Genomic DNA, 119,089 nt, shown 5'->3' on the forward strand with positions numbered 1-119,089 from the left:
GTCTTTAGAATTGCGTATCTATATATTTTCTATTAAAGGAACACACCACCTAATACTTAGTGATGTTGCGCCTCAGATATGCGTAATATTTACCTTTTGTTCGACAACGTTCACAAGTATGAACAGCCGTACCAGTTCAAGATGGGTGGGCGGTAAGCAAGTGGTTCAACTTTGGCCGGGTTGCTGAATCGGGTGACAGACAGACAAACAGAAGACAGACAGACAGACCAAAATTTCTGCGTTTAAGTTCCCCAAGAAAGACTATCGTCTTTAAAAATGCTGGAGTGGAAGCTCTCGCATCACCTTACCGGCTAAAGTGAAGCCAGCACCTACGCACTCTACCTCAGAGAGAGAGAGAGAGAGAGAGAGAGAGAGAACAACTTTATTGGTTCGATCCGGCAAAACAGGGGAGGGGATAGGGATGGAAACTCTTGCGTGCCCGCTTAGACAAGCCCTCTACGGGTGGTGTTCGCTTAGAGATAAGTTGTTTCGCTCTGTTAGTGTAAACGCTAGGTCAATTCTAAAATAAGAGATCGTTGTTCAGACGAAAGTAACATATCTTGATCTCCAATAAAATTTTCCAGGACTTTGACCTTTCTTGTGGAAACCGGTAACATAAAGACATACATTGGACAGTACCTGTCCGGAAAAATTGGCCCTATTAAACTTGTAAGGCGTGAGAAGGAAACGCCCCCTTTTCTTCGCAGAACGGTAACGTTTTATTCTGCCCCTAATAAGATGGCGACCGCGGCCATCTGAAAGTGGGTGCGGCCTCAAACTTTGAACTACCTCCTTAGTACGGCTGCACTCTTGAGGCATAATTTCCACTGCAGCAATTCCTTTGAAATCTCTTTGTTTGGGTGCTTTTGAGCGCTACAGTAACGTCAGAACCGGCATGTTCGGAACAAGTTTATACGTCAAAAACGCCATCGACGCCATGCTCTCAAATTAAGTTTCAGTTTCGAAATATTTGTAATAGCATCATCATCAGTTGCTGAAGGAAAAACTCCCCGCAAGTTGTAGCGTGTCCCCAGCTGATCCCCGAAGCTAGAGAAAGAAAACTCGATCATATTATCGACAATTTCACGCGTAATCGCGAATACTGCCTTATAGCAGTACCGTCCGTCGTCATTCGTAAGCCAATTCTTCATAACTGTGCGGTGCGGGGAGTTGTGGAGTGTCTGACGCGCGAGTTTACCATCGGCACTCTGGGGAGGTGTGTCGCTTCGTCCAGCTTCAACATCTACACTGCCGATCTGACGGCTGCGGCAACGCTTTCACTGTCAAGTGCTATGCGTTAGCGAGACAGCACAAGCTCTTAAGATGGTTCGCCAGCGAGACAGGTGAGGTTTCTGTTGCTGGCACCCCGAAATTGAGCGACACCGCTTCGGAGCGCGTGGATCAGTCAGTCACCGACGCATACCAACGCTGACATCCTCCTCTTGTGCATGCGAATGCTTACCTCTGCTTATTGGTTTGATCGTTTTGTGATGCATCTTTTGCACTAAGAGAAGAAGTTCGGTACCTTACAGCAAACCGCCGTCGTGGCTTTGTGCGACATTACTTCGCTGAGACGTTGATACTGGCCTGAAGGAACCTGTAGTGTTCGGGGTAATGTAGAAGTCCTCGCTGCCTTGGCACCCCTGACGTCAATTAGTGTGATTATCAACGCGATGTCTGTATGCAAGAAAGTTCTCTATACCAAGAGCCATGCTAGATTATGTTAATGAGAAATTTCGAGCCAACATAGCGATCTACATGCACAACGCAGCTTCAGCAAACTTGGGATCTTTCGACATGCTCGTTGTAAGCAGGAAAATCCAGTTTCGTTAATTTTCTGAAGGTGCATCAAAGTACATCAGCTCTAGCGTAATTGCTGAATTGTCCACCTTGTCATACTCAAAACTAAATAAACCTGATATTACAGAAAGTCATGAGAGTAATATCGTAACTGCGATGACTCTCTCTCGTTAAGCACAATCGCATTCGATTGAGAAGAGTGGCAGTGAATCGCCCTTCTTTGCATCGTAGGATGGCAACTGCCTGGCGTATTTGCAACATTCTTGTTTGTACGTGTCACACAAGCGTTTATTCAGCCACATCACAATCGCTCCTGAAGGGCTGATTGTAGCAACAACTTAAATCTATGCGTTTTATCTTCAAGTAGAAAACAGCGCTACGAGACGGGACGTCCCGTCTCGTAGCGCTGTTTTCTACTTGAAGTCATGCACCAACCAGCCCAAATCCGTACCCTACTGCGTTTTATCTATCAACCACGTGAACACTAATTTCGTTGTATAAGGCAACTGGATGCGGTGTCATGAAGCACACCATCGAAGTGTTCAGTTCAATGTTTCGGTTGCAGACTATACAATATACATGCTCCTTAGAATTTTGAATTTGAACTATTAGCTTAACTTGCCACGGTAGTCTAGTGCTTACGGTGCTCAACTGCTGACGCGAATTTCATGGGATCGAATCCAAGCCGTGGCGACTGGATTTTCGATGGAGGCGAAAATGCTTGATGCCTGTGTACGTAGATTTAGGTACATGTTAAAGAACCCCAGGTGGTCGAATTTTATATCACGGTGGCTAAGGGGTAATTGTACGTAGTGGTCATGCAAAGTTTCGTCCAGACTGCTGATCACAATTGTTTACTTGGGGAAGTTAATTTTTATTTTTTGATTCAGTACTGCAGGCATAAGTGCTCGATTAGGAGCGGTATAGGAAGGTTACAAAAAACGGGACACCATTACACATGTACAAGTACTGGTTGTTGTATAAGCAAGAAACGCTGAAAGGGCAAAATACAATGTTCGAATCAGATTTGGATGTGGCCTGCTCAGGTACTCAGTGCTGTGACCAGGTACCGTGATGTTCTCGGGTACTCATGACTTACACTTTCCTCTCCAAGGATGTACTCCGAGTGGCTGGTGCTCCCCGTCACCGAAGATGCGAAGGAGCGCAGCACCAGCGTGCTCCAGAAGTTCCCGTGCGCGGCTGGCCGCAACGTGGTCGCCGCTGTCCTCCACTCGCTGGCTAGCAACCTGGGGATCAACATCGCCAAGTGCGAGCCCAGCACCTTGGTGTCTGACATCGAAGTCAACTGGTGCATGGAGGTAGGTGGCACCCATGCTATTCGACAGGCTTGTCAATGAGCAGTGCATACATTGTGCAGATTTTTTTTTCATCTTCATCCTCATGTTTATCTTTCATCTTATCTTGATCTTCTTCTTTAGGAGGTCCCGGTGTTACAAAACTGTCAGGGGGACCCCCTATTAGTAATTTTACAATGTAGTAATTAATACATTATGGCAACATAGCAATGGCAGACATCAGAATATACGAAGTTAATGAAACAAATAATGAAATACAAGAAAGGTGCTTACAATAGTTGAAGTTTCAGTCCAGTACAAGCAACTGAAATAAGTGAGTCAATAAAAATGTAGGAAACATAGGAATGACATGTCAATGAGCATGAGGTTAATGTAACAAATATTAAGAGACAAAAAATATGCTTACAGTATTTAAAGGCACACTAAAGGCAAATATCAAGTCGATGTTGATTGTTGAAATAACTGTCCAGAAACCTCTTAGTGCTACTTTTGTGCCAAGGAAGTGCTTATTTTGAAATAAAATCACGTTTTAGTGGTCCGCATCGTGTTAACGCACTTCAAATCAGCCGCCTAAAAGCGGTGTTTCTCACGTCACCGTTGCCGTGCCCAACGTTGCCCGCCTTTACTGCGCGGCGGCGTGCTCTGGCGGCGTGCGCCATTCGGGCATCCAGCAACATCACATGCATGTGGCATTTTGTCAAACTTTCTGTCAGAGCGACCTCCACGAGCACGCAAAACACACGCGGCAGTACACGATACCGAAACTACCACTGAGACGCGACTGCGTGAGCGAAGCAGGGTGCTGGGTGAAGCGCAGTTCGGCGAAAACGGAACCTTTGAACCACGCGCGCCTCTCCTCATGGCAACGCCAAAGAGGTTCTTTTTGCCATGAATCAAACAGGAATGAACAGGCAGCATTTTATTACGTCTCTTGATGCACGGAAGGTTCTTTTTTTTATTGCAGCTAGTTTGATTACGAGTGATTAATTGTAGTCGAACTCTCTCAAGCCATCGGGATCATTTCCAAAATGTGCCGCTAGCGGCGCTCATCGTGTCATACATTTAGCTTAATTTCTCGGTAAGTAGGGTGCTGCTGTTGATAATATTACCGTTTTAGACGTTGTCATACATTGAGCTTTCACTCTGACATAAATTGTTATTTGCCTTTAGTGTCCCTTTAAGTGACATATATACATTGTCAGGAATACAGACATTGCCAGAACGCATCACGAGTGCCCAGTATCATGAATAGCATATTATACGGAGACACATGTATACCAGGTTACATGTTTTAATTAGTACAATACTTATTAATGATCTCCTGTAGTAGCTGTTGCAATTATTTCATGACAGCTGGATTGCCATACGCTAAACTCACGTAAAGGCTGCACTCTCTCACCAGCTTGACAATGTGCAACACTTCTCTGGGTGCAGGCCATTTCAGTCCATATGCAGGACTAATTAGGTGATGTTAACTAATTAACAAAGCTCAGTTAATTAACTTTGTAATTACATGCCCAATACCCAGCCACTGTTGGTATACATTTCTAATTGTTTTGCTTCTTGCTATACTCTTGCATGGCCTGGTGTGCTTTATGTATATTTTATTTTTTTAGGCGTATACACCTCTTGTTGACATCGCAACCTGATCATTCATTGTGATGAGAAATTGTTGAACAAAGAATGTTGCTTGATCCAGCATTTCGACACTGAGACTTGTTGTGGAAAGAAGTGTTAAAATTTAAGAAGGCAGTTCACGAAGCATCGCTTGCTTCATCAGCACTCCATGCTTTTCCAGAAATGACAATTATTTCAATGCTCAATGCTCTTTCAGTGTTCATGATGTGTCGGTGAACTTTGGTTTTTTTTTGTGTTTGTTTGAGAAATTATGCTGTATAAGTTGAACTATCATTCTAATGCTACACTCAGTTACAACCTAAAAAAAAAAAATCACAACATATCCACGGAGTGAATGATGATGAGTGGGCGAAGCTGCGGAGGTTCATCGGTAAACCGTGAATCTTCCGTGAATTCTGCCCAGTACATCATCACCGACGTGAGATCGGGCGCGTTTATACTAAAAGTTCGATGAGTTATGACGACTTGCAGCTCACTTTAATTTTACATGTACGCTGTGAATTTTCATTGTTTAGAAAACCATTGCTTTAGAAAACATCTGGCGTCTTTCGTTAAGCAGCTGGCGTCTTTTCGTTTTGCTTTAGAAACATCTGGCGTTCTTTCGTTTTGCTTTTACAAAACATCTCCCGTCTTTCGTTGGTTTATTTCATCAATCAACGGCGTTTTGAACAAATTTTTTATTGTTTAATCACGCACAGGAGAAATCTCACCAGGCACTACCTTGGAGGTAAAGAATGGCTGCTAATGGGAATGAGAGACAGAAGAAGTCGGCTTTTAGCTAACGCTGCGTATTTTTTATTGTTCAACAACGCACAGGAGAAATCTCCCACCAGCACCACCTTGGAGGTCAAAGCGTAAGACTGGTTACGCACTACGACTACGAGGGACGAACGGGTGCCGCCTTAAGGAGCTTCGCCCCTAAAAAAATGCCAGCTCCGCCCACAGCCATCACTGTCTCTCCCACAAAGAACTTGCATAAATGCTCCAACCAATAGTGCTTACTTATTTTACATGACGTCAAGGACTTCTCAAGTGTTTCAGGTAGCTGACTTTACCCTACAGACACACACTCGTGTTGCTGGTTTTATGTCGGAAGCTTGAACGTCCTGGTAAATTTTGTCAAGAATTCTGACATCGCTGGTCAACCAAACGTAATGCTTTAGGTAGTAATGGTGAACCTTTAACTCTTTATATGCATAGTATTTACATTAGCCAAGAAAAAACGCTAATGGTTCTAGTGGAAACCAGCTAGCACGACTGTCTTTCACAGGTGACGGGCAGGCACACCGCAGTCCTATGGGCGGGGCTCACAGTTTTTCTTAGGTTTGTAAGCGAAAGTACCAGAAAGCCGCCCCGAAACAGAGCCTTTGGCAGTGCAGCGAGTCCAGACGGAAATTTTCTACAGTGTCTGTCGTTTTACTTACAGAATAACTAAATTAGAGCTAACGATCAAGTACTTTCCCCCTAGGTCATTTGCTTCGGGCTGCGGCTGCCACTCGCGGAGCACGAGGCCATCCGGGACTGTGTCCACGTCTACTGCGAGTGGATGCAGGCTCTGACGCAGCCGAAGCCGTGCGTTCCCAAGCCGGTCCAGGACGATGCCAACCAGTACTTCAGGAGGATGCTGCGCCACCTGTACAACCTCTTCGAGCCTCGCGAGGACAGCCGTGAGTTGCAAAAGCCTTAATTGCAATAGCAATTAGATCGTGGTGAAAGGAAATTGATTTATTCATTTATATACTTATTTCAACATACTGCAGCCTTGAAGGGCTATTGCAGGAGTGGTGTTCGCAAATAGAAAAATTGCAAAACAGCACAAGATGCGCTGAACACGAGGATCTGTGGTTTGTAACGTACAAAACGAATAAACATCTAACATGGCCGGGTGAAGCATTCCATAGTTCAATAGTGTGGACAAGATAACTGTGTTTATACGGATCAGTTCGGTGATGAATAGGAGACATATTAAGCTCATGCCTGGTGGAATTTTGGTTTAGCGGGTGTGATGTAGTTGCTTAGTGGAGGAAGTCACGGCGAATGAATCAGAGTATAAAGAAACTAAGGATTCATTATGATGACAAGAAGAGAGGCTAGTAAGTTGAAGACTATGAAGATGGGAACTAGGGGAAAAATGCATGTCATAGTGACAATATAGCGTTCTTCTGGACATATGCAATTTTTTCTGTGTCGGATATTGTGTGAGGGTTCCACATATGATGCGAGAGAGGGCGCAATGTCGTATCTTTTAAAGCTGGATAGGAATGCTTTGCCATATTTGTGGTCCAATTTTCCTTTTCATCTTTTCTTTTGCCCCATTTCTCAAACGTACACCACTTGGTCTCACCTATGTCGTGTTGATGTGTGGGGCAATGAAGCTTGCGTTGCTTTGTCTGTGCAATGTATTGTTAACATCAATGTTCTGTAAATGTGCAGTGTGCACAATCAGCATTCCACATGTCAGCTTCCTGCACTGCACAAATAGATGAACTGTGGGCTGTAAACAAGAGGAAATGCCACGTGCATTTTCTCGCTTGACTAGGGGACTACATACACCAGAGGTGCAGTTGCTGTGGCAACGTTAGTGTTTGGATCGAAAGTCTCCACTCTTTTCTTTTTAACAAAAACGACAGTTGTTCTTGGTAAAAGGCTCAAAAGAAAAGTTGCATTTGAATCTTGATAACCCATTTTATATGAGAAATGATCAGTTTTAACGCAATTGTAAAAAAATAAAGTGTATGATTACTAGTCGTGGTGGCCTAGTAGCTGTAGTGCTCGACTGCTGATCCGAAGGTTGTGTTATCGAGTCCTGGCCGCTGCGGCCGCATTTTCGATGGAGCCGAAAATGCTAGGGACCTGTTTACTTAGATTTAGGTGCACATTAAAGAACCCCAGGTGGTTGAAATTTTCAGAGCCCTCCACTACAGCTTCTTCATAATCATAGCGTTGTTTTGGGACATAAAACCTCAATAGTAATAATAAAAAGTGTATGATTAATATCTGTGTATAATGAACATAGATAATGATGACAACATTTTCGTTTTTAAAGGAGTCCTGACACAAAAATTTTCGCCTCACGTTTTTTTGCTGCAATGTGTTGCTGGGGGCCTGTTAGTCATAACACGGCACATCGTTTGCTGCAGCGCGCGACAGATAATTAATTACAAGCTCCTCATTACCGACACAGCCTCAGTTTCGGTTTGACAGAGCTCCAAAAACGACAAGCCGCTGGGTGCAACTATCACCACCTAGCGAGTGAAACGCTCGGTCACGTGGGCACACAGAACAGTGACGCATTTCCGCGCGGTCTGTCGTAGTCGGGCTCATTGTCGTCTGATGGCGACGATTTTCTTGCGGCGGGGATGGAAGGAATTTTCGACGTGGCGAATAACTTCAGGTTTGACCCGCTGGCGAGGAGCGGTTCGTCGGGAAGCGCGTCAAAACAGAAATGGCGGCTACGACGTCATCATAACTTGTACCAGCTGAAATGTTTACGTAGGGGAAGTAGGGGGGTCACCTCGGGTCACCTCCGAGGGTGTCAATGCACCAGGTGCGGCCTATAATGCTGGATCGCGCTTGCGAACTTCGAAATTCATATAAAATACCTTCCAAGCTTTATTCGCTGTCGATATCTTGCAGATGGTACACGCACGTACACGGGAATCGATCCAGCAGGCTATCTCGGCCGCGAAATTTTGTGTCAGTACCCCTTTAATGTGAGGCAGTTATAGTGTAGTTTGTTGATGATGAATATGTAGTGATGCAATTTCATCCTTTTCTTTTTAATGTAATTTTGAGGTTGTGGTGTCCTTTCTTTGTTCTAAAGCAAGGTGCGAAACTTTTGGTTTGGCACAAGAACTGTGGGTTATGGTCTCTTTGGAAAAGCATGCAGAACTGTGTCCATTCTTTCAGAGACGGACATGATCAGTCGCCAGGCTGTGCTCTGCCACCAGGTGCTGAGGAGGCTTCAGACGGTTGCCCAGGAGTCGACGAAGATCGAGAAAGAGACGTGGGACGAGATCCTTCGCTTTTTGCTGGCTGTCAACGATGTTCTATTGGCACCACCATCCAGAAAAGGTTTCTTGTCGTTAGTCATACGCTCAAGCCTCGTTATAACAAAGTCGCATCTGACACAAAAATGAGTTTGTTATATCCAGAAATTCGTTATAAACATATATTTGTAACACTGTAGTGACACGACTATTCTTCATTTACTTCTTTATAACCGATAATTCGTTATATTCGTGTTCATTATATCGAGGTTCGAATGGAGTACTTGCTGTTGGGGCAGTTGCGAGATGTTCAATAATAATAATAATAATAATAATAATAATAATAATAATAATAATAATAATAATAACAATAGATTTAGCGTCATAACCACAACCTCATAAAGGATGCATAAACAGGACTTGCGCTATAATTTCGATAGCAATTTATTTATTTATTTATTTTTACATACTGCAGCCCTGTTGGGGCAATTGCGGGAGTAGGGATCATACATCGCACATCAAGTGCAGACAAAAAGTCGCGACACGGCAATTCACGGACACCTCCTGGTAAAGCATTCCAGTGTCAAATTGCGTTTTAACGTGTCGATTCTGGTTTGAAATGTTAAAACAAATTCAGTTTGTGAGAGCTACGAGAACGGGAGGGATCAGCGAACTTAACATATTTGTCTAAGCAATTGATGCACAACAAGTTATTTAGAGAGTGCAGAAACTTTAAACATTCAGTGTCGTGACATATTGACGAAGGGGTAAGGTTCAGACTAGAAAGGATAGAGGGAAAGCAAAAAATATCTGTCATATCTACAGCATATAAAACAGACGGCTTTAGGCTGTACAGTGAATAATTTTTCTGAAAAGGGTTACATGCTGTAGACGTGTATTCAAGAATTGGCTGGATTAGCGTGTTATAAGTCAGTGGCTTAGTGTCCTGGGAAGCCACACAAAGTGTCCGTTGAAGATGGTTAAGCTTTTTTTACTGATTATTGCATATTGTTTCAATATGCTTGCTCCACGGGAGGTCTTGAGTGAAAAGGAGTCCCAGATGCTTATAGGGTGATTCCACGTAAGATCGAACAAACGATGGCTGGTCGACCTCTCAAATTTATTTCAAAATTTTATATATTATTGCCTGATGAGTGGAAAGAAGAGATCCGCAATTTGTTTTGCCGCCAAAAATTTTTTCGAACCACAGGAAATCAATAATGACGAAGAGGTGGAGTGGAGCGCTCATCCGCTCTGCTGTTTTGGCCAACTTTCGTTATGAATTGCACAAAATATATTAAAGTTACGTAGCTGAACTTTATTTACCTAAATATATGCATGTTTTTGCTTCTGCTCAGGTATTTTTAGTTTTTATGTGTAGTGTAGATGTTTTTATAAAAAACGTCAAAAATGGCCCAATCGGCAAAATTTTCTTTACTTTGAAGGTCTTTATCTCAAAAAAGCCTTGTAGGAGAGGTACGAAAATTTCGCATTACGTTCTTCGCATGCGTATCTACCAAACTGCCAAATCTTGTATTTATATAACTTTTCAGTAAAGAGATATGATCGGGCTAAGTTCAAGAAAACACCGAACAATGAAAACTTCTGACGACAATTAAAAAAAAAAAACCATTTTTTAAATTTCTTAAACTTTGTCCACTTATTCTCCTCCACATCAGCTTTCACAATCATTAAAAACATGTTGCATAATATCGTTGCACTAATAGTTACGGCCCCTCCAATGAGACCCTTAAACAAGGATGGGCAATTCCGACTTCTTGCCCAGCAAGTGTATAAAATGCAGGTAGGATTGAATTTCTTTTTATTAAAAGGTCAGCAGGTACCTAAAAAGGTGTCGCCGGCACTGAAGACGTTAATTTTGAAATTATTTGGTCACTGCAGCGGCCACGAGCGCGGAGCTACCGAGTAGGCGCGCGCGCACCCGAGATGCTCGTTGTAAGAGACGGCGCAGTGAGAGCTCGTTCTCGCGTCCTCAGACCGATTGAGTTCGAAACAGCAACACCTCTAGGGTGACTTGAACGCACGTGCACCGGTAGTCGCAGTGATCTGGTTAATTGCGTCGATTTCTTTTTCAGGGGGCATAAGAATGTCATCGTTAAACTGTGCGTTCCGTGAAGATCTTCCATTGCAGTGGTAGCAAAAGCACGCGTAGCACAAGTAGTCCGTCTCACTGACAGTCAGTGATTTTTCGGGCGTTAAACGTTCCTTCAAAGCATTTATGTCTAGGTCGGTTACTCTGCGAAATTTTGGCTTCTTTGCAATAATTAAAGTAGTACTGACACGATTTTGAGACATCGCAAAGGGGACATTTTTTGCTTCGTTGGTATGCAGTGTCCACGCTGTCCACACACTGGAGTCGGAGAACACGTATAAAATATTTTAATTTGACTTTGAAGTTTTCGTCGCTGAGCATTTGCAAGCCAGGCACACTGCAAGGACATTATCCCGACAAGTCAAAACAGTTCCTCCGAGTTCGCGAGTTCTGCGTCCTGCATGCAGCCTAAATCGTAGAAATCACTGTCAGGGTCACTGGACGACAGTTCATTCATCGTTGTCTATTGCACCACGAGCAGATGACGGATTTCCCGCTAGTACGTCGCGAATTTCTGTATCTCCGTGACGTCACACTGCTATGAAACGACACTGAGAAGCCACCCCCTCGATATCGAAACCGAAAGTGTCTTTTTAAGGTGGCGCTAATTAAAATATATAGGATGCATTCCCAGGCACCACAATAGTTGTTTTACGTTTCTCGACACCAGTATTTTTATTTATAGCAACAATCCGAAATTTTTTAAAATTCGTGTCAGTACTCCTTTAAGCTTCTTGTGCTTCGAAAGGTAGTCTCCACAATAGACTCATTCAGAGCTATACTTTCTCGTCATGAGACGCACAGGAGGAGTAGAGTAAGAGCAAAGCACAAGAACTATCCGCGCCGAATGAAGTGTGAACAGCGCACCGAACGCGTGGCCAGTTCACGCCGTCTGCTGCCGACATCTAATATAGACAAGCGCATCCGGTTACCGATAGTTTTGCTTTTCTTCCCTTTGACAATTCATATTTTGCTTTGCCACTGGAGCGCCACGTTCATGCTTTCCACTGATCGCAACTGGCGCACCGCAGTTTCTGTGGCAGCAGCGTGCGTGAAGCGAGCGCTCATATAGCTCCCTCATAGAGTTTTCATCTTGCTTCCATCTCCGCCGTGTTATCAGCGTCTAGCTGAGATGTGAACAGAGGGCGGATAGAATAGCGAAGGTCCAGTGCACGTGCGTTCAAGTCACCCGAGAGGTGTTGCTGTTTTGAACTCAATCGGTCTGAGGACGCGAGAACGAGCTCTCACTGCGCCGTCTCTTACAACGAGCATCTCGGGTGCGCGCGCGCCTACTCGGTAGCTCCGCGCTCGTGGCCGCTGCAGTGACCAAATAATTTCAAAATTAACGTCTTCAGTGCCGGCGACACCTTTTTAGGTACCTGCTGACCTTTTAATAAAAAGAAATTCAATCCTGCCTGCATTTTATACACTTGCTGGGCAAGAAGTCGGAATTTCCCATCCTTGTTTAAGGGTCTCATTGGAGGGGCCGTAACTATTAGTGCAACGACATTATGCAACATGTTTTTAATGATTGTGAAAGCTGATGTGGAGGAGAATAAGTGGACAAAGTTTAAGAAATTTAAAAAATGGGTTTTTTTTTTAATTGTCGTCAGAAGTTTTCATTGTTCGGTGTTTTCTTGAACTTAGCCCGATCATATCTCTTCACTGAAAAGTTATATAAATACAAGATTTGGCAGTTTGGTAGATACGCATGCGAAGAACGTAATGCGAAATTTTCGTACCTCTCCTACAAGGCTTTTTTGAGATAAAGACCTTCAAAGTAAAGAAAATTTTGCCGATTGGGCCATTTTTGACGTTTTTTATAAAAACATCTACACTACACATAAAAACTAAAAATACCTGAGCAGAAGCAAAAACATGCATATATTTAGGTAAATAAATTTCAGCTACCTAACTTTAATATATTTTGTGCAATTCATAACGAAAGTTGGCCAAAACAGCAGAGCGGATGAGCGCTCCACTCCACCTCTTCGTCATTATTGATTTCCTGTGGTTCGAAAAAATTTTTGGCGGCAAAACAAATTGCGGATCTCTTCTTTCCACTCATCAGGCAATAATATATAAAATTTTGAAATAAATTTGAGAGGTCGACCAGCCATCGTTTGTTCGATCTTACGTGGAATCACCCTATATTACCTTACCTTTAGTAGTAGTTAGTGTCCCCTAATTGCTATTGCAGTTAATGGGGACACTTCAAGTGAAAAGTGGGCATTCTTGTGTTTCACTGCACCCCACACAACGGCACACTGTAACTTAGGCAAAGCAGAAGGGTGGTTGCAGGTGGAGCTCCTCTACTGGTCAGCCAGGCCTGGAGCGGCCAGGCCATTGCTCCATGCAGCAACGGTTGTTAAAAGCAGTGCAGTGCGCATGCCCATCTTGCTAGTAATCTGCTTCGGTCCTAAAGCGAGATTGCTGGTTGCCATCTCGCTTCTGAGGTTGCCGTCTCTGCCAACAACCCCAGGTCCCTGCGGGCCTAGTGTTGTACCTCACGTTATCTCTGCATGTACAGAATTTTTTTCCTTATAATGGATGTCAGAGATGACGTGGGACCAGTCAAATGCCTATACAAGAGAAAGACTTGTGTAATTAAGGATTCCTTGTCTTCGCTTTATTGCAAGTGTTACAGTGTGTGACCTTAATGGTGCATTCAAACGACGGACCGAATCATCCGGATTTGTCGTGGACGCGTACGGCTAATCCGTGGATGATCCGCCCGCAGGCGCCTCCACACGACGGACGGTGTCCTAAGGGGGAACAGCACAAGTGAGCCGGATTACTCTTGACCGCAGCCTCTGCGCTCACCTGCGCCCACTGCCAGCAGACCGGTTTGAGAGTATTCCACAACATGGAGGCCGACAGAACGCAAAGCTCACCAAGCCTTGTTGAGCGTCGAGCATTGTCAAGGACTGTAATTTGTTTCGGTGAAAATGATGTTGTTGGCAAAATGGCTGGATGGGAAGAAAAATCTGCTTTACAGAGTGCTGCTGAAAACTGACATTGCTGCTATCACGCGTGAGACCCCGCCTACAAAGGGAGGATACAGTGATGTGTTGATATCGGCAGTTTTTTTTCTTTTGCGGATAACAGGTACTGACAGTGCACATTGCACTGTTGCACATTGTCTCTTTCTCTTGGTTCACATCTTGACCTTAAAATCAGTCTTCAAACACGGGCTGTGTTCTGAGACAACTGTGTTCGGCGACAGCGCCACTTTGCCTGCCACGGAATCCTGCGTGTGCGATGATAACGACAACTTACCCGCTACTCTTCAACGTGCCAACCAGCGCGCATTAAAAGCGATAGATATCTCAAAGGTGATCGTCTTAGAATACGACCCCAGAAATAAACTGAACTAAGCGCCAGCAAAGCTGCAATCAACTGCGAGGACAGCAGTACGGCTTGAGCAGAAGAAAAGTGTACTGGTTGCCAGCCTGTTTGTCCACTTAAAGCTGCAGCGGCGTTCTGCTGCCAGAATCCCGATGTGAAAAACAGGTTGGGATCATCCATCCGCGAACCACGCGGACCAGGCGTGGATGAGAAGAATCGCTGATGTGAGGTGACATGATGCTCCGTCCGCCCCTCCAAATTTGGATTCGGTCTGTCATCTGAATACACCATTATAGCGAAGTCATCTGTACAACGATGTATTCTTAAAGTCTTGAGGACGTCGTTATAATGGTGTTGGATTGTATTTTTTGGTCATGTGTGACATACTTACAACAAGCCTTGATCCTACTGGCAACTGGACCTGTGTATCCTCATATCTTTGTGGTTTTTATGGTACATCTGTGCGATGCTTGTAATGTCTGATTGTAACCGTGCTCACCATCGCAGATGACATGGGTAGCCACATGTGCGAGCGCATCCTGACGGCGCTGTTCGAGGTGTGGCTGCTGGCATGCAGCCGTTGTTTCCCGTCGCCTAACCTGTGGAAGACGTTCCGCGAGCTCTGCTGCACGTGGAGGCATCGCGGGGCACTCGTCGAGCAGTGGAACCGCATCAACCTTGTTCTGACAGCCGCCATGCTGCGCCTCATGTACGGACACCACTACCCGGAACTCAAACTGGGTGAGCTGTTTTGTCCTCAGTGTCTGCAGCGAAGTGTTTACCATCTGCACTTAGTTACTATACTCACTTATGACCTAAGAATAAATGTCAGCTCCGTCCCACTAACAATTTGCATAAATGGTCCATCCAGTAGCGCTTGCTCATTTTTATTGACATTAAACACTTTTTGAGTGCTTCAGACAGTTGACTTTCCCATACAGATGCAGGTTTGTGTCCCTGGTTTTAGGTAGGAAACTTGAACGTCCTGGTAAGATTTGTCAGGGATTCTGACATCGCTGCTCGGGCAGACATGAACCTTTAGCTCTTAGTATGCATGGTATTTACATTAGCCGAGAAAAAGTACTTACAGTTCCAGCGAAAACCAGCTAGCATGCGTGCTATGGTTCTGTGAATTTAGCCTACATATTTTCTTAAGTGGTAACCGAGTATAGTCGCGGAATTCGCCTAGTATAAGCAACAGAATTCAAATAAAGAAGGGTGTAAGGCAGGGAGGCACAATCTCCCCAATGCTATTCACTGCGTGCTTACAGGAGGTTTTCAGGGCCCTCGATTGGGAAGAGTTAGGGATACGAGTTAATAGAGAGTACCTTAGTAACCTGCAATTCGCTGATGACATTGCATTGATGAGTGACTCAGGGGACGAACTGCAACTCGTGATGATTACCGAATTGGACAAGGAAAGCAGAATGGTAGGTCTGAAAATTATTATGGAGAAAACGAAAGTAATGTGCAACAGTCTTGGAAGGGAAAAAGCACTTAGGCACTGGAAGTGGCAAAGGAATTCATCTACTTAGGACAGGTAGTGAGCACGGAGCCGAACCATGAGACTGAAGTAACTAGAAGAATGAGAATAGGGTGGAGCACATTCGGCAGGCACTCTCAAATCATGAATGGCAGTTTACCACTATCCAACAAGAGGAACGTATATAACAGTCGCATCTTACCGATACTCACCTACGGAGCATAAACCTGGAGGCTTACAAAGAGGGTTCAACTTAGGTTGAGGATGGTGCAGCGAGCAATGGAAAGGAAAACGATGGGTGTAAAATTAAGGGACAAGAAGAGAGCAGAGTGGGTCAATGAACAAACGTGTGTTAAGGGCATCTTAGTCGAAATCAAGAAGAAGGAACGGGCATGGATAGGGCATGTAGCGCGTAGGCAAGATAACCGCTGGTCATTAAGAGTAACTGACTGGATTCCAAGAGAAGGCGAACGCCCGAGCGGGAGACAAAAAGTTAGGTGGGCAGATGAGATTAAGAAGGTTGCGGGTATAACATGACCGCATTAAGCACAGGACCTGGTTGATTGGCGGAACATGGAAGAGGCCTTTGTCCTGCAGGGGGCGCTGTCAGGCTGATGATAGTCGTGGAGGCAGTGGGCTGCCATGCTTCAATCATCTGCACGGGGCCTCTTCGGCCTTCTCAAGATGCGTCCGACTTTAGTTCCCTCAGGTATGTCTGTGGCCGTTATGCAGAAGACGAGGCGGTGAGTCTCGCCGCGGAGCTGAGCGGCGAGCAGCTGGCCCAGGCATGGTACCGCTTCCTACACGTGTTGGGCAACCCTGTGGACCTGTGCCGTCCCGAGCTTGTGAGCCAGACGCCCGGTTTCTACAGCCTTTTGGAGGCCAGCGACTCCATCGTCGACCCGTTCCAGAACCCGTGCCTGGCTGCGCTGCCGCACATCTTCCACAGGGCCATGATGGGCATTGCCACCCTCGTCGATGCTACCCTGGGTACGGATGTGCCATTTTGCAAGCCTATACCGTACTGCAGAATGTGGAATACGAAAGTCAAAATTTGATTTAACGAAGTGATGACTGCGCTCGAGTTATTTCATTAAATGAGGAACTTCATAAAATTGAGGAGGGAATAGTATTTCGGTCCTTCAATATCTAAAATTGTAGTGTAGTGACACCCCAAAGCTGCCCCTGTACTTTATTTGCCACTTAAACACGCGTGCACGTTTCATATAAAGTCTCCCGTATCCAGGCGATACAGGCGAGGTAAACGTGTCACGCGACGTTACGGCAAGCTGCTGCTATGCAAATACGGGGGAACACACGCAGTGATTGTGCGAGCAGGCAGAGCAGGAAAGTTGTGAGGAGATGATCAGTGCCATCTGTCGCATAAAACATTAACCCATTGATACGCTTTGTACACAATTGTGTACCCCACTTGTTTTTACAAGTTATGTCGACTAGTGGCTAAGAAAGGGCAAGATTCATTGAGTTTTGGATGAATTGCACCTCCTGCCTAATAAATGGGTCTTCATTTAACTTCATTTTGCTGAGTACTGTTGCATATTATCATTTTGCTGAAGGCACTACCATTTTCGTCGAGTCGTTTGACGTGCCACTTTTTGCAAGCCACGTCAAAAGCATAATTTTTCTTTGCTTGAAATGAACATAACTGAAAACAAGTTTGCACTCTATTTCTAGCTTGAGATTTGATTCTATTTATGCAAAAACAGAACATGAATGACTTCAGGATAAATACAGTGAAACCTCGGTGATACGAATGTCACGGGACCACCAAAAATATTCGTATCATCCCAAATTCGTATCACCAGAAAGCAACAGAAAATTAGCATGCGACAAAAGAAAGCTGGCGTACATTTTCATTTATTGTTTTTCAGGGCCGCAGCAACGTCAGGAAGAACTCTGCATGATTGTCAGTTAAGTTTTTAGATGTCGGCAATCATACCAGCACTCGTAATTATACGGCCTGTACGCGCGTATTTAATTAATGAACCAGGAGCGTTGCGACCCGCGACAGCAGTAGGCCTTTCCAAATTTTAGTATGCTTTTTTGCATCACACTGGAGTACTGCAGCGAAAGTAACAAAAGAAGCGCTTTGACGCGATGGATCAAGTCCACAACGTTACAGAACCACGCTTCTGTGTTATGATTTTATTATCGCGGAGGTGTTGCGTATGTTTTTTCGGTGATTTACGGCCGTGCCTGCACAAGTGCGACCTCAACGGTCGCGCATGTTGACGTTGTGAGGCCTGACTCCTTCGCCAAGACCGTCTTCGCCATCTTTCGGTCCTCGTCCACCTTTCATACATGTCTGATGCACGAGGCAGGCACGTGTAAACACAGTACAACGACAGCAGCACGCGTCGACGCGTTAGAAAAAAAAAAAAACATGGCGCCAGTGCCTGTAATCTAAACGCGAAGGCACAAGGAGGCACATAAGAGCCTGTAAGATTTGCGCACAAAATCTCGGAGGCCGTGAAGCGCCTCTAAAGGTTTATTCTGACCGTAAGAAGAGTTTTTCTTACACAGTGATTCTGACAATTTGGCGGTGGGGCGCGCATGCCCACGCTTGCGTTCCCGCGCTCGCACGTGCTCGGCGCGTCTTCCGCGACAGCGCGGACAGCACGTCTTCGTACCTGGGCGGTAGCGTACGTTCGTATCAAACGTCGCTGGGTAAAAATCGGTTCGTAACAACCGTACTTCATTACATTGCAGGCCAATGGGCCTTGGCCGGGACCAACGAAAAATTCGTATCACCCCGAAATTCGTATGAGCCGTGATCGTATCACCGAGGTTTCACTGTAGATATTTAGTTCAAATTTAATTAAAAATACTTACCATAAAAAACATAGATCAACTTAGTATTAGGACGAAATTTTGTTGCAATAGAATATGGAGTGCCTTGAAATAGTGCTGTGTCAATTTAACGCAATTACAGACAGTTCTTCATAGGTGGCGTCTGAAGGGGTAAATAACAAAAGCACACACTGTGTTCCTTTAGGAGCATTTACAGGAACAAGAAACCACTGACACCTTTAGGGCCATTTGCTATGAAAAGGCACTGCCCACTGTTAGGCCCATTGTTCCGTGCATGGGTGCAGTGTGCAGCCTTGTGAAAATAAAACTAAGGTTGTTACCAGGGCATCTAGATGTTTAAGGCGATGGCGCTGCAGCACCTGCCTGAAGAAAAACCCGTCTTTGTGAAAATTAGAAAGAAATCACTGCACTACTTCCTCATTTGTTTACAAAAAGCTTCGTTAAATGGGGTTTTATGCCATGATAACTTCGTTAATTCGAGTTCACGACAATATTGAACTCTGTTGTTACCTGCCGGGGAATGGAAATTTCTTTTTTTTAGGTCGGAAAATTTGTAAAATTGGGTTTCATTAGATCGAGTTTTAACTGTATTTCGCTTGCTTCGTGTCATCATGCTTCGCATCGCTGGCGCTGCCCGTGTGGATGGCCCTGGCGTATTTCGAAATGGCCACTCGGGGAGGGCCAACACGGAATAGTGATTCTGTATCCCATAGTATGGTATAGGCCTGTTGTTAACGACTGCTAGCATCATCTTTTGATATTATGACCATCAAATTGCCACCTTCATCACTATGATTGTCGTGATTATTATTGCTGTATCATTGTAATAAGAAGTGTTATTGCCACAGTGCCTTATTTTCATAAACATCACCGCACGCATGTGCTGTTCAGGCCTATTAGCCTGTAGCAGTCTTCCTTTCTGGCTCGTACCTGGCTCATAATCACCTTATTTGATGGCTGTCATGAGCACCCGAAACTAGCAGCACTGCGAGCATTTCCTTTTGTGTGGCCTTGTACAATGCCTTGTAAAAATTATGGAATAGTGTTAGTACATGGTCGAATAGTTGCTGTTCCAAAAAGAAATTTCCAATTGTACATGGTTGAGAATTCTTATATATATAATTAAAGGGACACTAAAGTGAAATATTAAGTCAGTTTAGTATAAGGTAATAAGGTATTCTTTCAGAACTCTATTGTCATTAATTTCATCATCATAGGGTAATTATTAGGAGAAGAGAAATTGAAGTTCAAATTTCATTTCTGAATTTCGTTATTACGAGAAGAGAAATTGAAGTTCAAATTTCGAAACTTAAGCGTGTGAATGCCACCGTGACATCACGAATTTCAACGTTCTTTTGCATATTTGCGCCACATTTGTTCAACGAAATTTTCTGAAATTTCGTATGTTAAGACTTTGGATCTGTTAAAACACAGTGCAAGCAATTTTTACCAAAAAACAATTATGCAGACACTAGTAAACTCCATCAAAATCTACAACGTCCCAGCGAGCTGGTGCAGGAACTTCAGGGTGGTGTCACCGCCTATATTTTATTTTTGTACGTTTCCTCACTTACCAAGTGTCTTCTCGCAGTAAGAGTGGTGCTTTCGGTACTGTGAAATTCTAGTTTACTAGTACAAGGACAGACGTTAAACCCCATCAATTATTATTACTAGTACAAAGAAAATCATTTTTCTCTTAGTGTTCCTTTAACTCTTTCAGTGCTGTTTTTTTTTTTTTGGCACTGCTCCACACTCCCTGTGGGTTTTTTTGTTTTGCATGTTATGTGGAATTTTTGTGTTATCAATGCTGTTCTTCAGGACGTGTAAACAAAAACATTCTTATTGGGGATTACCTCATCAAATAAAAAGTAGCACACACAAATTGACGATTATGAGAAAACTACAAACAGTGAATTAATTATCGAAATCATATAATTAGCCATTAATTCCTAGTGGCTGAGCCACTAATTATCCATTTAATTTGGAGTCCAAATTCATCAAGAGCTCCTCAAATTTCTTCGTCTGTCAAATAGCGTGCGCACATGGCACGCTGACTCGCCATGGCTGCGCCGCTGAGACACTGGTAAAGAGATGAGAGCTGACACTGATGTGGATGACGCACTCATCTGTTGTCAAAAAGTTCACTACAAGTTATATTTGTTTACACTGAAATCTCATTATAACAAAGTCGCATTTGACATGAAAATAACTTCGCTATATCCGAAAATTCGTTATAAGCATACATTCGAACCACTGTAGCTATTACCAAGGCTATTCTTCACTTACTTCGTTATAACCGATAATTCGTTATATCCGTGTTCGTTATATCGACGTTTGAGTATATGTTCCCTCCATAGACAGCAGGACACGCCCGCATTATCTTTTTTTTTTACAAGTGTTGTCTCGCGAGTGGCAGGGAGTGATTTAAAAAGGCAAAACTAGTACACTCGGGACTTGGCACGGTTTATGCATGTGTCGTCGCCTGAGTTATCGCGGGATTGGGAGTAAAGGGGTTAAGAGAGCGCGTTATCGCAACAGTACTGCGTCTTTAAAACTGTCATTCCTGTAATTTTGTTCCACCAGGCATAAGCCCCGTTGCGGCGGAAGAGGACCACCAGAAGCTGACGTCCCACAGCAGTTCCTCTTCTGTGGGAAGCGGGTCGGTGACTTCGAACACCGGTTCGGGAACAACCACGACACCTCCACACCAGAGGAGGGGGGCCACACGTATGACCGCCATCTCGAACTTGAAAGGTGTGTGGTTTGTGATTAGACAGTGTAATAAAATGTAGAAGCTCAAAAATCTGAGTCATTTGACGGCCAATGCATAGGCTTTCTCTAGCAATAACCGCTATAGTCAGTGGCGACCTAAGTATTGTAGTGCAGGTATCACTGTCCAAGCCAAAGATAACTTGAAATTTAATGCACTTTTCTATGCTTAAGATAATTTTTCTGCACATTTATCTTTGTGTACCTTGTTTTAGGTTGGAAATATAAGCATCCTCGCAAATTCTGTGAGAGATCCTGTTATCGGTACTCACTCAAGGATAACATTTGAGATGGAAGTGACAAACATTCACTGTCTGATAGGCCTAGCATTTTTGTGAGCAGACAAAAGGCACCTAGGCTTGAAGTAGACTAGGGCTGTCAGCTTGCACAACATTTTTATGGAGGTTCAGGGCAGGCACGCCACAGTTTTGTATGAGATTGTACTGAAGTTGTACATTGTCACAGAGTATAGGATCATTATTTTCGTACGCATTTATTCTTGTATCGTTGGCACTGTTTGATGCCTCTGATACGAACGCCTACTTTGTCAACAAAGCCCTCGATACATCGAAGGTATATACTACAGTTGAACCCCTTTATAAGTCATGTACTGGGGAGCATTTCTCGTCCCTTATATGAGGTGTCTCTTATAAGCAGTATAGTACCACATTCTCATTATCTGATCAACCCTTATTTTGATGTGGACACACTGGTGTCTCTTATACCCAATTGTCCCTTACATAAGGGCCTCTTATAAAGGGGTATACACTCAAACCTCGTTATAACAAAGTCACACCTGCCACGAAAATAACTTCGTTATATCCGAAAATTCGTTATAAACATTTATTTTTAACACCGTGTCTATGACAAGACTATTCTTCATTTACTTTGTTATAACCGATAATTTGGTATATCCATGTTCGTTATATCGAGGTTAGAATGCAACTGTACTTCTGCAGCAACGTTGACGGTTTTCTTCTAGCAGGCATGTCCAAGCCGGGCGTGTTTTCTAACATCCGCGCGAGCACATCATCAGCGTTGGCACCGGCGGCAACAACGGGAGCGTCACTCGCCGCGGCTCCGCTGGTTCCGCCGCCGACGCCCCCAGCCACTGCTGCGCCCCAGCAGCTAAGGCCAACGCCCGCTCCAATGCGGCCGCGCTGCAACTCGGTGCTGCACCTGTACGGTGCGTGGCTGTTCGAGGCTGCACTCGTGGGGTCTGAACTGGACGCCCAAGGCAGTTCGGGTCTTGCTCAAACTGATGGTGAGGAGACCTGGTGGACCTAACCTACCCTAACCTAATCCAATCCAACCGATACCGGTAACCCATCCTGACCTAACCTTACCGTACCCATTCAAAGGCCAACTGTGATGAAATGGTGCACTGTGTAAATAATGTAGCTTTAGATAATGCAGATATACAGGGTTTTTAGAAGTTAAGCTACAAGTACTGTATGCTAGCCCAATTACAGTGGATGAAAAAAAGTTACGCATTTATGCATTCACCTAGGATGACTCAAAGGCAAAAGCCATCTTCCTGTTCTTTTTCTTATTAATCGATTGTATTGATATACACCATCCCCAGCCCCCTCTTGAAAACTGTCTACACCTAACGTGATTTTGCACTGCCTCTGAGATTAGCTCACCTTTGACAAAGCGACGATGTCATGTGATGGCGCCATCATGTGACATCACGTTATGGGATATCATAATGACGTCACAAGTGTTAGTTATCTGTGACATCATGATGATGTCAACACATGAGGACGATTTTTTGCATCAGTTCGTGTTGAGGCTGATGGTCACTTTTGTGTCTCATCTGAGGTTTTTGCCGTAATAAAGATACTGACAGTACGGCAACAGCCATCTGAAATTGATGCGTTGACTGCCTATTCATTAGGAATTGCGGGGGCCAACACATAAATCACACACAGGAAAAGAATTATAGAAAAGGAAGGTTATAACCGCGGGATTTGCTTCACGCTGCCCGCACGTGCAGGCGCCGAGAGCAGCATGCACTCCCGTTCGGGATCACTGCTCGAGTCCGGCGGAAGCGGGAGCGGCAGCACTCGCAGTGCCGCATCTGCCTCGGGAGGCGGCTCGGCATCCTTTCCGGGTGTGCCTGAGGCCATTGAGATCCCACCATGCCTCAGTGTCGAGAGCTTCGAGGCCGGCCAGGCCGAGGCCGTGGGCACGCTCTGCCGCCTGTTTTGTTCCAAGCGTACAGGCGAGGAGATACTGCCCGTCTACTTCTCCCGGTTCTACCTCGCCCTGCAACACTGCCTCGGCAGCATCGAGGTGCGTGTTAGCTTCTTTACAGTAAAGCTGTCTTGACCTACCTTGTGCCTTCATCGTCGTTGTCGTCGTCGTCGTCGTCGTAGTAGTAGTAGTAGTAGTAGTAGTAGTAGTAGTAGTAGTAGTAGTAGTAGTAGTAGTAGTAGTAGTAGTAGTAGTAGTAGCAGTAGCAGCAGCAGTAGCAGCAGCAGCAGCAGCAGTAGCAGCAGCAGCAGCAGCAGCAGCAGCAGCAGCAGCAGCAGTAGTAGTAGTAGTAGTAGTAGCAGCTTGAAAGAATGTGAGCTTGGGCATGTTGGTATTTCATCTTAACACCTATAGCGCACAGAAGGGACAGGACACAGAGTTAGTGCTGTGTCCGCGTCGTGCCTCTGTGTCTTGTCCCTTCTGTGTGCTATAGGTGTTAAGTAGTAGTAGGCATCAAACAGGTCACGTGACCAGAGGGGAGTGAGTGAAATGATGATGATGATACTAAATAATGTTGATGATGATAATGCTGCTTGCATTCCTATGCAGCCGTGATAGGTAATACGTGTTTTGGGTCTGTGGGCGAGAGGATAGTACCATGGCCGCACTGGAATGCTACCATTGTGTTCCAACACAGCCGTGTTGTCGCACGGGATCGAGATGGCTAAATCTGAAAAACAAAGTAACAACAAAGAAATCCTTAGTGAAAACTTTGCCAAAACTTAGGGGCATAGTATAATGCCTGATGAAAGGGGTGAGCTTTGCTGCCCGATGGTTTTCACGACGCTGAACTGGCTACAATTTTATTTTCTTTACCTCCTGTGTTGCTTTGTTTCAGCCTGAACCTTGCCTACAGACAGTTCTGCCTCAGTGAAAATTATAACTAAATGTTAGCTTGTTTTGTAGCTATGGAGTACACTTGTGGGAAGAAGGATAAGAATGGGGTAAATGTTATTTCTGCTGTAATGTAATTACTACAGAAATGATTTAATTAGTAAATACATTGTTGGGATATCTATCCCTGGTACTTTGTTTTGGCATATCCAAAATTCAACAGCAGGCTTTCCATGACGTTTTACATGCTTTGATCGGTATTTTGAGGCACTATATTCAGCATGACAAATATATGATACAGTGAGCGTCAACCAAGTCCACCAGTTATACCTATTTTATACATCCTAATCATCCTCTATGTACTTTGAGATGCCTATTAGATGTCTTTTAGATGTGAGTGTTATTTGGACATCCCAGTTTAGAAGATTCTATTGATTTGTTGTTGTGGAATTACATACACACTAGAGGCTTCAATATCAATAAGTCAAAAGCACCATCACCCTTTGCCAGTCCACATGTGGAAGAGCTTTCTTGTTGATGTATGCTTTTAGATCTCCCATTAGTCTGCACTAGTACTAGTTGTGAACAGTACTAGTTGGGAACCAAGTGTGCGCCTTGCTGCCTCAGCTGCGGAGTCAGGTGGTGGCCAGCATCCTGCTCAACTCATGCAACCTCTTCCGCCAAGACCTTGAAGGAGTCAACGTCCTGCTGCCGCTCTTCCTGCAAGCTCTCGAATCCGTCTTCTGCGCTGATAAGGATTCCAAGATCAGGTCAGTTGAAAGGGCCTGTGTCTCCATGGTATCCGTATGGACTCCATATGGTGGGGTATCCTTATGCATACCATACCGTATGGGATCTGTATATATGGATACCATATGGTAGAGCATACCATATGGGGACATTATTTGAATTTTTTTGTATCTTTATCCCCGTAGGTCCCTTCCCAATGTGCCCCAGGTTGAACTGCGTTGGGCTTCAACGCATCTATTGCTGTCCATGCTACCTCTGCCATTGCACTACGGGAACCTCACTTTGAAAGGTGAGTCTAAAGTGCTCAATTTAAAAAAGAAAAGTATTTTTTGCTGCTGAAATAGTGGCAGTATAGATGATGCAGTTTCGTAATTCTAACTTACCTTTGGCACCAGAAATCCTTTTGGCAGAATCTAAAAAAAAAAAGACAGTGTTGGCCAAGATCTGATAACGCTGCGGCATCATTTGAGAAATTAAAAACTTTCCAAGGTCTTTACAGTTGCTGTGGTAACCATTGAACTTTTTGCCACCAGAAAGAACAATGCAAAAAGAAAAGAAGTTACTTAGAAACTTATCAATCGCCCACACAAACTTGTAGTGGCAAATGCGGAAATTGTGTATTTTATTCTGACAACTCTGCTTGAGTAGTAATGCGACGCGTGTGTGGTAAGTTGTCTCAGTGTTGCTTTCCCGATGTACTTATCACATATTTCCTAAAGTAGTTACGTGTTTGTCCTGTGGCCTTCTTCATCTTGTCTCTCATTAATTTCACACTCATTTACAATGTCATGAAGTACCAACTCGCGCAACAGTCCCTTCTTCTAAATAGTTATCAAGTAGCCTCACACTGTTTGAGCGATGCTATTGAGGCAGTGACAAATACTGTGTACCGATAGTGTCGGTAAAATGAAGAACAAAAGAACTCTCATTGCGTGTTATCATCTTATCGAAACTTTAATTGCAGATTTTGGCACAAACCAATCCATCACATTCCAGTCACTGCGAGCACGGCTTATGAACCTGCTGATTGGTGCGTTACAGATAGAAACGGATTCGACCAACACTCAGATGTTGCTTGGTAAGATAGCTTCTCAAAGGCTCCTCGTTTAGTCACTGTATGTTATTGACTATACTGCAGTGCCGATTTTTTAAAGGTGTTTCGAGATGCTAACATGTTTTAATACTGAGTGCATAGCGTCAGTAACAGCGCTGCACACTGTCACTTACGTGGTTGTGACTGCAAATTAAGCGGAACTCCAGCAGGTAAGGATAAACACTTTACTGGGCGAACTTGTGCCTAGAAAGAAAAGAAGGGATACACTTGGTGCAAAGATAGCCTGGAGCACAATCGTCAGTCGTTGGTAATCTGATCAGCGGTTAGGCGTGTCGGCATTTATACATGCGGCATCGAAGATTCCAGCCGTATCGTTGGTGGCGGCGTTAGTTTTAGAGTAAACTTTAGTGTTCCCGTTGCGCGCTGAATCTTATCAGAACAATAAAAAATAATCGGGAATGTCCTATATTCCGGCACGGCTCGCACAAGGCAGCAATTGCACATGTAACTGGTTGGTTACATGAAAATAGAAAAAGAAGCGCGTGTGGCAATGCGTAAAAAGTAGGGGTGTGCGAATATTCGAAATTTCGAATATTTTTCGAGTAGTATTTGCTATTCGATTCGATTCGCACTGGAATTTTACTATTCGAACTATTCGAACGTCCCAAAAACAAATAGTCAAGATCCAATTGAAAGTGACCCCTTCAAATTTTTAATATGCTTCACCTCACTACACCCCGGCATTGCGGCAAAGCTATTTTTTAAGCTCCGTTACGGTTGAACTTTGTTAAGAGACAGTCAACAACCGACTGGAAGTGGTCCCTAGATTTTCAATATGCTTCACCTCATTACACCTCGGTATTGCGGCAAAGCTGCCTTTCAAGCTCCGTTATCGTCGAACTTTGCCAAGACACAGTCAACGACCGACTGGAAGTGGTCCCTAGATTTTCAATATGCTTCACCTCATTACACCCCGGTATTGCGGCAAAGCTGCCTTTCAAGCTCCGTTACGGTCGAACTTTGATAGAGGCAGTCAACGTCCGATTGAAAGTGGTCCCTAGATTTTCGATATGCTTCACCTCATCACACCCCGGTTTTGCGGCAAAGCTACCGTTCATGTTCTGCTACGGTCGCAAATGTACTAACTCAAGAAACGCTGGTTCCAACATGGAGATGAAAGATGTGGCAGAGGTGGGGGCTCAATTAATACTGCTTTGGACCGAAAATTTGGGCAGGAAGTCCGAAAAATCGGAAGCCAAAGCTTTTTAGCATCCAAAATTTCAGATGTTCTTATATATCAACGTCTATGAGGCAGATTTGGAACTCTGGACTTGAAGGGAGCACACCTTGTCCGCCGCATCATTTGGGCTTCCACAGAAGTTGAGAGAGGAGGAGAGGCTGAGGAAATGGCATCTTTGGCTATCACGTGCAAAGTGTTGTCGGCAACACTTTGGTTGCACCAAATCATGTACATAAATATAATTTGGCCTCTACATTGCCTCATTCTTGATAAGACAACTATGAAATACCACCCCGCCAGTGCTTCATCAACCTAGCAAAAAGAAACACTTTCATGTTGCTATCTCATAAGAATATGCTTAGGAATCCTTTCTAACTTTTTTTTCTACAATTTCACTTCGAAGTATTCGAAAAATATTCTAGAAATATTCGAGAAATATTAAAAAGATATTCGATTCGATTCGCACTCGCACTTCAATATTCGAATTCGCTTCGCACCCAAAATTTTGCTATTCGCACAGCTCTAGTAAAGAGCGCTGTATTTCGCATAGTGTGCATGAACAGAAGTTTTGTGCACGTGCTTCATAATGTGGCGTCCTTACGTATGTATTAGGCTTCATGTTTTTCCTTTTTTTTTTTTATCTGGATTGCCCGATTTCTTGGAGATTAGAACAACTGTACATATTTCATCACTTATGTTCATTCCTGTACTTTTAATTTAATTGCATAGTCCAATTTTTAATATTGCAGTGATTAGTCTTTTTCATTACTTATATTGCACGTTTGGTCACATCTATGTATCACATTACTCATATTGTTCATTCCTACATTCATTAAGTACATTCCTCACAATTCAAGTGAAAAGACTTGTTATTCATGTTAAAAAATTCATGTTAAGAAAGAATTCCTCACAATCTACATGACAGTCAAGTCTTGTATTTGTTACGCTTTGCTTGACATTTTGCGCACGTTCGCTGTTATGACTCCTTTTTATGTTGTTGCAATGCGTATGTTTAGTAGTACTTACTATATAAAATCTCCCGAGTGCCCACTCCTACTTAAGACCCGCAATACAAGCTGGCCTTAACTTTAAAAATGAGACTAAATGAAATAAAATTTTGTTGGGAAACGGATTAGTACTGTCTTTTAATGTTAATTGCTTTGTCTTGGAATTTTCACTGCAAAAGTCGCTGACAGCCCAGCAGAGTACAGCTTTCGGTGCATAACTAGCATTTGCTGCTTGCCCATTCACAGGTGGCCTGCTTTTCTGCGTCCAAGATGCGACGGCTTACGAAGAAGCCAACCAGGTCACGCAGCCGGGACCATCCGGGGGCCAGGACAATGCCAGCATGACTTACTCTAACCTCCTGTGCTCAGGTGGGGTACAGCACATAATAGTGTGGTTGTGCTATGTGATACATGATGAATCGTGATTGATATGATGTCAAGTCATAGTACTGTGCCCGCTGCATCTCTTACGGCTTTGCGTATGTAAGAATGCTGTGTTTCTCAAAGTATGCACGAGCATAAGTTCTGCACACGCACTCTGTAGGACACGTGGCGGTCTTGCACCACGTTTTGCATAAGATGCATGAGGCACTTTTATGCCGCATTTCGCACAGTATGAAATGTTGCATTCTTACACTGCGTTTCGCATAGTACTTTCAGCAAAAATTCTGCACGCCTGCTCTATGCAAGACGTGGCATTTTTGTGTATGCAACGCCATTGCGGATACAACGTACACAGTACTAGTAGTACACAGTACAGTATTAGTAGTAGAGTCATGATTACCTTAACAGTACATCAGCTGAAACAGCTCTGCCGAAACTGGCCAACTGGACTAGAACGCCATTTAGTGACACAATACTACTGATAAATTGAATAGTGAAAGTTTCGATAACTTTTTTATTTTATTTCTAAATCAGCTGCACTACTGGTTGTATGCAAGTTTCCTAACATTTGCTATTAGTAGTGCTTTTGGTTATTTATTGGGCAGTTCTAGCTGTACTACTTATTTATATGCTAGCTTGCTGATGTCCATTTTTGATCATACTTTCAGTACTTTACTAGATATCCAGATACATAGCAATATTACTGAAAATTTCGAAGTACTAACTGAAAACAACTTAACACCTCTGAAGTTCATTTATTATCAAAGCAATCTTTCGGGGAATGAAGTAAAATATTTGTGACCACTGTCAAAATTTAAAATCAGCATAGATGTTCACATTTCAATGATGGGGGACATTTGTGTTGAGTATTTGTGCCCATAACTGACCGATGGTTATGTGACAGTGTATTGCATGGGGCTGCAGTTGAATGTTTCACATCTGTTGCCAAGGCACTGGGTATTGTTGGTTGGCACTCTCATGGCTGATCTTGTAAAGCCACACAATGACAGAGGTAAATGGAATGTTTCAAATGAGTCTTGCGGAATCCTGCAAGGTGGCGCAAGGGTTATGACAGGGAAAATTGGCGACCACCCACTTGTAGCATGAAACCACTAAGAAATCCATATGGATTTTTCAGAAAGGAAACCTTAGTTGAAGAAAATTATACCATCTCCCGCTAAAGGGGACCATGAGGCGATGCGAAGCAGCGCTTCGGCATGTCGAGCCCGCGTTTCATAGGGGGAGTGGAGAGTGGGAAGGGGAGAGGGGGAGTGAAAAATGGGAAAAGGGAAAGAAAAGGGGAGAGGGAGTGGGGGGTTTGCGCATGCGCAGTAAGGGTGGTCACGCCGCACACCACCACCACCACTACTGGATTGAACTCAGCCATAAGATGCTTCGCATCTAAAAATTTGACCTGCTCTCGGTATCGAACCCGGGACCTTTCCAAGACAGCCGCTCCACCATTTGAGCTTCAATCTGCCAGCAGTTGGCAGATTGAGGACAAATTAGTCAACAGCTTGAAGCACATGGATACAGAACATTGCAAATGGGTTCTTGGAAATCCCGCAAGGTGGCAGAAGGGTTAAGCAAGGGATGATTGACAACCACCCGTTAGTGGCACGAAACGTCATGGATTGGCGAGATGTACATGTTATGCAGAGATTGCGGTTTCTGTTTACGCTGTGGACTAACAAACGGAAAACGGGAGAGAGACACGGTGGCAACGGATTGTGGGAGGTTGTGGGTTGGACTCCCATGCGATAAAGCTTCAGCCGTTTTGGAAGGAAAGATGCAGGGACGACCATTGCCCTGCCATCACAAAGACCTTGCACCCCGCAGATGACGACGTGTCGGCGAGAGAAAAGTCGTGCAGCGCATCGTTCGACTCTGACGCCGAATCCTGGTTGAGCTCAGAAGACTGTGGTAAATCTGATTGGCCAGATGCGTGTGGCTTGTGTGTTTATGTGCGTCTACATCCTGTGTGTGTGTGCACTCAGACGAACTTGTTTGAAGTGCTGTCTTTGTAGAAGGCTGTGCTGTTAGTGCGACGAGAGGCTGCAGCGGTTTGCTGTAACGCACCTCTCTTGACTGTCCGTTGATTTTTGGCTGTGCATTTTGGAACAGTTTGCAAAAGTCTGCAAAGGCTTGCATGTTTAAGAGGAAGCTTTATATTGGGGTATGTCTCATCTTTCGATATGGGAGTATAGGAGTCTCAGTGAACGTGTAAGTCATAATGCTTTTTAGTGGTACCAATGTGCGGGTACAGTCTTACGTTTCTGCACCATAAGGGTTAAATAGTTTCCCTGCACTGAAAGGGTTAAATAGTTTCCAATGAAGAACTGGGCTTTCTCCTACCTCATTATATCACGTATCTTGGCATAGTGGCTGAATTTTAATAGGTGTGGAGTGCAAAAACTCTTGCAATTAGTCAGCATTGAGCACACATTGAAGAACCTCATGCGATATATATTTTATTTCGTATTGCCTTTTTTAAAAAAGTCTTTCACTGTCCTTGTAGTATTGCTTTCTAATTCCAAGACCCATAAACCAGTGTCGTCCTCTTTAGAGCTCCTAAACTTTTTTGAGACGTCTTTGTGATGTCTCTTAGACATTTTCTAGGTGTGTTTTAGACATAGGTGAAATGCCGTTTAGACGCTTGTTTATAAAAGCTTCAATTTTTCGCTGTTGAATGACAGCATTGTGCAAGCTTTTACACATACGTATGCTTAGGCTTACTGAATTTTCTAAAGTTGTTCATAAATATTGAGGGCCAAACTAAAAGCATGCCCCTGACAGGCACTAGAGTCAAATGTTTTCAATGCAGATAGTTTGATTAAAACAGTTTCAGCAGAGACTGAATGAGGGTGTTGCTCCATATTTAATCAATTTTAACATCGAGAGCACCCAAACTGAAGCTTCCTTTCAAGCAGAATGTGTTGTGAGTATTTGTGTGTAGGTGGTGATGCTTTCATATAACCTGCTGCCATCACTTGCAGCAGAGCATTTGTGCAATAGCGCCTTAACGTTTTTTTTTGCGTGTGTATATGCATTGTGGAACAGTTTGCGCTGGCTTGTAAATTGTGTCGTGTTTGAGCATAATACGTTTGAATGCATTATGAGGCAACTAAAAGCATCCATAGTAACTGTGGTGTCAATTTCTTGTATTGTGAGCAGTGTAGAGCACTTCACTGCGCCTGTACTTATGCAAACAGCTTACAGTATGTTAGATACTGGATTGGCACTGTCAAGGCAAGACACGAATTGCTGCATTGTTTATAATACCTTTGCTTTCATATTGTAAGCAGCAGCAAGATCAAACGTGCATTCTGCCCAAACCTGCGCCAATAGCTATGCTTGCACAAATACCGCAGTTGATATGGGCAGCCTAAATGTTTTGACAATGATCACAAGAGCCGCATGGTATCAATAGTTGCACTCACTAATTCCAGTGTAAGTGTGTTTCTTCTAACCGGCTTTAAAGAGGAGTTACAGCAAAAATGAATTCTACATTTGGTATTGCAAGTGGTAGCTTTAGAGTAATAGTAATATCTCAGGGGAAGCATCTGGGCTGCTCCTGAATGACAGAAATGAAAATCGTTTTTGATAGATGTAAACGTATCTCTAGGCAAAAAAACATATCGTGATACAGTGAACTAGAAGTTCATGTTGGCTATGTCATGTTCTGATATTGTTTGAGGCTAGTTTAGACAAAGAAATAAGGGGTCATAGTGGAACCTTGGCACCACTGTTAATAGAGGCTACTCCACATTGCACTTTTAAATATGCATAAAATTTGCACTGCCTGGAGTTTTTCGTGCTCAATGAGCAAAGGGCACAATACACAGTGCAAACGACCAGGAGGGTATTTATTTGAACCTTTTACGCAATAAGTAAGCTAGCCGAATTATACAACCAGTAACGTGCCAATTTAACACAATGCAACATCAAATCACTCCAAAACATTGAGCGAGGGATTTTCATCCCTGCGAGGAACCTAAGCCTATGTATTCCACAAGTCAAGGCTGATGAACAGCAGTGCAATTGGCCCTCGGGGGAATGGGAAGGCATCCGCGGTAAGGTCTCTTAGAGCTCCTCGCCGAGCTTGCCAAGTGGAAGGCGCACAGTGCCAGTCCTCACGAGAAGAGAAGGAAACCCGTACCTCAAGGCCTCGTATCGTTATCGTTAGGTCACGCCACCGCAGGAACGCTGGTGCCATCTCTCGCGCTACTGCAGCAACTATGCCGGCTTCAGCAAAGTGCCATTAGGGGAACTGGATTGCAGGAGGCTAGTGCTTGATGTGGTGAAAGCAGCTTATATGGGGATGCAAGCATGAGCGTCGGCAGGATTTTGTCTTGGGGGGTGCAAAGCCGTGTTGCATGGCGGCTGGGAGAGTGGGAGAGTAGTGGTGTAGCTTGGGTGGGGGCAAGTGCTGGTGTGGCTTAGGGGGGCAAGTGCCCCTTTTGCACTCCCTGCCAATGCCCATGGATGCAAGCGTCCCCGCATTTGCAAGAAAGTCATTGCACAAATGTGTCATAGCCTTGGCTGTTGTTCAACACTCTCAAGCAGTCCGCCTTGGTAGAACAGTGGTTACGGTGCTCGACTGCTGACTCGAAGGTCGCAGGTTTGATTCCGGCCACGGCGGTTGCATTTTGATGGCAGCGAAATGCTAGAGGCTCGTGTACTGTGTGATGTCAGTGCACGTTAAAGAACGCCAGATTGTCAAAATTTCCGGAGCCCTCCACAACGGCATCTCTCATAATCATAGCGTGGTTTTGGGACATAAAACCCCAGATATTATTACAACACTCTCAAGCAGTCGTCGACACAGTTTATATAACATAAAATGTCTTTGAAATGGCCTTTTTCATTTAGTATTTTGTAAACAAGGTTCCTGTATGAGCACTGAAACATTTCTTTTTCGTTTGTTGGTCAGTGACAGGATTTATACGCTGTAAGTGCAGGCCCACTGCACACACACGCACACAAACACACACACGCACACACACACACACACATCTCCAAGTTCCCTGCAACTAGGCAATTTCTTCACCTGGCCAGGCAGTTTTATGTAAAACTTTTTACTACAGGTTTATGGCTTGTCTCTGAACATTTAATTAACGAGTTTGAATACTACGGTCTTGTGCAGGAGAGTTCGCTCATGAATTAAGATAACTGGCTATCTTTGCCAGCTGCTTCTATCACTGCATGCGTTTGTGGATGGTGCTGTTCGTTGGCAATGGCCAGTCAAGCGTTTTTGTGTGGTGACTAAAACCTTTACTAATGCTTCTGATTTAAAAGCATAAGTCAGTTTTTGTATGGATACATATCCTTTGAAACTACCAGTGTACTGTAGCCACTACACTGACCAGAACTGATATTAACAGATTTATTTTTTCGAGTCTTTAGAGAATTTCTATTTTCATATCTATAGCCACAGATAGCACAGTTCCTTCATCTGAGCTAGATGATTTGAGTGGCAATGCTGGTTTTATGAGAAACTGCAGTGAGTGTTTAGCCAGTTAACAAAAGTCAATTTACAACCAAATTGTGCTTAGTGTGCGTCTTGAAATTACCCGAGTCATTAAGTATAATCAAAAGAATGTCTGCTGGCAACAAACTTTGAAAGAAGCACCACTTTTGATATAACTGCTACCAGTTATACGTCAGAATGCATATTTAGTTCTTTCGTAGTTTATTAACAAACCACCTTCCTTATCAATGCACACTAAATTGAACTATGACACTAATGCATTTTGTTACATAATTTGGAAATGTGCATACACCACAATACTGCTGCCAGCCTTGAAATGTCTTTCATGCTGATGTGCTTTCAAACTAATTGAATCCAATAGATGAAATGTATATGCCCTGAAGCAATTACTTTGTCAAATAAATTCCTGAAATATTGTTAATAAGTCCATTAATTTATTTTGGCACTCCTTATGTAATTCAATGCAAGGAGCAGAATTGTTCCATCTGCTGTAGGCAATTTTGAAACACACAGTAAAGCCATTTTATTCCAAATATTTATGGCAGTTTTTAATTGTAAGACTCGGAGATTTAAGCAATATGTTTGTTAATCTATGTTATTTCAAACGTAGAAAACCTTTGCTCGGTGTTTAAAGGTAGCTTACAATGCAAATTTAAGTCTAAAAGTGTCCTAATGTGTGTGAGGCATGAAATGTGAAATGTTGTTTTCTTACGTTAGTGTTCTGGTTTACCTGACTAAAGTGAAATCTAAACATGTTCTAAAGTGTCTGTCTGTGCGAATGCAGCATAAACGTTGAAATGTGAGCATCTTTGTTTGCTTTTTTTTCTAACTATTGTTATTAAACTAAACACTAAACATGTTGCATGTCTTATATCATCACAGTGTGCTTTGAAACAATGTGCACATAGCTTCAAATGTTTAGGCAATCTTGCTTTTTGCAAAAAGCACACTGTGTTCAGATATAGTCTTGTGTGCTATTTACACTAATACAGTCAAACCTGATTATAATGGAGTTGCATCTGACACGAGCATGACTTTGCTATATGCGAAAATTCGTTATAAACGTATATTGTAACAATGTGTCAATGACATGAATCTCTTTGATTTACGTCATTATAACCAGTACTTCATTATATTCGTATTCATTAAATTGAAGTTTGACTGCTTTGCCTCAATGACTGGGACGTGTGAAGAAGCACGTCGCTGCTTACCGTATGAAATTGCATTTGTGTGTTGCTCATGAATTACATGTTTAATGTTTTGATATGATTGTGGTGCCCCATGCGGTGCTTTCGTAAAAGTGTGCGTCTAAGCTTGAGTTGTGTGTTTGCCTTCTCTGCGTTAGCAATGCATGTATCCTTGTTCGAGCATCTTATTCATGTTGTGTTATTGAGGTGTTTATTAACAAAGTACATACGTTGCACTGTTGAGCGTACTTGATAGCATTTTGCATAAGTTAGAGTTGATGGAGCAACTTCTAGATTGTGAAGTGGCATATTGAAGACACAGGGAGCTCTCATTTTGATTTTGAAGGTAAATGCAAAATCAGATTTGTTTATGAGAGCGTTATTGGCAATAGAGTAATATGCAGAGAAGCCTGTGTAGAGAAGTTCTGAAAATTCTTTCTTTTGCAGTAATATATACTGAGCCCCTGGAATTTTAGTTTTTTGTATTAGTCCATATTTCAGTAGTTTGTGGCTGTTATCACCAGTCATCCTCCTTCCAGTAATTTTAACTGGCACATGCTGCCCGGCTAGAATGAATGCACCACATCCCTAGTAGCAAGAATGGTGTAATAACGTTGCCTCAATGCTACGGCATAACGTTGCTTCAACGTAACGGCATAACGCTGCGTAACGTTGCTTCGACATTATGGCAACATTCTGGCAGTTATAACATGAAAGCAATGTTATGGCAGTATTCACAACATTGTGGCAACAATTCGTGCTACTGGGGATTGTGACCTATCCTTGATGCACAATCATTTCTGACATTGCTTCATCACCATAGGTGAAAAAGCATTCTTTTCAAATATGCACCACCCCTGAAACTTCCAGTTTTTAGTGTATGTAGTGCACATTTAAATAGCTTGTGGTCATTACTAGTCACCCTAATTTTAGTAATAGTAATTTAAACTGGTACATGCTATTCAGCTAGCATGAAATGTAAACCTCTATGTTTCCTACTCTGAATTCGCATTGTGACTTTGACTCATAACCATTTCTGACATTGATCTGTAACCATAGCTGAAAAATAAAATTTGTAATTATATATTCTTCGGCCCACTAACTTACAGTTTTTAGTTTTATAGTACACACTTGAAAAGCCTGTGGTATGTTATAGTCAGCCTCAGTTTTTTTTTTGTGATTTCAACTGGTGCACGCTATCCAGCTAGAATGAAACACAAGCTTTGTACATCTTTAGCCTCAGAATCCGCATTCTGAGATTGACCCTTGACTATTTCCATAATGTGCATCGGGACGTGACGCTATATATCGAAACATGAAAGAAAAAGAAATCTCAAGATTTCTTGAACCTGGGACTGGCTTCCATTAATATAAATTTTATTGCATATCTGGAAAAATTTTTCTCCCTGTTGCAAAGCTTCTATTGCAAAAGAAAATTCCTCCTAGATTATTTTTTATAGCTTCATGGTTTTTTTTATGAGCAATAAGTCCACTTCTTTCATTTTTTCCTTAAACATTCCTAGTTTCTTTTCAGTGGCTGCAGATATCTTAAGTGTCGAAACAATAACTGTTCTAGTTGCTTATACTGGACGAGTGTAGTTTATTGTCAAAGTTGTGTATTCCAGTTTATGCAAAAAGTTGCAAATTCTTTTTCTTGTAAAATAAAGAACGAATGTTACCTGGGCAAGTTATCCTAACAGAATCACTATGTTATGCTTCTTATGTAATCGTTATATTTTGCCATGTGCTCTGTACATGTGAGCTGTCTTTATGCATGAAACTGTGGACATTTGCAATTCCGCCATTCCATTGCTTATCAACACTCACTGTACTTCTTGCTTGCTTGGCCTCTAAACTCTGTTGCTCTCAATAACTGTGCTCATTAATGCCAATAAAAAAAAACCAGTGAGTTGTGTGCATGATGAGATGCTAAGATGTCCGCCTAATGTTACCGGTTTCGAGATTAGGTAGTCTTTGTTCACTTTACTGCAGATTCCTTCTTTACAAAAACCTGGATTTAATCTTTCTTTTTTTTAGATTCTGCCAACGCTCTCTTTGTACGCTCCATCTACCTCGTCTGCCACCGACTGATTTCCTCCTGGAAGACTGACGTCCACGTTTCGCTGGCCGCGCTTGAGGTGCTGTCGGGACTCGCGAGAATACGCCAGCCCCAGCAAGGTGACAAGTAGTACCTTCCTTTAAACTTTTAACCTTTCGTGAAGTCTGTAATTCAAGAGAAAAAAATTATTTCCACTCATAATTATAATTACTCTTCAGCAGCGCCGAGAACATAACTTGCACATACGAAAAACACTTTGCAAGCGATAAATGTGCAAAAAAAAAGGACAGGTCCCATACATGATATGCCATGACAGTTGATATCATAGCACTGTCATTCATTACCTTATGTTGGTTATGCATGCATATTCTGGTATACACTGTGTTAGGGTATGTTTCCACCTTTTTAAAAATCTTTTAACAGCGAAGCTGTTAGGCGGGAGGTTGGGCCATCAGGCATTCGCAGAAAAACTCTCGCCGAGCGAATGACGTCGCCATGTGCCCCCTAGCAACGCGTCAGATTTGCAAGAATACTGCCAGCCCCAGTAATTTGACAAGTACCTTCCTTTAAATTTTAATCTCTCATTAGGTCTGTAATCGAAGAGAAAAAAAAGATTTCACTCTGTAATTATGATCACTCTTCAACAGCACCGACAACATCACTTGCACTATGGAAGATGCTTTGCGAGTGATAGAAGGTGCAAAAAGAACTGTCACAGTGCGGCCTCTAATTTATTGCACCAGGTCACCACTACACCATAGAATACTTCAGCATCCGCTGAGACCCATATTATTCTTTATCAGTAAAAATGGATTGCATTTCCTGTAAAGGAGCCCGAGGCATAGCATGGCAAGGTTCAGAGATAATGTTGTTGGACTCTAGAAGAATTGAATTGAACGTAGAATTGAAGTTTAGAAGGCTTTCAAGATGTTAAGCTGGACTGACGATCGGGCGAGTTGGTACAGATTCATTATTATGAAGCGCTTCCATGGAGCAAGCACATAAGACACATGAACACCATAGCTGATCTCAATGGAAGTTTTATTCACATGTGCAGGATATAAATATACGTCCACACGTGGCTGCACAAAGCAGAAACAAAAAACAAGAACATTTACCCATTTAAATACAACATTTCTTTGTGCTGCAATCTTGTATAAATCTGTAAATGTTCTTGGTAAATGTGTAAATGGGTAAAAGATGTGTAAATAGAAAACATGCCAACATGGCACGTAACAATGAAGTATAAGGAAGTTTTATTGCACTACCATGGCCAGAGTACAACTAGATGCTTTGAAAATTCTGAAATCACAGTGACATTGCCGGCGTTACAGTTTCAGTGTGAAACTGAAAATGAAACTTCGATCGTTACTTCCTCGTCTAATAACGAACCTACAATCAGTAAATTAACAGCAACGGTGTTCTCAAAGCATATTTCATCAGTCTAAACTGCTTCAGTGTGTAGCTTTAGGATACCTTAAAGTTTTATTTTTTTTTCAATGTGCAACGCAGACTCTCTCGAGTGCCCGCGTGCCGTGAAGTGGATCTGTGACTTCATCGTGTACCAGTGTCAGCGACCGCCGCCGTTCCACTCGCGCGACCTCCACTCGACCATTGTGGCGGCGTTCCAGTGCCTGACGGCGTGGCTCATGGCGCACCCGCTCCTCATGCAGGACAAGGAGACGGTGCACCATGTGCTCGAGGTCGTCGAACTCGGTATATCAGGATCCAAGTCGCAGGTACCTATCGGCAAATTTTTTCTGCGTTCGTGGGCATCGACCGCTATCTTGGGTTTCGCAGGAATCATTTTTCAGCTGTTTTATACCACGATATCAGATAACTAGGTCGTGAAACGCCACATGCATCCTTACAGCTGTTCTCATGTTCATGACACTACAGTGGTGTCGTTCGTTTGGTTGTTACAGACATGAATCCGCAACGTTAAAGAGGCCCTGCAATACCGTATATACTCATGTATAAGCCGCACTTTCTTTTGTAAAATCTTGCTCCTGTGAGGTTATACACGAATCAGGCCTATAGACACATCAACGCACCGTATTGCCACTGCAACTACCGTGTCGCATAATTCAAGAAATGGTTACAGAAAGGGAGGGGGGGATGCGGGCTATACACGCTTGCGGCTTATACACGAGTATATACGGTACTTTTACAAGTAGTCATCAAATTACTTTGTTGAAAGAGTTTATTGCCTCACGAATTGACTTTCGCGGAAATTTTTACGACCTGTCAAGTACAAGCAGAGTTGAAGGGATCTGTTGTACACTTTAAGCGCCTTCTCACTCCTTTGATACTAGCAAGCGCGCTGAAAGCTACATGGAGGCAATGACAAGGGGGCAAGAAGTTACGTTCGTTTGTCGGTGCATGTCGTGACCTTGAGCACTTTCTTTTATTTTTTTGTTTCCTTTGAATGCATAGCTTACTTTTACGGTGACCGCGAGTGTTCTGGTGTAATTCTACGCTGTGTGTAATTCTGGCTGTATAGAGTGGAGTGCGGGCATGTCGCGGCATCCCGCATTGGCCACGGTAACTACACAGCTCGCGATGCTCAAGTCAGCCAGTGGCCGTGGACCTTGTGTGTATTACACGGTCATTTTGGATTACGGCATCAATTGTTGAGAGAAGAGCAAGTGATTTCTAGCTGACTTTCAAAATGAATTGCAAATTCCATGCCGCGTGCTGCGCTATAATGTTCGGCTCACATGTTCTCGGGAGCCTCGACTACCGATCAACAGCATTCTCTGACCACTCTCAAAATGTGTTGCAGGGCCCCTTTGACAGCCAAAGACGGCGGCACTTAAATGCACCTGCAAAAATTAATAGTCTATAGCTGCTCATTTTGTTTCTTTTGCACCTTGCCGTACCTGTTACACTTGTGCTGAAGCTGCGCAAATCTGGTGATTTAGTGGTGAAGCTAATAGTGCAATTAGGGAAACCGAAAATGTAAGGACGTAATCATGCTGGGCATGTCCATATGTACCTGTACTGGGGAAATGGAGGTCGTAGGACATCAGAAATTGAAGCGTACTATTTGGGAGATATTGAGGGGAGTATACTGACAGGCATTTAGATCTGGCTAGTTGGTACGGATCCATAATAGTAGGTAACGCGAATTTATGACAAAGACATAAACAAAAAATTACAAGCCATAAGTGCTCATGGCTTGTCGTTCTTCGTTAGTGTCTTTGTCGTAAGTTTGCAGTAGCTACTATTGTGACTATATATGGAGAAAGTTGTAAGGGTGGGAGTTATTGGCTATATATAATGTGTATTAAAAATAATATAATAATAATGCAATAATGACAATAATATGTGTATATAATAATATGTAATTAAAAATATGAAGCTTTTGTTAACGGTTTATCCAAGCTTTCACCCAGTGTTTAGGTGGCTACACAGTTGCGATGACTGCTTCCCTTAATTTGCTTTGAGTCGCGAGATACAGTGCGTGAAAAAACTGCGCTCAGTCTCTCCTAATTCTTCTCATTGGCACATGACTAATGTGCGCTACAAGACATGTCATACTTCTCTTGAAGTTCTTAGGCTGAAACAGGACTGGCACTTCTAAACAATGCTAGAGTACTGGTGTTACAGAAACTGTTTAACAGAATCCTATCGACCGCATGTGCTCATATAGAATGTAACTCCTAATCGGCACTGGCGCGCCAAGATTATCACAGAAGTGCACTGAAAAACTCACTAAAAATGATTTCTAACTAGCCGGGCCTTCATTTGAAGACTTTGCTGTGTCTTTCTTGAATACTTTCTGTTTCAAAGTTAAAACAATGCCAGTTCGTGTTATTAAAATGCAGGTTTGACTTTTCTTTCATATTGTTTATCACTGTAGCCTCTTTCTGCATGTTGTTGCAAATGCCTAATATCTCACGCTATGTCTTTTCTGTATTACAGCCCAAGGTATCTGATGTGCCTCAGTTGAAGGCCGAGAAAGAGCTCAAACCCTCCTCCCTTCGTGTTCGAGATGCCGCTGAGGCTCTCTTGTCGTGCATGATGGACCATGTGGTGAGGAAGCAGATTTTTTAAATGTATTTCTTAAAGCGACACTAAAGTCAAACAATGAATCTGTTTATATTGATAAATTGTCCTCTGAAAACTCTAATGGCGTTAATTCCACCATCATAGGTTGATTAATGGAGTTTAAAATCGAGGTCAAAGTTTCATTTTTTTAAGTTCCTAGCTGAAATAGCTACACGTGACATCACGGATTTCAAACTGTATTAATTCGTATTTTTGCGAAATTGGCTAATAAAAATTTCCTGAAACTTGGTATGTTAAGCCGCTAGCCCCCTCAAAAGACAATGTACTTGATTTTTGCCAATTGGGAGCTATGTAGGCCCTAGTAGACATCACCATGATCTGTGATGTCACGGTGATTGGTGCGATCATCGCAAGGTGGTGTTGCTGCCCACATTTTCTTCTTGTGCATCTTGTCTCTTGCCAAGTGTCTTCTTACAGCAAGAGTAGTGATTTTGCTATTGTGAAAGGGTAATTTACTTGCACGAGAAAAATCGTTTTTCTCTTTGTGTCCCTTTAAGTGCAAAGCATCTTTTCACTCATATTGCTGCGGAGATATTTCTATTTTGTCTCATTTGTAGCCTATTCAATGAAAAGGAATTTATGGTAAAGTGACCCATGCTGGCATTGAAAACACAGTAGGGAGTAGGGACTGAGACCTGTCACTACATCTGCTTTGTAGTTAAAACAAGATTCAATTTATTTAAGAACGCTGCCACCTGCACAGTGTATCGTGCTCATGAAAAAAGAAAAGAACACGCATATCAAATGCGCAGCATTCGTAATTTTTTGCGTATGCAAGACACTGACAAAAATATAAAGAGAAAAGCTGCATCTCATCCACTTAGAAATGCGATACATGTATTTTAACTTTAATGAATTCTACGCTTTTGAAATCAAAAGAAATGTTTTTGTTGTTCTTGTATATAGCTTTATACAATACTTGAGGTGTAAATATTTCTGTTTACTTTCAAATGCTTGGCTGTGAATCAAAATAAATGCTACATACATTTTCGAACAAGAGTGTTGACGCAAACATGTTAAATTAAAATAAACCATTACTGCTTTTGCTGTTAGCCATCGTTTTCGTTGCCTGTCACAGGGCTATTTCCCGAAGATGGCCGGTCCAGAGACCTTGTCCTCGTTGCTCGACGAAGAAGCACTGCTGAAGTTTGGGAACGCTGACGCCACGTCGTCGCTGCCGGAGGCCGTTGGCAAGCACTTCCGCTACTTCGTCTCGCAAAACTCTGCCGTCATCGCTGTTCTGGAACAAAACCTTGGCAACGACCAAGGTAGATGGGATTTAAGAGCTTCCACATTGACATCCAACATGTTGCAGTACCTCTGAGAAAACATCATGTGTAATTATCATTAAGCTCCTTTAAATGATTTGAATATGTCATAATTGCTCATATCTGAACATAGTGCACAGTCACGCTTATGTTGACCTGCCATGCTAGTTTAGCATCTAAGGTACTGCGCTGCTAAGCGGATAAGTATGACGCTAAGCTGAAAAGTGTGGCTTCGATTGCACATCTTCAACTGGTGTAGAAAGGGATCCGTTAAAATCAGTTAATTAGTGAGTCATTTTTATTAGCTGTCTAGACTTAGCGACCTCTCGCGCTCATAATTTGCTCTTCAAGAAATCCAGCTGAAGAAAAAGAAAAGCACTGTCACAGGTAATCACTTAAAAGCCTGCAAGAAAAAGAAAAATCCATGTGGTGTGTTTTGCGACAACGTACCTATTCGGCGCACAGTAAGACACCAAATTAGTTCCTATTTGATGCACTACTGTGTAGTCACCGAACGGGCTGCTATTCGGTGCACAGGGGTGCGCCACTTGGATGGCTACTCTGCACCACCGAATAGTGTAGTGCACCGAATAGGAAGGTTGTCGCACAATATACCGCATCGATATTTTTTTTCACGCAAGTTTAGTAGTGCACCGAATAGATAGTTAGTGCACTTAGTCATGGCACAGTGGTCCCACCAAACAAGTTCCACCTGAGTGCAGCAATTGCACTGTGGCTTCACGAAATCATGCAGGTGCACTTCCAACAGTGACACTCTTGGTGAGGGTTCCTTTCGGGAGGCATGCTTGGACTATGCAGTTGCGCCATCTTCCACGCCACAAGGTAGGTTTTACCTGCCATGAATTGTTTACCTCCAAAACATTACAAAAATAGCAAGATAGTAGACACTGGTCTTTCTCTGTTGGCTACGAATTTCCACTGTCCATCTTGTAACATTAATCGGGGCATGAAAAGGAAATTTTAATTTGCCCACCTGCTAAAATTTATATGAAGAATATTTCAGTTCCATCGGAAGAAAATGTAGAGTAAGCTAAGCCTGGAAATTAGGGTAACAAGAATTACTAAATACAGTAAAAGCTCATTAATTCGACGCTCATGAATTCGGAAAATCAGATATTTCGGACGTATTCCCTGGTCCTGGCCAGCATATGCATCGTTTAATGGCATCAGACTCTCATTAATTCGGTCACATTTGGCCGCAACCTGATTGATTCTGACGAATCTCGGAGCGTGCCGAGCACAAATTACCACCAGTGTGCAAGGCAAAAGAGCAAAAAGGGCTTTCGCAGACAATCAAAATGAGGTGGTGCTGTCAGCATCACTATCTTCGTCATTTAGTTACCTCGGTTTTGTTTACATCTGGGTCTGGCGCTCAGCGGCTTTGTTTTAACATGATGCAATGTGCACGCAATGTCACAAAATTAAAACGTGGTGGAAGCTGTTGAAGATGAAGACCTTTCAGCCATGGTCAGCATGCTGGCATAAAACTATTTTGCTACATCGCGATGGACGAACTATCAGTTGCCGGCCATTTTACCTGCAAAAGAACTATCGTTACGTACTCGTGGCGGTGGTGCTGGTGGCGGTACATATTAAGGGAGGGGTGCAGAGCACGTTTCGGGCTAATTGAGACAGGGTGGTCTTGTGAAGCGGTCGCATTGAATGAAGTTGCAGGATGATGGAAATCGTAGCTTTTACACCACTGCTTTTATGCAAAATAAGTACAGGACTTATCTATGCATCAAGAAAATGAAAGTGTATCAATGTAACAGACATTTGTATTGTTTTCTTGATACTTTCAATCGTTCGGCATTCGGTTAATTCGAACTTCTTTTCTGGTCCCATGAAATCCGAATGAACTGGCTTTCACTGTATAGTGGTTCGAATATTCTTCATTTTCAGAATCGTGATTTGTAAACAGTTCTTTTCACATGTCTGTCTGTCTTATGCCAGTGTCACGCGGTTTGCTACTGGTCATAATTAAGTCCAGTCAGAATCAGACTGCTTTAAGGTGATTGGCTTCCTTCTGCAGCTTGCGTAAAGGAGCCTATCAAGATCAAGAAATTAGATCCAGATCAGGCCCGATTGGGATCAAATGTGCCCGTGTGACACTGGTTTTATATTACTAGTTATTTTATCTACATGTCTTCTTACATATCCATTTAATTTTATTTATTTCTTTGCTTATTACACTGCTGATCGATTTTCATCCATGTTGTAGCGGCTTGGCCACTAGCCAATCAAGCCTGTTGGCCCATATAGTTTTTGCCCACTTGTTGCAATTTGTCTTTAAAAAATTGATATTAATGAAGTGTCTACTCTCCTAAGCTGTGGGTAATCTCATACACAGTGTAACATGGACTTCATATCTGGGACCAGAGTGTCGGAACGGAACGAAAACCGAAAACGAAAAACGAAAAAAACGATATTTTTGACCGGAACAAAAACGTAACCGAAACTTTATTTATGATTTCGTTCCGGAGTAAAACCGAAATTTTTTCAATCGTTTTTCGGTTCACGAGAAAATTTCGCAATCCGGAACAACTGAGCTCATGCAGTGTAAGCATATCTCAGGGTATAGTATTAGCGCGTACCTCAGACAGGAATTCCAGAGCAAAGATATGTTGAAATTGTGCGAAAAACGAAAACAGTGGCAACCAAAGATGTTTATATTAACGCAAGTGGGCTTTTGCGCATCTGTCAAGCAGGCCAAAGTGGAGAGGGCATTGTCGGCGCTGAAGTTTGTTACAGCGAAAGCTGTTATTAGATCACAACAGCTGATTTTGGCGCCATAGTTGTCCGCCGCCGCTGGTGTACGTGACCGCCATCGGGTGATATAAGAAAAAATTAAAATGAGAAACAAATATCTAGGATCCGCGCCCTCTGCGTGGCAGTCGCGTCTTCCACCTCAGTGTCACGCTGCTGCTTATACCACCATCGCAAAAATACTCTATACAGGCGTCATGTCGGGCAATGAATCACGTTAACATATGTAATATAGCGTTGCAGAAGAGTAAAATAAAAACCAGTCATCACACAATGCTAATAGCGCAAAGAGTATGGGTTTAATGCTTCCCACCAGTGTTGCGGTGTTGCCATTCTTGAATTGGAATGACTCCGGAATCATTCCACATTTTCGCGACCCCGGAATGGAATGGGGACAACGCTCGGAAGAATGGAATTGGAATGGAATTACGTCTTTTTCCAAAAATAGAGGACGTTTTTGTCTACGTGCTGTTTTTCAAACTTCGTACGTTAGTAAGTAAGAGCCTCGCAAGTTAACACTAAAGCAGTATTTTTAAAATGGCTTAGCTGATTACAAGCATGGTACATTTATAAGCAACGCGCCTACTACAAACGGAGGCATAAGTTAGTGTACAAACAAAGGCATTATCCCAGCAGATACCGAAGGGAGAAACAAATTACCCCTGCGCGTTGGTTCCCATTGATACCCCCACCCGAAAGTGGCGAATACTCTATGCACAGCCTGATCTTTATCTCACGAGCAGTTTAGTACCTGACACACGTAAATAACCTTTGCGACAAGGAAGACATTGCATACCTGCGCACAGGCGAACACAGAAAGTTCTCATCACCCCATCCGTGCTTGCGAGGCGCGCTTGACAAGCGTGTGTGCTGACGGGCAGTGCGGCCCAGTGTTCCGTATTCAATGCAAAGGCGCTTTGTCAGCATAAAAATACGCCATTTCGTCATTTTAGCATTAACAGATTCAAGCTTAAACAATATCGAAACACCACCATTCGTTCAAACATGTTGACCGCGCAAATACTATAGGTAGCGGGAGAACTGCCCCTATGGCAACTAGTAGGGTGGTTGTACTGCACGAGATATGTCACCAAGCTACTATCCCTTGGTAAAGTGTTTTGCGTACTTTTGCAGTTCTTAATGCATCTGATGACTTCAGCTTTATGGGGCGTTCATTCTTAACTCGATAAAACTATCAAGATGCCTTTCCTACGTTGAGGAATTACAGGAATTGAATCGAACTGCCAGGCCATTCCCAGAGTGCGAATGGGCTAAGCTTTTTTCATTCCGAGGAATTGAAAGGAATGGAATTGCGGCAAATTCTAATTCCCCGGAATGGAATTGGAATGGAATGGAGGCGCCCATTCCGCAACACTCCTTCCCACCCACTGCAAAGTGCTCAGCCATAATTCTTCAGTATCAGCCACAGCACAAAGTGTAGATAATGCCTTACAGATGTGTAGCGGATACCGCGATTTTCCGAAGAATGTCGAAAAATGGCATAGTGGGAACTTCGCTACTTGAGAAAAATTGCGACAATTTATGGCGTAGTGGGCACCTTGCATGTTTACTTGTATTAGTTGCCCTAAGAGATAACAACGGGCTCTAGAAAGTCCGCTCTCCTAGCTTTTGCTGTGACTGTGCTGCGTGTTTCACGCAGGCCTGGCAATTGTTTTAGCAGAACAGCGGTCTCGCACATCAGACAGTACACTCAATGACGTGCTGTTTCTGAGATCGTGCTCAATCCCTTGACACAAAGCATTAAGCCAACTGAAAAAATTCGTATTTGTCTTGTGAGGAAATAAATACTATGCCTTTGAAATGAATACTGGTTTGGGCTAGTTGGTAGGAATACGTGGTACAGTTACTTCCGCTCCTCTGAAGAACGTGTTTTACCCTTGTCCCACTTTCTTAAGAGGAGTGCAAGTGACTACATCACGAATCCAATGTTTTTTTACGATTGCCTTACCTTTTTCATACTTTTTTTCATACAAAAGAAAAAAAACACGTTACGAACCGTTTCGGAACAGAAACGGAACGGAACTTTTTGCGATGGAACGAAACTAAAACCGAAACGAAAAACATTTCGTTCCGACACCCTGGGACAAATATTTTATGTAATTTAATTTCTATTAAAGCATTTCGAAGTCAGGATAGAGTACACTAGTATAACCTCATTATAACAAAGTCACATCTGACACGAAAATAACTTTGTTATATCGGAAAATTCGTTATAAACATGCATACATAGCACTACCAATGACAAGGGTATTTTTCATTTACTTCGTTATAGCCAATAATTTGTTATATCGTGTTCGTTATATCGAGGTTTGAGTGTATATATATGTACAATAGACTCACTAAACGGAACCTGAAGGGACCAGGAAAATAGATGCCATTTAACGGGAGTTTCGTTTACTGAGAGTTGAACAAGGGTGCAGAATACAAATACGAAACCAATCATATCGGAGGCAGTTCTATTTAAGCAGCTCTTCCAATTAAGAGATTTTTCGTTTACTGAGAGTTAACTGTATACCGTATAAACGCGTGTAAGGGCCGCACTTTTTTTTCAAGAAATGAGGGCCAATTTTCAGGGTGCGGCCCATACACGCGACATTTTTTTTTTTAAGTAAAAACGCACCAGTCACCGAACGAAGAGCGTTTATTGCAGTGTACAACATTTCTTGCGACATACGTACTCAATCGTCGTCACTCGGCGAGTCCTCAGACTTGGAGTCTGAGATGAGATGGTGTGCTGCGAAGCGCCGTCATCCCACAATCAGTCATCTTCCGTGCCATCCAAGCTGTTAGATATCCCGGCGACTTTAAAACTTCGGGACACAATGTCCGTCAACACCGAGCTCCACGCAGATAGGATCCACCTAAGTACAGTCGCCAAGGCTAGTCCCTTCACACGCAGCATGTCCGTTGTGAGTGCAAGACCATCATTCTGCACTTCAGTCACATAGCGGAGCAAGTCTTCTTCCAAATCGGGAATCTTGCACTGCTCTCCTCGGAAAGCGCACTTAGTGCTGTTGGTGTTTCGCGAGGCTTCTTTTTGAGAACCAACGTCAAACACACTTCTTGTCAACGTCGAATTTTCTGCCGGCAGCACGTTTCCCATGCTCGAGAGCATACTCGATCACCTTCAACTTATAGCCAGCAGTGTAGCTATTCAGGTACTTGCCCATCTTGCCAAAACGTGAATGCCGTGTAGAAAACAAGCTAGCACGAAGGTCATCGAACAGTGCAGAAAACTACAGCAAATGGCTGGCTGAACTGCACAAACCGAACAACGCGAACACCATGCCAAAGTTGGTGATGCTAATGTCGATATGGATAGCGCCGATAGCGCGTTGGTATAGAGATGTGAAAAGCTAAAGATAAAATCCTGCTTTAACCTTTAGTTGGCGGGTCTATGAATACTAATAAAAAAGTTAAAATTTTTAGCCAACTTCACGAACATCTTAACACGAATAAAATAAAAAAAATATATGTATGTATGTATGTATGTATGTATGTATGTATGTATGTGTGTGTGTGTGTGTATATATATATATATATATATATATATGTACTGTGATGACAATGATGATGGTTGCGTTTCCTTGCGCCATCTATCGACTGTGCCTAGAAGCTTGTGCGCGCATTTTGCATACGTATTGGTTGAGGAAAGTGTGGGTGCGGCCCTTACGCGGATTTTTTTTTTTTTTAGAATATGCACTACAAAAAAACGGGGTGCGGCCCTTACACGCGTTTATACGGTAGTACAGGGGCCTAGGGAGGCCATGAATTGGGCCAAAGTTGGATAGGTGATCGAAGGGCACTAGAGTGCTTATTTTGGCTGGTTTTACATTTCCACAGAAAACCAGAAACAATGTGAAGCACAGGACAGCAGGACAGAGACAGACTAAGCGCTCCCGTTTTCTACGGACATATACCTACCTGCCTAAATAAGCACTCTAGCGCAGTTCATTTCTATTACGCTGGGCACTGTTTTACCCTACCCCCTTCAGCGCTTAGTCTGTCCTGTTGTCCTGTGTTTCACTCTGTTTCTCATTTTCTCTTGTGATCGAAGATTGTCCTTGCCTACTTCGACTACTGATTTACTTGTACGCGCAGTCTGGTGCACGAAGCGCTGCTGCGAACCCGGGTAGGCCTCTGCCCTGTTACGAGCCGGCGGACCGAAGCCACCCCGCACCGTCCCTTTTCCCCGAAAGCATCGCTGAAATTCCCACGTGCGAAATGTGAGTTCCTTTGAGCACGTTCAAACCGGCTGCATGCCAATTCGTCGTTTACTGTTACATTTATTTATCTCTACTTGATTGATAGCCTTAAAACGTGACTTTCATGTTGGAAACGCATATGGCAAATTACTGTAAAATTCTGAGCAGGGACCCGCTCCAATTTCTCTGCAAATTTCAAATTTCCGCGCCCTGTTATAAAACGGGGCGCAGAGAGGGGGGTTGAGCTGGGGGCTGCTTTCCTGGAATTGTTATATATAATGCGCACATATGTTTGAGTACAGGGCATAATAAAATGTTATTATGCACACTTCTTGTACATTTATTTATATAATCTTGTACTCGTGCATTAGGCAGAATTAAATTTTGCATGACAGCACAAAATCTACACGTTCTTTACTTATACTACAAGACACACGATGGTATAGCATGCACGTAAGAAAACAGTCGAACCCAGTTATATCGAATCTGAAGAGGATCACTAAAATGTTCTATATATATGTAAGGCATCATACATATCTGAAATATTTTACAACCATTCGATATACACAATTATTCCTTATGTGTGCGTTAAAAAAATGCTTCTTACATACTGGAAAATACGGTAGGTAGGCTTGTGCGAATAGTAAATTTTAGGTTTGAAGTGAATTCGAAGCAAATAGTGATTTGGCCGAATAATTTCGAATCGAATTCGAATGGTATATATCACATATTATAAAGAAAAATGAGCATATTTGCCATGATCCAACTAGCCTGCACAATATATTTTAAAATTGAAACAAGGCATGTGCATATGTCATTCTTTTTGGTTCAAAGGGAAGTGGAAGCAACTTTGAATAGTAGCGGGATTTGACTTTCAGTGGAATGCAAGTGATGAGCTGTATAATATGTTACGTTTTAAACTTTACTATAATTAGAGCGTATAAGCCAGTATAACAAGCTTTTAAACTTAAGAAATTATGAATCGACGTCAGGGTTATTTGTTCATTTTAACCTTGAAGTGGGGCTTCGCGGCAGTGCTGATTTTCTTTGGATAGGTGTATTCACGATAGAGCACCTCAACACAACAGTGAAACCACCTTTATAGAGGGTTTCATGCGGTTCATATATGTTTATTCGTACATTTCGAATACTTCGAAATTTCGGATAATTTCATTTCATGTCGAAGCGAATTTGAATACTCTAATATTTCTTCGAATATTCGAAGTGCTCGAATATTCGCACAAGCCTAACGGTAGGTGATTTCCGTTAACTTTTGCACAAGTATACATGCTGTTCATATTCAACGCTTCTTTGTTCGTTTCTCATGTCGTTCGCTTTCTCGTTTTCAACGCCAGCGACAAGAGCATACCGGACCCGACGTCACAGACGCTGACACGCGATGAGGCCCAAATGCTCGGCTTTCTCGACCAACAAGCCAAGATCGAGAAGAGCATCTGCCGCCGTTACGAGGAAGACATGCTGGAGCAGGACTTCCCAGATCCAGCAACGGACTGCCATGCTCCGAGGTTCGTCTTGACGTCCCACTTGCACGTGCCTTAACTTCTTAACGTGTCTTAACTTCTTAACCTCATTGTCTTGGTTGTCAGTGACACCGAAGATCGGTGGGTGACACAGTGGCAACACACCAGGACAAGCAGGGACTGGAATCTGGGAGGTACCGTGGGTGGGGTGGATTTTTCAAGCATTGCTGACTCTGGAGTTAAGATGCAGCTTCGTATATCCAACTTTGAAGATTCCCCAGCATCTCCACCAAATTATAAGGGGTTCATTCACAAAAACCAGCAGCCTGGGTTCAGGGGCGTCACTCACTGTCGCACGCTCTCACGGCTCTTCGTTTGAGTCTTCTTCTGCTCTTAACTCGATGCTGTCTCTGTTCCCCACTACATCCCGATTATTTGTTATATTTGTAATTCACTAAATCGAGGTTTTACATTGTCTCTGTACGATAGTTTTTTTTTAATTTTCTTTTCAACAAAGAAAAATGTTCTTTGTCATTTCAGTGTCTGTCAAGAGTTCCAGACTGCGCGCCTGTTCTTGTCTCACCTGGGGTTCCTCTGGGACGATGTCACAAAGGTATCGAAGCATCTACGACACCTCTCCTTGCTCCACTTGTTTGCTTCTCCTCTTTCTGATCTGTTATTAAACGGTGTCGAACTTGAGAAAGGGAACCTGACAGCCATCCGTTTGTAGCACAAAACCACAAGGAAATCCAGATGGATTTCTTGGAAAGAAAGCTTCTTGGCTGCCGAAAAATTTGTGCTGGTCCGGACCAGGACGAATTTTTTGGCAACTAAGAAGCTTTCTTTCCGTATAGAAAGCTTCTGCCACCCTGCAGGGTTCTGCAGAATTTATTTGCAATAATTGGTGTTGAACTTGCTAGCTTTGGCTTGAACTGATGTTTCTCTTGGAATGGTGCATCTAATATGTATTCAATTGATTGAAGATATGTATGTACTCACTCCCGCAATATCTTGCCATGCAAGATGGCAGTATATGGAAATAAATAAATAAAGTAACTCTGTCCTACCCATTGACACATTGTAACAAAACAACCAATCAGGGATTCCTGCTAATGCGTAATATGCCATAGACTCACCAACTGCCATTTGCAGTTTGTTAATTCTGGTGTTGCACAATCCCCCTTGCAGAATATGGCACTTTTTTAATTTTCAGGTGTAAAATGGTGGTCAACTGACATAAAACAGGTGTAATTGAAGGTTTATGGTTTATGGAGGCTTATGGGAGGGGATCCTTTGTTCTTCAGTGTACATAGACGTGGTGATTACAGTCAACTGCCGATTTTCCGGACTCCCTAGGGACCGCGAAATCGTCCGAAAAATCAAGCAGTCAGAAAAATCGAATTCATGTTTTTTTATTCAGCTGAAGCGGTCAAATCGCCCCAGCCACATCCGAAATAGCTTTAATGCCTCCCAGTACAATTATCAGACATTTTGGTGCGCGCCCAGGCTCTCGCAAATACATTCGGTACCTGCCGCGAACCCCGCTTAACTACGTACGTGCCAACCGCCACTTTTGCATCTCGTGGTGAGCGCCGCTGATAACAGCAAGGCGCGGAATAGATTACGGCTATCTCGCATGAAGCGTTTGTAAACGATGACGCGGAACACAATGACTGTGGCGGAAGAGCGGACGACTCGTCCGGCTTTCTCAGATGCGTGTGCGCATGCAAACGATGCGCACACACATCGCCGAATCGCCGCCGATACGCAGCATTTGCTGCCGTGTCAAGCCGATCGTTTCTAGTTGTGTGCAGCACATCGCCAACTAAGCTGACGCCGTCACTTTACTGTTCCTGTATCGTACGCACGCATTTATTATGAAAGGGTTCGTGATGCGCACTTTGTTCCTGACCGCACACGGGCGCGGCAATGGCGAGCTGGTTTCGTCCGCGAAGGCAACGCGTCTATGCGGCGCACTTAGCGGTCTCGCACAAAAACGCAGCAGGAATGGCGGCGCGGCGCATTTGGGTTCTCGCCTATTAAATGCGTGCAGTACGCATGCAACTGCGCTAGGCCACGTGCACTACCGAGCAGTTAACTGAAGATGCTTATCGTAAGGGTTGTCAGCGATTAAGCCGTACTGGCGCGTTTGCCAGCTGCCGCCATCACGACTCCGTGCATTTCCGCTGCTTATCCGTAACATCGCCGCACGGCGCCGCGATAAATTTGAATTTCTGGTCCCCTTTGAATTTCTGGTCTGCTTCACCCCATAACGCTTCGGCATTGCGGCAAAACTGACTTTCGGACTCTGCTACTGTCAAACAGATCGACTCGCGAAATATGCATAACGTTAAGCGCAATACTGAATCGACGAGGACGGGACAGGGAGTGACACACACACAAGCGCTACTTTCAACAATGCTTTATTGTGAGCCGGATCACTGCATAAATACATGAAAATTGCGGACATCAGGCATGCGCAAATGTGAAGGATCTAGAAATGACAATTCTTTTCTGGACAATGATAATGAAGGTGCGCTGACACAATCTTGGCCTAACTCGTGTATGGTGGCTGATTCAACTATCAACCGCGTGGTCTCATCTTTGTGCGTGCGTACGACAGAGCACTCATGAAAGGCAGGCGAACACCCACACGTGCTGCAATGCGCGGTTAACAAACCATCGCCACCCTTCTTTACATTGTTTTTGTGTTCTCTAAGCCTGTCGTTAAGGCAGCGCCCTGTCTGCCCCACGTAGAATTTCCCACACGAAAGGGGGAGCTTGTACACGACCCCTTCTTTGCATTCCACGTGGCGAACTCTGTGATTTTTTACGCAGCCGCGCGCTTTGTGAGCAGTTGGGTTGCTGAGCCTGCACAGCTTTCCCAGCTTGTTTGGAGCTGTAAAAGCGACGCCAATGTTTGCTCGAGCGCCCACTTTTTTTAAGTTGTGGGAAATCTTGTGAAGGTATGGCATGACAGCGAACTTCTTGCGGGAATTCTCACCTGCGGCGGCGTTCTGTTGGCGACTTGAAGGCTTTTTGAGCAGGGATTCTGCCACTGACACCAGAAGGTGGTCAGGGTAGCCTGCTTGTGCGAGGCGAGCCTTTTGGCGATCAAGACTGGTTGTCATTAAATGGCGGCATGATTTGTCTATAGCGTTGTCAAGGCAGTGCCTGACGATGCTCCTCTTGACTAATTTCGAGTGGGATGACGAAAACGGCAGCAAAGGTTTGTTTCCCCTTGGATCATACAACCAGCACGTGTGTGTGTCGTGAAAATACAATCGAACATCTAAAAACTTAAGGGAACCGTTCTCTCCCGGGACTTCGTGAGTAAGCTGCAATGGCTCTAGGCAGTCACGGACAAGTGTGAGTAGGTTAGAAACTTCAGATTCAAATGAACCTTTGTCACAATTCATTAAAAACAGGTAGTCGTCAACGTTGAATCAGCCACCATACACGAGTTAGGCCAAGATTGTGTCAGCGCACCTTCATTATCATTGTCCAGAAAAGAATTGTCATTTCTAGATCCTTCACATTTGCGCATGCCTGATGTCCGCAATTTTCATGTATTTATGCAGTGATCCGGCTCACAATAAAGCATTGTTGAAAGTTAGCGCTTGTGTGTGTGTCACTCCCTGTCCCGTCCTCGTCGATTCAGTATTGCGCTTAACGTTATGCATATGTCGCACCAACAAGGCCAAAGATCCACCCTTGCTAAGACTCGCGAAAGCGCTGGTTCGAACCTACGAGATAATAGACGCGGCAGAGGTGGGGCTTCAAATAATGCCTTTCGGACCTGCAATTTGGGCAGAAAGTCCGAAAAATCGGACGCGAAATAGCTTCAGCGTCCGAAATTTCGGAAGTCTATGGGGCTGGTGACGGTGCCGCGAAAGCGTCCGAATTTTCGAGCATGTTCGGAAAATCGGGCGTCCGAAAAATCGGCAGTTGACTGTATGTTGATAACGATGGGCTTTACTATTTTAGAATAAAGGTAACAGCATTAACTGCAAGCAGAAGTAAAAGATGAACTTAAGAAAAGTGCAGATTCACAACTGTCTTTACTCAGTGTACTTTTTAAATGCTGTAAATTTTTTCTGGGGATCTACCGACATGCCCAACTAGCTATTTTACTGAACTTCTGCTAATCTTGGTTCGGTGTCGTCGACCTCAGGTGGCGGGTACCGGAAACGGCCAGCCGCTGATGGCTCTCAACCAGAACCAGGCGGGGTTCTACAGTGCGCTTGACAGTCTCGACCGCATCCCGTCACGCACCAACGACACCGTGTTCGTCTTCTACGTCAAGGAGGGTCAGGTGACCCCTCTTGAGATACTCGGCAATGTGGTGAGTTTTTGCAGTGTGCTACTGCTGCGTTAAAGAGTAGTCATAGCTCACTGACTCTTTAATGCTAGTGAACCCACACTACAGACAACACAGATTGACACAGGACTTCTGTGTAGTCTCTAGTGTGTGTTCGATAGTATTATGGATTCGTTAAGTCAGTACCAATTAGCCCGGCTTAATGCATTAATAAGCTCGACATATTGTAAGGTCATGCATTAAGAATGCATTAATACGATCAATAGCTAAGTATATGAAAATGCAGGAATTGCCTTGTTTGGCATTCACTGCACCTAATTTGACCCAGTTTGTTATGTCTGAAATCGAAACTGAAAGGTTGGGGGACTGTAGAAAAGAAATCTTTATTAGCCATCGATTAATTTTTTTGTCAGTTTGTTCAAATTCTAAAAAAATCTCTCAAAAAGAAGTTAGCATAATGCTTTCAACTGTGCCGCTCAGCTACAAAAGACGATATCCGAGTTCTGCAAGCCCCAAACGACACTTTTAAAGAGGGCAATGTTAAGGTGATTACATATATGCAAAACTAGTGAATGTAGCACCAGTTTGCAAGTGTGAAGTCTGTTGTAAAAGCTTTATGAACATTGGGATCATACCATGTGGGCTGTTAATGAAATATGCAAACACATTTTGTACATACTTGCAAGATGGAGGAAGATTCATGAAACATAAAATTCACATTGATTTTTGCTGTAACTTAACACTGCAGTGTGGTACTTGGTAACTTTTTTAAAAATTTCATTATGCTGTAAGCTCCTACATCACCTTTTTTTTTTGATCAAATATGCAAAGGAAGCTAAATACTCCCTTCTTTGTTCTCAGCGTATTCCATTCACAATTTCCTCTTTTATTGTAGCGGTAATTTTGTATTCACCCTCCAGACGAATTCATGCCATTCATTTATGGGGGGAGTGGGAGGGGGGTGAGTTTGAACAAAATGTCACCTAACATTGCCATTTGAAAGAATGCCTTTTCCATATCTCATAAATGGGTCATTTATGAAGGGGAATTGACGTCAGGTTTCGAAAAACATATCCGTACTGATCTCCACTATGACTAAAATTTGGATGCAGATCTTGAAATATAGAGTTTTCGTTTAACGGTGATTTTTCAACTCATAGAGACCGCATGGGGTGCCTCACAAAAAAAAAAAAAGATGCTTGAGACCAGTTTCATCTCTGTAGCTTACCCGAACAAGGCATTATTAATTCCAATAGGGAGAAAATAATACGAGTGCCATTTAGTGAAGTCACAAAACTTTCTTCAGTGTGAAGCCGCGGGCCGCTAGTGAAAGGTCCGCGTGTTGAGACCTCTGCCCCACATGCTGTGGTGAAGCTTTCAAGGGGGCTAGAAATTGCTGCGAACCCACTTATGTCAGTCTAACTCAAAGCTTTCAAGGGGGCTAGAAATTGCTGCGAACCCACTTATGTTAGGTTAACGCAAAGTTTAACAGCATGTGAGGTGTTGTAAGGCTACACTAAACCTTGCTAATGTTGTCAGTGCTTATCCTTCACATTTTTTATTTATTTTTTCAATGCAGACAAGCAGCCGCAATGTGCACCCCATGTTCCTTGAGTTCCTGCGATCGTTGGGCTGGCCAGTGGACGTGGGAATGCACACCGGCTGGACCGGGAACGTTGCCACGTCCTGGCGAGTCACCAGCGGTGATTTCAACATTGGTGAGGCACTGTTTTCACACCACACACAAGCCTGACCGATCGAATGCACTGTCAAATCTAGCCAGCCATTGCCTTCTTGGAGAACGATGTCTTCCTGCTTTTTATGCTCCTTTTGGTGTGTAATCTCTTGCAAAAAAACAGAGCAATATGTCCGAGCCCTTTGAAGTGCATCATAACTTTTAGGTGCCAATTGCACCCATCAAGATTGCACCCAAAACAAAAAGTGGCGATGAGATAAATACTTGTATCTATGTTATGCATCTAGAAGAAACTTCTTACCAGTCCATGCTGCTGCATGTTTTGCCATTGTAGTATGGTTATCACGGGCATAGCCAAGGGGGGGGTTGGGGGGGGTTTAAACCCCCCCCCCCCGAAATTTTTCAGTTTTGCTTGTGTATATATACACTCACACATACAAACGCACGCACGAACATGCATAAAGTATGGTTGAAACCCCCCCCCCGAAAAAAATTTCTGGCTACGCCCCTGATGGTTATATAGTATATGGAGGATGAGTGCTCATGGAATTGGCATGTCACATTTGACTTGTTTTGAGAGGTCTTTTGACAATGTTTTTCGTTATGTATATATGTACTTAGATTTGTTGCAGAATTAAGAACCCCTAGGTAGTCATGATTAATCTGGAGTCACCCACAGTGGCGTGCATCGGGGTCATATTGTGGCTTTAGCATGTAAAGCTCAAAATTTTTATTTATTTATTATTTTTTTTTTTTTTTTTTGCAGCGGACCTACCAGCAGATCACGGTGGCAGTCTGTACAGCGGCCACCATCAGGTCCTGTACTGGTCGGACGTGCTCTCCGAGCTAGTGTTTGTGGTGCCTTCGCCCAAAAACCTTCCTCGTGACGTCGCATCCGGCGAAGTCACCCTCAGGCCGAAAGGTTTGTCTGAATGAACTTTTCTTGAAGAAAGTGGAGCTTTGTGCACATTTGGCACTGTGTTCTTACAGATATACAAATCCAGGTGTTAAATGAGAAACTTTCTGCTGTGGCATTTCTTGTGGTGCCAGTGTTCCTTTCGGATACTCAAATCAACCATGGGTGTTCTCCATTACGCACCGTAGACAGCTAAATAGACAGCTGAGCGGGCAGTGGCCATCTTAAGGTCCATTCCACTTCTCATGTAGACATCAAAATAGACAGCCTCTCGAGGACGGCATTGGAGACAAGTACCATGCAGGTTACTTTGCCGTCCAAACAAGATTGCAGCTGAGCGGAATGATCGGATTGCTCGGATCTCGCCTGTATTGTAGTCTGCCCGCAAGTTAACACTTCTTGTGGCGCTTAGTGTAAGCCACGTTCAGGTTTGCATAGATATGTACAGAAAAGAAGTTAAAGAAGTTACAATTCTGTTTGTTTTCCTTAGTTACTCTTGTCAACGTGATGTGGCATCACGTCACATATATGTGGTCCAGATGCGTTCCATTACTTGGACGACTGGTGCTAGATGCTGTCTTGTAAGCTGTTAGTGCTGACTGTCTACAGTGCTGTCCCGAATAGGAGCACTGTCCATGTTTGATAATCAAACTTCCCTTGATCGCGGACTAAGTTCAATGTCTTCTCTATGAGGTACACACCAGGGTCTTCTGCACAGCATTATGTTACTGTTAGGTACATGTAAACTTATTTCATAGTTTCATCATCATCATCATCAGCCTGACTATGCCCACTGCTGGGTAAAGGCCTTCCCCAAGTTTCACCAACTAACCTGGTCCTGTGCTTGCTGTGGCCACATTATCCCCGCAAACTTCTTTATCTCATCTACCCGCCTAACTTTCTGTCTCACCCTCGCGCGTTTGCCTTCTCTTGGAATCCAGTCTGTTACTCTTAATGACCAGCATTTATCTTGCCTTCTGCTATGTACCCTCCCATGCCTATTTCTTCTTGATTTCGACTAAGATGTCCTTGGTTTAGTAATCTATAAATGAGGTGACCACAGAAGTCTCAAGAGAGCTACACTCAAACCTTACTATAATGAAGTTACATCTTACATGAAAATAACTTCGTTGTATCCGAAAATTCGTTATAACCGTATATTCCAGACACTAAGTATTGCAAGGCTATTCTTCGTTTACTTCGTTATAACCGATATTTCGTTATATCCGCGTTCGTTATATCGAGGTTTCAGTGTATTCGCTTGTATTTATTTTTTTATTCAGCGGACAGCTTTCCCGAGCGGTCCACAACCACCATGATGGGATCGCCGGTGTATGACGGCATGTCAGCCAGTGGGGAGTCCCCGCAGGAGAAGGTTCAGCGTGCCATGTCTCTCAACATTGACAGCTCAGAGACAGTGACACGACCCGCGCGGTCGCGACCGGCGCGCATGCCCAACGTGGCACTGGCTGAACTCAAGGTGCTGGTTGTGTGGCTCGAGAGCTTCGAAGACCATGTCTGCTTTCCCCTGAGTAAGTTTCTTGAGTATACCACTGAGTCGCTTTCGGCTCCTAGTGACACCATCGAGATCTTGGTGACACCATAGAGACTGCTGATGACACCATGCAAATCTGGTAGCGTCATCAAATCTCCTGACGGCACCATTGAGACTCGTGGTGACGCCATCGAGATTCCTGGTGACACCACCCAAATCTGGGGACACCATTGAGAGCCCTGGTTACACCATCGAGATCTGGTGGCAGCATCAAAAAGTAGAGCTGTGCGAAGCAAATTCAAATATTAAAATGTGAGTCTGATTCGAATTCAATACTTTTCGAATAGTTGTCGAATATTTTTTAATACTTTGAAGCGAAATTACAGAAAAAAAGTTGCAGAGGATCCCTAAGCATATTCTTATAAGATAGCAACATTAAAGCGTTCCTTTTGGCTAGGTTGGTGAAGTGCTAGAGGGGTGGTGTTCCGTAGTTGTCTTATCAAGAATGAGGGAATGCAGAGGCCGAATTGTATTTATTTACATGATTTGGTGCAACCAATGTCAATGACACTTAACATGCGAAAGGAAAAGACGCTATTTCCTCAACCTCTCCTCCTCCTTCAACTTCTGTGTAGGCCCAACTGATGTGGCTGACAAGGGCGCGCTCCCTTCGAGTCCGGAGTTCCTAATCTGCCCCATAGACGACAATGTAAAGAACATCTGAAATTTCAGATGCTGAAACTCTTGGGCGTCCGATTTTTCAGACTTTCTGCCCAAATTTCGGTTCTGAAGCGGCGCTAGTTAAAGCCTCCACCTCTGCCACGTCTATCATTTCGTCGGTTAGAACCAGTGCTTTCGTGAGTCGGTCCATTTGCAGCCGTAGCAGAGTCCGAAAGACAGCTTTGCTCAATGCCAGAGTGTGATGGGGTGAAGCATATCGAAAATCTGAAGGGGCAACAGTCACGGCACAGTGCGGCAATGTCTTTACAATAAGCACTGGAAATGCACGGAGGCGTGATGGCGGCAGGCGGCAAACATGCCCAACCCTTACGATAAGCATCTTCAGCTTCAGTACCCTTAACTTTTTCATTCGTGAAGGCCCTGGCAGCATTTAGGAATTTAGGCTAGCCTCGTTCGCTGAATTACAATACAGTCACTTCAGCGACTCTTAATTGTCAAACAGCCCACTGCAAGACAATAGAAACTTTTGTTATCTTTACAGTATGTTGCACCTACGAAGCTAGTGGTAGCACTGTAGTGTCTAAGTGATAGAGCAAGTAAAAATTATCGGCGTTCGAATAATCAGTAATGGACTGTACGATCAAATGATACAAATGTAACTAGTTTCATCTCTGATCTTTGGCACAATAGTGTGGAAAAACGACAAAAGACAAAAGGGGACAACGTCGTTTGTTGTTTTTCCGCAAAGTTGAGCCAGAGATAAGGCAGTACCAATTAGCCTGAACTGCTGCCTTTCTAAATTACTATATTTTCTTCTCCCCAGCATATTTAGATAAATGGCATTTTTTTTTACACAAAACAAAATAGCAGTGATGATTCAGGAAAGTGTTGGGGCCATAGGTTTTCTGTGACCTTTTGTTTGTTACTCTGAAATAAACTGAAAAGTTTCATTACACTCAAACCTCATTATAACAAAGTCGCATCTGCCACAAAAATAACTTCGTTATATCCGAAAATTCGTTATAAATGTTTATTTGTAACACTGTAGCTAAGACAAGACTATTCTTCATTTACTTCGTTATAACCGATAATTCGTTATATCCGTGTTCGTTATAATGAGGTTTGAGTGTATTTGTTTCTCATATACCAAGGTTCATGCAATATCATGTACCATATGTTCATTGTATTGTTTTCTTTTATCTTTTGTACTACTTTTCTGGATGATCATAGTGTGCACCTTTGTCATTTCAATCATTTTATATATTCTGCACGAACACCTGGCTTATGCGAAAAGCTTGAGTCTCGCTATATTGGCCCCTACACAGTTATAGACCAGACCTTGCCGGTGAACTACCGTGTTACACCTGTTCATGCCTCCTCTGACCAACACTGCCGCGGCACAGAGGTTGTGCACGTTTCGCGTCTGAAACCCTTTCATCTGCGATCCACAATGTAATTCGCGGCCAGGCTGGCCGCTTTCGTCAACGGGGGAAATTAGTGTAGGCATTAATTGGACTTCATCTTCCTCATCTGTAAATAACCATCATCAGTCATTGGCTCGGGCGTCTTCTTCGTCGGCGCCAGCTTGCCTTTGGCGTAATAAAGCGTCGGCTGAACCGCTTTATTTCAATATGATTTGTATATATGTGTCAATGTATTGTACTGATAGTATGTTAGTGGCCAAATGCTGACCCAGAGGGTGAAAGCCTTGTCAAGCTGCCTAAAAGCAGCTTTTTCTCTCACTCCTCGGGATCTGTATTGCTCATGAAATAAATAGCATCTATCTATCTATCTTTCTTCCTTCTTGCATGACCAGACTGGCTTAGGGTTTGTCTTTAGCTCGTTATTTTCACTGCAGGTGAACTCCTGCCAGCCACAAATACTGGCCAGGAGACTCCATCTGGGCGTGGAGACGTGTTTGTGATATTCGTGCATGCCCTGCAAAGCGGCTTGTTCCGCATAAAAGTGCAGAGCCGAGGAACCAAGTAGGTACCCATGCAGACCTTTGCAATATATGTGCACTGCATTTTGGCCACATTGGGCATATTTCGGAATAAGACAGCGATGGTGTACACCAACATCTCATTACAGTAAAAAGCTGGGGAATGAAAACTACAGCGCATACTAATTCGTACTACAATGTCAGCCGCGTTGCCTGAGGGTACGTGCATTTCGTCTCTTCTAAATATAGTGAAGAAATTACTTTAAGGACTTAGAAGAGTTGCCCTAAGTAACCAAGTATTTCTAGTAGCAATGTTAACATGGCGAACACAGGGAAACCATCCAAACCATTTTCAACTGTCTCTTATAACCGAGTGTCACTTGTAACGGTGTTACTGCATATAATGAAAAGTTATAACCAACTAATGGATGTAAAGGCAATTGTAATTACTTCATTACGTCCATAGGGGATATAATGGGGTAACCATAGAAAGCCGTGTAGTACTTCAAGCCCTATTCTAGAGAGGAAAAAATTTTCTGTAGTAAACGAATATAACAATGTTCTCAGTTAAAGGAGCTAAAAGTAAAGTCTTGCTGTTAGCTTTGCGTTAGGCTGAAATGAAGCTGCTATTTAAACTAGTTTGATGCAGCATTCACTCTTGTTTCCAGAACCATGCAGGCGTTGCCGCTCGTTGACGGCATGGTCGTCAGCCGCCGAGTCCTGGGCGTCCTCATCCGCCAGACCGCTCTCAACATATGCCGGAGACGACGGCTAGAGGCAGAAATGTGAGATTGTTTATGGTGATGCCTGTGGTTATTACTTTAATCTACTGCCACTGTTGTTCCCCGTGTAATTAGATATAGGTGCATGTTAAAGAACCCCAGGTGGGCACAATTGATTGAAAGTCTGCCACTACATCGTGCCTTGTAATCGTGTCGTGGTTTTGGCACATGAGACCCCATGTATTATTATTATCATTATCTGGGATGCCTTCAGTAATGATGACTGGCACTGACCTTTACTGTAACCATTTTTTTTTTGTGTTCAATCCAAAAAAATTATCTAGAGAGTGGTGTAATAAAATCGACGTCGATGGCCCCATGCAGGTTCACATCATGCTATGCTGAAACTGCTATTTTAAGACAACGAATGCCGCAGAATTATGCATAATTTACACTGTGATTCTAAGCAACAGCTTTTATAAGCTAAGGCAAGCTGTGTGTTGAAGAGAATGTTGGAGAAAGGGGAACAAAGGGAGCCTATTTTAGCTTGTATGTGTGCTTCTAGTTTTAATAATAATATCTGGGGTTTAACGTCCCAAAACCACGATATAATTATGAGAGACGCCGTAGTGGAGGGCTCCGGAAATTTCGACCACCTGGGGTTCTTTAACGTGCACCTAAATCTAAGCACACAGGCCTCAAACGTTTTCGCCTCCATCAAAAATGCAGCCGCCGCGGCCGGGATTTGATCCTGCGACCTTCAGGTCAGCAGTCGAGCGCCATAACCACTAGACCACCGTGGCGGGGGTGCAGCTTCTAGTTACATAGTGCAGTTTTAATGATTCAGCTGTTCTGTGCTTTATAAGAACCATGCACTTGGCTGTTACTGCAGGAACCAGTGGCTATGTTGTTGCTTTGGAAATCAGCACTATCGCTGTGCAAACCACGCACTGAATTTCTGCTGCGTGAACCTGTAGCGCACTAGTGCGGGCTACAAGAATCCGACCAGGAAAAGACGATGATGACGAAGCAACCAGCACGAGACGGTCGCGCGCATTCTTGTTTGCGTCTATGTTAATGGTTCCAGACAAAATACATAATTTGTGGTCTCACAGCATTGACACCTGTCTGCCTGTTTCCACAAATTATGTATTTCCGTCTGTAACCATTTACACAGACTCGAACAAGAACACGTGCGACCGTCTCATGCTGGTTGCTTTGTCGTCGTCGTCTTTTCCTGGTTGGCTTCTTGTAGCCCACGCTAGTGTGCTACAAATTAATAACTAAGCTATCGCTATGACAACCAGTACTTAGGCTATGGCTGTGATAACTGATTCTGAGGCTGTCACTGTTGGATGTTCATGCTGGGCTATTGCTGCAAGAACGAAAGGCCAGGCTATCACTGTAAGAACCACTTGCTCAGCTATTGCTGTAAGAACCAAAACCTGGGCCATCACTGTGAAAACCATGGCCTCGGCTGTTACTCCAAAATTCGTGCTAGGTTATTGCTGTAAGAACCGATAGATAGGCTATCGCTCTAAGGTTACTCTAAGGTTACCTAGGTTACTGTTATAACTACGAGTACTTAGGCTGTCACTGTGAGAAGTTGCTCTGTGCTAGGCTATCGCTCTGAGAACCAATAACCAATACCTAGGTTACCACTATAACAACCAGTATCGAAGCTGTTGATGCCACAGGCTTGGCTGTTGCTCTAAGAATCATGCTAGGCTGTTGCTGTAAGAACCAATAGCTAGGCTATCGCTCTAAGAACCAATAACCAATACCTAGGTTACCACTATAACAACCGATACCTAGGCTGTTGCTGTCAGAGCCACAGGATCGGCTGTTGCTCCAAGAATCTGCTAGGCTATTGCTGTAAGAACCAATAGCTATGCTATCATTGTCAGAACCAATAACCAATACCTCAAGTTACCATTATATAACAACCTGTACCTAGGCGGTTGCTGTGAAAGCCACAGGCTCGGCTCTTGCTCCAGGAATCATGTGCTAGGCTGTTGCTGTAAAAACCATGTGTTCTGCTATCACTCTAAGAACCAAATTCTTGGATATCCTTCTATGGCGTTCATGTTTACTGTGTGTGACACCACAATCAGATTTGGAAACTTCCAGCTGCTAAATGTTCTCGTTCACATTGTACTTGTGGTTGCACTTGTACAAATGTGTACACTACTTGTTCAGCATGGGCACTGACACCTAGTAAATTTCACAACAGGTGTCCACCACCGCACGTGAGGCGCCGGATGAAGATTCAAGAGATAGGAACCAAGTTCCAACAACCACAGGGGCAGCCAGAACTTTACGAGCAACTCTTCAAGAGCACACACTGAGTTAATGTTCACCGGCAACAGAACTTAGGAGCGGCAAGGATTTCCAACATTGTGCGTCTGTTCCGGATGTCCCTGCTGCCGCGACTTTCAGTATTCGGGGAGAGCCGTACCACGTGGGAGTGCTCGCAGTGCCGTGAACGTCGAAACGCGACAATCGGTGGTCGTGCTGTCATTTCCAAGATAGCTGGTGCACGACTGTGATATGGGGATGTATTCTAGCGTGGCTTTACGAGACGAAGGTTAACGTTTTTATGCCTTCCTGTGGAAGGACAGCTGACCTGTAGCTGGTCACTGCGTGGTGTGCGTATAGCAGCCGCTCACCCTTGTAGTAGTTTACGACGATTACCATCTTGCTAATCGGCGTAAGTAACGTGGCTGCCACTGTGGGCATCAGTGACGTGCAATTATTCTCTGTGTATTAGCATATTACGGTTTCATGAACTCGTACCCATCCGTTTATGCGCAGCGCACTTTAGAATTGTTAGGCGACGTTTATTGTACGATAACACTAAAAGCATTCCCACTGAGTATGTAACATTATGGATGAATGAGATTCAAATAAGATGTGTCGCACGTAAAAACGCAACGGAATGCATGAATTTTGTGAATATGTTTTTTTACGGGGTTTGTTTACACTTACACCTGTGAAGCATTGGTGTATCGAATATCACAGATGTAACCATACACAGCACATTTCCGCTATCCTCAAACACAATCATGAGGTTGCTATTTTATGATTACAATCTTTGTGTTCTTTAATCTGTCCACGATAGCGTCATGACGCAATACAAAGACGTCAGTTATGTGTCTGTTATTTGGTTTGTACTTAACAATTTCTCCTGACATGTAGGGCATGGGAATGTACATGATTACTTTTAACACTATCAGGTGTCACCTATGAAAACTGTCTATTGATGCGTCAAATTTTGCAGCCATTATTTCAAGGCACTCAATATTCTGTTGCAACAAAAATAATCTCGTAATAGTATGTTGATTTGTCTTTTATAGTAATTGATCGCAATTAAATTGCAATTCAATGTCCAGTTATCCTGAGTCATTCATGTTCTGTATTCGCACAAATAGAATGAAATCTCAGGATAGAAATATTGTGCATTTTAGTTTTCAGTTATATTCATTTCGGGAGAGGTGAACACATACAGCTACAAAGGAGGGGTAGGGTTTGCGTCGTCATCATACTAGCCAGGAGGAAACAACTTTATGACGCCATGAAATGGGTCAGGTGAACGGGAGGGATGGGGTCAGGGAAGACGAAGATGATGGGCCTTCAGGCCGCTCTAGGTGGCCGAAAGTCCTTGTGCTTCGGCGACCCCTATAGCCCAGCATACGAACCAGAGTTGGTCTTCCAATCGTTAACTGTGCAGAGCAGCCTCCTATCACTTCTGTCGCTCAGCTCACGCGAAGAGGGGATTAGGCTTGTTTGGACGGTGACAGCAAATATTATTAAAGTCGGCTCGCGGACTCTAGCAGAGACGACAATGGGGTAAGGCGTCACCCTGATGAATTTGGGAATTGATGAAGCATGGGAAATCAAGGTGCCCATTTGGAGTCGGCACCAAATGATTTGCTCAGCCTGGGACAGCAATTTATGAGCTGATGGGTAGGTCATGCGGGAATTGCGGTATTGTAAAGTGATTTCATGATCGGTGAGTAGGCATTCCCGCGCACTGCGAAAAGGAAGGCAGACCGTCCACTGCCTGGTTGACGAATGCTCGGGCTTGTTCGTGGGTGGCTGTATTTCCGGGATGTCCACAATGCGTTGGGACCCACAAGATAGTGATTAATTCGTTTAGAAGGAGGGAGGAATTGTAGGATAACAGCAGCTCTGCTGGACCCATCCTTTTGGTCGCTGTTTTCTGTGCAAACTGGTGAAAACGATAGAATTTTATTGGCAGTTTGTTATTGTTATAAGTGGGTTTGACTGCACCCGTAATCAGATAAAAGCATATTGAACAAACGCGAACAAATTGAGGCATCTTCTTCACTTCTGCGAACAGCGGCACCTTAGGTCATTGTAGTAAGCAGCCCTGTGGGATGAACATGTCATTCTTGTCAATAGCTACGCCAAATTTCAGATTGCACAGTACAAGAAAAATTATGATTAAATTCCTTGCGCAGGCTCACATGGTGTGCTTATTGCCCACATTGAATGTTTTTGAGCGCTTGTGTGCATAACGTCTAATTTATAATTGCTCAACTACAAAAAGAATTGCACGTACCACTGTGGAACTTAACAGTATGGCTTTTAGTGATGTGTTACAGCCTCCGCACTAGGTTAAAAGCAGTTTCAGTTCAAGTGGTGTATGTCTCCGTGGCAGTCATCGTGAATTGACAAGAACCCACTGGCAGCACGTTGTTTTTTTACCCAATTTAAATCATTTTTTCTTTATGCCATAAATAATACACTTCAATTAAGTTCTACAAATAATGCCCCTGTGCTTTCCTTGTCATCATTTGGTTGTGTCTGACAAAAAGCTGGCCCCTTGATCCATTTCCCGTGTTTTGTTCAACATCCATGACAGGCACTGCTGTAAAAGTTGTGCCAAGAAGTCTTGACTACTAAAGAAAAGATGCAGCCTTTGAAAAATGAATTCAATGACAACTTTCTTTATTTGGTTTCTATCATGACAAGCATCGAATATCACAATTGCTTTGCACATCTCGCGTGACTAAATGCATGACTACAATGCAACAACTGTTGAATCACATCGTAACGAATTAGGATACAACGCAAAGGTAACTCTTGTAACCTGATATTCAGCGTAAGCATGTGTTTGCTGAATGCAAATATTGAGGAAGAGACATTTCAGACTTCGTTACATTTAAGTTCGTTACCACAGGGTTCAACCGTAAATAGAAAAGACAGACGTATTTGGGCATTTCAGTGGCAGATCATTTTCTGGAAATTTGTAAATGTGCAGCGTAGCATTTAGTCAGCATCGTGCACCATGAATGGAGCTGTGTAAGTAAAATACAGTTGACCTTTCCAAATGCAGTAAGTTGGCTAATAATAAAAAAAACGCGACGGGATATCCACAACAAAAATATACAGTGATGACATTGCGTTGTAGCTTTAGCTCATGACAATAAAAATGCCTCACAACTGATGCCTTGCAAGTTGTAAATCGTAACGAGTCACACGCTTCACAAAGGTTTCTTGTCTTGACACAGAAAGGGCAAAATGTTGGTCAGTTATGCTGTGATGACGTGTACAGCTGTTTCCAGTGACAGACAAGCAATGGCGGTGGATTGATTCAACCTTTAGCTGCGTGTGCTACATTGATCCGAAGTCAATGTTGAAGTCGTCTGAAGGTGATATTAAAAGGTGATTACAACATCACTGTAGCAAACAGAGAAACACTTCTTTTAAACGATGTGTTTTGTGTTTCTTTCATACATGGCAGTTTACGTAGGCAAGTCTGTGAACAGGACTAACACGTTCAACATTGTTTCTGTGTGTGTTTCAGAGAGAATCTCAAACACATGGCAACAAGCAAAAATGAAAAAAAAAATGACGGAAGAAGAAACAAGCATCCACAGTGCAATTCAGTGAGCTTAGCTCGGCATATTTCATTTTCGTGCAGTTAAATCGCATAAAAAGAAATCCAAATCTTAAAGTGATTATGATGGATTAAACAAGTCTTGCTCGCAGATGTGGCTTCATACACTGCTCTAAAGCTGGTCTTGCGTTATGAACCATTTCTGAGCTTCAAAACTTTTCCAAATGCACCATGGGAAAGGTTAAAATGGCTAATACAGCATGCCAACTTTTGTTGTGCATCAAAACATTTTGACATATTCACTGATATTAACAGTTGCGTTAATGCAGCGGCTTTAAAATACTAAACACCACCTTAGACTAGCTTACATTAAGTAACATTCTCCCTAATAAAAAATTTCATTTGGTTTATAATCAAAGACTTCGTTCTCACAGTCAAAAGTACTGCTGCTGAATAAACTGTGAAACCAAGATATTTATATGTACATTTTTGTATCTCTGCAAAAAAATTTTTTTTGAGCATTCATAACATTTTAACAAAGCCAGTTCGTGTTTGGAGCTATGTATAACACACAAAGCAGAGCATTTGAAGAGAATTTGCACACGCACTCATGAGAAACGTTCCAGTCATGGCTTTTTGAATCTCACCATATAAACAGAACATGGCACAAACAAGTAAAAACATATTGCACTTGTTCAAAGGCACGTGTAGAAATACCTGAAACGACACATTTATGTGTTTTTGGAGTTCGGCGCTCTGTGTAAAGAAGCTCGTAATGGTGACCTATAAATGTTCCCTAAATGCTCTCTCATATAAACGATTCGCTGGGCATATGTCTGGCCATCTCATTAATACTTCCATCCGGCAAAATGCACTCACATGTAGTGATTGTTCAATGCTTACAGCGATAAAGGTTAAAGCTTCACTGGGTAGATGCTAGATGAAGTACTGGACCATTAATGAATTCATCTTACTTCATGCTGATTGGCTCAGATGAGGGTGATCACGTCGATTAGCTCAGAGGAGCACATGGTGCGATTCGTTGAGTGCCCACAGCAATACGCCAAGTTCATAATACCTAGATGCGTGGATCGAGATCGACAGTTGGTCAGGATCAAATTTGGTCAAACACTATTGGTTCCTTCGCAGAAGCTGCAGATAGGAGCCAATCGCGATTGAGAACTTCGATCCTAAGTGAAGTCGATCACAATCTTAAGTGCTTCCGTGTGAACGAGATATCACACTAGGAGTTCAACTGGCTCCGCTTCGACACCAAACTTCTCGCCGCTGTCACGTCTCTGTTTCTTCCGCAACGTCGTCCACACGGCGCACAGCAGAAACGGAAACATGCTCTTCACCAGTCGTGACTTCGTGTCCGTCCTCGTACATGCGAGCAACACCGCGAATCCTTGGACGTAGAGGAGGATTGCGACGACGACAAGCACCGTGCTCGGAACATTGTTCGGTGCGAACTTCGCAGCCGGAGCTCCGCTGGGAGCTTGAACGCGCAACAGGGTATCGCGGTTCGTCAGTTGAAACAGAGGCGTCAGGCAGAGGAATCCGCAGCCGAGGTAGAGGAAGAGTGCGACCCAGGCTGCCCGCTGCCGGAACTGCATCGCCGGTGAGATTTGGCCGGACCCATGAGTCTGTTAGCTGCAAAAATTCGCAAACACTCCCATTTACCATGTTTCTCTGTTGTACTCCTTGGATAGGCATGCTTGCTATACCTGAATGCATGGTTACTCCACCACAATTTACAGAGGTTAGAAATGCCGAGATGTAAAATATAGTGTGTGCACCAAAATGTCTGTTTATTGAATGTGGGTACAAAAGGAAGTGAAGTGCTGGTGATTTTGAGTGAGCGTGTTTAAGCACACAGGTGACTACTAGTGAGTGTGCAGTGTACCCAAGCGGGTGCGAGAAAGCGAGTATGAATAGGAGTGAGTTGTTGGTGAATATGTCTGGGTATGGTATAGGTGCGTGAATGCATGCTATTGAGAGCAAGTACACACAAGTGTAAGTATGTAGAGCCACAAACTTGCTATCCAATTATTGCATCAACCTAATTGGACCCTTTGAAGGAATACTAACACGCTTTCGAAGCCGTAGGGATAACATATATGCATTAAACATTTTGAATATGCTCATTATTCACACCAAAGTTGGTGACGAAATGTCAGACTTGGCTTTAAAAACGTAATCGTTACGTCATGACGCGGCGCCAAAGACGCCGACGTCATGTAGTGACAGGGTTGGAGGTACGATGACGTAATAAAAAGTTGAGTGCTGCGCAGGTTTCTCCGGGCGGTGCTTTCTTGTTTGGTGGCAGCTTCAGTAAATCGTAGCGACGGAAGGAACCAACGTGTCATGCTTGCTTAGACGGCGTGATTTTGTGCGTAAAGGCATCGCTTCAGCATGCATCCTGATATCTACTAGTCTTTAATGCAAACTACGTTACTTTCGGGATTCCTCACCGCTTGTCATAACTAGTATTAAGACGCCACCTTCGTAAGTTGGATAGCTTCGTGGTCGGAGATCGCCCGATGAGTCTAGGGCATATCTAGGTATCGCACTGAAAATGATGAATGAAACATTTCCATCATTAACGATTTATTTCAATGATGGGATTCTGTGACAACTAGCCGCAGTACACTGAATCGTTCACTGTCTTTACTTGCACAACGTCGACTCTATATTGCAGCAAAAATGTGCTGCGAAATGAAAGAGAATGACACTGCCAATGTCATGCAACGGGCAACTCAATCAGCTTTCAACTGGGGATGCTTAAAACTAAGCACAGCACGACTTATAGACAGTCGATGTGTCCAATGGTTCGGACAGGTGATGGGGCAGTGATGGTTCCTGTGTACTCTCCGAGTTTTCGGATTGACTCGTTCGCTAAATGTACACGCGCGATCAAACGCCCATAAACGTAAGCGACGATGGAGAAAACGGTACATGAAATGTGAGAAATCCTAAAGCACCGATCGCGAGGATCGACTTTCAGTTTGCGTAGACAACGCAAAAGTACGAGATCGAAATAGAAAATTGGGGCAATGAGTGCGTTCCACCTTACCCAAGGGAGAGCTGTTCAACTTGTGTAGGAAACCGGGGCTTATCGCCCGATTCCAACAACTCTTATCGCCGCCTCGCTATCTCCTCGCTGGCCACTCGGGACACTAATTCGAGTGTCACCAGCGTGGAGCGTTCAAAAAGGGCGTGGATTAAGCTCTGATAGTACGCAGTTTACGTTTACAACAGCGCAGTCACGTTTTTTCGCGCTTTGATTGAAAACAACGGCACAAGCGGGCAAGCCGTCAAAATAAGCTCACGGTTAATTCAACGTTACGAGCCGAAAAAGCGGCGCTGACGTCGCGAACCACGTCTGAGCTCAACTGCGGCAAGGCTGTGCGACCGAAAGAAAAAAAAAAAAAAAAAAAAAAAAGAAAGAAAGAGAGACACGTGCCAAAATTACCGAAAAATTTCTTTCGTTGAAATTGTAGAGATTTCTTTTTCTGAATAAGACGGTACCATTCTTTCAATTCAACAGGGTTCCCTAATTATTTCACTAATCACGTAGAAAAAAGATACCTCGAAGGGCTTACCGCATGACAATACAATGAAAAATGGCAATAAAATGAAAGCCGAGACAGAAATGTCCCAACATGGATAAGTGTGGCCATCTAGAATCAAGAAACAGTATTACGAGAACAGTCTTCATTCGTTCCTTGTGGAATCGGCCATTGTGTCAGGGAATTTTGCTAGCAGTTATAACCACCATAGCAAAGGCTGCAGGATTCGGCAAAGCACACGCATAAAATGCAACGAGCGACATGTCCAGCTTTACAAAACATGGTTAGCATGTTTGAGTTGGCAATGATGGAAGGTTGTACTCGAAGCCTTTAAAGAGCGGGAACTTCAAAGCTAAAAGTATGCTAAAAGTCCTTGGGGGATCGAACGCAGCGCCAATTGCCATGGCAACTAAATTTCCCGTCATGGACCGCATATTGTGCGAATATAATAACAAACAAATAGTAATCAATGTCAGCTGTATTTTGTTTGACCTAGGAGAGAAATGCTTTTGCAACGTTTGCCAAACACGTACGCCATCTTACCATGGGCACCATGAGCAAGAGACCGCAGCTCGCGGTTAGATTTGTAAATCATCGCGCTGGACGGTTTTCTTTCTTTCTCGCTCCCTCTCTGTCTCTCTCTTTGATGACCTGGGCTCAGGTCCGCCACGTCGGGACGTCCATGGTCTTGCCTAGTCGCCGCTTCGCGGGCCTGCTGACATGACATGACAAGAACTTTATTGAAGTCCTGAGGAGCTCACGCCCGGGAGCGACCCAGCTGCACGGCCCATTTGGCATTTGGTCGGCGAGCTCTGAGTTGCCAGTGATCGGATGGTTGTTAGTTCCTCAGTAACCCCCAGAGTGAGCATTTGTCATAATGTTGAGGAACCAAACCAAAACCAGGCTTGCCGCAGTGGGTGTGAGCCACATGCATTAGGCGAACAAGAATAAGGACTTGCTGTCGATCGACTCATATATCTCCGTGTCGCAGTGCGCTGCGTTGTTGTAGTAAGACATCCTATCTGCATATTTTGAAGGTTCTCGTTCGCTCGTCCCGCTACATGGAGTCGCCACAGGGACCCAACTCGGGTCAGGGACGCGACGTGAACCTGGACGAGGCCAAGGACAAGTCTGAGAAGACTGAACGACGCCAAACGACGCGAGAAGGTGACCAGCTTACTGTGTCACAGTACTAACTTTATTTGCGCAAAACTACAAAAAAATTGCCGAACGGCGAGAACAAACAGATACCATCATGCCGTTTACATTTTGTACTTTTGCGCAAATGTTGATCGTGTTTAGCCAACTGTAGCCAATTGTCAGGTTTTTTTAAGTCACAGGACTGTTTGATATGGGATACTGGATTAATTATACGAGCTCGTGCTACGTCTACATTATTCGGATTCTTTAAAATGCAGGCGTGAAAGCCCCGGTCGTGGAGAAGACGCGAGTGCTTCCACGCTGTAGGCTTTTCTATCTCATCGAGTCCTTGCAGCGACGTCTTAGGTTTCTTTTTTTTTTTTTCTGCGTGTACCATCAGCACTACAAATATTTTAAATGTGATACCGAAGTAGTCTATAGCGTAAAACGCTTACGTTAGCGTCAGTCTCAACGCTAACGCTAAGACGGCGTGCACTGCGGGACATAAATTAAGATTGGTCTTTTAGCACAGCAAAAATTTAAACACCACTCATTTTCTGATGTCCGCCATTATTAGCCGATAGTTTAGTTTTAAAAAATGGCGCTCTTATACTTAGTTCCCTATACTTATGATGTTTTGGCAGTTTTCAAACAAACACCAGACGTTAATATCGAATTAATACAATAATTTTGGTAATATTAACATATAGCAAACAATAACTACTCCATATCAATGGAACGCGGTAGTAAATGTTAGCGAGGAGCTCAAGCTCACACCTTGTCCAGTTTTGCTAAATCAAACATTTGACTTCATATCTTTCAGACGGCTTCTTTTCACATCTTCAATACATGTGCTTCAATAAACTCACACAATCCCTAAGGGTCTACTACCCGATAGTACTGTTGGCGACCAACTTTCTGAAGCTAGACCTCACCGTCGCCTCGGGACCTCACCGTCGCTCCGTCGCCACGCGGACACCTGGGACACCTTCGGGTTACTCTTCGCGGACGCCCTGACCAGAGTGCTGTCCGTATCGCCGACGGCCACCCGTAGCGCGGAGACGTACTTCTCGGCCTTCAAGGATACCGTCGCGGTCGACGTCGGAGCCCTCAAGACGTGGATGACGGTGGAAGACGTGCGCACTACGGTACTAAGGGCGAGGGCTCTTCGGCTGTCCACCTTCGACGAGTGGTCCTCGATGCTCTCTGAAGTCGCCAGAGGCACCTGCAGGTTCGACGCGAGGTTTCGGCATGCGTGCGGCCAGTGAATCTACAATAATGTCAACGTGATGAAGAGGTCCAAGATTGCCGACGACGTGGACTGGTTCTCGCGGTCGGCGGAGTTCACCGGCGGCAGCGCGGGCAGGTACGAGACCGAACTCGTCGTGAACGCGAAGGTGAACTCGGTCTTCATGCCGCAGATGTTCGCCCTGCCTCCGATGCTCTTCGACGGATGTGTCCAAGGCCAGCTACGCCAACGTCGCCCTGCTGGGAGTCCAGCTGGCGCGACGGGCGCTAAGCCTCGTCATTGGGGAGGTCACCTCGACGTACTGGTCGAAGGAGACGCTGGCCACTTACCAGAAGCTTAAGAAGTGCTACGCCAATCACTCGTTTGCCTTCAATGGACAACTCGACGATGAGCTGTTTGATGACGCCATCGCGGCGGAACTGGCGATCCGCTACGCCTTCCTGTCAAGGACGCGCGTAAGTTCGCTCTCCGAAGAGCGCTTCTCTTCGCGCAAGCTGTTCTTCAGGCGGGCGTGTCTTTCGCTATGCGCCGGTGGAAAGCAACGCGCGGACTTCAACTCCTTGGACAGAGGCGCTGCTTTGGCGGCTTGTACGCTTGGCGTGTCTAGCATGCCAGAATTTTACGAGACATTCGGATGTACCGACGTCGATCCAATGGCGCCACCTCGAATGTGCAAATTTTAGTGTTTCTATATTTCTTAAACTTAGTTTGAATTTTCGTAAATTGATAAACTACATTTTTGAGCATGTCAAGTGCGCGTGAAAACAGCTAGAGACAGATACTTTAGAACTCGCCTCGCAACCAACAGCGTTACAGATTTACCTCTGATGAGAAAAATGCATTCATGTCAAATGAAATTTGATATGGGTTCATAATGTTTGCATTAATAATATGATGATTGTTTGGGTTTTACGTCCTAAGATTACAATATAAGTATGAGAGACGCCGTAGTGGAGGGCTCCGAAAAGAACCTGTCTGTCGTTCTTTCATCGTCCCCGTGTACCAACTACCCCAGTACCATATGTCATGGTAAATCTGCAGTGGGCTCCATAGCCCAGCACCATGTACCAACTAGCCCAGTTAGGCGCACTCCAGAAGTTGGTCAACACGTTACTGCGGCCCATGCCTAAAAATAAACGATCAGATTGTGCATCTCAGCCTGGCTACCGGCATCACTGTATGACATTATGTTTTCTCAGCGAGGCCGCTAACGGGATTCGAACCACTGCCCTTTGGGTTACGAGCTGGACATTACCTTCTCGGCTACCAGAACGATACAGGAAAGAGGGTTTAAAAGTTGGTGTGCACGTTATTGGTGTGCACCAAAATGCAAGCCTATCGCCTTTGTAAATTTTTAATTTTTGGATGCTTCTTCGCATTTCGAGGATATTGATTTATTGGCAATTTTCGACCAAGATGTAAGCCTATAGCTTTGGAAATTTTTAATTTTTCGATTTTTCGACGTTTCCTCGGATTTTGAGGACATAGATTTATTCGCACTTTTCGACCAAACCGCAAGCCTATAGCATTTGCAAACTTTTAATATTTCGATTTTTCGTTGTTTCTTCGCAATTTGAGGAAAGCGATTTATTGGCAATTTTTGACCAAAACACAGGCCTATAGGATTTGGCACATTTTTATATTTCGATGTTTCTTCGCATTTTGAGAAAATCGATTTATTGGCAATTTTGGATCAAATTGCAATCCTATAGGCTTTGGAAACTTTTATTTTTCGATTTTTCAATGTTTCTTCGCATTTTGAGGAAATCAATTTAGTGACAGTTTTCGACCAAAATGCAAGCCTTACAGCTTTGGAAATTTTTAATTTTTCGATTTTTCGATGTTTCTTCGCACTTTGAGGAAATCGATTTATTTCCAATTTTCGACCAAAACGGTCGAATTGTAATATTTCGATGTTTCTTCGCATTTTGAGGAAATCGATTTATCGGCAATATTCGACCAAAATGCAAGGCCTTTGGAAATATTTAATGTTTCGATTTTTCGTTGTTTCTTCGCATTTTGAGAAAAGCGATTTACTGGCAATTTTTAACCAAAGCACAGGCGGTCACATTTTAAGAAACAAAATGGACCACGCGCATCGTTAGTGCGCATCACGTGGTGCTATCAAAACAGTGAAGGCGTGGCACCTGCAACATATATATACTTCACATTTTGTGATCAAATGTTCAGTAGCAACCATTGCAAAATGTTAACAGCGCATGTATTGATTCGAAAAGGCACGGCACAAAGAAAGGCAAACAGCACTCTTTGTCTCTCTTGGTCCCGTTCCTTTGCAAACCTTCTATGGCTGTTAATATTTTCCAAATGGATCCACACCAACCTGCACAGGCGCCAACCCTTTCAAACCATGCAGTTCAGTTAAAGCCAGCGCTCATTCTGTTCTCATGTGTCTGATGACTCTGATGTGGTCCTTCTTTGTTCACACTACATAATTTCTTCGCTATGAATCGACTAGACAACTCGGAGATAATTCCACTTGAAACACGATTTCTTCAAAATACGATAAAGCTTTCAAAAATCCAGAAATTCGATATTTCCGGACGCTTTAGGCTGACCTATTATCTTAAAAACTTCCATAAGATCTGTTCCATCAGAATTCGACGAAACCGTTAAAAACCTAGAAATAGAAATTGTTGGAGGCTACAGCGTTACATTTCTTTTCACAAATGACACCAGAACTTACCTGTGAAGCTGTGCATTTGCCCAAGGATGGATAAGCAAGCACCGCATTTCATTTTTGACGTATGCGCTACTACACTTTGAGATACATGCATGCGCTACATGTGTGCATGCGATAATGTGCAGTGCAATTTCTATGCACCGTTTCCTGTGCTGTTGTTGTAGCCGAGACGGTAAAGTGTTCGGTTCACAAGCGGTGGGGCGTTGGTTCGAATCCCGCTGACCGCATCGCCAGAAAAAAAAAAAAAAAAAACAGAGCGGTTTGACGCAGTGATGCGGTTACCGTGGCTGAAGCCCACTTTGCGAATCAAGAAGTGGTGGTTCGTTTCGCACTGCCGGAAATGCAGAACATAGCACGATGACATCATTCAAGTGTAGGGGCCCGCATTGCCACGGCCACCATTGGATTTGTGAGCATGCGCTACAGTAAGGTACTGACTGTCCCTTAAACGCTTAAAAATTATCGTGGGTGTTTTTTTTTTTCGAACTGAATATTGCATAAAAAAGAAGGACCCACGGGCAGCTACCCTTGAGCCCGTGCAGCGGGTTGGGGATCCTCCAGTCGTCTTAAGCTCCGCACCACAGTGGCACTATAAGACCACTACGAAGCCCGGCTGTACCCATTTGAAACCGCTGGGTGGGCGGCCGGCACGGGGCATCGAACCCGGCACCTCCCGTATTGAAAGCTGACACCCAAGCGTTTCGCCACCAATTCGGTGAGGGCGCTAGTGAACAACGAGCAAGATATAGGTTGCACGATAATTTGCGACGAAACTTAAAAAGAATGGAGTGAATGAAACAAAGGTCAAGGTCACTAGAGCTATATGGGAGGGTCCTTCATTCCAGAAACACACCCTCTGAGCGCAATCGCATCCATCAAGAATTCCGAGGGTTATTGCCTTACGTTTTCTGTTGCGATGCCCGCACCGGGATTCGAACCACCACCCTTTCGTTTACGAGCGTAACACCTTAGCCACTGGGCTATTGGAAAGGCGATACGAACCACGCTTACAAGTTGGTTTGCACATTGTCGCACACCATAATCGTAAAAATTAATGCTGTGGTTTTTTGTCCAAGTCTCGGTAGGTATAGCACTTGAGAAAAATATACGTTGATGAAGGCTATAGTCTCTATTAACCTTCTTTTCCTCCATTTTTAGGCATCCTTACAATTCGATAAAACGAATCATTGAAGGATTTTTGACCAATGACCAAACAGGAGAGCCTATAGGCATACTGGTTGGTGAACACTAGCCCTCAAATATATTTTATGCAAAATCCACAAAACATTCCAAGTGAAAAGCCCTAGATTAGCTGAGCCTATAGCTTTACCTTTTTGGCTAAATATACACCCACACCGTACATTTCATCAAATTTTAAGAGAACGTTGAAAACTAAACAAAAATTTCCATAGGTTACCGTTAAGGTTGAAAATGGTTCCAAAATCGAATTCGACAGAATACGACCAAACAATGAAGAATTGAAAAATACGAGATATCCAAAGGCCATAGGCTTGCTATTTGGGCCGAATATGGTCCCAAAGTCGAATACATAAAAATAAATCAAAATAGAAAAAAATCGGGAAATGTGCCCGTGAACACAAACAAACTGGGTTTTATGAACTAATCTTGCGCGTGATTCTTTTTCATTGTACACAGTGGCAATTCACTGTCGCGACTTCAGCGGGCGCATGATAAGCTCTTACGCGTAATCATTGAGGCATTCTTCATTAAACTCGAAGGAATTAACCGTTTTAGTACGCCATCACTGTCACGGCACACATTGTAGGTATTGAACTTGGTGCATCCCGTTCTTAGTTAAACGGAGGCACAATTAGTATTCACATAACAACAGACAACAATTTATTTAATGCTCACACGTCAGCACGACGACCGAACGCGCGCAAGGCAGGGCAGCCAGGAAGCTAGAGGCAGGCGAATTAACAGCAGCTCCAGGCAGCGTGTGCTACTCGTTGGACACATTCTATCATCTTACTTGGATGCGCGAAGTCGGTCACATTTTAAGAAACAGAATGGGCCACGCGCATCGCTAATGCGCATCACGTGGTGCTATCAAGGCAGCCAGTGAGGGCGTGGCACCTGCAACATATATACCTCGCATTTTGTGATCAAACGTTCAGTAGCAACCATTGCAAAATGTTAACAGCGCATGTATTGATTCGAAAAGGCACGGCACAAAGAAAGGCAAACAGCACTCTTTGTCTCTCTTGGTCCCGTTCCTTTCCAAACCTTCTATGGCTGTTAATATTTTGCAATGGATCCACACCAACCTGCACAAGCGTCAACCCTTTCAAGCTATGCAGTTCGGTTAAAGCCAGCGCTCGTCCTATTCTCATGTGTCTGACGACTCTGATCTGGTCCTTCTTTGTTCACACTGCATAATTTCTTCGCTATGAATCGACTAGACAACTCGGAGAAAATTCTACTTTAAACACGATTTCTTCAAAATACGATACCGCTTTCAAAAATCCAGAAATTCGATATTTCCGGACGCTTTAGGCTGACCTGTTATCTTAAAAACTTCCATAAGATCTGTTCCATCCTGAATTCGACGAAGCCTTTAAAAAACCTTACAAATAGAAATTATTGGAGGCCACAGCGTTACATTTCTTTTCACAAATGACACCAGAACTTATCTGTGAAGCTGTGCATTTGCCCAAGGATGGATAGGCAAGCACCGCATTTCATTTTGACGTATGCGCTACTACACTTTGAGATACATGCATGCGCTACATGTGTGCATGCGATAATGTGCAGTGCAACTTCTATGCACCGTTTCCTGTGCTGTTGTTGTAGCCGAGACGGTAAAGTGTTCGGTTCGCAAACGGAGGGGCGTTGGTTCGAATCCCGCTGACGGCATCGCCAAAAAAAAAAAAAGCGGAGCGCTTTGACGCAGTGATGTGGTTACCGTGGCTGAAACCCACTTCGCGGATCAAGAAGTGCTGGTTCGTTTCGCACTGCTGGAAATGCAGAGCATCGCACGATGACATCATTCATGTGTAGCGGCTAGCATTGCCACGGCCACCATTGGATGTGTAAGCATGTGCTACAGTAAGGTACCGACCGTCCCTTAAACGCTAAAAATTATCGTGCGTGCTTTTTTTTTAGTTTTTTTTCGAACTGAATATTTCATAAAAAAGAAGGACCCCCGGTTCGTGCACGGGCAGCTACCCTTGAGCCCGTGCAGCGGGTTGGGGATCCTCCAGGCGTCTTAAGCTCCGCACCACAGTGGCACTATAAGACCACTACGAAGCCCGGCTGTTCCCATTTGAAACCGCTGGGTGGGCGGCCGGCACGGGGCATCGAACCCGGCACCTCCCGTATTGAAAGCTGACGCCGAAGCGTTTCGCCACCAATTCGGTGAGGACACTAGTGAACAACGAGCAAGATATAGGTTGCACGATAATTTGCGACGAAACTTAAAAAGATTTGAGGGAATGAAATAAAGGTCAGGGTCACTAGATCTATGTGGGAAGGTCCTTCATTCCCGAAACACACCCTCTGACCGCATCCGTCAAGAATTCCGAGGGTTATTGCCTTACGTTTTCTGTTGCGATGCGCGCACTGGGATTCGAACCACTACCCTTTTGTTTATGAGCGTAACACCTTAGCCACTGGGCTATTGGAAAGGCGATACGAACCACGCTTACAAGTTGGTGTGCACATTGTCGCACACCATAATCGTAAAAATTAATGCTGTGGTTTTTTGTCCAAGTCTCGGTAGGTATAGCGCTCGAGAAAAATATACGTGTCATTGATGATGAATTCTATAGTCTCTATTAACCTTCTTTTCCTCCATTTTTAGGCATCCTTACAATTCGATAAAACGAAATCATTGAAGGATTTTTGACCAAACAGGAGAGCCTATAGGCTTACTGGTTTGTGAACTATACTCCTGAAATTTATTTGATGTAAATTCAACAAAACATTCCATAATAAACACCCTAGATTAGCTGAGCCTATACGTTTGTTTTTTGGTGAGAAATACAGCCACACCATATACTTCATCAAATTTTAGGAGAACGTTGAAAAATAAAAGAAACAAAATTTCCATAGGCTTGCTATTAGGGTTGAAAATGGTCCCAAGATCGATTTCGACAGAGTACCACCAAACAATGAAAACTTGAAAAATACGAGATTTCCAAAGGCTATAGGCTTGCCATTTGGTTTGAATATGGTCCCTCAGTCGAATGCATAAAAAAAAAACACGACCAAACAAGAAAAAAATCGAAAAAATGCAAATGTAGGTTGAATATGACCCAAAGTCGAGTGCATCAAAAAGCAATCAAAGTATAAAACGTCGAAATATTCAAGGTTCCCAAAGGCTTGCCATTTAGCTGGAATATGGTCTCAAAGTCGAATGCATCCAAAGACGACCAAACTAAGGAAAATCGAAAAATGCAAGATTTCCTAAGCAATAGGCTTGCCATTTATGTTGAATATGGTCCCAAAGTCGAATGCATCAAAAAACAATCAAAGCATGAAATATCGAAAAATGCGAGATTTGCCAATGCCATAGGCTTGCCATTTAGGTTGAATGTGATCCCAAAATGTTCCCAAATTATGTTCATGACGAGGGTGTGCGTGCAAAAGATACACAGTGTTTTCGCTGTATTGATATGGGGATCAACTTTTGAACGTGTGAGTCGCACTAATTTGTTTCCGTCAGTGCGCAGTGGCGGACTGGGACTTGCTCACCTGTATATACGGCAGCTTGTGTCACGTTTCTTTTTTTTTTTTACGAGATCAAAGGGATGATTTCTGACGCATAGTCATGCAGTTACGCCTGGCAAGTGCTCTGCCCGAATTCATCATAACGGGCTGTGAGTACGGTGGGCAAAGTGTGACTTGTTACGTGTAGTGGTTATGTCGTTTCGTGCATTAAATGCGCAGTTTTCTTTGGGCTATTTGTCTACAATTACCAGGAAAAAAAATGTACAAAGATTTAGTTGATGTAATGTTGCCTGTACCAGTATACAGAATTGTTAACAGAGGAGGTCCAGGAAAGGACGTGTTGAAGCGTGTTAAAAGGTTGCCCGTTCCATCAACAGGTAAATCGTTCTTATTTAAATTACCTACTAATACCCTACCAGTAAAAACATGGTTAGACCAGAAAGGTATTTACATAGCATTAACTGTTGACTGCTTGCTGTGTAAAAAACTAGAGACCATTGGTTTCATGGATTACTGGGACGTAGTCTTCCACTGGGACATTCTGTAACGGACACCTAAAAAATATCTAGCGATTACACCTATAGTGTTTCTGCCCACAGATAATGAAGATGGAGCACCGTACGACATGTTCATGCTTCCGAGCCTCCACAGCTTGCGGAAAACAAAATGTCAGTACCTCATGTCGATGTCAGGGTTTGCACGGTACGGGAAAATTACCTTGCAAGTATTGCTCATGTTAGAGAAATCTATCGGGCACTAGCCGCGAGCCCCCTGATTGGGTAGCTATCCTAGATGATCTTGTAAACTTCAAGCAATCTTAAAGTGACCATGTCATTTTAGTGTGACTGAAATCTTTCATTTATGTATTTATGTGTTCTTTTAGTGTGTTGTCGAAGCAGGCAATAAAGGAAAAAAAACGAAGCTGTGGTCTTGTGATTGTGGCGCTTGACTGATGACCTGAAGGTCGCGGGATTGAATACCGGCCGAGGTGGGTGGCTTTTGATGGAGGTGTAATGCTAGAGGCCCGTTGCCATATAATTATGCCACGTTAAAGAAACCCAGGATAATTATGCCCACTTTAAGGAAACCCAGGTGGTAGAACAGCCCTCCACCACGGCGTCTCCTAGAGTCATGTCGTGGTTTTGGGACGGAAAACCTCAAGAATAAATTTCATGATTGTGGGCTGCAGTAATTTACTCACCAAATTTTAAACACAGTTTGCAGTGCTGTTGCAATAGTCCAGGAAGTCGATCTAAGGAAATAAACGAATTGAAATGCCAGTTAGACACGCTCGAAGCGGAAAGGTACAAAGGGATGGTCGTACGCGCACGCGCAGAGAAGGGGTGTGGCGAGCAGCCTACGAAACGTTCGCTTGATGACGGGAGATGTTGTGCTTCGCGTAACGAGATCACAGCCGTAACATACGGTAATGAAGCCGTGCGGGACAAGGAAACGATAAGGCGAGCCTTGTTTGAGCATTACTGCGAACTTCTTGGGAATGAGCGCACTCGGGAAGAAGGATCTGAAGCCGATTTTCTGCCGCTTCTACCATGCCTTGAAAACGAAGTAACAGAAAAGCTTGAGAAAGAAATCACGGTAGGAGAAATAGGGCGATTGACGCACTGAGCTTAGGAAAGACGCCAGGGCCAGACGGTCTCAGTGCTGTCTTCTACAAGGCTTTTAAGCAGGATAAAGCGGTGGGCGACAACGTCACAGGAAGTAGCGTTTAGAAGTTCCTCTGCACATTATTAGCGCATACGTAAACAATAAATGCTACGCTTGCGTTTCCAACCCTACGCAAATTCACAGCTTCACAAATCAATTCTGGTGTCATTTGTGACCAAAAGGTTAAGGCTATAGCCTCTATACGATTCTTTAATTGCTAGATTTTTAAAAGTTTCGTCGCATTCTGATGTAATAGACTTTGTGCGAATTTTTTTACCAAAAAGGTATGTCTAATACCACTGGAAATGTTGAATTTTAGGATTTGTGAATGTTTCGTCACATTTTGAGAATTTGAACAAAATGTCCTCTAACGTTGCCATTTGAAAGAACGCCTTTCCCATATCCCACATATGGGTCATTTCTGAAGGGGATTAGAACGTCACGTTCCGAAAAACATATCGATAATTGCTTCCACAATGACTAAAACCAGGACGCCGATTCGTAAGTATGTTTTCGTTCCACGGTGATGTTCCAACTCATAGTGACCGCATGGGGTGCCTCACACACACAAAAATTGCTTGAGGCCCGTCCTGTCTCTTCAGCTTACCCGAACAAGGCGCTATTAATTGCAGTAGGCGACAAAACAACGCGGGTACTATTTACAAAGTCACAAATTTTTTTTTTCCATGTGAAGCCGCGTGCGCCGTGTTTGGCACCCCTGTGGTAAAGTGTTTAGCTCGTAACCCACAGGGTAATGGTTCGAGAATAATAGGACATGACTACTATAGTAGTAGTCATGTCTCCCCGTCCCGTCTCGTCCCCGTCTCGTTTATACGCTATAGCGTATAAACAAGACGGGGACGAAAAGAAGAGACACGGGGCCACGCTAGACTTCAAGTAAACCTTATTACATCCAACATGCAAGTATTTATAGACAAAAATTGGTGACCGCATCCGCACAAGAGTTGCATTAAACTCATAAAAACAGACTGATAAGCCCTATGGTATCGATTTGCGGATCGCGTGACCGCGACGTCATGGGGTATTTACTACACGAGGGAGAAATCCGGGGGGGGACACGGGGGGATTACGGATCACGTGACCGCGACGTCACGGATTAGTGAGTGGGCGCGAACCCCCCGCGTCTTTTAGGAGGACTCGGGGACCTTTTCCCCGACAGGACAAACGATCCCCCGGCAGTGGGGGATATAGCGGATTTTCGGGTTCTTGTTTGGCCACATTGTTGCACTTGCTCCTGCAGAGAGCGGCAGTGGGTGCCCAGTCTGCAGCTCGTCGTCAGCAGCTCCTCAAACGGGCGGTACAAGCCACCAGAGTAGTCTAGTAACACTGGTCTCCCCCGTTCGCTCCCTCCGTTCGCCTCGTCCGTGTGAATGGGGTACATTTGTGGATACTTCTCGCGAGCTGACGTCACTAGGCTGCGCCTTTATCCCCAAGGATTTGTCCCCCGTGGTGTGAATACCGCTTTAGGCACCGTCATAATCCCCTCTGCTGAGGCGCTGGCTTCAGCCCTTGTACTCCCCCCAAATAGGCACTTGGATCCGCCCCTGAGCCATAGATAGGTAGGCCACTTCTGTTACTGCAGCGGCTGCGTTTGCTGAAGGAATGAGCTGCTAGTCTATATTCGTATAAAATTCCTATTTGTTGCTATCGGATTCACTATTTCGCTCTCGTGCGGAAACTGCGACTCTTTTTTTCTAACGTGCGACGGTTTTCGATGTTGCGCGTTCGTGGAGAGCAAATGGTTCGGCTGGGCAACATGATAGCAAGGGCGTCGCACTGCTCTGGGCAACGCGCGAGGATTTGACAAGCCGCAGCAGCAGAAAAAGCGCAATTCCACAGTGCGTTTAAACCCGCATTTGTTTCGTCTTTACAAGTGAAACTCTGGCAAGGCATCCAACTGTGATTGCTGCACCTCAGGCTCAACAAAACTGATTTTTTTTTCACGCAAAAAAAAAAAAAGAAAGCTTTTCATGTTGCCGTATTAGTCGAGCATTCTTGTGGAATTTTCAGTTTAAAATTAATCCTTCGGTAACTATGCCTTGCATGATAGGTCGAATTTCAGTTTAACGAAGTTTCGATATAACGAAGAAAATTGCCGCTTTTACCAACTTCAATATATTAAGGTTTAACTGTTCTCTGTACTATTCAAATGGGATTAAGTCATTTTTATTTTTTAAAGTGCATACCAGGGAGTGACATTATCGAGCGACATGATGTCTACCCATTTTGACACAAAACGAAGTTCTGTTTCACTCAGGGAACTTTAGCAAATACACTCAGGGTAAATCTGGAAAACTCAGGTAATTTAGGAATGTCAACTCGATAGACACCCTGATATTAGCATTCTTGAGGGGAAAATGCCAATGAGATGTTAAACGTATGTCTCGTGTCGAAAATGCACAGGGTTAACGATGAGTAGAGGAGAGTCTTGTGACATCATCAGACGAGGGTCCTTAGTTATGCTGTACATAAATAAATAAGAAATCAAGCAAGCATGCGGCCAATTTTCATATCAGTAATATTTTGAACAAAACTTTGTCGGACACTTTTATATATAGCCGTGGTAAAAGAAATCGTAGAATTCGATTTGCAGAAAAAAATAACAATAAAAGCTAAGCGTCGCGTATTTGGTGACGGCGCCGCAGGGACAGTTTGTGGCCGTCACCGAATTCGTCGAACCGAGTTTCACTGTGCGGTTTTTTTAGATGCTGGTAAAACAGCTGTAGTATAGGGATTAAATACAAGCGGCCCAGGAAAAATTCTACGGGGTATCTAATACTACGGTATCTTTAAGAAGACTGCAAGGCGAAAGCCTTGGCACCAATGCATTGAAGGCTGACACGTACACATATTTCGCTTTCGACTACAGCGTCCTCTTTAGAGCGGCTTTCCGTTGTCCTGTCACCGCATCAAGCGTCTTCTAACAGCCGTCTGATAGGAATGACGGAATGTTGATTCGGCGAGAGTAGTTTCAGGTTATAGACAATTTTACGGATGGGTTTCGGTGCCGCCATATTGGGCTGTTAACCTTGCCGTATTGTGTCTTGAACAATTCGACGAACGGTGCTACGGTGGACGTATAGGGAGTATGCACTGACGTCATTGCGGCCGCCATAGTGTTGTACAGAAAGCACAGTGAAAGGTGCGCTTTCTTATCTTGATCTACTTATCTCCAGAACAGTGAAGCAGCGAATTATACAACACAATGGCGCATGATGACGTCACGTGAATACCCCGTACACACACGAGAGGGTTGGGTCGGTGCATTCGACGTTTCATGACCTCACCTATTCACGTTACGAGATATAAGAACAACAAAACACTCGTTTAACAATCTAAGGTGGCGGCTTCCATATGTCTCATGTAAGGTCGTCCACATGTATAGAGCTCGATGCCGGTGCCCAGCGCTATCCGGCGTCGAAGAGAACAATCAAGCAAAACCAGCGCCCATGATAAGAGCCTCAGAAACGGCCGCCCAGAGCGGCACTTTGTGATGCCCAGTGCATCCGTGTGTAACCAAGCGAAATATCAACGCCAGTTTTCCAAGCGAAGCTCGTTACGACTCACAGATTTTGGTTGCGGTGTCGTGCGCGAGATACCGGGCGCCGGCGAGTGTACGGGACGCGGGCCTTGCAAGTGCGCCAGTCACATGCGCGTTTGTATGCGCCGTTCCCCAATAACTGACGTTCTCTCAATCGTGAGCTTGTCGGCGATGAGAAGTTCTTGATATGGCAATCTGATCTTTTATCGATGTCACTTTTCATTTCACGTTGCCACGTTTCATTGTTCGGTAGCAGCTCAGGCGTTGCGCTGCTAGCACGTGGATGGAGGTCCCATTCCCGGCATGGAGGAAGGAAGCAGTGAGGAGGGAGCATTGCCCAATGTGATAGTAGCAAAGAAAGAAGAATAGTACGTCAGGCACGCACACGCCAAGCTTAACTTGCCCCCAATTTCCCGTTAGGGCAAGGGCTTCTGAGTTTTTTTATCAGTTATTCGCGTCTGGGTAAAATTAGACATGGTAACGCCTGACTGTGCTGTTCTTTTTATCAGTGGCTGCTATCAAGAGTTATCAACATCCTCTTATACTGACCATGAGACCATATCTTCAAAATACACATTTCCTTTTTTTTTTTGTCGCATAGGTTCGCTTCTCAACGCGATAACACCAGTTTAGAGGTTATCGTTCCACCATGTTCCAGAAAACAATAACAGACAGCATAGATTTGGCATTGATGAAACACTGAAAGCGTAATGGACAAAGAAGCAAACAGTATATAAAGCGTCTCGTTCCTTTAATTCTGACACCAGTGATAGAGTGGTGCGGTGTAATGCGCGAGTAGCGCCGTTATCATTTCGCGGTAACGGCAGGAGCACGCAGCTATCTCTGCACCCCGGCTTTACAATAGTTTAGCCGCTTTTGCGAGAACATTCTCATCTAAACGTTATTGTATTGATGTTACACAACCAACAAGTGCAACCATTGTTCTCTTGTCATCCCCGGGCGACGCACAGTCCTTTACTCAATTTTACCCACGAAGTCGTGAAAATGGCAAGCGATATGAACGTACTTCTGCCTTGCCGTTACTAGCAGCTTTTCTTCGCGATGCAACAGTTGATCGCTTCTATTTACACACATAGACAGACAGAATAACCGAACAAATCGTTGCTGCGGGCTCGCTGTTAATCCATACTTATTAGTTCTTTTTAGGGCAGACTTACAAAGAACACCCACAGTCACGATATGCACAAGTGTTGGTAGGATGAAGTGTCTGGTTGTGCTCTTTCTTTTTTCATTTTGCCTTTTTTTGTTTTAGACATTCGGAGCATTTGGTATTGAAAGCCATATTGGGAAGTTGGCACGAATGCTTTTTTTGTCTCTTTAGATAATGCACTGAAATAAAAGTAAGGACTAACAGACAAAATTAAAGCCTGCGTTGGCTTGAGGCGTGTCGATTTGTTTTCTACCCTTTGCTGCCGTCTTTACACCTCGAACATCAACACAATAGATCGCTTTCGACGCTCAGCTGAGTATCTCGAAAAACACAAGAGCAAAAAAGAAGAGACCAAGTGTTTGAAGCTTATTCGTTGTAGTATCTCTCCCGAGAAATGACAAAAGCTTCCGCGAGAAAAAGAAACTGATAATGAACAAAAAGTCACGAAACCTGAAAAGTGACGAGTTGCAGGCATCCACGGTGCAGAAAGGAAATGAGGTTGTGTATGGGTAAAACACACTTGAAAAAAAAAAAACGCGAACTGTACTGCGTATTGCGATCATTACAAAGCACAAAACTCTACACCGGCCATTGTATCGGCTCTGTAAGGTACTTTACAAGAACAGACTTAAATGAACTGCTGCGTCATTTACCTATTTAAGAAAATCGGCAGGTGTTACACTCTAGCAACACCAGAAGCGGAAGCCTGGCTGCACTCATGTAAGGCAATTGAACCATAACAAGTACATGTCTTGCATTAATTCGACAGTTTGAACGTCTCATGTGTGCACTTTTGTCTTTGTATCTTTTTCAAAGGTGTGCAGAATTTACCGAAGTATCACTACGCGTGTGTAAGGCAACATGCGCTCACTTGCGTAGCTGCACATTTTGCTCATGCTACGGTTGCTGCTGCTGATGACGATATGAATGATGGCTCAGCCCTTTGTAGTTGGTGGGAATCTTTGCACTGCTCGCCATTTGAGCAGTTCACATGTTGTGATGCCTACTTGTATTGTCCGTCACAAAAGTCTCAAGGCAGTGCTCATAATCGCTGGTGTAGTCAATCTTGTTTCTCAGGTCTACGATCGGTGTGCTTATCGCCCGACAGTTCAGAGCCTGCAGCGTATCAGAATCCTGCATCAAAACGACAATTTTGAGAAGTTGAAACGTCCCTGTGGTTATTATTATTGTAACCACCCATACTACCTATTATAATAGCCTGATTACTTCTGCGAAAGAGTTCACCCTAGCGCACAACAGCGTGCTTGAACAAGCTACGCTCAAAACCGTGACGCCTGCTATCAAGACATGGGTTCTACATCACAAACGATCTTGCCATTTTTTTCGTGCCGTAACGTCTATATTTTTTACATAGTTTCACTAACTTGAGTCAAACACACATCTGAGTTGCAAGATGTGGATAGAGGTGCAGTCTACTAAACAAACAGGTGCTAAACAAACAGGTGAGTATGCACCGTAGGCTTAATAAGGGGGTACATGGAAACAGCCGGAATACAGCGGCCTGGCTAGATACAATTGCATCATTGCTGATGACTAAGCCAGAATTAAGAAACATTTATGTGCAGATTTCAGTGTTCTCTGACATCCAGAATTAACGGCAAACAGTGTGACTTGCAGACGCTAACTTGCGTGTGGTAGTCTCCCACATTTTCAACCTGCGTCCCGACTGGAAACCAGCACGCCACGCCAGTATGAAGAATCCTTCACTTAGGCGGAACATAAGTGTCGCGAAACAAGTCCGTCATGTGATCGTCCATCGCAACGTCCGGATCGTTGGTGGCGCAGTAGACGCATCCGACCCACGACAGCGACACTCTACCGCGTGTAACGCAGTTCTCGAAGAACAATCGCAGGTCGTAGCTGTCCGTCTGCAGGTGTCGCAGTTTCGGCAAGGACTTGGCAACGTGGTGCATGTCCCGGGGCTCCAGTTGCAACGAACGCAGCGGCTTGTCCGTCGTCAAGGTGAGGCGTTCGAGATTCACGAAAGGGAATTGTTGACCGTAGTGAGCGCAGTACTGCAGGAACTCTGAGCACGTGCCGTCGCCGCCAAAGCGAGCGATGCGAAGAGTGTACCGAGTGACGCGCAAGAATGAATGAAAAACGACCTTCAGAAGCAGGACTTCCATTTCCACGCAGTCTATATTAGCGAACGCCCCGTGGTCTACCGGGGTGTCTTCCTCGGTGCCCATGCAGCTTGCGAACCTGAGCTTTTTGAGCTTGGGGCAGAGTCTCGCCAGTGTGGACAGCCGTAGCCCCACGCAACTTTCTAGCGCTAGATCTTCGAGGTCCGGTAGATTGGTAAGCAGCTGCTGCAAGTGAGAGTTCACGTCGCAGAATGCGATGCCTGGGCCTAAGCAAACCATGAGGCTTCGGAGGTTACCGAACCCCGCGACCTCGTCGAGCGCTTTCATCGAACCGACCCCCACCTGCAAGGATTGGACACTTTATTAGGTGCTGTTCTTCAAAAAATGGGTACCGACACTTTTAAAGGGCCTCTCTTTACAGGTATTTCACCAAGAGAAGCGTCATAGTGAGAACATAGGCAGGTACACGTATAAAATGACGCAAATCAGCTGTGACCTACTGGTAACCATTGTAGAAGAAAAGTTTCTCCCAGTGGTCTCCAATTATTGCAGCGCTTAGCAAGCTGACCTTATCTCACGTTTGCGTATAGAGTTGCAAGCTTCGTAGGACAAACTAAATCTCTGCCGTCCTCGACTGCACTACCCTTCTCCTGGCATCAGCCCGTTATGAGTCCTGCGAAATTATCTGTGATTACATGAATGGAATTAACAAGATTCTAGGGCCATGGGGCATGTGCTTCGAGGGCGCAGAGGCCGCTAAAGAGCTACTGAAATACTTAAAATCCACAGATCTGTATGACCGCCTGTAGACTGGATGTGCTCCCCCAAGTGTGCTTGTGATTATGTCCATCCCTCTCTTTTCTCCTGTCTCTCTCTTTGCCCATTTATCCCTTTCCCCAGTGTAGGGTAGCAAATCGGACGTGCGTTTAGTTAACCTCCCTGCACTGCCTTGCCTCTCCCTCTCAAAAAAACACGCTACGTTATCATCTGTGTAAGCTACACCAACGTAATAATTCGGGACGGCTTAGTGCTGACACACGTTACACGTTTTTGTTTCCGCCCAGGAAAATTGCATAGGATCCGAGCCGTACGCAGCTTCGCAGGAAGTCGCAATAATTGCTTCAGAAAAGAGTGCTGGGGCTGTTGTTCTTGCCATCACGATCTCTTACCTGCAAATGTGCCACCGAGGGAAATTCTTTCGCTGCTTTCGCAACGTCAACTCCTCCTATTCCACCCGGCAACAGGGCGCCCAAGCCGAAGTCCCGAGAGATGAGGCAAAGGTGGGTGAAATTCGTGGCTCTTGGAGGATCCGCCAAGGCGGTGAAGCCGTGTTGCTCCAAGAAGATATTGGCGACCAAGCGGCACTCAATACGACGTAGCTAAATGGGCACAAAAAGAAAGACGATCATGATGAACATCATGATCGGAAGAGAACGTTAAATGAGCCCAGATGGCCCCTTCATTTTTGTGAAACTATACTCAGTTTCATACATCAGGTGTATAGTGTACCAGAAAGCTTACAGCGTCCCTTCCGCATCCGCCTGAGTCGACTCGATGGCGAAAGCCATGTTCTTTTTTTTCTAAGTCGACGTACTGAACCTCCCGCGCCCACCTCCGAAAGCTTGTTGCCCCTCAGCTTGTTTTGCACTGCCTCCGGATCGGCCCATCTTTGACCAAGCAATGATGTCGTATGATGACGTCACATTATGCGACGTCACAGTAACGTCGCGAACTTTAGCAATCTCAGACGTCATGATCACTTCATATGGTGATGTCATCGCGTGATAATTTTTTGCATCACTTGTGTTGACGCCGCCGACGTGGGACGTCGACGCGGGACACCAGTCAATTTTCGCGTTTGCTGAGGTTTCTAAGCTATTTGCCTTAGAGGGACACTAAAATGAAAGATTGAATCGGTTTAGATCGATAACTGTGCTCTGAGAAACCCTTATCGTCGTTAATTTCGCCATCATAGGTTTATTAATAGAGAAGAAGATCAAGTTCAAAATTTCATGTTTAAATTTCGCGCCGAAATCTCCCCGCGTGACGTAACAGATTTCAAAGTGTACTTATCGTATTTTGGCGCCATTGGCTCAACAAAATTACCCCAAACTTGGCATGTTAAGTCTATGACCCTCTCAGGGGACAATGTACCTCATTTTTACCGATTAGGAACCACCTAGTCCCTAGTAGGCGCCGTCAAAACATGTGACGTCACGGCGAATGTAGCGGAAAGCTTCAAGGTGGCGTCGCCACTTACAATTTTGTTTCTGCGCGTTTTCTCGCTTACTAAGCGTCTTCTCGCAGCAAGCGTGGCGTTTTTGGCATCGTGAAAGAGTACTTTACTGATATGAGAAAAATCGTTTTGCTCTTTAGTGTCCCCTTTAATAATGAATTATATTCTAGTACACTATAATCAGGTGCAACCTTACGAAAGATAGCGAGACTTCTTGCAGTAGGTGCGATTCGCATCAAGAAATAGTTTAATGACGTTATTCATCCTGTAATGTCATTTTTTTTCGTTTTTAGACTGAGTAATATATGAAGATGTTTTTTTTTTGCATTCGAAATAAATAAACACCTTTACTTATACGGTTGTCCATGGGTTGCTATCGATCACTTAGCGTCTCTTTGTTTTCGTATCGTGGCCTCCGAAATCAATTCCGGTAGTCCACAGACGGAGCGAATCGCGAAGACCACGTTTACAACGACGAAATCCAAGCTCGAGACATGCGGACTGACTCATTTTGCTCACCGAACTTCTTGCATAGCTAGCACAGCGTTGAACCTGATGCATCAAAGTCGTATAGGCGTGAAGCATAAGTGCCAGAAAGCTCCTGCGAAGTGCGCCATATTACCAGAACATTCGACTGTGGCATCGTACTTAGGCCTATAGACTCGCCACCCTACTGACTAGCTGAACAGCCTTGCACAAGTTCTTGGGAAGGGCTACAAACGATTATTAAGCGACAATATGAAGCGCAGTGGCAATGCGGTTAAGAGTTCACGGAACTTTGCGCACAAATTTCAGCTGAAACCATAACGGCTTAAGATTGTGTTCACTAAATATTGAGACGCGGCGGCGCCTGTTCCATTTGGATCGCCTTTTTGTGTATCCTTGTGCATGCAGGCGCAAGATTTAAACGTAAGACTATTGTGTCAAGTTGTCTGTATCGAGAGGGTACTTACGTCAGGACAAGTACGCAAGAGTGCCAGCGTAGTCCTGGGACTAAGAGGCAGGATGAAATCGCGATGGCTGTAGCCCACCAGCTCCTTCAGCTTACTTCCCTCGACCAACGGTACAGAGGGGTCCCTGCGCGGTTCGTCCACTTCCAAGAAATGGTGCAAGCTGAGATCGTGCGGCAGGGCGAGGACCCTGACGTTGGGAAACATACGAACAAGGTTGTACACCTTGTCCCTGTTGTGCATGACGCATATCTCGTGGGTATCTCGTAGCAACTTGCTGGCGGCGTTGCGGTAGCGCTCCGAGGCTTCGAATGACGCGCAACCGCAGAACAGAGCCTTCCAGATCCTCACCCTACGAGGCAGTGCGCTTGTCGCAGCGGAAATCAGAGACTTCTGGTTGGCGACTAGTAGGAGGTCATCGTCGTTGTCAAGGGAGAGACCTTCCGGCACGACCATGTCACGCGGCCAAGCGGTTTTCAATTTCAAGGCGATGTGATCTTCGGCAAGGGAAAGGACTTGAGGATCTCCAAACTCACTCAGCAGCTCCATAGCACGATAGGCGTTGTCGATGACTGCTGCAAATCAGAAAACGATGAGCTGTTACTTTTTGGCTTGCAGATGGTTTTTAAACGTAGATGTAATTAATTTACAGTACTCTGTAATTGCTGGAGCTGAATGACGTGTGCTGGAAGCCTGCTGTTTCAGTGTTATGTGCTGACACTCTATATTTTACTTCAGTATGGTACATCGCGTTAATTCCAGCAATGAGCGCTTGAAGATATCGCACGTCAAGGCAACATCACGATATACCCTCTCATTTGAGACGCAGTGCGCCGACTAAGCGAATCCTGACGGCACCCAGGTAGTGATGCAGAACTGTCGATGGTACTATCGATACTATCGATAGCTGAGTCACTATCGAACTATCGATGGAAAAAAAAACTATCGATAGTAAATTGGATAGTACTATTTAGAGGTGTGCACGGGCTCCGGGTTGCACCTGCTCGGGCTACTTTTTGGCTCTCGAAATATAGAGAATGAGCAGGAATTATTTTCCAGCATGCATGCAGCGCCTTTTCCGCGACCGCCCCTTTACCGCTTTTCCTTTCCATTCGCTACTTTAAACAAAAGGAGAGCAGGTAAAGCACTGCCTCTGTTGCACTCCGACAAACAGAGAAGAAACACCACCTGAGCTATAGTGACGGCGCCACGCGACTGTTCGCGTTAGGTTTAAGGCCGAATCCCACGTGACGGCTTTGGCGAGCGAACTCCATTTTAGGGGCGAAGCTCCTTAAGGCGGCACCCGTTCGTCCCTCGTAGTCGTCGTCGTCGTAGTAGTCGTAGTGGTAGTAGTCGTAGTGCGTAACAAGTCTTACGCTTTGACCTCCAAGGTGGTGCCGGTGGGAGATTTTTCCTGTGCGTTGTTGAACAATAAAAAATTCGCAGCATGCGCGTTAACTAAAAGCCGAATTCTTCTGTCTCTCATTCCCCATTAGCAGCCATTGGCATGTTCCAGTAGGAAACGTTAGTAGAAGTAGAAGTGTAAGTGTTAGCTAAAAGCCGACTTCTTCTGTCTCTCATTCCCATTAGCAGCCATTGTTTACCTCCAAGGTAGTGCCTGGTGAGATTTCTCCTGTGCGTGAGGGCACCGACTAAAGCGAATCCTGATTACATCGACCTATTGATGCAGAACTATCGATGTTACTATCGATACTATCGATAGCCAAGTTCGATATTACTATTGATTGTAAAAACCGAACCGCGCGAACTCATTGCAGCAAAAACTTGATTCCCCGAGTGCATGTTATAGTGCAGAAGCTGAAGAGCAAGAAGGTTAACATGGTTCCGTTCCTTCATCAGAATGCTTGGCTGACACATAATAATTAAGTTGAGCTGTCCCGCTGTAACAGTCAGGAAGCCGTTACATGCGTCGGAACTGCACGGCTTCACATTTATATTTCATTCGGCGATTTCAAAATAAGGATATCACAACTTAAGTTAGTTCATTGTAAGGTTTAACTGGTTTCTTGTGAACATGAATTTATTGATTGACATATTCCACATTTTCACAGCGGAAATAATTTATTTCTTTAGCCAAAAAGACTGCTTATAAAGTAAGCGAACTGAGTGCTGCTGATAGTAGGGTGTCGCAAATGTTTTGGCAATATCGCCAGCCAACAACAGCATAATTATTCATAGCACTATCGATATTATTACTGGTAGGAATACTACCGATGGTACTATCGATTGTACCATAGGTAATACTGTCGATAATACTATGGATAGTTTATCTATAGCTTTTTTTGCACTATCGATAGTTAAAAAATACTATCCATACTATCGATAGCCAGTTTACTGATAGTCTTGCACCACTACATCCAATACCGTCCAGTAGTGATGCAGAACTATCAATGGTACTATCGATATTATCGATAGCTGAGTCACTATCGAACTATCGATGGTGAAAAATACTATCAATAGCGCTATCGATAGTAAAAAATTCAATGGTACTATCGATACTATAAAATCAACAGCGCGGACTCACTGGAGAATAAACTTGGTTCCCCGCACGCGTGGTACATAGTGGAGCCGGAGGAGCAGGCTGAAGGGCAAGTTGACATGATTGTGTTCTTCACCAGAGTGCTTTGCTGACATATGATAATTAGATAAAACTGTTCAGCTGTAGCGGAAAGGAAGCCTTTACATGTGGTGGGACTGCGCGGCTTCAAAATGATATTGCATTTTATGATTTCAGAATAAAAGAATATCAAGAAGTTAATTGTAAGGTGTAACTGGTTGCTTTTGGATACGAATTTATTGATGGATATATCCCGCAATTTTCACTGCGGAAATAATTACTTTCTCTGCCAAGAATTGCTCATAAATTAAGCGAAGCTGGTAGTAGTATATCGCAAATATTTTGGCAATATGGCCGGCCAGCAACCGCATCATTATTCACACCACTATCGACAGTATTGTCACGTGGTCGTGACGGTGAAGAATGCTGCAGCAAGACTGGGAAATGCGGAGCTCTTTATTTGGGCGAACTTCTGCCCAGAAAATCAAAACTCAAAGTACAAGCGATACATGCTGCGCACTGATAGTGGTGAGAGCAGTCGTCAGCCGTTGAGTAATGTGATCATCGGTGGAACGCATCGTCCTTTATACTACATCAGTCATCAAACCTTCCAGCGTTATCGCTGGTGCTCGCGTAAGCTCTCGAATAAACTTGACTATTCGCGTCCGGCGCGTAATCTTAAAAGAATGATCTCAAACAGTTATGAAGCTTCTCAAACATTACGGCGCGGTCTGCATCAAACGTTGCTAACAGTCTTTGCGGGTGAAACCCGAATACATCAAAACAAAGCAATAAACAAGCGTGGCAGTAATATCGCTATAGTAATATTAACGATGGTACTACCGATTGCACTATCGATAGTTTGTCGATAGTTGCACTATCGATAGTTTGTTTACACTATCGATAGTCAATTTATCGATAGTTCTGCATCACTACCATGCAGGCCTGAAGTGCGGCGGTATAAACGTCGTTGGAGTGACTGAATTAAACTTTTAAGTACTGTACGTCGTGGTACGTGTATCTTCGCATTAAACGTGTACGATTACCACAGCTAGCTTTACATTTGTTCGCCGTGCTTGGTATGCTAATCCAGTGCAAGGATAGTCACGCTTGGTTTACACAGATGGACGAAAGAGTCTCGTAGAAATGGTAGAAAAGGACTTCCACCGCAAACGAACAGCTAAATGCTTCGAAAAAGCTATTGCCTTTCTAAAACAAATGATGCGTCTGAAAACGCATGCTTGTTTCGGTGAGCCTCTTTGCGTAGCATTCGAAGATTCATAACGCCATTTTCCGGAGAATATAACGGTTAACAAGGACATATGTAGCAGTAGTGTTAACCTATCTCTCCACTTTAACCAATAAATCCTTATCCCAGCGTTCTTCTGAATGCCGCTGCTTGGCTGCACGATGACACGTGCCCTTCCACCGAAGCATTTTTATCAATAGAGGACTACGGTACAACAAACGGGATTTATTGACAAAGATTGCATTGCGCAGTAACGTAAATGCAAAGTTTCATCGTCGGTGCTTCTCTAAATGCCTTTATAGACTTCAGGGAGTATACGCTGCATTTACGAGATTTAAACCATTTTCAATCACAACAATTTGCTATAAACGTTGTGCCTATGTGCCGGATTTCCAGTAGGCGGATTGAGTGAACTGCAGTGATGCTACCGAGGACTTCTGATTTGGAGCAATTTTTGGAGCAGCAAAATTTCCGTTTTGGAGCACTTTGGAGCAGCAAAATTTCCATCTTGGAGCACTTTGGAGCAGATAATTTTGCATCTGGGAGCACTTTGGAGCAGCGAATTTTACATCCTGGAGTGCAATACAGAATCATATTGCATTAACATTCAAGCGCCTGAGTATTATTATGGGGCTCTTATGAAGGCTAGAAATATTTCGATTCATTGCGAATCTCATGGAAAAAATCATCTCAGGAGCATAGGCGTGCGCACAGGGGGGGCAGGCGGCCCCCCCCCCCTAATCACCTAAGAGGAGGGGGGGGGCGCAAAATCTGCCCTGTACATTGACCCTTGCGATAGCAATTATATGGACACTCTCGGCGGATTTTTGCCGTCGCCGTTGCCGTAATTTTCCGTATAAAGTCCAAATTAATAACATCACCACGCGCATTCTAGCCGCGGGTAAAAGCTCGCGAGCGCTGGCGACGAACGCGGCTGAAGCGGAGATTAAGCTAGCCGGCCGTCTGTCTCCGTCGCACGGACAGCGCATGAGATAACATCTTCCCGCGTGCGGGCCTGCCGTCAATTGCTCATCAAACAGAGAGGAAACGCCCCACCCGTCTTTCGTAAGGAGCATGAAGGGACGCCAGGGGAGCGGAAGGAGGGGGGGGTGGCTAGCGCATCGTTCAAAGTCGCTTGCGCGCGCGCTATCTCGAGGCATCAGGAGACGGCTCGTAAACTTGCTGTGCCTTCAACGCTTACTTAAACCAGCGTTTTGTTGAGTTACGCGAGATCGGATCCAAAAGAGTCAGCTGCTAGTCTTACTTCGTTTCACAATACAATTTTTTGGTATCGCATTCATTGCTTCGCTCTTAAGCGAAACTGAGTTTTTTTTTTAACCGTTAGCTATTGACCCCCGAAAGCGAGGGGCGGACGTGTAACATGGCGTAGCCGCTTCACTGTGGGCTGTGGGCCTTCAGCGACGGGCCCGCTACTGACAGCTGCGTATTTGCGGCTGTTCCGACCAGGAGATATGATTTTACTAATGAGATGACATTTTTAAAAAAGCAAGCAAAAAATTCGAATTGGAACCCTAGCACGTGAGCTCGAAAGGGCAGGGCCTTTTAGGGGGTATTTACCGCAGAGTGATTACAAACTCGGACGTGCTGGCGGAAGGAATTACGAGAAAGCTGTTCTGGATGAAGATCCATGGATAAAGTATATCTGAGGAAAAGTGTGAACGCGTTTCCACCGTTCGCGTGCTCTTCCATAAACGCGAAGCAAGGAAAATTCGATATTGTCCCATATATCTACTGCGAGCGATCCCAGATTTCATTCCGCGATGTCCGGAAACAGAAGTGACAGACATTTTAGCGGCACTCATGTAGTTATTACTGAACATTGCTTTCCTTACGTGCCATGCGACGCTTGAAACGAGCTATGAACAGACGACGTCCGCCGATGAATCACCGTCGCACTTTCTCGCTACCGATAGGCAGACGTCACGAGCCTCTGCGGAGAGCGCGTTTTGCTGTCGAGCCGACTTGCAGAACAGAAGCTGCGTCGGCACCGTGCATGGCATCGTGGCTTACTCGGAACGCACGCGCGAGCGCTATTTATTCAGCGGAATAATTCTTGGTCCATGATTGCGACTTTATTGGCAGCCCGAAGATCGAGCTGCACATGTTCTGACGCGCCGGCGGTGCGATTGCCGGTGATAGACGCCCCCAAACCCGAGACTTTGGCGCAGTTTGGCGCAAATTTTGTCGATATTATCAGGATGGCGCAGTAAATACAATTTGGCGCACTTTGGCGCAGTTGGCGCAGGAGTGGAATCACTGGAACTGCTCTGCTGAAGGCGCATTAACGTGTTCACAGAGTATTTTTCCACAGTGCTTGTACCCCATGGTTGAAACAGAACCGTATATCGCTACAAGTATTGAGTTCGCATTTCTTGAACATCGGTTTAGTCGTAGTTCTCAATAACAGGCTATTATTCGAGTTTCATCTCCCTGAAAATATCGTGAAAATATCGAACAGTAATGTATCCCGTAAACCCAATAGCACGAAAATTAGGTAGCGAAGTTTGTATAATCGGTCCATCACACGGGCGGGATATTGCTCAAATTTCTAACGTTCACGCTTCACGACACATGTAAGCACTTGTCCGGAAAGAATCATGAATGTGGACCCGCCGCGGTGGTCCAGTGGTTATGGTGGTCGACTGCTGACCCGTAGGTTGCGGGATTGAATCCCGATCCCGGCCGCCGCATTTCGACGGAGGCAACGTGCCAGAGGCCCGCGTGCTTAGCTTTAGGTGCACGTTAAGGAACCCCAGATATTCAAAATTGCCGGAGCTCTCCAACACGGCGTCCCTCATAATCGTGTCCTGGCTTTGGAACGTAGAACCCCGACAGTTGTTATAAAGAATCATGATCGTCTGTAATCGCCCATGTTTAATGATGGCGGTAAATTGGGGCGCAAACATCGCACAGATATTTCTTGTATCAAGACGGCGAGGTGGGCTAGTTGGTGAACATTCATGTTTATAGCACGAACTTTTATGTTCGTGCGCTGGAAAAGGTTTCGCTTTAAACATGAAGATATTGCGAGTCTGCGAAAGAAGAGTAGCTCAGAATCGAATCGCCACATGATATGTCAACAACCGACAGAAAAATATTGGAAGCACGTAAAACCGATCACATCCGCGAAAATATACCGTTATAAACGGTGCTGCACACTAAGCTCAATGGGGGTCAAATGTTGAACAGAATGCATTTATACATAAACCAGGTCTGTGCATAGGTGTAACAAGGCGAAAACTTTCTGAGCTTTACAAAAAAATGCACACACAAGCACCTCTCCTGCACTGCACTAAAATTGTTTCGAGTCACTAGAGCTAGTGAAAATGCGAGAGGCTGGGGAGGCGTCAGAAACGCCCCACCATAGTTCCACATTTCGGGGCATTAATCCGGATTTATTGCACGTTAAAGGGACACTAAAGAGAAACAATGAATTGGTTTAGATTGATAAAGTGTGCTCGGAGAACTCTTGTGTAGTTTATTTCACCACCATAGGTTTATTATTAGAGGAGAAAACCAAGTTCAAAGTTTCATTTTGAAATTTCGCGCCGAACTTTGTAATTCGTGTCGTAAAAGACTTCAAAGAGCAGTTAACGTATTTTGGCGCCACTGGCTCGACGAAATTTCCACAACTCGTTATGTCAAGTCTCTGGCCCCCTCAGAGGACGATGTACACTTCGATTTAACCGATTGGGAACTACGTAGGCCCAAGCAGGCGCCGTCAAAAATATGTGACGTCATGGCAAATGGTGCGGGAATTCCAAGGCGGCATCGCCACCTGTATTTACTTTTCGCGCGTTTTCGCGCTTATTAAGCGTCTTCGCGCAGAAAGCGTGGTGTTTTTGGTATCGTGGAAGACTACTTTACTAATGCGAGAAAAATCGTTTTGCTCTTTAGTGTCCCTTTAAAGAATCCCGGGTGGCCTAATTTGCGGGCCCCTCCACTAAGGCGTATCGCATAATAATATAGTGGTTGTGGTCGAAAAACCCCAACAATTATTATATTATTATGAATCCGTCGTCATTGATGTTGCGTGCCCACAGACTGATGAGAGAACGGACACTCGAATCGTTAGTAGCAAGTTCAACTATCATATTATTATTGACAACAGGCACGATCACTTACTTTGTTTTCCTGTACGGAGTTGGGCGCAGGCCTCTCACAAATGCTTGAGGATCGCAAGGGTTCAACAGTTGAGCACGCAAGCCAAAGTCCGAGTGAATTGACAACGGCACAATGCGAATTCCCTGAATGCAATGTGCCCTGTTTGACTCTTCAAACTAACCAAATTGAAAGTAAAATACGAGCGGATAAAGCAGATTAAGCAGGTGGTCTGATAACAACTACAAAGTGCATTAATAAAATTGTGCTGGTCGCTGACCGAAGAGCCTGGGGCATACGTTTTCGGATTGTTTCGCATTCAGCGCCGATATTGCCGATATCCCTCTTCAACGCAGGTGACTACTGCCACCCAGCGGTGAACCACACAACGGACGAAGCGCCGCAGGCAGTGGCAATAACAAATGTAATTTGAGTATATGCCATTTCACAGATCCACTGTGAACTTAATTACCTACAAAAAGTGTTTCATACACGTGGCGGCAGCCTTACGCTGCGCCTGCCAGTCCACTTCAATCGCATTGCCGCTGTCTTTTATCGTTGCAGTGGTGGCTCCGTGGGCGTAATAGTAACAAATCTCAGAGGCCATGTTTTACTGGTTGTTTACGCAAGAAGGGTTTGCGGTATTCGCTGACACCATGCTGGGGTGCAATCGCGGAACGATGCTATTTCCGATTCCAATGCCATATTCTATGCTATTCTTATCATCCACCACTCGCGGCTGGCTGATCGCGTTGATAACGCGGACGGACCGTCGTTCTGACCACTGGCCAAGCGCGAAAAGCACGAAAAGCATTGGAATAAAAAAAGAATCGTTCCGCGATAGCACCCCTGCCACCACTTCACAGAGAGTTTATATTAAATCAGGGTAGCCAGCCGGTCTGAGAACTGGCTAACCTCCTTGTCTTTCCGTCTATTTCTTCCTTGATTCCTTACTTGCTGTAAACCTCCGTTTTAACATAGTTACGGTCCCACAAACGTTGGGTCCCACAGTTGGTATATATTCGAATGAACATTGGTGGTAGCGCGGTTGTTTTTATGCGAATCGCGAAGGTGTTTTGTTCTTTTTTTGTGTCTTGTCTTTTTCTTTTTTTGTGTTGGTCGCCGGCAAGAGTCCAAAAGTCGGCACAGCGATGAATACGGTATACGAAAGTGGAGCAACTGGGGCTTGCGCACTTGCGCGTTCTCTGAGTTGACTGAATCCGTCGATTGCTCGATTGCTCTCACGTTACTCACGTGGTGCGTGGCGCATGGCAGTGGCGGACATCCTATGTCCTATGTCCTGCAAGCAAATGCTTATACTAGATCTCGTTCTTTCACTTTGAGCATCGTTTTCGCGCTGCCAATTCCGTGAACCTTTAAATCTCGTAGGCCCCGGACGTTGATCCCAGCGGTGCCACGGTCATCCAACGCATCGTCCGTCTCGCGAACACTAGTAACACGAGAAGTTAGGCTGGCGTTCATTCCTACCCTGCGGCACTGCGCACCGCTGTGCTCCCAGGCTGCGTTTGGCGCCCTTCTCAATTTACTGCTCAGCACCGGTTAGCCGCGGCGGCATCTGGCTGCGTCATTAGACGTAAGGGTTTACCCGTGTCCGCGGTGAAAGAATGCCCGTGTCCTTGAAAAGAACGATCGCTTTGCGAATGCTCTCTGCATATGTTTTCAACTGGCCTGTGCACGGTTCCTGATTGCAATACATCCTTCGTTAAAGCGTGTTTCTCGTTGCGCCAGCCTCCCATAGGCACATTATTGAATGCTACAGCTTAGTACGGTGCAGCAGAAGTGCGTGCATGCGGGTTCGCGTCCCCGTAAAGCATAAACATGTCTGGAAATTGATAGCTGGGTGCAGAAAAATGTTTATACAGGTTGGCACAAACATCTTTGCTTCTGCGTCTTTTTGGCGCTAGAGTGGCAGGCGCATGCAGTCAACTCTCACTTTCTTTTCGCGCCAATATTTGTGCCTTTGGTGGCCCCTGCATGCTCTTAGCGCTCGTACAATTTTTCGTACAATCGTTCGCGCCATGGTCGCTTTCTGTGGGGCTTGTGAAGTTCACTCCTTCGTTAACACATTTTTGTTCGCTCTGTGTATTCAGATATCATTTCTGCGGAGAACTGATAGGATTTATTATTTTTTAAATAAATAGCAATACTTACCACGCTGACGCTTGCGGTTTTTCTTGTACGAAGTGCGCGTGTCTTCTACGCATCCCATCCTGCTCGATATGGCCTAAATATGCTGCACTGTCTGTGGAATGTGCATTACTCTGTATTGCGTATACTGACTCAGGTGTCAGTGAGGCTTTTTTGTTTGCGCTGATGACCGTGTTTATCAAAATGTGGCCGTCTCCTTTAATAACAAGAAAATGAATCATATGAAGGTGCTATAAATCCAGCGTAGCCTAATTCTTTCCAAGAATCGCTTGTCGCGCGCATTACTGAGTTTCTGCGTAGTATGCCTAATTGCGGCCCTCATTGAATTCATCACTCATACACAAGCGCGCGCGGAGGCTTCGCGTGTGGATGAAAAAGTGCTATTTGCACTCGGATGTCGAATGCCAGCGTTCTACAGAGCTGGCGCGTTTGGCTACATTTTGCCCCATTGAGCATCTGTCGTGACGAGTTTTCAGGTCGTACCACTGTAGCATAATGTCAGGTCTGTTAAACCTTACAACGCATGTTCTTCATTCCAGACATTACTCCCTGCGTCGTGTTAGCACTATGAAACCGGGAGACGACTTCGGAGATCCCGACGTCCTCACACTCGCCGAAGATCACATCGTCCTCAAACTGGAAACCGCTTTGGCGCCTGACGCGACGCTCCCTGAAGGACTCGCATTCGGCCTTGGCGGCTGCATTTTCGATGGACGCGAAAATGTTTGAGGCCCGTGTACTTAGATTTAGGTGCACATTAATGAACTCCAGGAGGTAGAAATTTCCGGAGCCCTTTTCTACAGCGTCCCTCATAATCATATCGTGGTTTTGGGACGGTAAACCCCAGATAATATTATGACTACCGAACGGCAGCACTCTCCGACCGTGCTCAGAAAGTGTTGCAGGGATCCTTTAACAGGGCTAGTATGTACACGAAGGTGGCGGATAGGAGAGCGAGAGAATCAAGGAACGACAGAGAAGTTACAGAGACGCATGTTCGATTTGCTATCCCGAACAGGGCAATGGAAAGGGGGTAAGGGATGAAGTGGCACTAATTTGCGTGCGTTCCTATCGTTCGAAGGAGCACGTCTCGTAGCGTGCCGCGAAGACAACTTCAAGTGAACGGTATAATTAATTTGCCCGTTCATGCCTGCCATGGTATATAGCCAGATATATATGACATTTTGAGTGAAGACAGAGAGCGCCTCCTCTCTGGGATGTGGCAAGGGAGTACAAAAGCTCACGGCGCTCCCGTTGCAGTAGATTTTTGGGAGGCCATGCATATTCACCACAACCCAGATGGGATTATGGCGGCACCCAGGGAACCGTTTTCGAAATAAGCTGCACCACTACAGTGAAACCTCAGGAAGTGCGTAGCCTCTCGTGCACATTCAAGCAACTTTTTTTTTTTGTTCCCGGGCTAAATGCAGCGCTCGTGTCGTTCTTGCGTAGGCCCTTGTGACAAGAACGGAACAGGAACGATTCCGAAAGGCGTCATCCTCTTTCGCGAGCCAGCGCTCGCTGACGCTTTAAAAGGACACTAAAGGCAAATATTAAGTCGACGTTGATTGTTGAAATGGCGGTCCAGAAACCTCGTAGTGCTAATTTTGTGCCAGGGAATTGCTTATTTTGAAATAAAATCACGTTTTAGTGGTCCGCATCGCGTTAGCGCACTTCAAGTCACCCGCCTGAAAGCTGTCTTTTTCACGTCACTGTTGCCGTGCCCAACGTTGCCCGCATTTACTGCGCGTCGGCGTGCAAAGGCGGCGTGTACCATTCGGGCATCCGGCAACATCACATGCATGCGGCACTTTGTCGAACTTTCTGTCAGAGCGACTTTCACGAGCTTGCAAAACACACGCGGCAGTATGCGATACCGAAACTACCACTGAGACGCGACCGCGTGAACGAAGCAGGGCGCCGGGCGAAGCGCAGTTCGGCGAAAACGGAATCTTTGAACTAAGCGCGCCGTTCCCCATGGCAACGCCAAAGAGGTTCTTTTTTCCGTGAATCATACAGAAACGAACAAGCAGCATTTTATTACCTCTCTTGATGCGCAAAAAATATTTTTTTTATTGTAGGTAGTTTTACGAAGGATTAATTGTAGTCGGACTCTCTCACGTCATCGAGATCATTTCCAAAATGCCCCGCTCGTGGCGCTCATCGTGTGATGCATTCAGTTTAATTTCTCGGTAAGTAAGGCAATGCTGTTGATAATATTGCCGTTTAAGACGTTGTCATACATTGAGCTTTCACTCTGACATAAATTTTATTTGCCTTTAGTGTACCTTTAAGCATACTTGCTCAGCGGAGTCCATGGGCGGGCGGAGGGCGGAGGAGTGCGGGAGCGGCTTATAAAAGCCCCGCGCAGGTGCCGAATAGGCGCTGGTGGGAGGAGTAATCGCGCGCTTGCCGAGTCGGTGGCACCCTCACTGCGCGGCGCGTGTCTCAGTCGGATGTTTCAGAATCGACTTTCTCGAATTAAGGTAAATTATTGTGATTAAGTTTTGGTTATTTCCGCAGTTTGTATTATTTTTTACCTTCTTATTTTGCATTGGTTTTGAGAATTTTTCGGCTTGTCGGCTTGTATCGACCACCTAATGTTTACCCGTGACTATGCGACATGGGACTGTGGATGGACGACATGCCTGGCCCCTAAGTGCTACGAACTTAAAACTGTATAGATGTGATTATGAGATATCATTCACAACAGCTCTAAAACAGCCGGTGTGGTGTTTAAGGTGGGGGGTAACATACGCGGTACACAACATATACACAACTCCACACACAAGTGAAACATACACGGAAACATACAAATGGAACAACAATGGAAACACAAGTGAACACCCAGCGTTGCTTCGCATCCCCACATGGTTTCCCTTTAGTAGGAAATGGTGGAATTTTTTTCTTCTGCTTTATTTTTCTTTGTGCCTTTTTATATACATATACATACATATACATATCCCGGACATGACGGCAACGGCAAAAATCAGCCGAGAGTGCCCATATAATTGCTGTCGCAATAAAAAAGTACTGTCAGGCCCCAAACCTACTGCTTCTCCCTTTATTGAGCACCTTGCATTCCCCTGGCATAGCGATTTCTTCACTAAATATTTTCAATTTTAATTATTTCGTAATTTATGATTTTCACTTGAAACTTATATCTTGTTTAGGTACACTAGCCAAGCCAATATAATATTTAGAACCAGCTGAGATAACCCAAACATTTCTTGGCCAACCTCCCACATTTATCACGAGCCACTCTTACCGAGTAGAACAGGGACAAGAATAATCCCACGCGGCTGCTTCGGGCATTCGCTTGCCCGACTTGGCCGATCCCCCTGAGTGGGTAGGTGCCAATCATCCCAGAAGCATCATTATCATCATCGCTTGGCACCTGCGCTGTGCGCGTGGCGCAGACAGCGTAGAGATGCGCTAGATCGAACGCATCGGGGACAACGTCTCGCCATGGGAGCTTCTTTGCAGCCAACGACGATGGCTTCCAACGAAGAATCACAGAATACCGGCTCATCTGCGCCACCAAATTACTCGTCACCGCATTCTCGTCTGCCTGTTCAAGGCGCACAGGATTTGACTTCGTGCACCATATTATGAGTAAACACTGGAAGCCGGGCTGCCAGTGCCTCGCCACCTGATTCGCCGAGATGCCTGCACACGGTGGCGCCTCCGGAGAGAGGCCAGCATTCGGTGGACGAGGCGTCGCCGAGCATGGTGATAGGAGCCTACGTACCTCCTGTAGGGAGACCACGTGTCGATAACGATCTACGAGGTATCCGTTACCAAACTCCCGCCGAACACCTACGCTATGTGCCTTGCTGCGTCACGTCAGGACTAAACGCGGGAAGGCGGGCTGCCAGTCCCTCGCCACGAGATTCGCCGAGATGCCTGCACACGGTGGCGCCTCCGGAGAGAGACCAGCATTCGGTGGACGAGGCGTCGCCGAGCATGGTGATAGGAGCCTACGTACCTCCTGTAGGGAGACCACGTGTCGATAACGATCTACGAGGTATCCGTTACCAAACTCCCGCCGAACACCTACGCTATGTGCCTTGCTGCGTCACGTCAGGACTAAACGCGGGAAGGCGGGCGGCCAGTCCCTCGCCACGTGATTCTCCGAGATGCCTGCACACCGTGGCGCCTCCGGAGAGAGGCCAGCATTCGGTGGACGAGGCGTCGCCGAGCATGGTGATAGGAGCCTACGTACCTCCTGTAGGGAGACCACGTGTCGATAACGATCTACGAGGTATCCGTTACCAAACTCCCGCCGAACACCTACGCTATGTGCCTTGCTGCGTCACGTCAGGACTAAACGCGGGAAGGCGGGCTGCCAGTCCCTCGCCACGAGATTCGCCGAGATGCCTGCACACGGTGGCGCCTCCGGAGAGAGACCAGCATTCGGTGGACGAGGCGTCGCCGAGCATGGTGATAGGAGCCTACGTACCTCCTGTAGGGAGACCACGTGTCGATAACGATCTACGAGGTATCCGTTACCAAACTCCCGCCGAACACCTACGCTATGTGCCTTGCTGCGTCACGTCAGGACTAAACGCGGGAAGGCGGGCTGCCAGTCCCTCGCCACGAGATTCGCCGAGATGCCTGCACACGGTGGCGCCTCCGGAGAGAGGCCAGCATTCGGTGGACGAGGCGTCGCCGAGCATGGTGATAGGAGCCTACGTACCTCCTGTAGGGAGACCACGTGTCGATAACGATCTACGAGGTATCCGTTACCAAACTCCCGCCGAACACCTACGCTATGTGCCTTGCTGCGTCACGTCAGGACTAAACGCGGGAAGGCGGGCTGCCAGTGCCTCGCCACCTGATTCGCCGAGATGCCTGCACACGGTGGCGCCTCCGGAGAGAGGCCAGCATTCGGTGGACGAGGCGTCGCCGAGCATGGTGATAGGAGCCTACGTACCTCCTGTAGGGAGACCACGTGTCGATAACGATCTACGAGGTATCCGTTACCAAACTCCCGCCGAACACCTACGCTATGTGCCTTGCTGCGTCACGTCAGGACTAAACGCGGGAAGGCGGGCGGCCAGTCCCTCGCCACGTGATTCTCCGAGATGCCTGCACACCGTGGCGCCTCCGGAGAGAGGCCAGCATTCGGTGGACGAGGCGTCGCCGAGCATGGTGATAGGAGCCTACGTACCTCCTGTAGGGAGACCACGTGTCGATAACGATCTACGAGGTATCCGTTACCAAACTCCCGCCGAACACCTACGCTATGTGCCTTGCTGCGTCACGTCAGGACTAAACGCGGGAAGGCGGGCTGCCAGTCCCTCGCCACGAGATTCGCCGAGATGCCTGCACACGGTGGCGCCTCCGGAGAGAGACCAGCATTCGGTGGACGAGGCGTCGCCGAGCATGGTGATAGGAGCCTACGTACCTCCTGTAGGGAGACCACGTGTCGATAACGATCTACGAGGTATCCGTTACCAAACTCCCGCCGAACACCTACGCTATGTGCCTTGCTGCGTCACGTCAGGACTAAACGCGGGAAGGCGGGCTGCCAGTCCCTCGCCACGAGATTCGCCGAGATGCCTGCACACGGTGGCGCCTCCGGAGAGAGGCCAGCATTCGGTGGACGAGGCGTCGCCGAGCATGGTGATAGGAGCCTACGTACCTCCTGTAGGGAGACCACGTGTCGATAACGATCTACGAGGTATCCGTTACCAAACTCCCGCCGAACACCTACGCTATGTGCCTTGCTGCGTCACGTCAGGACTAAACGCGGGAAGGCGGGCTGCCAGTCCCTCGCCACGAGATTCGCCGAGATGCCTGCACACGGTGGCGCCTCCGGAGAGAGGCCAGCATTCGGTGGACGAGGCGTCACCGAGCATGGTGGTAGGAGCCTACGTACCTCCTGTAGGGGGACCACGTGTCGATAACGATCTACGAGGTATCCGTTACCAAACTCCCGCCGAACACCTACGCTATGTGCCTTGCTGCGTCACGTCAGGACTAAACGCGGGAAGGCGGGCGGCCAGTCCCTCGCCACGTGATTCTCCGAGATGCCTGCACACCGTGGCGCCTCCGGAGAGAGGCCAGCATTCGGTGGACGAGGCGTCACCGAGCATGGTGGTAGGAGCCTACGTACCTCCTGTAGGGGGACCACGTGTCGATAACGATCTACGAGGTATCCGTTACCAAACTCCCGCCGAACACCTACGCTATGTGCCTTGCTGCGTCACGTCAGGACTAAACGCGGGAAGGCGGGCTGCCAGTCCCTCGCCACGAGATTCGCCGAGATGCCTGCACACGGTGGCGCCTCCGGAGAGAGGCCAGCATTCGGTGGACGAGGCGTCACCGAGCATGGTGGTAGGAGCCTACGTACCTCCTGTAGGGGGACCACGTGTCGATAACGATCTACGAGGTATCCGTTACCAAACTCCCGCCGAACACCTACGCTATGTGCCTTGCTGCGTCACGTCAGGACTAAACGCGGGAAGGCGGGCGGCCAGTCCCTCGCCACGTGATTCTCCGAGATGCCTGCACACGGTGGCGCCTCCGGAGAGAGGCCAGCATTCGGTGGACGAGGCGTCACCGAGCATGGTGGTAGGAGCCTACGTACCTCCTGTAGGGGGACCACGTGTCGATAACGATCTACGAGGTATCCGTTACCAAACTCCCGCCGAACACCTACGCTATGTGCCTTGCTGCGTCACGTCAGGACTAAACGCGGGAAGGCGGGCGGCCAGTCCCTCGCCACGTGATTCTCCGAGATGCCTGCACACCGTGGCGCCTCCGGAGAGAGGCCAGCATTCGGTGGACGAGGCGTCACCGAGCATGGTGGTAGGAGCCTACGTACCTCCTGTAGGGGGACCACGTGTCGATAACGATCTACGAGGTATCCGTTACCAAACTCCCGCCGAACACCTACGCTATGTGCCTTGCTGCGTCACGTCAGGACTAAACGCGGGAAGGCGGGCGGCCAGTCCCTCGCCACGTGATTCTCCGAGATGCCTGCACACCGTGGCGCCTCCGGAGAGAGGCCAGCATTCGGTGGACGAGGCGTCACCGAGCATGGTGGTAGGAGCCTACGTACCTCCTGTAGGGGGACCACGTGTCGATAACGATCTACGAGGTATCCGTTACCAAACTCCCGCCGAACACCTACGCTATGTGCCTTGCTGCGTCACGTCAGGACTAAACGCGGGAAGGCGGGCTGCCAGTCCCTCGCCACGAGATTCGCCGAGATGCCTGCACACGGTGGCGCCTCCGGAGAGAGGCCAGCATTCGGTGGACGAGGCGTCACCGAGCATGGTGGTAGGAGCCTACGTACCTCCTGTAGGGGGACCACGTGTCGATAACGATCTACGAGGTATCCGTTACCAAACTCCCGCCGAACACCTACGCTATGTGCCTTGCTGCGTCACGTCAGGACTAAACGCGGGAAGGCGGGCGGCCAGTCCCTCGCCACGTGATTCTCCGAGATGCCTGCACACCGTGGCGCCTCCGGAGAGAGGCCAGCATTCGGTGGACGAGGCGTCGCCGAACATGGTCGATGAAGCCTACGTGCCTCGAGCAAAGCGACGACGCATCGAGGAGGAAACTAAAGTAAAACGTGAGCTATCACCCACTCAATTGAACTTGCGCGGCTAGTAAATTCTGTAAGCCTGCGTCAGAAACGACCCGATAGTTGCAGTGAATGTTTTAGTTTTAGCGTCCTCCTGAAACAAATGCTAGCTTTGAGTCCCTCAGACCCGTGGCGTGTCTAAAATGCATGCCTGGGCTAGTTGGTGCATGGTCTGACAAAAAATTTGGAGGTTAAAAGAAACGACGACAAGAAAGGACAGGACTAGAGTCAACTAACTAACTTATCGGCAGAAACATTGGATCCCAGGTAACTTCAGGCGCATGCGCTTTAAGTGCTCATTAATGTGAGGTGCCTGAGGTGCTTATGAATGTGAGTCGCGCAAGCGCCTGAAGTTCTCGGGGATGCAATGTTTTCCCAATAAATCAGTTGTTAGTTGGTACTATAGTCCTGTCATTTGTTGTTCTGATTTCCTTGATCCTCAAAATTTTTTTCACACCCGTAAAGTGTGGCAGAGAGGGAATCAGGACAATCCTATCCAGCTGTTGGAATCCTATGAGCGGTACCTCCACGAGCGCCACCTTGTGGTATTATACTGCATGCAGCCTTGGGAAGGTGTGTTTTATTTCGCGCGCTACCGTTGGTTCCAGCGTTGGCACTGGCGTTACCGGCGGCACAATCTGTCCGGTGACTAAAAAAGAAACAAGAAAAAAGAAATGCGGGAAGTTTGCACTAAGTCGCGCAAAGCTTGGTACAGCGAAGCACGGGCCCGTCGCCGCTGGTACTCCCGGCTGACCGACACGTGTAGCTTCGAGATGCGCGGCTTCCTCCTCCAGAGTACGCACTTTCTTAGGACGCCCCGTGACTGTATCGGCACGATCGGGCGCAACCAGGCGACTGTAGAGCGGAAGTTATGTGCGACGTTTCCGTCGGTGGGCGTGGCTTAGCTACTGCGCATGCGCGGCTTGGCTAGATGGTGCGGTATCCACCAACTAGCCCAACTTTCTATCTCGTTGGTCGTTAGATGACGCGATGCTTGCTTCCTCTTTCCTTCTATCTCATTTTCTCTCTCTTTCTTTCTCTCTCTTTCTAAATTTCTTTCTCTTTCTCATTTTTTTCTGTGCTATGCTTTACTCTCTCCCCTCGTACCTTCCCTCCTCCTCCCCCTCACGCTCACTTCCCTTTCCCACCCCTTGCTATACAACACTACACAAGACTATGCTATGCTCTGCTAGCGTGCCTGGATAGCCGAGTGGTTGGGACGCTCACCTTCGGATCGATGGTACGTGGGTTAGAATCCCGTCCCGTGAAAAAATTTTTAAAGCAAAAATTTCTCTCTTTCATTGCATATTTCTTTCATTGTATATACATTTCTTTCTGTCTGTTTTTTTTTCTTTCTCTCTCTCTGTACTAATTCTCTCACCCATAAGGGTTATTACAAGCCACGCCGGAGCGGTGAGTACTGTCGCACATACTCGTTCATGATGATGATAGTTTTTTGCGGAGCACAGACGTTTTTCTGCAAGCTTTAACAGCTTCGCTGTGAAAAATTGTGGACCAATTCCCGTGAAAGCGCACCGACGCGCTGGCAGATATGAAATGTTGGACCGACCCTGTACGCAGGTTGCCCCACGTAACTTGTTCCAAGGTTTTCAAAACAAAAGGCTCGTCAGGAACTTACTGAACCGAAAGCATACTGTTCGCGCTAACCTATGGTTACCCATTCCATTTTTATTCGTGGTTCGAGTACCGAGTGAGGCTCTTGTTTCTATTTAGATGCGAAGCATCTTATAGCGGAGTTCAATCCGGTGGTGGCGGTGTGCGGCGTGACCACCCTTACTGCGCATGCGCAAACCTTCTCAACACACCTCCTCTGCTCTCCACTCCCCCTCCCCCATTCTCCACTCCCCTCCCCCTTTCCATTCTCCCCTCTCGCGCGCCTCTTTCTCTCCTGAGCAACGCCGCGATGAGCGCCAGCGCATGCGCGTCCCCTCCCCCTCTCTCTCTTCTCCTACGCTCCCCCCCTCTCGCGCGCCTGCCGACCGCGTTCCCCGCTCGCCCTGTGTGAATTAACGGCCAGGCTAGAGAGAAGACACGACGCGCGTAGCGTTCCTCTTCGCGTTCCAGGACGCGAGGTCGGTAGCATGCCCAACGAACGCCAACGGAACGCGATCGTGCAAGTGATCCGGCTTTGCATCGCCTCATGGTCCCCTTTAGCGGGAGATGATGTAATTTTTTAAAGTGTATCCGGTCGAGCTCTTACTTCCGGTTTTCCGAATATTCATAAAATGTCTTCTTAACCCTTTGACACGCTATGTACAGTACTCAGGACTATGCATGGCTATGCTATGCTAGGAGCTGCTTGGCACATGCCCTCTTTGTGTGGCGCATAGCCGCCGAGCTTACGGTGGTCACCTATGGAAACAGTGCATACATAAACAGCTCCGCTGATAATAAGTGTTTGTATTCTTCTCTATTTTCAGACGCCATTGGGTACTCACCCGATTGGGCCAAGAAGACTTCGCGAGAGTGATCATAAATATTTGCAGAATGGGCAAGTACAACATAATCTTGAACAACTGTCAACGGGGTGCCTTACGTCTCTTGGACGAGCTCAAGATTACTGTTCCCGAAGCCCTGAGGAAGACGGCCCGAGATGTGCTGGGAAACAGCTGCACGTCTGGCACAAGGCTCATGAGCCTGCCAAAATCCGTGATCAAGATAGGCAACCTGCCTATAAGAGCTACGTTGTCTGGTCAAGAGAACGTTGACTTGGAATGGCAAGCATCGGAGGCGGCGGAAGTCACCCTGAATATCCGCTGCTATAGCCCCTTGCTTGAAAAAATTAATGTATGAACAAAGCACAAAAGTGTTTGGTTTAAGAGAAACCTGGAGAGTCACGTCTCGTAATTCATTACTTCACTAATAAGCAAATGCATTGACAGGACAACGTCTTTTCGTTGATAATCCAAAACGTGAATTGCTGAGGCGGAAACACGGTTGGGCAAATATACCTTGCGACTGTGTCGGTATAAACGATACATAATACTGAGACGACGAGTATTTGAGGCACAGATACGAGATACCAGGAGAACGAATGCATCCGATACAATACTTGCCATTTCTTTCTTAACCCATATATGCCCAGTGTCCTACATATAGGACGCTTCTTTGATGCCCTCTAACATCTCCATTTCTTTAGCTGATGACTAGCGTCATCTACAGCACATCAAGCAGGCCTCATTCTCAACGTGTGCAAGCCTACACATTGCTTGCTTTTCATGCTGCCACGTGCCGACCGCTTTCTCCGGGCAAACGCGTGCTTTGTGTGAAAGACGTTATGGAGCGGAAGAAGTGCACGTGAAGTGCCGACCGTTTTCTCCGGACAAACGCGTACTTTGTATGAAAGGCGTCATGGAGAGGAAGAAGTGCAATGTTGGTGCGCACGTGAAATGTTTCAAGGCTTACCACACCTGCACATAGCACACCTAATGCCCAGTGTCCCATATGTATAGGACGGCTTGAAAAACAGTGTTGTGTTTACCTGGCAGTAAATATAGAACTTGTGCTTTCTTTTGGGGGTAAAAGTACACTTTAAATGAAAAAGAATATTTGTTTTGTGATTTTTTCTGAATTTGGGCATATATGGGTTAAGATACCTTGATATGTAAGCGAATTTGTCACCAGAGTTCCATTGTTGGGGCTGCCACAAGGTATGAGTTTGCGTGCAAACATATCTACGACAATCATAGTTTGTTTAATAAATGCATGTACTTGGATGCGAGATTTCGTAATCTCTGATCTGACACACATGTCCTCATGACATCGTGTGTCAGCGCCCTTTCACATAATCTTTATCGGGTAGCGCAATGCTGCCTCCGTGGATTCCTGGCCGGGGCAGCCCTTTCACGAGCCATCACTTTAAACGCGATAGCGCTGAGGGCTCCATGTCGAACAAAATCCGGTGTCGTCTTTGGCGTCGCTGTCAGTGAGCGAAACATCATTCCGATAGGTACAAAGAATAAAAAAAATACGGAGCAGGTCAAATAACGCTTTGATCGATGCCAAGCTTCTCTGGCCAGCTCCGGCAAACAAAGTAAGCTGTGTTTAAAAGAAAGCCCGGCAAGTTTGAGCCGGTATGAGAATCGAACCCAGGACTTCGGGATGTGAGGCGAGCATGCTTCACGATTGCCACGTCGGTTCAAGCTGAATAAAGGGCATAGGCGCGCGCGCGGAGGCCGCTCCTTTAGTAACCTAAGAGGGGGGTGGGCGCAAAGTCTGCCCCATACATTGACTTAGTAGGGAGGGGTGCTGCGATTAACCTTCGCCCCCCCCCCCCCCTGATGGGGAACCCTGCGCACGCCTATGATAAAGGGAGACCTAGCGAGTGGGTTATCTGGCGTGTTATCGAAAAGAGCCCGATAACGATTTTGCGTTCTACTCTTGGAGCCGAAGCTTAAGCGAGCGTCCGCCACGCTTTACCGCGAAAGCTGTTATCAAATCACAAGATCGGATTTCGGTGGCGTACTTGCGCGCCGCCGGTGTCCGTAACCACTATCGTGCACAATGTGGAAAATAATCCTAGATGGAGCGGGATTTGAGCCCAAGTCCTCTGCGTAGCAGTCAAGTATTTTACCACAGAGCCACACCGGTGTTTGGAACTCCCTCACAAAAATACCCTCTTTATGTCGGGCAAGGAGTCATGTTCACAAATGTAATATAGCGTGGTAGAGAAGTAAAGTAACTAGGCGTCACATAATGTGAATTGCGTAACGAGTGGGTGGTGTAAAGCTTCCCACCCATTACAAAGTGCTCAGCTATAGTTCTTCATCGTCATCAGCAAAGTGCACATAATTCCTTACATATGTGTAGCGGGTACATCGATTCTCCGCAGCGTGATGAATAATGGAATAGTGGGTACATCCCTACTTCGCAAAATTATGATGTTCTATGGCGTAGTGGGTACCTTGCCACTGTGCTTGTAGTGGTCTCTTTAAGAGAGACTACTACGGACTCTAAAAAGAAGCTGCAATTCTTATGCATTACCGTAGGACAAGAGTGAAGTACCCACCCCCTTACAAGTCGCTAAACAAGCAGCAGTCGACAACATGGCGATTATTACAGACACGGGCATTCCCTACACCAGCGCTGTATAGTGGCATTTACCCAGACGTTTATACACCACAATGCAAAGCTTGCGGGACGGCTCGCGCCAACCTCGACCACATTATATGGGCATGTCCTGCAGCGACACACACCATTAAACACAGCACAAACCCTATATTTAATATAGCCATGACCGAGGAGTGGGAGGCTATCCTACTCAGCGCGTGCCCGGAGGACCAACTCTGGGCAGTCCGGCTACCCGGAGACGTCGCCAAGACTCAAGCTCTGGCCGCAGCCTGAGGAAGGAGGGCTCCGGTAGGGCTAGGCGCCCGGCCCCCGCCTCCCTTGACACCAGCAAAGACACATAAGGTTTCGTTTCTCTCTCTCCAGTACTGCGTGTTCCGCGCAGACCTGGCGCTTGTTTGATTGGAGTCAACTGTATGAAGAACTGTTTTTGAAGCGCTCAACCTCAATAAAGTCAGTTTTCCATTTGTAGTGTGAACACTGTCGGGAATGAACAATCTTCCCCGTTTTCGGCGCTCCAAGCATTTTATTGGCTATCAGGAACATATCCTCTTACGTGCAATTAAAACTCTCGGATTGCCCCTCGGTAAATGTTGAGACGTTGCCTTGGCTCAGGTCGGACTGGTGTGACAGGTCCCTTCCAGTCTGCACCAGTATTACCCCGAATGTTATTACCGCTCCGGTAACCTGCAAAGTAGGAAAGAGGTGTTTTATAATGTCGTGGCGGCCTTAGAAAAGAAGGCAAATAAAGAATCTTCCGTTTTCGATCATTTCTGCTCAACGTCGAAGTAACTTCATTGTGCTTGCCAATGGCTTATGCCAAAATAAAATTTGCATTAGTCGTATATGGGCCATAGTAGATGTAGCCCGGTTTGGAAACGCCTCAGTAATGGCAAGCTCACATAACGGTAAAACACGAGAACACCGCAGAGATGCAACAGCATCGCCATGGGCATATGTCGGCAAAAAATTTGGAGCTCACTCAGACTCAATAAATATATTTTCCGCCTAGGGCTCATTCGGACTCAGGCTCACCAAAAGTTTCCTTCAAATCTTCAAATACGAGTTATCAGTGGTTGCAATTCAGTAAGGACGTTTTTATAGAAATGCACGACGACTCACACGGGATATTTTTAACAAAAACTCCTCCCGTCCCTCGGCGGTGTTCAAAGCCCCCCCTTCCCCCCGGAGGTGTTCTGGATGCTGGCGCCGCTGCGGACGGCGCCAGCATCTACAGCCACGCGCTCGGCCGCTCTACACAAGTTTGATTCAGACTGTACTTTCGTGTCCAGATTCACAATGGCTGACATTACATGAAATCGTAAACAGCAGGACAGTAAATGATACCATATCTCAAAAATGGCTAAGGTTTAGCAAAGAAATTTAGGATGAGCCCTGATAATCGGCGAATGAGATAATGTCTTGCAAAGTAATCGCGCCACAGTCTCTCGAGAGAAATACGAAGCGCTGATTTTTTGTATTTGCCTTCCTTGAGTGTGATGATATAAGAGAATCGTAACAAAAACAATTTGCGCACAATGCACTTGGGTAACTTCATTCCAGAAGCGTATTGAGAATTACCGTAACAAGAAGCCCACTGTCAAGGCGGAAGAAGTTTCCTCCGGTTAAACACATGTCCTCTGGTTCGATGATGTTGTGCAGATAACGCACCTGCGAGAAGGCGGTATGTGCTGCGTAAAATTTAGCAATATCGAGACATATCTGGATCTTTTTTTTCTCAGAACTCAACATTCACCTGTATGAGGTACTCGTTAGTTGGATGTTCGATGGCCAATCCCTTAGCGGTGTCCTTCAATTTTATAGCCTAGGAACAAATTAAGGAAGAGTTAGCAAAAAAGTTCAAGACTATTCAGTGTACTGATACCAACCGTCGATTCTGAAGTCATAATTTGCACAAGCTTTCCAATGGCAGGCTCCTGGCTTAAACAGCAAATTTCCTTAACTTATTTTGTGTGAAACAAACCAATTTGCGATTCCTTATCTACACAATGCAATATATAGAACCATATTTTCTATTTGAAGGAAGCCGAAGGTGGTATGAGATTTTGTTTCACTCGTAATTTATTTAACTTTTCCAGCGGAACTTCGCGAAGAAATTATGTGTATCTCCTAAACGTGACATTTCTTTTTATTCAGGTTTCTTTGAGCGATTAATAATCATGGATCAACGAAGACAGAGATAAGATGTAGC

General features: G+C 45.1%; 2 protein-coding genes across 4 annotated transcripts in view; one reads left to right on the top strand and one right to left on the bottom strand.

Moving 5' to 3' along the window:
• The first annotated feature begins 1,003 nt into the window (after positions 1-1,003).
• LOC119401671 (ral GTPase-activating protein subunit beta) lies at positions 1,004-66,555 on the top strand. 3 transcript variants are annotated; one of them, XM_037668595.2, is made up of 29 exons: positions 1,004-1,343; positions 2,915-3,119; positions 6,223-6,421; positions 8,664-8,828; positions 14,712-14,945; positions 16,420-16,677; positions 21,103-21,273; positions 22,271-22,552; positions 23,288-23,586; positions 25,009-25,151; positions 25,317-25,420; positions 26,096-26,209; positions 28,679-28,801; positions 30,656-30,739; positions 37,532-37,672; positions 39,066-39,292; positions 41,481-41,591; positions 42,706-42,895; positions 43,650-43,738; positions 49,805-49,929; positions 51,264-51,434; positions 51,930-52,002; positions 55,564-55,734; positions 57,290-57,428; positions 58,173-58,328; positions 59,606-59,854; positions 62,357-62,483; positions 63,109-63,225; positions 65,396-66,555. In XM_037668595.2, exons 1-29 carry the CDS (start codon positions 1,324-1,326, stop codon positions 65,508-65,510), a joined length of 4,602 nt encoding a protein of 1,533 aa, XP_037524523.1. In that variant the 5' UTR covers positions 1,004-1,323; the 3' UTR covers positions 65,511-66,555. The 3 variants fall into 3 exon arrangements, with proteins under 3 accessions (XP_037524523.1, XP_037524524.1, XP_037524525.1); XM_037668596.2 differs by having other exon boundaries at positions 22,274-22,552; XM_037668597.2 differs by lacking the exon at positions 30,656-30,739.
• Positions 66,556-117,385: 50,830 nt separating this feature from the next.
• Positions 117,386-119,089, bottom strand: part of LOC119401674 (uncharacterized) — a 4,539-nt gene continuing 2,835 nt past the window's right edge. Inside the window, exons 2-4 of the mRNA XM_037668599.2 lie at positions 118,634-118,702; positions 118,459-118,548; positions 117,386-117,564 (exon numbers count right to left, since the gene is read on the bottom strand). Coding sequence (XP_037524527.1) covers positions 117,430-117,564; positions 118,459-118,548; positions 118,634-118,702 — 294 coding nt within the window. The 3' untranslated portion in view covers positions 117,386-117,429. The remainder of the gene's footprint in view (positions 117,565-118,458; positions 118,549-118,633; positions 118,703-119,089) is intronic.

This window comes from Rhipicephalus sanguineus, chromosome 8 (genome assembly GCF_013339695.2).
Source record: "Rhipicephalus sanguineus isolate Rsan-2018 chromosome 8, BIME_Rsan_1.4, whole genome shotgun sequence".
In the NCBI taxonomy this organism is placed as follows: domain Eukaryota; kingdom Metazoa; phylum Arthropoda; class Arachnida; order Ixodida; family Ixodidae; genus Rhipicephalus; species Rhipicephalus sanguineus.

Coding starts and splice junctions, on each gene's coding strand:
- LOC119401671 (XM_037668595.2), top strand. CDS start 1,324: ATGGTTCGCCAGCGAGACAG. Junction 14,946..16,419: donor CTACCCGGAACTCAAACTGG/GTGAGCTGTTTT, acceptor GCCGTTATGCAG/AAGACGAGGCGGTGAGTCTC. Junction 57,429..58,172: donor CAGCGGTGATTTCAACATTG/GTGAGGCACTGT, acceptor TTTTTTTTGCAG/CGGACCTACCAGCAGATCAC.